Genomic DNA, 103,596 nt, shown 5'->3' with positions numbered 1-103,596 from the left:
ACAGCCACAGAATCTTCTAGTTTCTGATTTTCAGACTTTGACATATCGGAACATTTGTTTTTTACATGTGAAGAAGCAGCAGGAAAATATGGGCTTAATTTTTCACATTTCACCAGGGGGCTGGTGGGAAAAGGTCCAGAGCATCAGACTCTGACTTTCACGTTCTCACATTCAGCCCCTGATGTGGAAATGTTCAGGAAAATACATCGTGGTGATGAAGGTGCTGTGTGCACTACTGTATGCAAACACTTTAAAGATTTAATTATAATAATATCGAATATGTAATGAATGTAATTAATATCTACTGCACAGTCACTGGTCAAATTTAAACAGAAGATCTCAATAATGAACGTTCAAAACTGACGTGTTGAACAGAATCTGGACTAAAAAGATACAGTTTGCTCCCAACAAAATTATTTATATCCTTATGTAAATGTGTTTATGTATATTTGTATGTATATATGCACTCATAATAACGTGAAGGTCACATGACCACATCAATCTGCTTGTAAATAACAGGTGTGAGTGAGTCAGGTGTCAATCACTGTCACTCACAGTGAGATCCAAGATGTGTTACAACATCACAACCGACGCGTTCGTTTCTCTCTTCTTGTCTGTTTCATTCATCAGTGCACTTCAGGCTTTATTCTCTACTGGGTTTAATACTGTATCGCATGTTATCTGAGTGTTTCAGTCTAATGCAGAGGACGGTGAGTTGACATTAAGTGTGTGTGCAGCATGTTTTCTTATGGTTTAGATCTGTTTTACCAACGTAGTTTGATTCTCTTTCCCTTGGCAGACCGTTGTGTTGCCTGCTTTTCGGGCCTCTCTCATGTCAACCACGTGTTTGTGCCGATCTGTTGCAGTATCTGTCAAATAGATAAGAACTGGAGGAAGGTACAAAATATCTCCACGACCCAGCAGACGAGCCAAGGTTTAGATATTTTTATCCGATAGAGCCTCCACATCTAATCGACTGGTATCTGACCACCTGACTTTGTAGGGGTTTTTTTTAATACGTCTCCAGTAAATCCACATTTCTCCACCTCCTCACAGAGACGATGAAATTACCCAAAGGTTCGTTCTCCTTCCTGCTGACTCACATGAAGTCCCACTGAGCGAAAACCTGCTAAAAGCCTTAAAGTGTGAAAAGGTAATTGTCCAAACTGTGAAAGAAAACATTTGCCTCTCCGGTCTCAGTGGGCACATTACCCTGAATTCAGATTGAGACCTCAGGTAAAGTTACAATACGCTGTGAGACAAAGACATTGGTTTTGATTACACTGACAGGAAGTGGGATAGAGGAAGAGAGTGGGAGTGCAGAAGGAGCTCGGCCGTCACGCCTCCAGCCGTCAGGAGAAATGAAGCGTCACATGAGCTGTGAGATTATTTACAGGACGTTTAGATTTTCAACACTTTGGCAGGTTGAGAAGAATTTAAGTGTTTTTCAGTGAAGCAGGAGATTAAAATACACAGTGAATGAAACGCTGCTGAGAAAAGACTTAACCAAACTTCTCCAGACACATCTTCTTCTTTTATAAAGTTATCATTTATATTCAATGTTAACCTTACGTTATTTGTATTATTCAGTGGTCAGATTATTCTTATTTCAACAGTTTTTCTGTTCATTATATGTTTTCATGTCTTTTATGTGAATTAGGGTATTGTTATTTATTCATTCATTTATTTATTCATTTATTTATATATCTGACAGAACCACGTTAGAAACCATTAGACTTTGAATTTGTTGCCATCGCAATTTGTAAATAAGAAAATGAAGCAAACACAAATCAATATTCAAAACAATATGACTTTCCTTCTTTCTTTCTTTCCTCTTCTGTTCTTGTCCCACAATTCTACATCCAACATTGACTTGTCTGAATAAAACTGTTGATAATTGTTGCTCAAAAAGAAAGTTGTGCCATGGGTAAAATAAAAGTCGTAGTTGTGTAGTTTAGGAAAATAAAGCAAGAACTCCAGGAACTGGAGGATTTAACAGTGGAAATAAAATCATAAAACAAAACTGTCTGAGACTGAAGAGCCAATAAATCAAACTAAACATTTATAAATGAGCTTTGTTCTCGAATATTAAGTCAAATAACAATAATTGGAATAATAACAATTATGGTGGTGGCCAGTGAGGACTTTACTTTGAAGGTTATGTCCGGAAATCATCATCTTATTTAATTACCCTTCACCTACATCTGATATATTTCTGTCAGAGGAAGGAAATAAAAGCAGTGATGGATTGAACGTGTCACGTGAACAGTGTCAGACTCCGCACGTGTTTCCCTCCGGATAGAAACGACCAAACGAAACAGATCAAAGACGAACAAGTTCGGAAATCAGCCAATCAGCGCGCTCCGTCTGGGGTCGCGCATCGGTTTGGGGTTGGAGCGTCTCCTCCGGCCACGCGCTCCTCTCATCGATCTTACCCACGATCCACACGTGTGAGCGCGCATGTGTGTGTGCGTGTGTGTGTGCGTGTTGATTTTGACTCTGAGTCGTCGCAGCTGAGCAGTGAAATCATCTCTGAGCTCGATTCTCCTCCCGGATCCAAGCAGGAGCGAGAGGGGGGGGGGGGATTAAAAGAGAGGAATTGATGAGAGTTCAGTGAAAAGTGGAACTCGAGCTGCTCGAGGGACAAAACAACACACGAGTGACATCTCCATCTTTTTATTATTATTATTATTATTATTATGACCATGGGAATAAACAGCTGCTCTGAGTCCCGGATGAAAGGAATAACTCACCAGTAACACATCAAAGGAGCCGGATCGATCCACGAGGCTGGTTGAGGATTCGAACCCCCGGAGGCTGGAGACTGGATTCTACTGGGATCGATCATCGGATTTGATCGATCACCTGCTGCCTCAGAGGTGAGTTACAGGGAAAGAGACGACGTTTCCTTTTCTGTCAGACACCTGTTGTTTGGATCAGTGTCACTAACAGTAATAATAATAATAATAATAATAATAATAATAATAATAATAATGATGGTAATTCTAATATGAGCTGATGGTGAACTTTGCACTGTGTGTGAAGAAATAAGTCACATTCATATTTTACTTTTCCATCATGCGTAATGAGGTTTGTGATTAAAAAATATAATTCTGTGAACTCAATTTAAAACGACGCCAGTAAATCATAAGAAAACAGGATGTGAGCGCAGTGATGGTGATGGTGGTTGTTCCAGTTCCTTTCACACCGATGACACGCAGTTCACGGGCGTGTGCGTGCATGTGCGTGTTAGGGGGGGGATGAGATGTCGTGGAGCTGTGACATGCCCCCCCCCCACCACCACCATCCATCCATCCTACACGTTACGCTACAATACACAAAGTGCGTGCGTGCGTGTGTGTGGACTCCATTGTTGTCACCTCTTCACCACCTTTTCCAGTGTAAACACTGACCAGTGGACCTCATGGGGACCAGTGGACCTCATGGGGACCAGTGGACCTCATGGGGACCAGTGGACCTCATGGGGACCAGTAGACCTCATGGGGACCAGTGGACCTCATGGGGACCAGTGGACCTCATGGGGACCAGTGGACCTCATGGGGACCAGAATCCAGTCCTAATGAGGCTAAACGTAATTTCTAATTCTCCTGGTTGAGGTTAGTTAAGATGCTAGTTGTGGTTGTAGGTTGAGTCTATAGCATTAACTTGTCATCATGAAGTTAGGAGTGAGGTCTTTGTCCACAATGATGGAGGTCAAAGTCCTAATAAGGAAAACGTGTGCTTGGTCCTGGTTTGTTGTTGGGACCTAAATCTGTTTTACACATTCACATTATGGGGACTTGTCCTCTTTATGGGGACAATAAACAAATCCCCATTACACAAATGATAAAATTTGAAGGTGAAGACATGTGTTCAGGTTTAGGTTCAGGTTTGGATAAGGTGATAAGTTTACAGGTAATCAGTGTAAGTCAATGTAATGTCCTCTGAAGTCATGGAGACACAACTGTGTGTGTGTGTGTGTGTGTGTGTGTGTGTGTGTGTGTGTGTGTGTGACCTCCTCCTCTATAAACACTGATCTTGTCAGGACCAGTGCACCTGCTGTTAAACCCTATGAGACAGATACATATGATTGATTGATTATTGACCTTATGGGGACAAAGCTCAGTCCTAATGAGGCTTCACATCATTTCTGAGCTCCTGGTTATGATTAGAGACAAGGTGTGTGTGTGTGTGTGTGTGTGTGTGTGTGTGTGTGTGTGTGCGTGTGTGTCGGTGTGTGTGTGTGTGTGTGTTTGCTTCACACACTCACCAACACTCTCCTCTTGTTCTTTCACCTCATCTGTCAGTCTTTATTCCTCCTTTCTCCCATGTCCTTTGCTTTTGGCAGGACTGTCTGTCTACACCCCCCCCCTCCCCTCTCTCTCCTCCTGTCTCCTCTGCCTCTCTCCTCCCATCCCATCTTGTCCCCCCCCCCCTCTCTCCCTCTCTTCTCCTCCCTGTGCAGTTTGCGAGCGCGGCTGCAGGCTGAGTCTGTCACTGGGACTCACTAATGAGCCTTCCACTCTGTCTCCCCATGTGGAGGAATGTTTGCGCTGGAGAGCGAGTGAGCCGGCGAAGGAGGGGAGAGAGAGAGAGAGAGAGAGCGAGGGAGAGATAGGGAGTGAGCGAGGAGCCGAGGAGGGAGAGCGTGAGAGGAGCCGTCGTACCTGCTGCTCTCGCTGCTCAAATATTAAACAAGGGATTTCTGGGAACCGATGCTGCTGCTCTGGGACCAGCCCAAACCGTGGAGGCAGCCCGTCTCAGTGGTGCGAGGACAGGCAGTCTGCTGCTGGAGGCTGCATCTGCCAGGAGTCTGATGGAGGAGGAGGTCACTGAGCCCGATCCCCAGGCGCTGGAGCCCACCGGTCCTCCGCCGGGGACGCACTCGGAGGTGAACGGAGACTTGCCGGGGAACCCGTGCCTGAGGGACGGGACGGACGGCGTGATGGAGAGTCCGGTGAGGGAGCCTGTTGTGCTGCAGTATCCTGCCGAGTACAAGCCCGGCCAGCAGTGTGGGTAAGAATGAGCCGGAGAGGGGGTCTGTAGCTGCAGGGAGACGGGGACACTCCTGTGGGACAGATTGGTGGACGTTTGACTCCCGTTCAGCAGTGATGGTTTGATGAATTACCTTTGCACCCGGCTGATGTGTTTCCCAGCACTCGTGTGCCTCCGCTGCTGCACGTCCCATCGCCTGGGAGAGACGTTTAACCTTTAATTGCAGCGACAGGAGCTTCAGGCTTGTGTCTCGTTGATCCTCGGTGATAATCTCAGCTCGTTATTCACAGCAGAGCGACAGACGGGCGGCAGTTGGTCCTGAATGCATCTTGATGATGACCTGCTCTGTTTTAAGCATCTTCTTTGTGTGTTTTCGCTGCTGCAGCGTGCACGGCTATGAAATGTGCACGGACTCATCAGTGGTGTGAGATTGGTGATACAACCGAAGAGTGTGATCAGAATACGTCACCTCTGCTCTGATGTAAAGTTCACAGATTTCACAGATGTGTTTCTATCACCAGCTCCCTGTTGGTGAATCTTCCTCTGGACGTGCTGGAGAAAACCGGTGAAAAGTTGCTGCTGCATCTTTTTCGGTTTGAGTGGAAACTTTTTAATTAACTTTCTAATGTGAGCGCTCCTCCCTCTGCGACGTCACCCAGATGTTGTCTCCTGGTCTCTGTGATGAGGATGTGATCAGAGAGGCAACGTGCAGCCCCCCCACCCCCCTGTGTTCTGCTGATAACTTTATTTTTCCTGGTGTATATTTTATATTCTGTCGTCGCGGTACACAATGTTCTGTTTGTGCCCCCTCTGAATCGGCCTGTTGCTATTGGCCGTTGTGCTGCGGGGTCTGATGTGAGAAATTGCCATCTGGCCTCCTTGTCATGCAGAAAGCTTTGAATAAATCTGAGCTCTTTTCATCGCGCTCTCTTCAAAGAGGCAGGACTCCGAGCCGAGGGCTGGCGGTTTTGGTGTTTTGGTGTTTTGGTGTTTTGGTGCCGGTCGAGGAGATGTTTCTTCGTAGAAAGGGCGAGAGGTCTCTGTGCTGAAACTTTGTGATAAAACAACATGTCAGTCAGAGACGATCATGTGACTCAACGGACGTGAATAGAATTGGTGGAAATGTTGGATGTAGAATTCTTCTTCTTTCCTAACGAGTTAGTTGTGTAAACATTTGGAAAATTGGTCATTGATATTTTCTTTTTCTGAAGAATTTACAGACGCTCAGGACAAAAAACGTTTCCAGGATTTTTTAACCCAATTAAATTTTATATCGATCTCAATGCACTTGCATAATTTTATAAAGACGTTTTATAGTGAAACACAACAGTTGCTGCAACAAGATATTTGATTTTAAATGATCAATAACTTAATCAACAGAAATCAAACAAACCAACAATGACTTGGTGATTTATGAATTGGTCAAATGTTACTTTTGTCACTTGCAAACAGTTTTGTCCATCTTTCACAAGCACCACACAACACTTACTACACAATACAGATGTTTTTAGGATTGTCTCAAATTATTTAAATGCTTCTTTTTTACTTTTATAGGATCCTTTTTCTTTGCTCTGTTATTATGTAAACATTGTCTCAACACGTTTTGTTCACCACGTCCACACAACGACGTCACAACTCCGAGGACAACGTGAATCCAGAGTTATTCATTTGGATGAAATCAATCCGACATATGAAGATAACTGATATTTAGCTGTGTGCTCATTCTGGTTCAGGGTTGATTCCTGTTCCACTTCTCAGTTCCCTGATCACCTCCATGTGTTGCGTTCAGGTGCGTCACCGATGTCCAGTTGTTTGCAGCGTTTTAATGTCAACATGGCGTCTTCCTGCTCCGTCCTTCAGGGTCAAAGTGTTTTGATTAGTCATCTTTGTCTCATCCTTGAAGTGTCACCGTGTGTAGAGTGTTTCCCGTGCACACACGTTTAGTGGAGGTTTATTTATGCCTCTGCTGTAATTGGGTTCAGGTCTGCTGTGACCCGGTCTTAACAACACTGCGAAGACTTACAAGCTCTATAATGATGCAGTAATAGTTTGTGTAGCACCGGGCCGCCTTGATATGGTTTAATTGTGGATGAGTGGAAATACACTTTGAATTTATGCTGCCAGTGGTTTTTACTTTCTCAAGATTCCTCCGCCCTGTGACCGATCATCATCATTAAAGCCGGTGATGTGTGCAGCCGTCCCACGTGCAGCCTTTTACTGCTTTAATCACTGTGATCCATCAGATAGAAGAGAGATGAGCGGCTGCTCTGAGACTCAGGATCAGTCAAAGTGTTCAGAGGTCGTAACCAATCAGATCGTTTGGTTTCAGGTTAACGATGCTGTTGGTTGTTGGTGTGCAGAACTTTCTTCTTTGAACCGTCTCTTACACACAAGGTCTCGTCTCTCCGGCGGAGCAGGTTGTGTAAAGTGCTTTGCAGGGAAGTGCAGGATAATTAAAAGGTTTCAAAGTCTGAGAGCAAATGTTTTTCTTGTTTTCTGTGTGAGGTGTAGAGCTGCTCAAACTAGAACTGCACTCGGTTGAGTCGTCTTAAATTCAATCAAGCTGCACCAAATTGCACAGACTCGAATAAATATATCCCCTAAATATGTTTGATTGTTTTCATCAAGACCCAATTAACACATAAACATAACCTCCTTGGCAGAGTTAATTAATCTGTGGTTTTGCCAATACCTGGAAAAATGGGCATCAATAGTTTCTATACAATCCAAAATAAAATCTTCAAGTTGCTAATTTGTTCACATCTAAGAGCCATAAAACAGCAAGTCATTGTTCATTTGACAGTAAACACTAAATGTAAATATGTTGCACTTCCCCTACACGCTGGCAGTTATGTCACAAGTACTGTACATTTTCTAGATCTGCACCAAATGTAAGTTCCCTGAGTTCTGAACCTCCAGACAAACCAACAAACCAAAAACATACCGGTCAGATGTTCCAGATTTCTGACCTTTAACTGTGGCCACGTGTTCCTCAGACATCAAACTTAACCTTCACTTCCAGTCACCAAGAAACAAATACACTGGTTTATCGTGGCCTGGAAATGCATCTGGATTTACATCTGAAGCTCGGCAGACGTCAGAGTGACGACTTGTTTGTCCCCGTGACAAAAAGCTTCACGTGTCCAATCAGAGCGAGTGCAGCCGTCAACACCCGCGTGTCTCGTCTGCTCGACACGATCCTGAGCCAAACACCGAGTCCCAGTGAGTCCATTTGGGAAACAGCATCAGCTAATGGCCTCGAGTGTTGTGTAAAATCTGAGTTACTGTCCCATAAACAGATGACATGTTTCATCTGCTTGTTCACGTTCATGTGTGATCGTACACGTTGTTAAACTGTTGTTGTCTGAGTGCAGCAGCAGCTCGTCTCCCTGTTGTGAGGCCGCCACACCTTCCACACTACTGAAGGTGAAGAGGAGTAAAAAACAATATCTGATGGTCATTCATGGGCTGAAAAACAATTGTAGATTTCAAGAATAAGTAATTTTACGAAAATAAAGTCATAATTTTCGTCTACGTGTCATTTTAGAGCGGGAACATCAGAAGATCATTCTGTTATAAAATCAGGAATCTGTCTTTTTCTTTATTATCTTAAAATTAGAACTTTATTCTCATATTATGACGAATTTCTTCTCAATTAAAACTCTATTCTCGTAAAATTATTACTTTTTCAATCAATCAATCAAAGTTGATTTGTATAGCCCATATTCACAAATCACAATTTGTCTCATTGGGCTTTTTTTACAGTATTTATTCATGATCCTAATTCTGTGTCGTAGCCTGTAAGTGAGGATTGGTTACTTTCCTGGTTTCAAAGCAGGTTAGATTGGGTTTTGAAAACATGCACGTTAGAGACATCCTGACTGAGGAAGGTCGGTGGTTCGATCCCCGGCACCTCCACCTCTTTGGGAAATATAATGATCCCTGATTTCCCCTGACATCTGTGCCGATAGCGTACGAACGGTGCGTGATAGAAAAAGGGTTTTATGTGTATTTGGACTCTGAGTTATTATTTATTCACCATTTAATAATTTATAGACTAACAAATGAATCAGGGCATCAAATAATATATCATCATTGACGTGTAAGAAGAAAAAACCATGTCTGTACGTGTTGGTAAAGATTTGTAGATTCAGAATTTGTCTCAGCCGCCTTCAAAGTAAAACGCTGAGCTACTGATTCTATCTCCGTGGCTCATTTTAACCAGCCAGTCAATCTGAGCATTAAATCCCATAATCCTCTGCTCTTTTTCTCTTCAGCTGATACATGTCAGTCCGCAGGGGATGGGCTGTTGAGGGTGGGGGTTTTGGCGGCAGCGGTGATCACCTCCTGATTTAAGTGATTACTGTCCCGCTCCTCAGGGTCTCAGCTCAGAACCTGATCAATCTCATCACGTGTCCTCCTCTGTCCTCCTCCGTCCTCTGACGGGGTCGAGCACCAGGGCTGTGATCACGAGCAGCCTGTTTACTGGAAGACTTTATAAGAAGCGGCACATGTTGTGCAAAGTGACCTTTTCACTCCCTGATGCTTGTTTATTTGCTTATGTTTATGCTATTTTTAGTATTAAAGCGATCATGTTAATCCGTCATAAACTACTGAGCGAGCAAACAGCCGAGGAGCCGTGTTCTACTAGGAACTCAATTAGCAGACGGGTGTCAAATTCAACCCCAGAGTTACAGCTCAGGCCAAGAGGAAGACATGGGGAGAGAAGTAAGTGGGAGAATAATAAGATTAGATAATAGAAATTAGAAAAATCACACGAGTGGCTGGAAAAGGCTGCACAGGATCAATAGAGGCAGGGGTCCACCACACCAGCAGGACCCCAGATACAGGCTGTGCAAAGACACCCTGAGACAGTCCGGTGTGAGATCCAGGCATGGAGTCGGTAGAGTGTCCAGGAACATGGGCCGAGGGGGCCTGGACACCTCCAGGCGGGTGGGATCCTGTGGGGCTTCCAGATCCAGACGGACAAACTGCTGATTTCTGACCAACTGGATCAGCAGAAGGAGACAATTCTGATTGATGAGGATCCGGAGCGACGGGAACATCGAGAAGGAAGCTTGAAAAAATACCAAAGACTGAAAGAGGAGCTGGAGAAGCAAATCTTTTCTACAGTAACATAAACGTTTTCCTATCAGCAAACATTACCCCTGATACAGACTGTGAGAGGCTCATAACCACAGATTCTTATCGACCTCCTGATAAATCAGTGGAGCTCTACTTCAGTGCTGCATCACTTCATTACGACATTTCCTCCTCTGCTGGAGAAACTCTTAATCCTCTTAAAGGTCCTCGTCCACACTCACTTTCTTCTCCTCCTGAGGTTTTTCACGTTAGGAGGATTTGTTAACGACTAAGATCTTAACCGTGAGGAGAAGTATTTACTCATAACTTCCTCAGCAGGAGAAACTAGAAAGCTTTGTTAATATGAAGTCGCAGCACGTTATCTCACTCCCCATCTCCTGCAATGATAAACATGATGTCCTTGAGACGCTGTCGTACAATGTTGCCGTAAAAATCCCCTCATCTCACCCTGTCCAACCCTCTAACCTTCAGTTGTCATAAAAACTCAAATGGTTTAGTTTGTCCAGTTTGGGCTTCTGTAAAAAACATGTCAGCCTCCGTAGAGAGGATCCTCTACCGATGTAAATATAAAGTATTTAAATATAAAAGCTCATTCTAGGGTTAAAGAAACAATAATTTGTACAATTTAGATGAAACGAACTTGTGAAAACATCACTAGGATTATTTTATATTCAATTTAGATCCTCTCACCTAAACCTTGGACCTTTAATGTGTTGTACTTCCTGTGACTCGTTTCTTTTAGTTTTGTCTGAAAAGAACGTGTCAGTACTTTTAATTGTTGATGTTCAGGGATGCGGAGGGTGTTTTGTTTGCCAAAGGTTATAAAGGAAGATTCGATGTTCGGACAAACACATCGAGGGACTTTAAACATCGATGAGGATTCTAATTCTCTAATCTCCTCTTTAAAGATATATGAGAGTTACTTAAATCGATGGGTGTAAAGATTCTTGAGGAGGAGGAGGCTGGTAGAACTAAAGAAAAACAAGAAGGTGACAAAGGAAACATAAAAGTAATGAATAAAAACGAGTGTATATTATATAATGAAAACCATTCTGGAAAAACCTGTTTTGAGAGTTCGTCCAAAAGATAAACTTTGACTCTCGGGCTTCAGTTAATAGAAGAATAGATCGAACACTTTAAATTGTTGGGTTTTGATATTAATTCACTAATAGAGCAGAGCAGCTTTCTACTCAAACACTGATTTGCTCTCGACCAATCAATGTATTCATCAATGCTCCGACTGTAGCAGCTGTTTTTCCCTCTCTTACCCAACGTGTTTTATGGAAATGCTTTATCACTCCTCACCTCTGAGTCCAGACGCAAACATCAGTCAAATCAAACATGAGATTAAAAGAGATTAATGGGTTTTCTAAAAAAGTAATAAAACTCCTGACAGAAGCTGTAACTCATCCGTCACGCGTAGAAAATGTGAAACACACACACGGAGCGGACTTCGGCCATTTTAAAGCACAAACGTTTGTATGTAGATTCTGTCCCTGCATGATAAGGACACCTGCGTCAAACGTGTCCTCGTGACGATGACGGGAGAAGAGCCGACAGGAAGGACGTTTGTAATATTCGTAATGACAGCAGAGAGATGACTGAATAATTGATGAATCAGGAAGTGAATAATCCTGAAGCTTCGGGCGAAAGGCTCGGACATTTCGATGTGAAAGATTATTAAACTGACAAGAAAGAAAAGATGCAAGGGAGCTGGTTTTCAGTTTGTGAGTCAGCAGACGACTCGCAGGTTCCAAGCTTCCAGAGATATGTTTTTATCAATTACTCTAACATAATTCATTTTATTTAGAATTTAATTTGATGCCCTGGATCTATATTTAGGTGGCTGTTGTATTTGGTGCAGATCCAAATAAAAGCTGGATGTAGTGAATTTAAAGGTGGTTTCATCAGGGACCTGCAAACTTCTTTAAGACGATTTCTCACATGTCTCTTTCTTATGTGTTATCTTCAGCTGGGAACCGACTTCTCGGGCTCTGCACCAGTTTAGTTGTGGTCTAAAAATACTTGTATTAATGTTCGTGGAAAAGTAGCTGAGGACACAACTGCAGATGTGACTCAAGAACCCAAAGAACTGAACCTCGTCCGTCTTTCCAAAGAGACGTCTTTATGTTTAAATGCCTGTTCAATCTCACGAGTTGCCTCCTAATAGAAAAGCTTTTTTAAACTTCTGACTCTGCAGAAACGTGTGAAGTTCAGCCGATGAAGACACAAACTCACCGATCAGGCCGCTGCTTCACAGAACTTCTGTGTTTGTGAATTCTGTCTCCTCAACGTGCTCGTCGAGAAGAAATCCAATTAGAGAGGAGGAAGTAGTCCTCCGTGTGCTCTTATTTCCCTCCTGCGCCCTCGGGCTTCGATTTATTGAATAATTGATTGCTGCCGTCACATTTGCACAAACAGTCACGCGCACACACACACAAACACACACACACACACATTTCCTACATTTACTTCTACTCACACGAGTCTCCCTCACTGTGTGACTTCCCATTTAGAGAATGAGTTCTGCTTCATTAATAGATCTCGTTTACGCCGCTCGGTCTGTGATTTGTTTTCACTCCACCAAATATCACAAATGGAGAAACCAGCTCCGTGCAGCCGATCATGGTTTTTACACTTCATGTTGCTTTTCATTTGTCTTCGGAGGATTCGTGCTCCTCACAGGTCGTTTCTCATGACTTTTAATTTTTGATTAGTGGCTCGTTTGAATGTCTGATCACATTAATTAGACACATGAATAGTTTGTGGAGCTTTTCATTGGCTTGTCGTTTGTTTGTTAAAATCTACTGCGCTGATTTAATGGAATTTTGTGAACACAAAGAAGAAACCTTTACATTTTGGAGTATTTCCACATAAACAGGTGGATTTCTTCTCACTTTCTTTAACATGACAATGGGTTTGTCAGTTTGTCTGTTAGTTTGGAGGATTACACAAAATCATTAGATGTGCGTCGGTCGCAGAACCCGAAACATTACGGTGCAGATCCAGGAATCTTTTGAGAACAATTAATGGATTTTGATGAATAAATCAGACATATTTAGGGACCTGATATTTAGTGTGTATATGGTGTATTGCTTGTTGGCAGAATTATGCAAAAACCACCAAACTAATTTGCTTTAAAGTCTGTGTCAGAGTGGGATGTGACCCAATGAAGAAACCAATGACTTTTGAAACAGAAAAGATAAACTGTTGGATCCAGAAATCCATCTTTTACATTCTCCTTGTTCGTCCTCGTGTCCAGAATTAATCGCACCGAAACCCCCGGTGAGTGAGACCTCCCTCCCTGTCCGACCTCTAAATGTCTCCTCCTGTTGCGTCTCAGGGAGAAGATGCCGTTCCCCCACGTGACGGCCGGCCTGCTCTACAAGGGGAACTACCTGAGCCGCTCGCTGTCGGACAGCGACAGCGACGTGATGGCCAGCATCTCCGTGGAGGAGCTCGATGGTAAGACTAAGATGAGCAGGTGATATTTTGTTTTATGTTTTCACTGTAGTCGGGAATCATTTATTTATATCCAACATGTGCTCTTTGTTCTGATCAACAGCCGAAGCCCCTTTAATCTGTTTTGATCCGTTTTCAGGTGATTTATGTTTCCAGCTCACGTTAATGTTCGCTCCACAGTGGAAACAGACTCGGATACTTACTCCTGGAATATGGAGCCGCATACAAATGGTTCTCAGCTCATTGCAGACGGTGGCAGCTGCTGCATGAAGAACGACTTCGTTGGGCTGCTTGTTTTCAGAGCTGTGAACCCAAATGGAGCTTTGCTTTGAGGAAACATTAAAGCAGCACGGTGTTGCTTTGAATGAGCAACAGCGCCCTCTGCAGCCACACAGGGGGATTTATTCAGTTGAGCTCTGTGTCGTCCAACTCATACTGGACACTGGATATTACCCATGATCCTCTGCTTCCTGACCCAGACGAGCTGCGGCTGTAACAAATCCATAATCCATATTCATATTTCAAAGGTTTCCTGCTGAATATTGGCGATAAACTCTGGTTTTTAATAACTTCCGAGTCTTTTTAACTGATCCACAGTTCAGCTTCACTCTTCAACTCGCTGCAGCTGATAATTACAAACCAGTGAAGAGCTGAACGGGCTCTTCAACGTCGGTCAGTCCTGATTTGAGAGCTGGACTCGGAGCCACTTCAATCACATCTAACAGCACGAAGGCCCTGACCCCCCCACGTGACGCCAGGCTAAGATTTGCTCTGCCACAGGAAGCAGCTGTTTCATTCGCCCCCACTCGCTCGCACGGGTTGGAAGTGAACAGGAGGGAAATCTCAGACCAAGCTGGACATGTTAAACACATGAGGCTGTAAATGAAAGAAAAGGTTGCGCAGTGTTGCTTTGTCTGATATTCACGTGATGTGTCTGATATCCTGTAGCAGGTTTTGCTTTGAAGGGCGGATGCTGAAATCGCCTCAGTCAGACAAACGACCCTATTCTACGACACCAGCCGCCTCCTCCTGATCCGAGCCAGCAAACCCGCGGTGATGCATTACTCTCTACGTAGCTGATCTCACCTGGAGCCCGGGTCGCTCTGCAGGCTCCTCTGTCCGACTCCCGGCTGCGGTTATCAACCCTTTTGTTCTGGAGTCTGTCGGAGAGTAATCACCAGAGCCAGCGCAACACAAACCTGATCAATAACCCTCAGCAGCAGTCAGCAGCCTCACGAACAAACCAGCCTCCCGCACGCATCAACGCCAAAAATATGAATCCATTGATGGAACATTAAGCTGCCGCCTGGGAAATTGGCTGCACGGTGATGGCTGCATGTGCTCTGTCGGGGTGGAGTTTTAATATGCATGGAGATATTAGCAGAGGGTGCTTTTCTCATTCCTGTTTCACGAGAGCCTGTTGTTTGGCGAATAAGAAATAGTTTGGTGGTTCGAGGGTGAGGTCAAGTAAACACTGAGAAACAAACTGCAGAGGTTTCTTCTATAGGAGGAAAAGCTCAGGGGTTCGTGATGACCTCAACTGTGGCTTCGTTCAATTCACGACCATGGAGACAGGGAGACGGCACCAAGAGAGAACCTGAAGCAGCTAAATGGAATTCAGCCATTTCATTATTTGGCCTGTCAAATGATCTGCAGTGACAAAGCTTGTAGTTATTCGTCTATTAGTTTATTCCAGGAGCCTTTTCCATAAGATCCATGTTCTCGTGTCTTTATATCATTTCAGTATAGATGCAGGTTTGCTCTCAGTATTGTAAATTGGCCCAAATCTAAACAATGAAACTCCATTTTAACCATTCACTTCTGTTTAAGTGTCAAAATACCTAAATATACCTTTTTTAGAGCCAAATACTGAGGAGAAAAATCAAACCGATATATCAGCTGATGGCTGTTATTGCTCAGATGTCATTAAGGCTTGATATTTAAAATGAACCATGAACTTTATTATAAAGTAGAAGGATGTTCTGATGAGTTCATACGTCCACTAAAGCAAACGCCCGATCTCGCTAAGTGAAAAAACACTTCCTGGATCCGGCCCTGATCCAGATCTGAACCCAAATTTAATGAGTTTCATGGAAATCAGTTGAGTAGTTTTGCGAAATCCTGCTGAATAACTAACAAACAAGGTAATAACTATTAAAAAGGAAAACACAAATACATAGACCTTGAAATAAGACAATAAACACAGTTTGACATAAAATATAAACATGAAATATTCTGTAAAATACAAGTTTTCACAGATACCAACATAATTTTTATCAGCAAAAAAATAAATTGGAGCTTTGACAGCACTGGTGCTCGTACTTCACTGGTTCTTATGTCCTCGTCCATCCAGTCGGATTAGTACATAAATGACTCTTATTCTGACAATAACAACATATGATATGTTTACTTACAGCACAAGTAAAGAATACATCTATAAATACAGGAACTAAAAAGCAGCCTAGATACATGTTGTATATATTTGTGATTCTCCTGCAGGAAATAATAGATGTGAAACAGTCAATCTGGAGCTGTATGTTTTTCATCAGACGCCACGGGGAGACGGCGTTTACCTTTCTGCCGTCATCATTAGCTGCGCCTCCCGCCTCCCGCCTCCTCGCCGCTGCAGCGCCGCACGTTTCTGCACATTCAACACTTCACGATATCCAAACAGGCAATTCACTGTATTTGTCCAGGGCCATTAAAAAGCTCGCCGCGGCGGGCCGAGCTGTCACATGGTCGGCGGTGTGGCATCACTCAGCTGTTTTCTCTCTGTGTCTTTATCTCTGAGGAGAAGCTGCTGTTGTCTGCAGGGATTCATGACGTCTGGCTCTCACCTGTGTCTTAGTGTATGGATAATGCTTTGGGATGTGACAGCGTGAGTCAGTCACTCTGAGGGAAGCAGCTTGTATTTACCCGCCTGCGGCCGTCGCACAGAGAAAAGCCACTTTGTGATGCGAGTGTCCATCTGAAGACGGGAGCCATGATCTGTGTGCGTCTTCTGCAGAGGTGGAAACAGTCCACACCTCCTTTACTCGAGGAGAAGAACAGACAGTTTGTGTTTGTGTCGTTGTTTCCAGGGATTGGGAACGTTTCTGCGTTATCAGTGATGTTGATGTTGCTCCTCTTCCTCACGGACACGTTCCTCTTCTGCACGGCTGAGTCTCCCTCTCTTGTCTGTTTGGTCTTGATCCGTCTTTTACGCTGTGTTACGTCCGTTGTGCGTGATCTGCACCGATAGATACACAACAAGGAATCGTCTTCTCTGTGTCATCGTCCATTTAGATTGGAATCTGTCTCGAGGTGGCGAAGGCGGCGCTCAATGACGGATAAGAAAAATGGATAATTCCCCTCAAATGCGTAAAACGTGTAAGGATTAGAAAGTGCAGATATTTGTGTTACATGGGCTGCGGCTCAGGAGGTAGAGCGGGTAGTCCACTAACCAGTGGGTCGGCAGTTCAATGGGTAAATGGTAAAATTGTACTGGAAAACGCTTTGAGTGTCACTTAAGGACAGTAACTAAGTATTTGTACTTTACTACTTCCCTCCTCTGCTTTTTGTGAAGTTAAAGTCAAGGAAGATTCTTTGCATGAGTAAAAAAACTAGTTTTTCCTCCTCGGCAGCGATGAAAGTTAAACGTGTCGATCCAGGAGCTTTAAATATCCCATGGATGATGTCGGTTTGGGACGAAACTAATTCAAACAGAATCCACAAGATGTTCCATCGATCTCAGGGATGTGTGTGTGAACTCTTCTCCTGCCGAGCTGCTGCTTTCAAAGCCCGGTCTCTGATCCGGGGTCCAGTCGGAAGCCGGAACCAGGAGCTCGTCCTTTGAGCTTCTACACCCAAATGCAAATTGGAGTTAATCTAGTGTGTCTTCATTAACACTCCAGTCGCTCTGAGCAACGAACCACATTTCTAATGACCGGCCGCTGCTCGTGTCTTTGTCGTCACGCTGCCGTTTGTTCATCTAAACGTGTTTCATGCTTAATGCCACGCTCTGCACACAGATCCACGTCCTCTGTCCTCTCTGCCCTCTGGAAGCAATTTGTACTTCTCCTGCAGCTTCATTATTAATGTGCGAGCAAACAGGTTTTTTTGTCTTATTCATTAACGAGTCTATGCAAATTGAGTCACAGAGCGTTGCAGGACCAGGAAGAGGAAAGAGGAGAGAACAGGAGAGAAGCTCTGCTCCAGACACAATACAAGGACAGATACAGGTGTAAAGATTCACTGTTATACTCTGTTCTTCTGTCTGTGCAGGAAAAAACTCTCCATTACATCCAGAACCCCCCAAAAATACACTGAGCTGTTTGTGCCACATTGCAGATGGAGAAAGTGACGGCAGCTGAATCAGTCTCGTCTGACGATGAATTAGCCTCCGGGGGCAACGGCCAATCATTTAGGACCAGAGCAGATATCCAGTGTATTCAGGACCCCTCTAAAAACAAAGGAGTAGACGGAAATTCCCGAATACTTACGGACGAAGAGAATCCAGATGGTTACGCTGCGGGGAAAAAATGCTCATAAAATATTAATATGAAATCTTGCAAAATAACCATGAAAACATTTTAATCCAGTAGCAAATTAAAACGGAATTGAGTCGCTGTGACAAAAGCGTTTCAGGAAAATCGCTTATTCACGCCGTCACAACAAGCGAGTAACGAGTCTGAGAGTAACGAGTCACGTTCGTTCCTCCCGTGTCCCAAATATGAAGTTTCAGAAAACATTAAGTTTCTATGTACAGGACAAACGTTGCATAAAAGCATCAGCTAAATGATATGTAATGTAATGTAGTGTGTCACTATTATAATAATAATAACTTTGGTTGTGTCAGGCGTCTTCCGTTCGCCTTACACACGTTTCTTTTATTGCACGAGTCAAACGTTTATCCACACAAAACACCGACAGTTGTAGGAGTTTGATGTCCAGACGACATTTTGCCCAAACTCTATAAACACCTTTCTTCATATGAATGGTGTCAGTATGTTCCTCCTCGTGTTCTCTCCACTGTTCACCTGCAGCCGACCAACGCTGCTCACACCTGATCAAACTAGAGACAGAAACCAGAGGACTTTAACATCTCATCTCTCGTCCACAGCTTCTTCACATTCACATGCGCTGATCTGTTTGTAGAGATCAGAGTTGAAAGCGTTTGAAAAACCGTCGGCCTATAAATAACTCTGATGAAGATTTTAAGAGCTGCACGAGGTCGTGACCTTCGGTTCCATCCGTGCATTCAGGGAAACGAGTTTTCTCTCGGTTTTATGCAAATCAAATGTTAACCACACTTTCCTGTGACCCCGTTAAGCAGGATTTAAATTATTTCCACATTAGGAGCAGCAGGACATGGACGTATCTTTATGGGTTTTTTATGGCTCTAACATATTCTACGTCCACAGTTTCGCCCACTGTACAGACTTCATATATAGTAGACTGGTATAGTGGAGTTGTGGGGGTGCTCCTGTCCGTCTCTAACAGCCGACTGCAGCAGCCGTAATATTTGAAGCGGAGCAGCATCTCCACCACCTGCTGAGCTGAGTCTGAATCCACAGTGGCAGTCCAGGGTGAAGCTCGACTCCCGGAGACAGGCTGTGAAGCCGGGACTAAAAGCAGGCTGCTTTATTTAAAGGTTTAGTGAAAAGGGCAGAGGGAGAAATCTTTTCTAATCCACGCTCGGGCTCTTCCTCCACTGAGCGTGCTGAGCTCCAGCAGGCGGCAGGAGGCCGGCAGGGAGGGTTGTGACTGTTGACCAGCGACGAGCTGTCTTTGATGGAGAGTCGGGGGGGACAGGAGGACTGACGGGCACCGGCTTTAGGCACCTTGTGTCCAACCCCAGATCGACAGCAGGTCCAGCTCTGCAGTGTTTGTGTCTCCGAAGCTCCGTCTCCAGACTTAGAAAGAGACTTGGCCTCCTGCAGCGTTGGTGCTGGAGAGGATGAGGCTGCGTGTGGAGCTGGAAGCTGCTGAACTGAACGTTTACTGACAGGTTCAGATTCACGATGATACAAAATGATTTGCAGCCTTAATTTTGTAGAGGAACTTTTCAGAGACACGGTGAGATTAATTCTCGAAGGGGAATATTACAAAATATTTGATTACAGATATATAAGTTATCCTAAGTTATGTTTTATACATTCAGGTTCTGCTTCGAGTGCCTGAAAGAAGACAAACTTACATCTAAAGTTTATAAACAGATGATGGACAGAAGGGACAAAAACCAGTACACAAGTGATGTCGATAAAACCAGTTGATGCTCCAGCAAAGTTTTTAATTACCTGACGAGTCACGTTTCAGTTCAGGCCCCTTTTTTAATGAAGTTAAAGTTCAGCTGACGACACCAACACGAGCAGCAGCTGTGTCTCTGGTGAAGCCGAACAACACAGATGTAGGTAAGAGGTGGAGCAGCTGACATCATGTGAACCAACACACACTCGTTCACACACTCGACACACACACACGCCCTCATTAACACTTCCACACCGCACGACATCGCTTCCACACAACATGAACAAACTCTGCAGGAGTCTGAGTTTGTGTTTTGTTAGTTCTGCTCGTTGTGGTGAAACTATTCCTGCAACAAATGTCGGATTCTGGGGTCGGAGAGAAGCTGAAAACTCCTGAAGTGCCCGCGAGTCTTCGACGGAAGCATCTGTGCATGAAATGGACGCAGTCATTTGAATATATAAAGCTGGTCTGTGTTGTTGTTCTGCTCCGACATGCTCAGGAAACAGATTTTCAATAAAGGCCTGAATCACTGATGGATTTATTCATGGGCCACTCGATGCAGGGGGACGGCTCTGATGCGTGTTTGTCAGCAGTTCTTTGTGCACATCCTGGAAAACGTTATCTCTAAAACAAGCTTTTGTCCCAAATGATGATGGAGCGTTTATTTGCCGTGGAGCAGCTGTTTGAGGAAACAGTAACATGCTGTTGTGATGCAGGTCAGAGACTGCGACCTCTTATCGGCTGCTGCAGCTACTTAACACCGTCACAACACCGTTCTCACTTTTTAGGAGACGATTCCTGATTTTTTTTTTTACGCTTCGTTTACGCTTCCTGGTTCCAAATCATTTTCCACCTGAGCGGCTCCGAGTCGCAGCAGCGTCACAGGTAACTCGCTGATTGATGGGCTCGTTTCCTAATGACTGGTTTTTTTGGTTCAGTTTGGGGAATTTGGTTGTTTCAGGTCAGAAGATGCTGTCGCAGCTCGTTTAGCTCTAAAATGGTTTTAAACTTTTGTTAACATTTAGTATCTGTGTTGTTTTTAAAGTCCCTGTAAAGCAACTTGAATCGTGAAATCGTGAAATGTGCTTTATAAATACAACTTTGCTGCCTTGACTTAATTCTGCAGTGTCGTCCCGCTGCATCATTTTAATATACTCTTTAAGATAAGATAAGAGAAGATAAGATAATCCTCTATCAGTCCCACAGTGGGGTGTAAGGAAATATAGAAACATATGTATAAAATAAAAACTAATATATAAGTGTAACAACATGTGCAGTGTGAGAATATGTGTAGTGAATGGATTCATTGTGTTGCACAGATGTTCTCTGTTGTGTAGCTGCTGGGTCAGACGCGCTGCCTCTGTGCTTCCCGGGCAGGACGGAGTTAAACCATCTATTCCACTTCCCGGCCCCTCGGATTATTCGGTGCCCGTCGGTGTGCTCATGCATGTCAGTAGTGCAATCACTGTGTTCTTGAGAGAAGTGACATTCCACCTCTATTTAATAACACCAGATGCCTGTCAGTCTCTCCGTCCTGCGGCCGCACAGCCTCTCCTGTCCGCAGCCGCAGTTATGAAATATGCATTTAATAAGGCTGCTGACTCGTCCCTGTGCCGACGTGAGGGAAGCAGCTGCTGACTCGACGCTGCGCGAGTCTCCGACTGAGTCGAGAAAACGTGGTTTCAGCAGCTCAACGTGTCGACGCCTCAATTAAAACATAAAAACCCAAGACGTTGACGTGGATCACTGCTAATAGTCAAGGACTCATTGAAAATGGGAGGATCAGAATCACCTGATTTGACTTTTTATGTCTCCACAGTGGTGACAGCCTGAGATCAGAGGCGTTAAGGCTTCACCTCGTCTGTTCGTCCCTTTCTGGTGATATCTCAACGACCTTCTCAGGTGTGAAGCTCAAGGTCACTGTGATCGCACAAACACGTTTTCTTGAGAACTCATCGAGGGAATTCTTTCAAATTTGGCTCAAATGTTGACACCGACTTTCAGATCCACTGATTCGATTTGAAAGGTCAAAGGTCTCGGTGGCCTTCTGCCTTTAATAAATCTGATTTATACATTTTTTTGTTCTTGAATTTCAGACTCGTTCATCTTTAATTCTGATGAATCCGATTCTGGAAAGAGGAGCAGTGATGATGAAAAGTCAACTTTCTGCACTTTTGCTTTTCCAGACTTGTTTATTAAAAGCACAACACACAAAAACAGCCACTGAATTGATTTAACTTTGCTGCCGAGTCTCAACAAGAAATTGCAGTTTTTTAGTGGCTCTCTAGGATGTTTTATTATTTTCCTGTAGTTTATCTGTCACGAGCTCTGGTCACTATAAAGTGAAAATATGAAAAACCACCACAGAGGTTTCCTCTTCACTTGGGACCGTACATCTCTTTTTTTCCCCACTGCTGCCAACGACAAAAGTAATTTCATCAGTTAAAGGCAGAACTGCAGAGAATATTAGACCCTGAGGAATCCCAGCATAAATCTACACAAGATGTTGAACCAGAACAGATTTTAAAATGGTGTGTCTGATTCTTACCTCCATCAAGGAGGTTATGTCTCCCCCCCCCCCGTTTGTTGGTTTGTCAGACATAATGCGATTTCTCTATATCCGAGAACCGAGCAGTGATATTCTACATCCTGAAGGTCACAGACGAGATGCCCTTGAGCAAACCACAACCCAGCTCCTGGTGTAAATGCAGCTTTTGGGGGTTTGTGATCAAACTAAAAAGATTGAGGTGTCACATATGAAAGGAGGAAACAAAGAAGCACAGAGAACGGGTTTGGCTGGCGAGTGTAAGAGCATTGAAACGGGTGGAGGTGACAGCGGCTGTGACAGCAGGTGGAGAAAATGAATCGATGGGTGGAATTGATCTTGTTAACTCGAGTCAGTGGTGCGAGGCCAATTGCATAACGTGCAGCCCAAAGCTGGGTCAGACCGAGAGGGAGGGAGGAGGGAGGTGGAGGGAGGGAGGTGGAGAGGGAGGGAGGTGGAGAGAGAGGTGTGTGAACCATGATGAACGAGGGAGGAGGAAGAAACGCCAACTAACTTCATTAAAAAAATCACAAATGAATTCAAAGCTGCGAGAAATGAATCACTGCCAAAGAGAAGAAACCTTCACAGGGCAGATTGGAGAAATAATAATAATAACGAGGTTGTTTGGCAGCGTCATGCAAACGCCGCCGTAAACGAGCGGGCGTCGGTGTTTATGTCCGAGCGTCTCGGCGGCAGGAGGCCGGTGGTTTACAGACGCTCAGAGGATTTCCTGGTTTTTGTCTTGGCAGAGATCCGGGAGGCGTTTAAGGTGCTGGACCGCGACGGGAACGGGTTCATCTCCAAACAGGAGCTGGGCATGGCCATGCGCTCGCTGGGTTACATGCCCAGCGAGGTGGAGCTGGCCATCATCATGCAGAGACTAGACATGGATGGTGAGTCACGCGACACACACACACACACACACACACACACACACACACACACACACACAGGTGTAAAGATGTACCGAGTGACGCAGATTGGATTCCTCCCCTCATGTGTACACGTATATAAATACACCCTCAGCCACAGACACGGTTTCATCAACAGGAAACTTTTACCGACAGTTACAGTAAACGTCAGTGTGCACGTTTCCCCTGTGACAGTTATTCATGCATTCATGCTCCGTGCACTGATTTCAATCTCAACCACTCGTCACTTCCACTTCACACGTGGAAGTGAAACTCGTCCCGGGAGAGAGAGAGAGCGACACATATGACGTACGTGATATTTATAAAACATACAGACGCGTGACGTGTTGTGGTCGTTGTCGATCGCAGAAGGTTTTGATATCGGTTGTTTGGTGAAAACGAAAATCAGACGGTACGAAGTATTCACAGCAGCAGGTGAATCTGAAAACTGCTTTCATACATAAAGTACTTGTGTTTTCTGTGTGTGAGAGTGAGATATGCATCAGCTGAGTTTAAAAAACGTGTATTTTTACAAAGCTGGAAGCAGAATATTGTTTAATTAACTTTTAGAGCTGATTGGCCAAAGGTCAAAGTCAAGGTCGACAGAAATATGATGTTAAAGACACATTTCTGAAGATGATAGAGAGAAAATCTAAGTTTGTCATGATAAGTGACGTCATGCATAGTCTGGTATTTCTGCATCTTATTGGACTATAGACAGGACCTGAAGCAGGATTCATGGCTCCTGTCACATAATTCTGACTCTTCACCGACCACAGCGACCAGAGGCATTTTGTTTTTGAGTTTTCCATCGGTCTGCACCATTCTCATCTTAAAAACACCTTGAGGGATTCTTTTTAAATTTGTCACTTGGACTCAAAGATGAACTGATTAGAATTCAGTGGTCAAAGGAAAACGTTGCTGTGTCTTGTCAGCGTGAAATCTCGAGAACGCCTCGAGAGAATCCTTTCAAATTTGACCCAAATGTTCAGTTGGACTCTGACATTTCAACATGAAATCTAAAGTTCTGCCTTCCAGGGAATTCCTTCAAATTCTGACCAGTTGTGACTATGACTCACGAATGAACTGATTTGATTTCAGGGGTCAAAGGTCACAGTCCCCTCATATATAATATTTCTCTCTCATCACAACACAAACACGTCCGTCACACAGCGACGCCGTCTGTATTAAATGTGATCGACATTTTAAAAAGGGAAGTCGCTTACTATTTTTGTAAGGCAGGGATTAAGAAATAGCAATATGCAAATGTCTGATCACTGGGAAAATATTCATGTTCATCTTGCCGCTACCTCAGCCTCTGATAATTGCTTTTCCATCTCAGTGTGGAGGGAGAAATACAGTAAATTCAAGGCTGGATATTAAAGTTTCAGGAGTTAGTGTCTTTATTCCTCTTCTGACTCACGAGCTTCAGACTCTCAGGAGAGCGTCGCTGCGTCGGCGCCTCCGGGCCTCGGTGGTGTCGCCTCGTCGAGTCGCAGGCGAAGCAGCTTCCGGAGACTTTCTGATGAAGGTCACAGCCGCTTTCTGTCTCAGAGAAGTCGGAGAAGTGAAGAGATGTTTATTTATTAACCGGGTTCCTCTGAGTGTCTCTGTGAGGAAAACCTGTTTCCCATTAAAAGCACCAGAACTCGTTTGAATCGACTGATCATTAGCGTTGTTTATTTAATCCTCGTTGAATCTGAGGACCGACCGGTCGCTCAAGTCGTTTCTTGTGTTTGTTAATTTACTGACGACGTCTCACTCAGACGATCCGACAGGTTTACACAGACACATTCGCTTCTCTGTCATGTATATGGCAGAAATCACATTAAATCTGACAGTGAATATTTCTAACATTGGTCAGCGGAGGAGACTGACTGTGGAAGGGACGCTGCAGTCCGCCATTGTTGATGTTGCTGCAACAAGGCGGCCCGAGGGCTGCTGGGAAATCAGAGACGTATAGAGTGACATCATGATGTGGCTCTATGGCAGCTCTAGCTTGTGGAAAAAGCAAACTGATTCTTAGGGACAGAATTTTCCCCCAAAGATGGTTTCTGTCATTTTAAGTAGTTAATTAGCTTTAGTTATTTAGTTGTAGTCTGTAGCCCCACACAGTGATAACCACTGCGCAGACTCTGAAGATGGTGGCATTTTGTAGAACAGTAGAAAGTGGAGCTGTGTCGTCCATCTTTATTTTCAGTCTTTGTTGCAGCAGTTGATGGTTTTGTTTAGAGGAAAAAAAGGTTGAAGCAGTTTCTGTAACACGACTGATTAGTTTGATAACATGTTAAACTGAAGATGATTTAAATCCTCAGCTGCTCAGTCTTTTTTTTTTTTTACACTTACTTCATCATTCATTCTCCAAAATGCAATTTCCAACTATGTATAAATTCCATCTACAGAACCTGTTGCCTCCCTAACAAATAATATTTTTGTGGCATCTCAACGATATCCACACAGTCTGAGTCTGAGTCCGTCACAGTCCGAGCTCCCTGCTTTCATCCGCTCTCTTCCCGTGTTGTGTCACAACAAAGAATCCGCTGGAAACACGACAATAAATTATTGAAGCGAGACGGGAACTCGTGCTTCCTCCAGTTGAAGGCGACCGAGTCAGAGTAAAGACGGGAGGGAACGAAAAGTAAATGTTTGCTGAACGCAGATCTAAACTTTCATTTCAAGAGAGACACGGCTTCAAGGTCATTGACGCCACAGGAGAAAGTGGAGCGAGTGGGATCGATAGTGAAACAACAAAGTGGCTGCAGGACTCTCACACTTCTCCACCGAGGGCGAGCGGAGCTCAATAACAATCTGACCGGGATCTGACGGCTGAGACGAGCCGAGCAGATAACTCGTCGGTATCTTCTGCAGATCAGGTGGAGCTCGGGATCGATGGATCTGATCCTCACAGCTGCTCACAACGCAATCACCCTACAGTCTATTCTCATTCCTCTGCTGACGCCCCCCTCGTCTGCCTCGCTTGGCTCTTCATCACCATGACGACACGCACGCACGTGAGACGACGGTTTCACACGCGGCTCGGTGAATAACCAGATATCTAACAGGACGTGTTAACAGCCCATAATGTCATGAATAACATGAATGAATGAAAGTTTGTGGTGGAAATTGAAAATATGTAGATATCTTTTTAATTGTCCTTATGTCAGTGTTAATGTCGCCTGTTAAAAGGTACGATTCTGACATATAAACATATAGATCCAAACTACCACCTCTTCATGTGACCTAAAGCAGGATGTACAGTGTAGGAGGAATCCCACGGACTTGTATTTGAATCATTGAGTCCTGCGTTTATCTTCTTTACTCTCTTATTTCCACTGGAGCTGCCAGGAGGCTGCGCTCACTGCCAGCCTGTTGTTCACCGAGTGAAAGAGGATTAATATGATGTCATCAGGAGAATTATGAATCAAGACGAGTCATATTTTTATTTCGTTGTGACTTTAAAATGTTCGACTGGCTGAGGGTTAATGATGATCACACATTTTTCATAATAATAAAGTTACAATAAATAAATGACACAGGCGAGAAGACGCTGATACGTTATCACACGCAGCTCTGAAGGGCTTTTCCATTATCAGGTCCATCATCCCATAATGCATCTGGTCACAAAATCAGCCTTTCCACCTCCTGAAGTTCTGGTTTGGTCACGACAAACTCTCCTAAGACAGATGTTCAGTCTTCGTCCTCTGGTCCGGTTCCATTCAGCCACTGTGTCACGGTGGTGCAGCGGTTAGTGATGTCGCTTCACAGCAAGAAGGTTCGCGGCTTTCATGTTATTCCCCGTGTCTGTGTGGGTTTTTTCTCCAGATACTCCAGCTTCTTCTCACGGCTTCAAAGACATGCAGATTGGAGTCAGATTAATCTAAATCCCTGCTTCCCTCAAAGGATACAGGGAGTAGATGATGGAAGGACGTTGATGGATTAAACCTGAAGCTAGAACCAGGTCTAACACAGTAAATGGGCCCTAAAAGGTCTTTCATATGACATCCACTCATTAGTTTCAGTGGAAATACAACACATAGGCACAAACTCTATATCCTTCCTTACCCTTGCACCAGTTCACCCAGTCCAACGTTCTCCCTGCTGTCATCTCTCGTTCCCTGGATCGTAACACTGCTTCGTTTGCCCAGCGCTGAACACAGAGAGCAGTCAGTGGGCATCAGACGGGACACAGCCAGCTTCCTGCTGAGAGGACTGTAGGTGCAGTCGTCCTGCATCGCTAACTTTCCTCTGACAAGGTCCCGTCCTCGTCCGCAGACACAGGAAAGAGAAAATATAAACGCGTTTACAAAAGGAACGTGACGAACGGGAGGAATGTTGAAAAACAGCAAAGAATCCTGCGTTAACTTCCTCTTGCTTTAGCTTTTATTCATCACAGCTTTAAATTCTGCTGTATCTTGAAGTTTAGCTCGTCTTAACATTGAGTTTCGGAACCTCAAGTCAGTTCACTCTGAGAAATGCTGTTATTGTCAAACACAAAGAGACTTGGACATTGTAAACAGGCGTTATCTAAGAAGAAGATAAGAAATCACACTTTCTTCTTTACAATAGCTTCATATTACAGCGACTGCAGCCACAGTCCGGACTGACAGACCTAAATTTAGTCTGAAAAGAGGGGGTCTGGGTCTGGACATGTGGTCTGGGTCTGGACATGTGGTCTGGACATGTGGTCTGGGTCTGGACATGTGGTCTGGGTCTGTACTAGCAATTGCAGGAAGTTGAGTTGAAATCAAACCACAGAAGAAGAAAAAGAGGAGGAAGAACGATTGCCTGCGGTCGTCACCTCCAACGATATAATGTTTTAATGATGAGGACGTTAATTTTAATGGTTTTAGAACCATAATGATATCACAGTGGAAACGAAATTAACGAGGTGAAGCGGTTCGTTCATTTTCTCCGTTCAAACAGAAACACGACTTTTATTCTTCGCACCAATCAGTGTCACGTCGGTAGATGCAGCCCACGTAGGCGATGACGTCAGGACGTGTGTCAAACGGAAATCTTACAATGTCAAATGGAAACAAAGGAACAAAGACGTGAAACTCGACTCTCAGGAGTGAAAATGTGAATCTGCAGAGTTGATGGTGAATATTGTTCCACACGTGGACGTGAATCCTCGAGCGTGTGACTGAGCTCGGCTCCTCTCGTGCTTCGTGTTGGCAGCGGCTGCAGCAGCGATCAGCAGGCGCCCACATTAGTGTGACTGGAATCAATGAGCTCTGCAGGAGCTCCGTGTTGTGAGCGATACCGTGGCTGTAAAGTTTGATCTGTTTCATATCCACTGGTGTGGAATTAGTCTGTTTTTATCTCTGGTCTCTGCAGTAAATGTTGTATTGAACTGTGTGATTTGAAGCATGCTGCATGGCCTCAGATAATAACCACACACACACACACACACATATTTATTTTTAAGCTCAAACACTGGGAGAAATAATGACTGAGCTTCTGCAGAAATGTCTTGCAGCCCCAAAGGATTCAGTTCTGTTTCACACTAATTTAATCCAGGAAAGCTTCGTTCCTGTGTCCTTGTTTTCCCCCAACACCCGACTTCACTTGATGCTTTTACACGGATTCCGCCACAGGCTGCTGGCAGCTGAGTGCCCTGCTCAGAGGCACATCAGCAAGAGTTGTGCAGGACACGAGCAGCATTTGTCAGTTCCTCTGCTCTGCCTCTCATTCCAAACCAATGGAGGGATTAGGAGACGTGTTCTCGCTGTCTGAAGGATTTTTACTGTGTGAGATGGTAAAGTTGAGATTAACAGCGAGACGAGGAGCTGATCCACAGATTCAGACCCAGGAACACATAAAATATGTTCTGTTGTGGAGACTTGGAAGAACCGTCCATTAGATCATGAGATGAAGGGGGAAGATGGGATGAGTGTGATATGTTTTATGGATTTGGTCATAAACTACAGCTGCTTTTAGACATTTCCTCTGTATTGTCTCTGGAGGACGTGCATGTGTGAACGCAAACGTCCGAGATCCACCTGGCCTCCAAGTATAATGTCCGTAGAAACAGCAGGGGATCGACCCCCCCCCCGCTAGATTTGCCTGAATAACACAGAGGATTTATTTGATGCTGTTGTGCAGAAAACCTCCTGCTGAGTTGTGCATGTGTGAAAAAGTGAACTCTGGGTAAATTCCGTAGCCAATTCTCCTGATTTTACCCAGAAGTCATGTCTGAAAACGACTATAATCTCTAAATAAAGATGGACGACACATCACTACTTCTTCCTAATGTACAAAACATGTGGACGCTGCCATGTTCCACTGGTCATTTAGAGTATTAAGGTTTCACCCCCGTTTATATAGCATCAAATAAGTAAAGCATCAGTGTGATAAAAACTAAAATGACAGAAAACATATTTGGAAAAAAAAGATTGTTTGTTGTTGTTGACTTATTATTTATCGTGTCAGGTGACGGACAAGTGGACTTCAACGAGTTCATGACGATCCTCGGACCCAAACTCCTGTCGTCTGAAACGAGAGAAGGTTTCCTGGGCAGCACAATAGACACCATCTTCTGGCAGGTAAGACGTCAGCACGTCTTCTTCCTTTCGCTTGTTATGTGCTGTGTTTTAACGAAGCAGTAACTGATCCCCTCTACTTAAAGTCATGTGGTGGATAGTTAACTTCAAGCTGACTGAGTTGTTCCTCTGCATCCAGCTGTGAAAACCATCAGCGCCACACACACACACACACCAAGAGCAAGTGATGCATTAAACACCTCAATGGTAAATGGACTGTATTTAGGTCTATGTAGCGCTTTCACCCATTCATGCATGCATTCATATAACACTTCTCCACACACTGTTTTCTATCACACACAAGCGTAGTCACACCATCTGGTTTGTGGACGAGCATCTTTACGTCCAAATCGCACAAATTCACAGATATCGGTCCCTTAAATATGTCTGATGCTGAATTATCGTCTGGGAAATAAAACCTCATATCTCACGATGTTAAAGAAAGTGATAAACAAATCCTGGATCCTCCGCTTTGCTCGGATCCAAGAAAAGAATTGAAAAGGTTGTTTTATTGGAAATGTTCCATCCTTCCACCGGGTTTTGTGGAAATCCACTCAGCAGTCTCTGCATGATCCTGATGTCAAACAAACCATAATACACGTGGACCGGAGCAGAACCTGAAAGTGATGCTTTCACTGGAGAATCCATGTCCACTTAAAGTTCGACTAAAGAAGATATGATGATTTTAATTAGATTGTGAGATCGATGCCCTTCATTTTATTCTCTTCCTTCGTGAAGCTGCTCGTGTCACTGATGGAAGATGGTCTCCCACAATCAAACCAGTGATTAGAGGATTTTATGATGCTGAAAATGAATTGTGCTCAAAAAGTAGAAATTATCTCGGGGGTTCGGCCTCAAGTGTTCAGTCCTCCCTTCTCCTCTGCACTAATGCAATCTATAAATCACGCTAAAGGAAAACGCTTTACTCGACTCAAGTTTCCACACTGGCGTCGGTTTCCGTGCCCTCCTGAAGGTCGGCGCCCGAACAAAAGCTGAATATCCTGCACCCGACGTCCTCCGAGTGATATTGTGACGGATGACGGGTAAATGAGAGCCCGACAGATGTGACTCTGAACATCTGTGCAGGAAATAAACAAGAGAGGAAACGTCGGAGTGAGAGTGACTGACTTTGAGCGAGTGCGACAGGGAGTGATGAATGTGCAGACAACAGAGAGAGTGAGGGAGGATGAAGGGGTGGGGGGGGGGGATGACGACAAGCCGAGCAGGTGTGAAGGGAGAGAGCGGAGCGTTTTGGCTCGGATAGTCACACTTTGGCGGTAACGTCCTCGTGATGTAATCATGGTCTTGACCCCGGGCTTTTTCTTTGGGGGGGGGGCAGGAGATTGAGGTTTACACCCCGAGGACGAGACCGACGAGCTGCCGGCCTCATCGGACTCCTGCACTGACCTTGGCTCGTTTTCAGCGGTTTTGCCTGAAAAAGTTTGTATTTTACCCGTCCATGTCGGGCTGATGCTTGTGGCTTGGCACGGTTTTGTTTTTTTTTTGTCACTCCTCCACTTACAAACCCCACATTTCTCCTCTGATGAATTAATGCCTGGAAGCAGGAATTGGCTGCGAGCACCCTCGTCTGATGTGTGGAGCATATTCAGAGGAAAGAAATGTACTGCCGACGTTGATTCATCATGATTATTTCTCCTCACGCCTCACAGAAATGACTTGCTTGAGGTATTACAGTTGCGCGCCTAGTTTGGTTTGGTAATGGACTGTGGTGCATGACTCAGACTGTGTCTACGTGTTTATACTGTGTTCAGTCGTCCTGCAGGAAAATCTGTAGAGAAGAGAAAGTTTTTAAACGTATGGAGTATTTAGATCCTGAAGAATTCTCCTTTTCGTGCTTTAGAATCCGCAGAACAATATTTTTTATAAAAGTGATCTTGCATTTTAAGTTTACTTGACAAAATAAATCAAATTAATCGTATGCGTGAAGAAGAAAGAGACTTTCTGTACCAACAGCTCAGCAAACTGAATGACCCATCGACTGGGACGACTCGTGCTCACGATTCCCCTCTAATTAAAATCCAGGAGCTCGTTAAGTCGGGTCAATTTGATTTATGTAAAACCAAATTATCAGAAGTCATCTCATGTACTTTTCAGATGTAGACCGGACATTGGAGAGAGAAACAATTTCCTTTTAAGAGGCGGAAACCTCGAGGTGAAGCTCCACCGGACTGTCAATCAACAAATCTATCAGACTTTTACTATAACTTTTCCTTTATATACAATATAATATATATATAATGATGACGAACACATTAAGTTCTTCAGGTTTTAATGTTGAAGGCTTTTGGCACATGATGTTCATCATAACAAAAAAATGATTTTACAATACGTCATGTGTCTTCCAGCCTGTTTGAGGTTTTATTTTGCCCCCTAGTGGTCAAACCATTATCCATGCAACTTTAAGTTTTAAAATCTCAGAACACACTGATTCCAAAAGTAATTTCAAGAACACTTAATAATATATAATAATATATATAATATTTCACTTTGATCAAAGAGTGAAGTGAATATTTACACGAGGACGACTTAAGATCTTTCAAGCAACATGTTAAAGCTCTTTAAGTCGTTCACGTTTGTTTAGTGCAGAATCAGATATAACAGCATTATACTGAATATTCTCCACATGCAAGAAGAATAAATGTTTGTAGGATATGAATCACTGACACACACAGTTTGTAAAGATCTCTCTCTCTCTCTCTCTCTCTCTCTCTCTCTCTCTCTCTCTCTCTCTCTCTCTCTCACTCTGTCTAGGGTTTGATGATCAGTCTCTATATTTGTCAACAGCTTTGCTTTTATATATATATATTTTTTAATATCAGAACTCTTTAATAATAATGAAATGTTTTTTTCATGTCTATTTTTAACTCCCTCTTTAAATCTCCACCACTGTACATCCAGTCAACACATCTTCGTTTAATGATCTTTCTTTGAAGAATAAAAAAACATTAAATTTATTAAATTAAATTAGTTTATTAGTGAACTGACTTGGAAATTCAAAGGAAACAGTGATTTCTTATTTGTGAGATTAAGAACTGTAGTTTTAACCTTGTCAAAGAAAACCCAGCAGCCGCAGAGAAGTGAGAACAAAACTCTTGAAGGTGTTTTTATAAAACCATGAACTCCTGCCTGACTTCTTAATCTTTATTCAGGACAAAGTCACAGCAGCGTTGCGATTCTGAAAAGCACCTGGCTCCGGTGTTGGGATCGTCTGGGGGGTGTACGAGGAACAGTTTGTTGCAGAACATGAAGAAATTCACAAATACAAACTCAGAAAAACCAGAACATCCTCAACACTGTAGTTCTGCTCACTGCTTGTGTTCCTGCAGGGGGTATCTTCATGCGGTGGTCAGGTCAGGATCAGGGCGACCGAAGAGGTTACGTATTCCTGCTGCAAAATCTCAATTTGTCTCGAAGAACCATCCAGAGCATTTTGAAAAAGCCCTGAAGGACACTGCGATGTTCTGCAATGAAACAGTAATAACAAACGTCATCTAACTAGGTTCTGTTCTGGAGGAGTTGTCGTATTATTGCAACTATTCAAGGGATAACACAGCAGGAAACAAAAGCCTGCTGACATCTGAATATGCTGCCGAGTTGAGGAGTAATAGAAAGCAACTGGACATATTGAATATATATGTGAGCTACAACAATCTCCCTCCGCTTGAGCTCAAGTGCGTCCTCAGGATCTTTCCTTTCTGAGATGCATCTTTGTTTGGAACAACCTGGTGTGAGCTGCGAAGTTTTCCAAGTTTTTCAAACATCTAGTTCTGGTCAAGACTGACTGATCCAATGTGATGTGAAGCATCATCATCACTACCATCTGACATCAGACACCTCACACCACCAGTTCCAGCCATTAGATCAGAGCGGTTAAAGTGATGTGTTTAATATTTTATTCCTCGAAGGATGTTATTAAAATTACAATGGCTCTTAATATAAAAAAATAACTTTCCCCCCCCCCCCCCCGATTCAGCTGCAGGGGTTTTGTGATTCCTTATTAAAATCCACTGTAAAAATCACATTATAGTGTCTCGCAGATGAAACTGTCGCCTCCCTCTTGAATCTCGTAGGATTCTTCCATGAAGTATTAATGTTCCCTGAGGTTGTCGGAGCGGAGCAGGACTCGCTCCGTGACCCCGGCTCGCTCCCAGTCACCTCATGTGCTCTGCTCTGAGAGCTGATCCTCACATCTTCACCAGCTGGAGCGACGGGACGATGATTCACCTGCTGTCACATGCTCACTCAGTCCTATCGGCTTCTTGAACGACGTGTTAATCCGTCTAATTAACCCGTCTGGAGGATTCTGAGCTGCTAATCGAACGGCTGCAATTTAATTCTCCTCTGTTTCGCTAAATCATTATTGGCACAATCATCAGAACGAGGGCTTCACGAATAACAAACAGATTATTGTACTTTGATGAATCTCTGTATAAAACAGATTCTACATGTGAATGTGCAGAATCTGAAGCTTTCTGGTTTCAGTACAGTTTGACTCCAGCTTTGGTCGCCTACAGAGATTCAAAGAGACAGAAGCTAAATAATGCATTGACCAAAATGTATCAGCTGTTGATACAGATTTGCCAAAATGTCATCTGGACCTAAAACACCTGAAAAAGCAGCTGCTTGTGTTTTTGGTGGAGGAAGGTTCGACTCGTGTGATAAAAGAAACTATGAGCAGTGAACAGAAGAAGGTGTTTAAAGAGATAAACTCAATTATAAAACTGTTCTTTGATTCAATGGACAGTTTAGGATTTTAGTTTATTACCAAATTTATTGTAAAAAATTGACATATATGGGTTGAACACGGCTCATGACCTTGCAGAGCCGATGCTTTCATGGAGTCAAACGTTTTGGACGTCTCTCTACGTCATGACACCAGAGACCGCTCTCTACTGGGGAACTGGGAAGTGGCGCTTTCAAATCAACGCTGAAATGAAACCTTGAATAAAAAGCAGAGAAGAAGAAGAAGAACACAGTAGATGGCGGTAATGCACGTTGACGTTGGGTTGCCACCAGCCAATAAATCGATGAAGAAGAAGAAGAGAAGAAGAGAAGAAGAAGAAGAAGAAGAAGAAGAAGAAGAAGAAGAAGAAGAAGAAGAAGCCTTCACACCATCAACCATTCAGAGACTTTCCCCATAACGTCAAACATTTTGTTTACATTTCGTTTCCACACCTCTTCACTTTCTTCCGCTGGATTGACAGAATTTCCCACAGACTTTATTCCTGTGTGTGATAATTACCGAAGATGTGTGAGATCCATATTTTAGAGGATCTAAATCGCTCCTTTGTGTTTTTAATTGCAGGTCAGCGTCCGCTCCTCTGATCTAATTAATCCCTGTGTCTCATCAATGAGATGGTGATTTATGCCGAGTGACCCGAGCACAGTGACGTGCACAGCGGCTCCGAGTGTGGCTGCAGGAAGTGCAGATCGTAGAAGTCATAATTCATAACTGGAGAAAACTCCAATAAGCCATTACCTTCGACAGTCGTAAGTCACGACTTGTCAAACTTCGAGTTTTCCATCTGCTTCAGATTCATAACTTGATTTTATTTGTGGAGAACAGAGGGAGCTGGAACGAGCTGGTGCTGAGTGTCTGTCTCTGGAACAACGTGTTCTCTTCGGTATTTTCTTTCATTTCAACAGAATATGGCAGATTGTGTGTTTTTGTCGAGAACAGACTTTTAAAATCAACACTGGATTCTTCTTAAGTGACCTGAACTTTGAATGCATGTTGTTTTTCTTTACTTCCTCCATTTATTTTCACCAAACTAGAAAAATAAAACACATCTTCCAGTTAATCTGAAGCTGATCAGAAAATTATTCCCCATTATTCCTTCAAGTTCAAAAACACATGGCATCCGCCTCCTTTAAGATTATAGAATCAACTTAAAACTTATACAGATAGAAAATTATTCATGAAATCACTCTGGAGTCACTAAATCACATCATATGCTTTCGTGATGCATTCACTTTTGCAACCATAACATTTTTTGTCCCCGTCATCTGTTGGGTATTTGTATTTTTATGTTGTATTCAAGGTGATTTGTGTATTTTTATTTTTTATCGCCTCGCTGCAAGACAACTTCCCTCAGATGGGATAATAAATTTGACTTAACGTGACAATATGAACCAGATTTACAATCCTGTGTAAATGTTGTCATTTGAAATTTAGCATCACCAACCAGATGTTTCCCGTTCGCTTTACATGTTATTCTTTATTTATTCTCTGTTCTTTCTCTTTATTGATGTTGAACACTTTCTTCAACTCAACTTGCATTTCCTCCTAAATCCAGATGTTTCAGTCTCCTTGTTTCTCTTGAAGAACACGTCTGCTCACATTTGTCTCTTTCCTCTTACAGTCGGATCCTGTTCATGTAAAAACCCTCTGTGGACTTTCTTTAACTAAACAAACAGGACCTGAGCAGATTCAGTGTGAACCGAAGCTTTCAGCAGTTTAAAGAATAATCTCTGGGAAACAGGCTCATATTTCCCTTCCTCAATAAGCGTGAAAAATGCAAATCGAGGCTCATCATTTATACATGAAGTGTAAAGTTTATCAAATGTTGACAAATCCTGGAGAATTAAACTCAAAGGCATTTAAATGTGAGACTCTTAAACGCAACATAAAGCAAGTGCAGTGTTTAGTTGGTGTTATTTCACCACGTTTATTTTTAGTTTGAGCATTGCAGCTCTGGTGTAACGGTTTTGAAAAATGATCTTTCAAAAGGTGCATTGTTCTGCACTGACCTGTCGGTAAATTAGCATAAAGTGTGAGTCTCACCGCGGCCGTTACTTCCCTCTCAGCAGCATATTTCTGTAATTGTGTATGAGCAGCAGAGAACGAGGCTGATCATCTAAAAATCTAATATTTTATTTTTGTTTGTTCCACTCTCTCTCTTTTTGTTTATGCCTCTGATTCATTTTCATCACAAAGCCACAAAAAAATCATAATCACAGAATGAATGTGGCCTGAAAACAGAAATTACTTTTCATTTGCCCAACGCCTTGTTATAAAAACCATGATGCATCGCCTCCTGTCGCCTCCTGTCTCGTTCCCGGAGTCTCTCAGGCGCAGCTCGGCCTGTGGACTTTGTGTTTTCATGGTACTTTCATCTGCTAATGTTCACACAAAGAACAAATAAACGCATGGAAGTCATCCCTGTGTTCCCGGCAGCGAGAGGATGGACGACACGGAACAGGAGGGAGAGATATTTCTCAAGTCTCGTTTTCATGAGCCTTTTCATTGGGGAAGGATTTTCTCTTGCAGAGAAGTCATTGCTCTTCATTAGCGGCCCCATCCGACTTTTATTTCCTCACCTCCACCAGGGAGGGTGTGTTTCCACCGCTGTCTGTTTATTTTTTGGTTGGTAACTTTATTTGTCAGCAGGATTATGCAAAAACTGCTGAAGGTGTCACTATGGGTCAGGGAAGAATACATTAGATTTTTATTCACATTTTTTTCAACATTTTCGTTGATTTGTCAGAGAATAATAATAGTTATTCATGAATCTATGAAAAAAATGCTTCTTTATTGGACTGATATTTATCCGTGTGTGTAATCTGGTGCAGATCTGTAAACAGTTAAATGTGGTTTCATAAGGGGACGGTTGGAAAAGAGGTATGAGCTGATTCCTCTGCTTGGATAAACTCAGATAAACAGTGAATGACACAGAGACAGAGATTTGAGAAATGTCTAAACCTGGATCAGAGGCTCGGCTCCAGAGAGCAGGTCCAGGTTTCCAGAGTTGGTTTCCTTATCAGGCAAAGTGTTTCCAATCCAGAGTAGAGACAGAGACCGGCCGGACGTGGTCGGGCGGTCGGGCTGATGAACCACACGCTCACAGGTTTAAAAACAAAAGTTACTTTTAGTTTTTCTAAGTTGGCAGTATCTCTCAGCCTGAAGGTGACGGGACCATCTGGAGTCTGGTTGAACGAGCCCGGTAGAAGTAGGTCAGCAGGTTTGTGGAGTCGGCAGCAGGTCGAGTCTCGGGTGAGCAGGTGATCCGGCAGGAAGACGGACACAAAGACACTCAAGACAGAACCAGGGACACAACCGGGAGAACCATGCACTGAGATACGAGGCATTGTCTCACTTGTTTAATTTACTGAAGAGCGTTTGTAAATAGTTATTAAACATCCTGTCCTGACAAATTGATCAGTTGACCGATAAAAATCAGCTGATATGAGTCTTTAACAGACAAAATGACATCAGTGTTGATGTTTGCAGATATAAACAATGCAGAAGAAATGTGCATTATCTTTATTATTATCATTATTCAAATCTATATCTTGTGACGAGTGTGACTTTATTATTCGAGCCCACACTGCAGCCATTCAAACCCAGTTTCCATCTCTTCACTTATCGAGCCAGGTCACACTGAAGACTGAAGCATGTGGCAGAATTTAAAGTTTGATACCCACTTTCATTTCGGATTAAAATAACGTCCACGTTTATTATCCCTCTTCACCCTCACTTGACAAACCAGAGCAGACATAATTCAAAGTTTCCTGAACTGCCGGCGGGGAACTCGCATGAAGAAGTGCTGACTGTCAGTCGCTGTGCTGCAGGCGGGTGAACAGAGGAGAGCCGCCGCCGCCGCTCCTCTGACAAGCAGCTCCTGTCTGATGGACTCGGCCGAGCGGGACGCCAACACACAGAGAAATCATATTCCCTCTGCCGGGCGTGGACTTGAATAGCGATGAAGGCGGGACAGAGACGTGGCTGAGCGCTAATCAACACCAACGCACACGCGTGGACACCTGGTCCCTTCTCCTCCGTGCACCTGATCCCCCCCCTCCTTCCCACTGTCCCATCCTCAGACTCCAGCCCAGGTCGGGGGCGACAATAATCATGGAGGACGATCTAAGTGAAATTGTCATTACAGGAGAGAGCAGCATGGGGGCCACAGTCTGAGTCCCCCTCTGAGACACAACAGGGTGTTCATCATGACGTCCAGATGAGCTTCACAGGTTTAGATCCGAGTGTTTTGAATGATTTCATTTTGAATTACAGATCAAAGATTTAAAACTTTCTGTAGATTCGAGGTTCTAGTGATCGACTCTTGTTTGTTGATCGGTGACAGTCGATGACTGTGTGAACCTAAACCAGGTCTTATATCGTACAAACCACCGATTGTAAACAAAGTTCGAAGACATGAAAGTCATCTTGATCACCCCCTGGTGGCTGGCTGCAGTATAGGTCATAAACCCCGCCTCCTCCAAACTAAAAAGTCGATGTCAAATACTTTTTTTTTTCTCAAAGATAGTTTCTGTCGTAGTTGTTCAAGTGTTCATGTTTCTGATTAGTTAGTTTTGTTGTTATTGTTACTGTAGTTCTATTCGTAGGTAGTTTGATAACAGCAGGTTTACACAGATCCCAGTAGAAGCTGACTTCCTCCTGCACCTCCTGTTTCTGCAGGAGGTGCAGGAGGAAGTCTGTATTTCTGAAAGCAGAATATTTGCTGTGCCCGGTAAGAAGCTTACACGCAGATTAAAACCTGAACTATTTGAGCCGTTATCCAGAATAATATAATAATGTGCAGCAGCAGAGTTACTGTACCAATCAGTGGAGCTGGTATCTCTCCTTCTCGCAGCGCGGAGGAAACATTGGCTCATGTTGTTTGAAGTTCTGCTGCAGCTCAAACCCCGAGGCCTCCTGAGGAGTGGAAGCTCATCTGACTTTGTCTCTTCCTCCTCTCCGTCACATACAAAACCTCAGAGGAGCCTCTCTCCCTTCTCCTGGTCCCCGCACCTCCTCCTTATGTTCCCGTGTAGCTTTAATTACATGTGAGTCAGCTCGGCCACATCGGTGATTCACTCCATCGCGGCTCGGAGAAGTGTCGGCAACACATTACACACGTTGCATTACAGCGAGTGCTCGGAATTTTAATGATGTGTCCGTCAGTCTGAATAAATGCCTCCGACCACATTTTTGTATTTTACTGACACGCCGGATTTCCTCGAGGGCAGCGTCTTCATTTCTGTCCACTGAATAATCACAGGGCATCGTTTTTAGATGAGGGGGGGCCATTCGTTTGCTGGATCCAGCTGAAAAGGTCCTTTTCTCATTGTTCATGGTTCCACAGTGTGACCAACATCAGCAGTTCAACCCTTTTTCTCCCTGAGTCGTGCTTCAGAGTCTCGTCAAGGCTGCAGACAAAACGAATCATGTGATTATCATGGATGTGACTTTCCTCAGGATTCATCATTTAACGATTTATGCCACGGTTGGAGTCTTTTTCTACATTTCCTCAGCTGAACTCATTTTCCTGCATGTTTTCACATGTCGTGCCTCGGTGCTGGCGCCTCCCAGTGGCCGGAGGCTGTATGGTTTCAGGTTGTCCGTCCGTCCCATCCTGTCAACACGATATCTCGTGAACGTCTTTTGGGACTTTCTTCAAATTTGGTTCATACGTGTGCTTGAGATCAATAAGGGACAGATGAGAATTTGAAGAACCACCAGCAGAGAATTTAAACACATCTGGCACAAACATTCACTTGAACTCAATGATCACCTGATTGAGGTTTGGAGGCATTGTTTCCCTTGTGAACGTGGTTTCTCTAGAACGGTTCGAGAAGACCCTTTCAAATTTGTCCCAAATGTTCACTTTGACTCAAAGATGAACTGATTAGATTTGGGTAGTCGAAGGTCAAAGGTCAAGGTCCCTCTGACTTCACAAAACATGTTTTGGCCTCTTGAACAGGATTTTTCAAATCTGCCTTCCTTCAAATTTGACCAAGGAATTGATTTGACTCAGTGGTCATGGTGACCTCACATATGAGTCAAAAACAGTATATAGACTGAAAAGCTGCTGGTTGGTGGAGGAATACAGCCGCTGGGTGGTAATTCTAGTTTTTGTCCAGTTGTCATCAAACAGCCGATGTGACAGTCCTGTGGAAATGATTTTAATCTCATATTAAAGCGTCTCTGTTGCTCCCCTGCATGTTGGATGATGCTTTTTTATGCCTTTGCTTAAGAAGAGAAGAATAAATTGGCAAAAAGAGGCAAAGTCCGACTCTTCAGCTTCTTCTCCAGTGTTTGAAAAGAGCTTAAAAGAGCTTATTTCATTCCTGAATCTTCTTCTGCGAACCTGCAAGATCCGGTGCTCCTGGGTCGGACCTAATTAGGAATTCGGTGAAAGTGAAAACAAAAGTTTTGACCACTTTCACATGAGGTTCATCATCAGTTCCCGGGTTTAGAATGGTTCTTGTAGCTGCTTTCCTTTGGGGCTTAATTAAACCTTGTGCTGAATATGCTCAGGTTCGCATTGAGCCCAAATAAACCTCGGAGTAAAGCTTTTGAATTAATTTCTACTCCCACGTCTCTCCTCCACCTCTTCAGCTCTGCGTCTCTCTCTTGCTGTCCCCAACTCGTTCTTCTTCTCTCCGTCTCTCTTGTCTTCTGTCTCTTGCCCCTGAATCCCACTAATGAGGAGTGTGAACCTCAGGCTCTGCATCTCCTGTGCTCCTCTCCAGGGGTTAATGGGTGTAACATCTCCTTGATTAATAATACAAACAGTAATTGGTAAATGATAGCTTGCTCAGTGGCTCTCGGCAGTCAGGTTGCCTCTGAGTTAAGGCATCTGAAGTCTGTCGTCCTTTTGATTTCCTGCGGCGGAGACGTCCCGATGAATGAAAAGTAAACGTAAAGGGAAGCGAACCTCTTGAAGGGAGAGTATTGAGTTCTGCACCGAGCTCCGCACAGATTTCCCCGAAGGATTCACACAACGTTAGCTTCCTGATTCTAGCGTTTATCTTCGCCTCTTTGATCCGAGCTTTCTGTTTTCTGCTCTCGTCTGAAGAGGCAACAGAAACACTGAAGTTAAATTAGATTTATCTTTCAGCCCATTTGTTGATTGAGGGGTTTTTAAGTGTTACAGAAATCCGGTTTGTTTCATCAGGGGTTAAATGTGTTGACAGAATTGACGTATACGTTAATTTCACTAATTCCCCATGTGGCCGATGTTTAAATCACCGGCAACATTGCTCGAGATGTGAGCTCCTATTTATTTTCCCCGCTGTTGTGACTCTCCTGGTGAACGTTATGTTTTCTCTTTCGCTCTATCACTCTCCTGGACTTTGACGGCTGGATGACGCGGAGGTAATGGAGACATAAATTTCCTCCTGAAGGCTCGGGGGCCTTTCGGGGGAGAAGGTGGAGGTGCTGTGAGGAAGCAGAGCTCGATAAAGGTGCTGAGCATCGGCTTCAACAGGGAGAAGAATGGGTGCATGTTGGACCTGAGCATCAGAGGTGGACAGAGGAGGAGGTGATGGATGTGTTAAGTTTAGTCGGGTCTTAGTACCTGTGGCTTGAAGAACCTGTAGATTAAAATCCTTGTGAATAATTATAGACGTTACAGATTCGATCTTTAGAGTATTTAGCTAAATACAGGAATTAGTCCGAATCCAAATAATTAAATATTTAGGGCTGAAACAAACTCACGGTCATTAAATCAGCTGATTATGGTTTTGATTAATTGATTGATTCTTGTTGCAGCTTCACGAATCTCAGGATGACACCTTCAACTTACTTTTCTGATGCTGTTGCACATTTAGACGTCACAGATGTGTAAACAGATGTTGCCTCCAGATGTGTACAAGCAAAAAAGCTAAGATAAGAATGTAGTGATGAGAAAAAGAGCACATTCAGATTCAGGGAGTGTTCAGTGAATAATGCAGGAGTGTGTGTACTCTGCTTTGTAAATAATACATGTCCCGGCAGCTCGTGTCTCCAGCCACTGGCAGAGGTTTGACTTATGTCCTGGAGAGAGATTGTTTCAGAGATGGAATCAAGTGATGATGAGTCGTCGTTCTTTGCAACTTCCACCGCATGCGTCAGCCGATGGGATCAGAGCCGACTGGCTCGGCTGTCAGAAGCCCAACGTGTTCACTGTCACTGCTGTTGACGGGTGGAGCCACGTCCTGTCCTGGGAGGTTTGATTCCTCACCCCCCGACTCCACGGTGATGATGCAAAATCTGCTCAAGGTCTAAAGGAAATGTTGCAACGGTTGGATTGACGGCTGCAACTTCCCGAAGTGACAGAAGAAGCACTTTAGTTCAGAGGGAAGTGAACTGTCGTCTTCTCCTCGCTGTCAAATCCACTTTCTGGAATATGACCAGTGAGTTTTAATAAAGACGGAGAACTCTTCCTCCCTCTGCTCAAAAATGAAGCCAAAATATCTGGGATGTGGGCGCCGCCATCTTGTGCTGGTCACGTGGAGCAAGTAGTGACCTCTGAGTGGAGTCAGCTGATACCTGACCTGTCGAGTCGGTCTCAGCCCCTGGTGGCTGGCTGCAGTATGAACCCCGCCTCCTCCATGTTAGTGGATGGGAAATGGCGAGAGTAAAAAAGGCAAAATACACTTCAAATGAATTTTGAAAACATGGTTTTTGAGGTCGTTCTTATCACACTGATGTTAGTTCAAATGTTCCTGTATCGGATTACTTTGGTTTTAATTGTACTTAATGCTACAGAAACAGAGTAAAACGTTGTGATTGACAGCTGAGACTGACTCATGATTGGTCAAACTCCTGATCACGACTCCACTGACTCTCCAGGCTTCAAGTGATGCCATTGGTGCAAGATGGCAGCTTTCTGATTTCTCACGTCTGGATAGTGGGAGGAAATCTTTATTAACATAGATATTAATTTACAGATTACACCATGATTCTATTACTGGTTAGTGTTAGTGTTAGGATGCCATCACATCCCTGCAAAACATCACTGGAACGGACACTAAAAAAGACGTAAAGAGATATTTAACGGTGTTGGACTCGTATAAAAGGGCAGAGGTCGTTAAAATCTCTGTGCCTGTGGCTACATCCCATAATTATGCCTTTAAATCGATTGACCCTGTATGATGAGCTTGTTCCCAGCTGCGCCGCGTCTCAGATGCAGTAACACTTCCGCCATTAAAAACGAATTACTTGCCAGCCCATGGCATTAAAATTTAGATTAGCAAATGCATATAATTGGATTCCGTGTGCGCTGAGCATCATCTGTAACTGCAGAACTTGGCCGCGCTGCAAAGGGCTGAACTCAGCAGATGGATCGATGCTGGTTCTTGGCACCTTGTCGCCCCGCCTGCGTGTGTGAGCAGCTGAGTGCACAGAGGAGCACGGCTTTTTCTCTTCAGAGCAACTCCTCTTCCTCATCTTCAAACACTAAATCCACTTTGCGGCGTGAAGAACACGCACGCTATCGATTGAACAAAATCGAAGAAAAGTTTCATGGCTTAATTCAAGGGTGTTGCGTCTGCGCGGCTGAGAAAATCAACCTTGATACGTCTCGTTGCTTTGAGCTGGATCGCTCACCATGAATGTTTATGATGATAATGATTCTTGACACCTCGGTGAAGAGATTGTGACTTTTTAAGATAATTCTATATCTATGTATCTGTTCTCAGGGAATCAGAGTCTTTACAGATAAATAATACTGATGTTTATCATCTTTATTTTTAAACCTTTGTATAGAATAGATATATTTTGTCAAATAAAAACAGCAACAGTTATTATTCCTACATTGATTTGTAGATTTATGGTTTTGAGCATTCAGGTGCTTCCACATCCATGTTTACACTTTACATATTGTTCCTGTTACTCAGAAGAAATGATCTTGTTGTTAATATGATTTATCACATTCTTGTGTTGTTATAAAGTTATAAACTGTACATATGAAATCCTGCGCTCGTCCCATGCGACGATACTGAATTAGAATATATTTATTCTTAATGTTGCTCTGTGGGTTTTAAACTCTGCAGAATTCAGTGCTGGTTTTAAAAACCTCATCTCCTCTGTTGATGTTGTGGAAGCTGCTTTTTTTAAGTAAATTGATGCGTAATTCATGTCGGAGATTTTAAGTGTCCGTGCGAACCCCCGTCCTCGCTCCGTCAGGGCTTCAGTTCACGACGAGGCTCCTTCCTCAGCTCTAACTTAACAGGACGTGACATTTCCAACTCTCAGATTCTCCATTAAAAGCCTCTGTGGTTCTTTGTGCTTCAGAGTGAGCGTCTGTGAAGACTGTGCCACAAAGAGAACTACACACTGTGCTGGCTTCTGTATTAAACTGTAGGTCACACAGCAGTGGGTGTGCTACTAAAGATCTGTCTTTCTGTGGGAGTCACTTCACGTCCCGGGGCGTCATTCTTCTCTCCTCCCCCCATATTGTCCCGTAAAGGTCACTCCCTGCTTGAATGTGAATATTGTCGCTGGGACGTGGAAAGAGAAAAATAAAATGGCTTTTTCTTATCTGCCACTGGAGAGCTCGGTGAATGAATCTGTCCTCCGGCTCGTCCATCTCTTCCCCGGCAGGTGACGCTCCGCCGGTCTCTTGATGTCTGTCAGCGATGGCGTCGTGAGGCGGCGGTAAGGTTGCACGAAGGTCGTGGAAACGCAGTCGGGCTGCTGACCTGTGTCCCCGCGGGAGAAGGGACACGGGAGCCATCTTTTAACTTTTAACTAACGGGGGCAGATCGCTGCAGGTTCACATCTCGTTCTTCGCCCAGAGGGAAAATCTCGTCTGCTCCTGAAACACAACGCTGAACATCTGTTTCATGTCGTTGTACATGACAGGTGATATGAATTATACACACAAAGACGTTGTGTGCGTTGGTGATTGTGTTACTGATCTAAACCGTGTGCTGCGGCTCATCAGCGTCAGAGAAGCTTTGAGTGTTTGTGGTGTAAAACATCTTCCTCTGACGGGGACATTCTCTGTGAGGTGTCTTTTTGTCCTTTTTCCCTTCACAGATGATGTCTCTCATGAATAATAATAAGATAATTTAAACATTTGGATCATTCAAGTGACAGCAGACTGAAATGCATTAGCAGTGGTTTATTTGTTGATTTGTTTGTGGTTGTTTCTGTCGCTGCTGTTTTATCAAATTGAAGAATTATTCATGCGTTGTTTGAATTTTCCCTTTTTTTAACCGAGCAGCTTTTTCATTTCCTGCCAAACATAAACCATAACTTCTATGTGCTTCACTTCTCACCGTGTTTAATCACATAAGCACACTTTAGTTAAACAGCTGACATGTGGTGCAAACATTTCTTCTGCTCTTAATTTACCTTGTTATACTTCACGTTTTTGTTTTTTTAAATGTATTCTGCCTCCTCTGATTAACGACGCATCAAACTAAATTCAAAACTCTGACCTGCAGCTTTTAACCGGCTGTGTTGATGAATCCTCGTGGAGGCTGGTGTGTGTTCATTAGCTCACTCTGAGGTGAAGAGATAATAAATGGTATTGATTGTAAGTATGATTTATGTAATCATCTTCCCAGCACCCTGTGATTTTTGAATTTGAATCTGCCTCCGTCAATCAAGACCTGAATCCAAGAAACACACGACAACAAACCACATCTTTCAAACAGATCTTTTATTATCTAAATTATAAACAAAGTGCAAACTGTGGACGCACATAATTAATAATTGAGTAGTAAAATTTAAGGCCAAACCTCCGCCATCATTTATACGTTTTAAGGCACGTGGCCTCATGAGGGTGTTTCCTGCAGTCTCCTCCATATCTGATCATCGCCCCTGTCAACAATACAAACACCAACCTGCGTCTCAAAGCCAGAAAATCTGTTCAATCTACGCAGACGCTGTGACTCTGCTTCATCAGAACTTTATAAGAAGCGTAGGATGAGTTCTTCCACCCAGGTGCAGGCTGCTGCAGGTCTGCTGGCTCGTCACTTCTCATCTCTTTCATTGATGCAGCGTTGGAAGATTCAACTCGATGTCACAGATTAGATTCACTGAGTCTGGTTCAGAGTTAAAGATACTTTATCCCGTGGTTCAGTTCAGACCGAAAGAACCAACAAGGTCATGGAGAGAGAAATAAAAACCTTTCTGTGTCACAGATTGCTCGGTTATGGCGTCACGCTGCAGACTGTCACTCAAAACTGGAATCAGGCCGTTAGAGGGATTTGAGTTTCAGGGTCAGTTGCTTCCATGTTTGTATCCTGAGTGTCTGAGCTGAGATCCTGTGAACAGTAAGATGTGTGACTATGTTAAAACAAAGGGTTTTCCTATGACGACACTGGGGACGTTTCAATCATCAAAAATGTTTGCTTATTAGATTTTTCAGGTGATAATAAAGATGATCAGCTCATCATCAGGTTTTACAGCAAACAGCAGTTTGTCAACAGCCTGATAAACTGAGTTGTGTTTGTAGATATAAGAGATTCTGGGTGATTTCATTAATAGAAATAAAATGTTGCTCTCCAATGTTGTGTGAAGAAAAGTTTACAGGATGTGATCAACGACCAGAAATGTCTTCCTGAAAGTTTCCCAGAACTTTTCAAACAAACCCCCCTGTGTGTTTGCCCTCAATCAGACCTTCAAATCCCCTTGGTCTACAAGTTGTGGTGTGTGTGTGTGCGTGTGCGTGTGTACACAGAATTGTGTAACGGTTCAAACTGAACAACAAATCAAACACAGGTCATAAGTTCAGGGCATTAAATTAAATCAATGCATCAGCTGTAGGGATTTGCACGGTGAAGAACTTCTGGATTATATGTGGTGATAAATGAATGCGAGTTATATCCAGCAGATTAAACATCAGACTGAGCACACGTTGCTGTATCCTGCAGCAGTGCACACACACACACACACACACACACACACACACACACACACACACACACACACACACACACACCCAGTCTCACCTCAGCCCTCTCCCTCTCCCTGCAGTTCGACATGCAGCAGATCACCCTGGAGGAGCTGAAACACATCCTGTTCTACGCCTTCCGCGACCACCTGACCATGAAGGACATCGAGAACATCATCATTAACGAGGAGGAGAGTCTGAAGCAAAACTCCGGGAACTGTCAGACAGAGTATGAGGGAGGTGAGCCAAACTACCTGAGTGTGTGTGTGTGTGTGTGTGTGTGTGTGTGTGTGTGTGGTGGAGAGAGTAGTAGCTCACGCTGTCAGGAACAATTCGAGCAGCCTCATCACGACCTATAACCAGCAGAGTCACCACACACCTGCTGATTTATTGAAACTGGGTGTTTGTAGGAAGGGTCACCGGCTCTGAAGTGGAGCTGATGAAATATACACGACCTCTCGCTGCAGAACTGGAGATCCATGGATATCAGAGCAGCAGAGAGATCTAGTGCTGTAGTACAATCCAGTCCACCACCTGTGTTCCCAGTCTGCACGGCTCACAGATGGGGGGGGGGGCCTTCACGGTCCACGTGGCCCCTGAAGGCCGCCTGCTTCATGGGCCGTGCAGAACCAGACAGTCTGGTATTCAGAGGATTTCCGTATTTACGTCACCAGTTTGTCCCACTCCTACCATTGCATTATCAGCTGCTTTGAGCGGATAGCTTGGAAGCTTCTTCACCGGCACAAGATGAACCCCGGGACAGGTTGTTCTGAGAAGGATCCACTCGTTGGAGCCTTTGAATTGCGGCTGTCTTGTCGCAATGCAGCCTCTGAAGAACGCAGACACTCACTGTTTACTCACTGGCGGAGTGTATGACCCCTAATCCGGACTTCCCACAGAGAAGTTTTGTCCCAAACCAAAAAAGCTGCAGCTGTGCACTCACACAAAACATCTGGAGGCTGCTCTGTGTCATGTGACATGGAAATTACAGCAGAATCTACATCACTGTTTGTACAAATGTAAAAATGCCTATGTGGTCCCTCCTCTTCTGCTACGTAGCTAAAGTCGTCCTCGTGTTGCAGCACTTGTCAGTGTGAAAGCTCTTAGGCATTGCAAATAGCAAGTGTGACTCAGGAAATATGCAAATAGAGACACAGCAAATGGCTTTTTCACTTTGTCAGCAGTAAAACAGGAAATGTAAACGTGTCAAACAAGTTCTATTTCTATTTCAAAGTATTTTTTTAACCTCGATACCGCAGCTCCACAACACGATCACTGACAACAAAATCAAGAGATACTTCATTTGTGTACAACGGGAGGAAGTAGAGATGTATCAGCCAACTTTATTTGTAGTAATGATAATAGTAAAACTTTATTTCTACAGCACTTAACAAGGTTACACAGTGCTGTACAAAATGCATGGGAATAAAGCACAGGAAAAGACAAAACAAAATTAAGAAAGATAACATAAAAGTGCTTGTAAATCTATGGATTATATGACTATGATTCAGAAACATAAACACAGAATAAATGTTAAATTGTTCTATGTGAAATCAGCAAAAAAAGGGTTATGCAGCTTCCTCTGTGTCGTCCACTTTGTCCCGACACGTTCAGATGAATTTGGTGCGTAGGCAAACGTTGAGTCATAATGTCGCAGCTCCTACGTGTCCTGACGGCAGCGCGGCCGAGCAGGGTCCCAGCCCACTCTGCTATTCAGCGAGAGGGTCTTCACCACAAGTGTCTGCAGCGTGGATGATATTGAACTTGTGCAATTCAATCGCATTAAGATTCCAAACATCACCGACCTGTGAATGTGTCGCAGAGGGAGTTCACTGGTGTCACTGTGCACATCGACACGTTGCACCGACACTTTATCAGCGTCTTTAACAAGTTACATCTTTAAAAAAAACCCTGTTCCTGCTGAGTTTATGATGAAGAGTGACCATCGCAGCATCACACACGATCACATCTGTTTCCCCCTGAGGTCCACGAGCACCAGCTGCCACCGAGGGGACACCAAACTGCGCTCAGTCACGGACAAATCAATACGCAGTGTCACAGTGCGATTCATGCCGAGCTCGATTCATCATGCTTCTCTGCTGCTCGTGGCTGCGGCTCTCTGATATACGAGGGAGCACAAGAGTAACTTGATTTCCCCTCTGGCTCCACCTTCGCTCGGGAATCGATACGTGTGAAGCTGGAAAAAAAACAACACGGTAAACAATGTAAGCACTGAATCATCGCCGAGCAAATCGTAGGAGAGCGTAAAGTGCAGGGAGGCGTCTGTCCAGTGTTAGATTTATGATAATATGAGGCGGTGTGAGCCTTTTACAGACACGAGCCTGTCGGCGCTTATTGATGTTGATATGTACGATATAAAAACTTTTGTTTCACAGAATAAGCATTAAAGAAAATATGTTTTACTTGATTCAAGTTCTATATATTTGGTTGTATGTAATTTTTGTTTCTATTCATAGTTATTCATAAAAATAAGTCGTTTTTTTTCTTGGTCATAAGGGTTTAATAACTGGCTGATAAATTAGTACCAATAACTAATATCAATTTTAGCAATAAGTTATATTTAGGAACTTTTTCATGGATGACAATATAATATTAGTAATTGATGATTATGTATTTAATTTTTTGTTATATTTGGCTGTAGTTTGAATACAAGCCACTATAAACAAATTTATATAAACTATTTTTAATGTTTAATTTAAAATACTATTTGTTTAGTGTGAAATAAACTAAACTAAACTAAAACATAGAACGAGATGTGATGCATTTTTAGTTTAATGAAGATCTCAGTGACCCGGCATTGGATGGTTGCATTGAAAATAAAATCTGGTAGTAAATTAATTAAATTATCCTTTACATCACATTGTGTCTGTGGCTCAAGAGATTAGAGAAGGAGAAGCAATGTCCTGTTAGTCGCTGGATGAATGCTCCTTAAAAAGAAAACGTAAACTTGTGTGTAACTGTTTACTCTTTGATTGACATGATTGACAGATGTCACACAAGTGGGCACCTGATCCCGGAGACGTCACCAGAAAGTGTAAATGCTCGTTACAGAGGAAACCATTAGGTAAAGTGTGATTGTTAGCGCAGGCGTCCCAGCTGAACGTCCACAAAGATCGATTCATTCGAAGCACATGTGAAAGTCGACAGTCGTTAGTCAGAGCCTGGAACCCGACGCACACTTCATCAGCTTCATGAGCTCAGCGCTCCACTGAGAATCCTTCAGAGGTTCGGCAGCGGAGCGGCGACTTCAGGCGGCTGAGGAGGTGTTTTATGAGGCGGCTCCGGGCGACTGGACCCAGAACTAATGTCTCCACCGCAAGTCTCCTCCCGTCGCTGCAGTTCAGCAAACAGCTGAACACATGGTGTTTCCATCGGAGCGTTATTCACTCAGCATCACTTACACAACCAGAGGAGCTTCATCAGGAGAGCTGCGAAATATGAAGTCCTTTTGCCTGGATCAAGGTCTGAGTCTTTAAAGAGAATAAGGTGCTTTCAGCATAATCTGAAGTTATCTTACCCTGGGTCCGTCCATCCATCCATCCATCCATCCATCCATCCATCCATCCATCCATCCATCTATCCAACCATCCATCCATTGTCTTCCGCTCATCCATCCAGGTTGAGGAGGTAGCTGGCTAAGTAGGACGCTCTAGACTTCCCTCTCCCCTGTCACTTTCCAGCTCGTCCTGGACGATCCCAAGGTGTCCCCAGGCCTGATGGGAAGTTCAGTCCCTCCAGTGAGTTCTGGGTCAACCCCCTGGGTCTCCTCCCAGTTGGGGTTGCTTGTTAAACCTGGAAGTCGCCCAGAACTAAAGGCATCATGATTAGATCCCTGAATTATCCAACTGTCCCCGTTCGATGTGAAGGAGAAGGGATTCTACTCCGAGCTCTCCTCCAGATGTCCGAACTCATCAACCTTTCACCATGGGGGGCTTGCCTAAATGTTGGGAAATGGGAGTAGAGCAGCAATGGCCTAAAATGGACAAACAGTGTCCCGGTTCAGTTTGGACACTGCCCTGCTTACAGATGTCTTATAGCTGTGGTTCTACGAGACAGCTTCAAGGTGTCGATGTGAGAGCGAGCTGTGTTTTTCTGGAGCAGAGATGTTATTGCTCGTAAACCTCTCCTGGTTAAAATCAGGTTAAAAAGCTTCAGTGCAACATTCATCAAACGTTGAGTTACATCACCTTGGAAACTGGCTGAACGTCCGATCTTAGATAATCTGTTGATGTCATGTTTTATATGAGTCTGGGAATAGTATTCTTCAACAGCAGCCAACTAATAACCCCTCCGCCAAAAAACACGGGGCGACTGCTGTCCTACTTTGCATTTTCTTTGGAGCAGCATTTTTCGATGACTTCAGTGCTTCTCAAATTAAGAGCTAAAAATAGAGCGAGTGAGTGGAGCCGTGTGGCTGCGGGTTCATCGGCCCGGCTCCCCTAATTACCGCGGCCCGGTGGAATCGCCTGCTGCTGAGTTACCGGTCGGCGCCGGACGATGATTGAACCAGAAAATGATCACAGAGACGGAGCGCGGCCGGCTGTAATGTGATTGTGAGTGTCAGCTTGGGTTTGTTGCGTAATGACCTCCAGCTCAACGTGTCATTATTCATTTGTACTCTCATATCTTAAGTCTTTAAAGTTGTCCAGTGGCCGACGGTCCATAGACTGTAAATAAAGATGGACGACATGTCTCCACTTCCTCTCATTGTATAAAGAGGAAATTGAAATATTCTGGGTCCTGCCATCTTGTGCTTTTGAGGTAATTTGGAGCCACGGTATCAAGGTCTCTATGACACTTGGAGAGTGTGTTCTGTAATCATGGTAAATTAGCAGTAACAGCGAGCTCCACCAATCAGAGATGTCCCTATTCTTACCCCTGAGGATTGTGGGTAGTGTAGTGCTTCCCCTTGACATTGCACGTAAACACATTTTTCTAAAAGTTGGTATAAAACAGACTTGTGGCTTCCAGGAGAGAATAACATTGTTTCACAGTCTTGTAGCTTGTGGTAAGTCTACCTGGGATGGTTAAAATAATAATCAAAATCTCTATTAATGAATGAGAACGTTTTTTCTGCACCTTAACAGCATCGTCCATTAGATCGTATCTGCCCACGTCTGTCAAACCTCACACATGCAGTTTGAGTGCATCATCAGGTTTATGTCTTATGATGCAACTGGTGTCACATGCTGAATATTGCTCCTCATTAATAACTGAACTAATGCAAAATGAGTGGAATTCCCCTTTAAAGGATTGTTTAACAGTAAATTACAAGATCTCAATGTAAACCATCTATTCTGATGTGTCCATCTGTGCATCCACATGCATCAGTTGACTGTAGCACTGTCACACTGAGTGTTTCATTCTGATTCTCTGGTTTCCCGCTGTTCGTTCAGCTGGGATCCAGAGAGGCTGTTAGTTCTGCCTGGCAACACCGACGTGAGATCACACGTCCAGTTCTGGTCCTGAGCTCTGAAACGCAGCGGAGAGTTTCACCCGACAGTCGACACGGATTTATGAATAGATATCAACCTTGAGAGAAGATTTGGATCAAACATTGAGATTGAAATTTGCATTTTTTAAGCATTTTAGTGAAGTTTATGAAAATGTCCCTTCAGCATCTTGTTCATCTTTCTCTTGTTCCTCTTTCAGTTCACCCCGCGAAGAAGAACCGCCAGACGTGCGTGCGGAAGAGCCTCATCTGCGCCTTCGCCATGGCGTTCATCATCAGCGTCATGCTCATCGCAGCCAATCAGATGCTGAGGAACGGCATGGAGTAGCCGTGCCCACTGTGAGCGGGGGGTGACGAGCCAGCCTGCATGTGCATGCCAGTGGGTGAGGTCACATCCCCGCGGACAGGAACAGAACCACATGGAGTGACACTCGAAAATCCATTTTCAAAATTTACTTCTTGTTTTTTTTTCGACGTCCAATGAAACTGTGAAGCCAGCATGAGGAGTCATGCAGGACTCCTCCCACTTTACTCTGACAGGGACACTCAAGGGCTGACATCACACATAACGTCCTCTCTGTTTCCCCGATGCAATAAAACAAATGTACACAAAAGACGTCGAGTGCAGAAGTTCAGAGCTGCTTCTCTTTTCCAGCCAGATGTGACGCGTGCAGATGTGTCACCCGCCAGGAGTCTGACGAGCGACCGGCGCCGAGAGAGAGGGACAGTTGCCCTCTCATTCTAGAAGATGGCGGAGCTCGGCGCCACTCAAGCAGAAGGATGCGTACAGCATCAGGCCGCTGCTCCTGCGGTGCTACGATACTTCAGCGCTGCAACTTTCTACTTTCAACTCCTGCCTCTTGGGGCTGGAGGAGGTGCTGGCCTCAGTTCATCCGCCCGACAAACCAAAGCAGGCAACGAGTGAGATGTTTAAAAAGGCGAATCCAGGCTGGTGTTCCGGCCTCGTGGCGCCGGTGAATGGATGCAGCGGCTCTGAACGTGTGGTTGTGGATCTTCTCTCTCCTGGAAACTTGTTTAGTTTAAAGACTTCAAAGTGTAAAAGAAGAGGTTTCTGTGTCTTTATTAGTAACGGGAAAGAAAATCCACCCTGCGATGTTTTCACTGACGTTTACATGGACACTAATGTTCACACTATCGACCTTATTCTGAATAAATAAATAAAAATATGGCAATGTGGCAGAATGCTGTGAAAACTCCACAATAGGACGTTATATCAAGACATAAACATAATCAGAATATTATTATATGTCTAAAGTTGATATTTGCTTATTTCCAAAATGACCTTGTTCTGGTTCAGATAATCAGAACTTTACATCTTTGTCTTATTCAGACTATTGTCTTTTATCAGATTGTTGGTGTCCATGGAAACGCAGTCACTGATGTAATCTGTCTGTGTTGCTCAGTGCACACAAAGATTTTATTCAAGTTTTTTTGGTCCATCCTCTTTGTCTCAGTCTGTCTCGTCTTCTTTTCCCTCACGTGGAGATTTTCCTCCATTTCCCCCAAATGTCTCTGGACATAAACAGACAAACATATCAGCTAAAGAGCAAAGAGCTTTCTCCACTCGACACAACCTGAAATGCAGCGTTTACTCTAAACGCTGTGAATAAGAAACGCGTGCGACTGTGATTTCTTCTGAATTCATGACAGATTTCTACCTACCGTCTATAAAAAAACAGGATAAATGTTGTTTCTCCATCAGCACCAGAGGATTTTTACACAGTGAAGATGTGTTTCAGGGTGGATTTTCTGTTTCTGCATGAAATATATCTTAGTCTTGTGATAAATTTTGATCCCCTTCAGATTCCTCCAACTCAAAACTAGAGCTCATCCTCAGCCGAGGCCCATAAGACCCTTAGATTCAATCACTTTCATCCAGCTGCAGCATATTCCACACACATAGATACCAGGCCTCTAAATGCCTGATTTCTTCCCTTCCACCAAGTTTAGTATAAATCTGTCCGGTTGTTTTTGTGTAATCTTGGTAACAAACACACAAACTGTTTGGGGGGGGGGGGGTGAACACACAACCTCCTTGGCGGTGGTAATAAGCTTAATATTTGATTTCTGATCTGTGCATCATTTGTTTCCCTTTATGTTAGATTGTCATTTTAAAGTCATTGTGCAAAATGAAGCCACCTTATCACAAAATCCTTTATCAGCTTTATTTATTATTTATCAATTTATCTGTACTTTTAATAATTTAATCACTTTTTAAGCAAAAAATTGCATATTTTTCTGTCAGTTGTGAATATTTGCAAGTTTTCATCACAGACGATAAGAAGAAGTCTACATTATACATCATAAGAGCTTTGATGAAAAGTTGTATTAATATAGATGAAACACTGCAGCCTGAAGAAGATCTGAGGATGTAAAAGATGAACCAAATGTAACTTTAACGCTCACGATATTTATTTTATTTGATCTTTGGAAGCTCCCTCCCTGTCCCGTGATGTCACATCACAGATAAAGACGTCAAATACTCACATATTCCAAATACTTTTGCAGCAGATTCTTGTTTCGGAGGTTTCTCACGGCACTGACTCGTCGGCTCTGAACTCCTGCACTGACCCTCATCTCAACATGTCAACCCGGCCGGGGTCGCAGAACACCCATATTATCGAGTGCATGCAAAACAAGTCGTTGTCTTCTGTAAATACCGTCGCCCGTCGTCTGAAGTGTCTCACGTGTCTGTTCGGGGTGATGTCCAGTGTCTCTGTGTGCGCATGACTGTTGGTGCTCTCTGCCCACTGGGGTCCAGAGGCGCAGGGAGGGAGGTCGGTGGGCGAGGAGGCGGCCGCTCCACCACCAAGGCCCCTTTTCTGCTTCCTCTCAACCCTCTTGCCAAAGCCATAGAACTCCCCGGAGGTGAGAAAGCAGACAATACAACACAGAGGCTTTTCCCTGTTGCCGCACGGGAACACAAGATCAAACGGGGCATTGTTTCCTGGCAGATTTCTCTGTCATGTAGGATTTGGTTTGTTCCTGTTGTTGTGTTTTTTTTTTGTTTTTTTTTGCACTGTACCTGTCATCCGTTCCCATGACATCACACAGTTGTAGGTCTGTGCAAGAGTGCCATCTAGAGGTGAAGGGGAGATCACATCGTTCATGTCCCATCACTGTGTGTGTGTGTGTCTGTGTGTGTGTGTGTCTCACTCTCTAAGCACTATGGGGATGTGACGTCAGGCTCTCAGATATTAAATGTGGATGATTTTTATGTGCACTGGGTAGAGCAGCACTCGAAACCGAAACACACATGTAAAAACACTCGTCTGTTTATAGGAACGGATTTTCATTCTCAGAAGATTTATCAATTGTACAATTTGAAATCCCGTAGGTCACACTGGTGTTATTCTTTTTTTTTTACCTGAAAGTATAATAAGTTTTAAAGTGTTGGTGGAAATCTCCACATTCACACATGCACTCGTCACTGCTGTCGTGTTAAAACTGGAAAGTGTTTCATGTTATTTGTTCTCTGAGAAGAACTTTGTCTTTTCCATCTTTTCCCCAAATCAGTGGCTGCACGTCCCCATCGTTGAAGCAGACTTTTATTTTGAAGGGGAAGTCGAGTCCCATGTTGTTTTTTTGTCATGTAACTTTGTACAAAGCTAATAATCTACTAGACAAGCACATACTACACATACTTTGCATGTGCAATATTTAAACATGTAGACTAGAGAGAGACTTTCAGTTGAACTATTTATTAGAGGCCTAATAATTATGAACCTGTAAATATGAAACTCTGTACAAAAGTCAAAGGAATAAGCATTGATGCAATAAAAGTGTTTTTTGTATGTGTTTCAGTTTTATTTTACACGTGGACCAAACTTTTAAACACTTTGGTTGCAGGATCGTCTTTGAAATGTAAAGTTAGCAATAATAAAAATATACAAGTTATTAATTCCACGTTAATGTTGAATTTTATAAGAACAGTTAAATTGTGAGATTTGTTCCTTAGTGACTTTCTGTATTTTATATCTCGTGTTCAGTGTAAATGGGGTAATTAAAAATCTGAATGACTCTCACAGAGCATTAAGGCCCAACAGCAACCTAATGAAACTACATTTAAACTTCCACACAATCATAAATATCAGTCCTCTAAACATGTCAGGTTTTATGAATATGTTGAAAAGTGCCAGATCTCAATTTTAAAGAAAGTAAAACCACTGCACCCTGATCTGCATCTGCACCAAAATGTAATAAAACATTTGCTTCCTTTCTTGTGCTGAAGCGAAAAGCAGCTTTGGTGAACTTGTGAACTGTTTAAAGTAAAACAGAGTAAAAAATATGTTCACTTAACACAGAATTATAATACATATTATACATATATTATATATATATATATATAAGTAAAGACTCATTCTGTGTTTCTCTGCTTGATGTACACAGACAACTTGTTTTATTATTTCATTCCTCTGTTGTAACTCGAGGGTAAAGCTCCAACTTCTTGTTGGTTCAGAGGTGAATATGTTTTATTGACAGCTCTCGAACTTCATGTAAGTTAAGAAAAACTCAAACAACAGGTACGAGCTCGTGGCAGCAGCACAGCCCCTCCCCTGACTCACAGCTCTTTATATAGTGTGCACGTTAACACCTCCAGTCTGATCTGTAATGAGCAGGTCATCACACGCAGTCTTCTCACTGCTCAGGAAATCCTCAAACCTTTTCTTACACTTATAGAAGCTCATTAACTTTTATAAATGGCTCCTTTAAAGGAAATAAACGACAATAATAACTATTATTGTCTGAAAAAATCACAAAAACAAACTTTCCGGTAGAAAAAGAAAACCCCTTCACTTGGTTTTACCCCAGTGATGTCATGATGACGTCACAAAGGGGGGGGGGGACAAACCAGGAAGTGGCAGCTTCTCAAACACCTTGTCCAACATGGTGCCTCCGATAAGAGGACCACGTGGTGAGTATGAACAAATGAGCAGTTCAACAATGTTTTATCCAACAACGCAATAAAAAAATAACTAAGTTAACTCTTGGTCGCGTGTTTTCTTTAATATAATCATGTAGTTTGTATGTGAACTGTGACGTGTTGACTACACAAGTGAAGCAATGACACAAAAGCAAAGATATATTCCAGTAAAATGTGGAGAAAATAATGATATTTCTATGAAAATGTTTGGAGGCCGGAGAATAGAGGCCATGTAATACTGTAAAAGTGAAATAAAGTCGTACAGGCTTGACCGTTCAACTGTGGAGCAGATGTTTGCTGATAAATTCTCTGGAGTCTAATTGATTTTTACACAACTTATAAACATGCATTTGTATATGAAATTATGAAATTTACGTGTTTTTTTTCCAGGATAATCTCAACTTCCTTTTTACTGAGGCTCAAATTTGACCAACAGCCTCAATGAAAGCTTCCACACTCAGTTTAGGTTTAAAAGTGTTTTACTCCTGAAGGTTTAACTTTTATAACATTTCTAGAACGATATCCATGCATCTTCGATAAATAAGTTTCCTGTTGTGGAAAATTGTTTTTTTAACAAAAGCATTGAGGAAACAGAAAGAGGGGGAGATTATGAAAAAGCTCGTTAATCAATCAGGCCAAAGACAAAGTGAACAAACTGACACTCGGAGGTTTCAGGTCCAAAGTGACTCGACGTCATCAAAACAAACACCGAGTTCCTGTGAACGAGAGCTTTGTGATTTCTGTCATCTGTGAAGAATCATGAGTAAATAAACGTTATGACCACCAGGGGGCAGCATCAGGCTCTGATAATGAAACTCTACTTTAAAATAAGACGTGTGTGAACAAACTGTTTAGAATGACTTTGAATGGACTCAGGGGAAAAGGTAAGAAAACAAGGGGAAGGACAAATATATGATGAACTAAAAACATAAAATATAAAACAATCAGGTGCTGAATACAAAACTGAAATGCTATTATTTTTATATTATAAATTCTGTGTAAGAGGAGCAGGCGTCAAGAAGCTGCTGCCTCAGCACCTTTTTACTCTATATACATATATATAATGTTTCCTGTTCCTTAATGCTTTTCTGTTTTGCACAGATTTCTTGTAGAAATTGATCATGTGGACAGAAATAAACTGCATATTTTCTGTCAGATATATTAATGATGTAACTGTTTCGACACAGGTAATAGCAGCTCTTCATCAGGAGGCTGAGAGAAGATGAAGAGTGACTCAGATCTGCAGTCAGGTAAACAAACAGAGATATAAGACACAGCTCGGTGGGATCACACTAACTTTAATTTACTATTATAACTTTTTATTATTTTAAAGGATTTCACTCACAAATAAACAAACCACAGATCTCACCTCCAAAATGAGATTAAGAAGTTATAACCGAGACTAAGAAGGATTTATTTTAATCTGTGTTTAGAAGCAGAATTACACCAGAACTACAGATTTCCATGAAAGTTGATGGAAGGATGTGTTGGGGCTCAGGGAGGAACCTGTTCAATTATGTTGTGAGATAGGGTTTATAAATATAATATTACATATTCATTGTTTTTCAGAGAATAACTAATTTTTGATGAAATATTTAAATCTTTTGGGGACTGAGTGTGTGTGGTGCAGCTTGATGTAGTGGGACTGTTGTTCCTTGCTTTATTTTGAAGGATTTCACTCACAAATATTGAACCAAACTAAAGTACATAAAGAAGCAATTCCAATTATTGCCAATTGTTGTATTTTAGTTTTTGAATTGGTTGGAATTTCATCTTTTTGTAAATGTAACCTTCATTTTCCCCACGTCAAGTTGTCACATGTACACAAGTCATGTGTTTAAACTCTATTTGTTGTTATTTACAAAGAGCGTTGACTGACCTACATCAGGATTTTAACCCACACACTGTATATTATCATATGTATCATATATATATATATATATATATATATATATATCACGATGAATCCAGTCGGCGTCGGGCAGTGGCGAGCAGACCTGTGATGCAGCAGCGGGGTGTTAACATGCAGACTCTGTCCTCCAGAGCCGCTGCAGCCTCTCCAGCAGCTCTCTGCTGAAAACAGGCCCTTGTGCTCGGCAGGCTCCTCCTGTTTCATTTCCATCTCCAGCATTTAGCTGAGGCCTCCTCCCGAGCAGCTCAGCCACAGGAACCAGCAGGAGGTCAAGGACGCTCGGCTGCTGTACAGCTCCATCCAGAACTTATATTTAAACCATCGTGGTTTTAACGTCAGGCTGCCACAGGCGAGGCTGGGCGATGTGTTTGGTTTATATTAAAGGATATGTTCAATAAGCCGGGTCACAGAATGAGAGAGAACATGCTGGCAACTGAGTCTGAAGCTCTAAAGTTCAGTAAACACATCGTTTAGTAAAATTATTTAATATTTATTATCGATAAAATCTAAAATAACAGTTGCACATGAGGCCAAGGAACTGAGAATTCAAATGTAATGAAACTCAAAACATAAAAGGTTTTTCTTTCCTCACTGTAGTCGAGGGTTGAGAGGCGAGGATTTCACACCTTGTTAAGATCAATGAGGAGAATTGTGATTTGTGGAAATGGGATTTAAATAATATATATATATACAAACTCTATCTCGACATTTTAAAGAGAAGCCAGTTTACCAGCTCCAAAACTTAATGCATATTTCTACGGGTGGAAACAATAAATGTCGCAATAGAATTTCCGTCAGTTGTTGTATAGCAAAGATTTAATATATTGATATAGTGCTTATGCATGATGTAAGAACAGTGGGGGTGTAATGCATATTGATCGCCCTCCGATTTCAAATTGTTTTGCTGTTTATCAAGTGTTTCTCATTTGAAACTAAAGCAAGACTCTGATTTGATATTAATCGTCGTAACTATCGATATCGACTGAAATGAAAATTTGCATCTTTAATCTTTGGCTATAGCTTCTTTCTTATAGGTCATGACCCCCGCCCACACACACACACACAGAATCTCATGAAAACTGGATCAGTAGTTTTTGCGTAATCCTGTAAACAAACAAACAAACAAACAAACAAACAAACACCAGGAAACCAGTTGTTTATTGGAAGACGATTTCAGGAGCAAAAATCCAACTGATAACATTGAATTAATTGAAGACATGACATCATATACGTCTGAACACATTTGACAACAGTGACCTCAGATCCCCCACCACCACCACCACCGGTCATCCTGATTCGACCTCCGCCTCGTCGTCTGCAGCTCGTCGTCCCCCCCAAAAAAAGTGCTTCTTTAGTTTTTGGCCGTCTGCAGCAGTTATGGCACTCAGCTAGAAACGGAACAGATCAACTTCAACCTCGTCCCCGTGTGCATACAGTACTTACAATCATGCTACAGGATGTACTGCATTTGGTGCTACAGAACGCTCGAAGTAAGAATGATGGGAAAAGACACAAACATCCACCACATAGAAAACCATGATTTAGCCCAGTAGCCCTCGACAAGGTGATTTACACTAACTTGAGAAAAACCCAGGGCCCAATACTTTATTTAGCATCTTTTTTTTTTGGTCAGATTAAATATTTACAAGGTCTAGACTTTTGTAAGAAGAAAATATAAATCAGTTTTTGGGGCATTAATGCATAATTCACGTGGATTTATGCCCGATAAGAAGGTCGCTCTTTGTCTTCGGATAAAATGTGGAGCCACGGATGAAACCTAACAAACTACCAGTGTTTTATGGTCAGTGCAAGTTTAAATCCAGGTGTCTTATTCCTTATAGACGATTTCATAACACAGAATGAACGAAGGTGGCGTTGGACACTTCAGACTGTGGCACGGACAGGATTTATGGCAACGTCACATTGAAAGTTTGTCAAATTCAGATGATCAAAGAAACAGTTCTCATGCAAAACTTGCATCATGTTGAATATCCAGTTTGTAAAATAGAAAAAAAAAGAAACCATTTCCCACAAAACCCGTGTCCCTGTCCGAGACGTTCAGCAGCTCGTCTCATTCACCGCGTCTCCGTCTCTTCCTGAAGACGAGGAGCGTCCGCCTCGTCGGCCGCGGCTCGGCCGAGCTGAGGTCAGACCGCCGCCCCTGAGCCTCGTCTCGTTGGTCCCGGTGACGTTTCGCCGCTTTGACTACTGCATCATGGTGTTCTTAATGGTCCACCGCTGACCGGAGCAGGGCTGCAGCACCAGCAGGTTGCCGAAGTAAACGTTGGCCGGCACCACCTCCACACAGCGTCCTGACGCTCGATTTATGATGGACTCGTTCTGGAGGGCAGGAGGAGAGAGAGAGAGAGAGAGGTTGGAACTGGTTTTACTGGCAGGCCAGGTGTGGACAGATGTTGGACATTAACACTGGTGTGATTTCCAGGTAAGAAACATCATTAAACTGAAGATTGTCTCTCAGGTCTTCACGTCCTCACAGATTATTGCAGTTCTCTCTGTTATAAACTGCTACAGACATTGTCTCACCTGTTCTTGTGTCCCTGCGTCGGCTCCTGGTCAAGTTCACGTTTGAGTATCAGGTTTATTTAACGCTGTGTTTATCCTCCAACTAAAAGCTTTGACTCTTGAGTTTTCTGGGTTTCTCAAGTGGAACTGATGGAAAAATGTGTCGACGGTAAACAAACTGAAAATAAAAAGCCACGACTTGAAAACCGGCTCATTTAAGGTTAATGAGTCAATTAGTTGAAGAATTAGTGTTTAAACGAGCCACACAAAGGTCTGAGGAACACGGGACTTTCTGAATCTACTAACACTCTCACAAGGCAGAGGTCTGATCTTCTTCAAGGCCACGAACAACATTCTCACGTCTGCTTTTTTTAAGGTTTAAATGATTTATCTGCACGGAGCGCAGTGACCTTCTTGTTCCTTCTCACCTGAGAGAAGTGCCACGTCTTCTGCTTCACGTTCGGGACCTTGTCGCAGTTGAGGAGCTGAGGGAAGCTGCTGACCTGATCGTCCACCACACAGCGGGTGTCCTCGCCGGTGCTGCCCAGAGCACCGAGGAACAGCTGCCCCTCTTTGCTGAAGCGTCCCAACTGAGGACACAGACGGAGACACAGTGAGACGAGTCGCAGACGTGAAAAGTGAAGTTTTTACTTGGAGATGCGTTTTGCTGTAAATTGCATCTCTTAGTAACTTTGAGCTGATTTGTCCTCAGAGTCATTCAGCTTGTGAATAACGCAGGAACTTTCCCCTGCAGCTGGTGTTTCGCTCACTGGGATCGATGGGAACATGTTTCAAATGGAGATGGGTGTCTCACGTGTGTGTACAGTGAGGACCATGTGTTGTTCTGTAGCTGCACTAACGCTCAAAGTAAATCCTCAGAAAAGCATTTTTTGTGCTGAGTGATATCTCGAAGCTCTCACCATTTATATTTAGCTCCGTTTGCTTTTAGCATTTTACTAGCGGAGACAAGAGCTGCCTCCCCGAAGCACCTGTTTACCACTGCAAGCTAAAAAGAGAGCTGTCCCGGGGGCCGAGCGGCCGAGCGACCGATGCCGGCTGACTCAGGACTTCAGCTCAAAAAGTGCAACTTGTTTAAATTTTCATCCTGACAGCACAAGCTCCTCCTAAGAGGGTTTTCAGCCTCTGAGCCTGTGGGAGAAGCTCGGCAGTAAATGGTGTCGCTGCTGAAACACAATGAGCTCAGGCTGTGGCGAGAGAAGCGGCGTGTGGCGTGTGGCGTGCGGCGTTCGTACCTGAGGACCCCAGCCGTGACACGGGTGCAGGGTGGCCGTGTGGTTCTCCTTCATGCCCTGGTCCATGCACAGATGGCTCGCCCGAGAGTTACGGATCTGAAATCGGGAAAGAGAATCGATTGCTGAAAAATTATTCCACTTCAATATTCACGAGTAATCTGACCAACCTCAGAGTCTTTAGGTATTTTCACAAAAACCTTGTCCCTGTGTATTTATGTGCGGGACTGGAACTGCCCTCGAGAGATGCTACAGCCACGATTCAATATCTCAAATGTGCTGCAGTGTTTAAATGTTTAAGTATCAAATGTTTTAACTTTTAATAACAGACTTGCAGGCCTGAAAAACACTGAAAACGTCGCTGTAAAGTGAGATTGAAATGAGGGTAATATATATATTTTGAGGACGTGTGTGTTGGGTAGCAATGAATATCAATGCAGTGTTGTTTTCTTACCTCAGAGGAGCTTGTGTTTTCTCAGTTTTTTTTTTATATTTAACAGGATTACGCACAAATTACTTAACAGATTACCGTGACACTCGGTATGACTCAGGACGGAAGTCATTACATTTCGGTGCAGATCTGGACCAGAGGGCGAACTTCACAAGATTTCAATTCAATTTGATTTATAAGGCAATAAAATCCTAACGCACATTATCCCAAGGCACTTTACATATTGAGGTCGAGACCTTGAACAATTACGGGAGAAACCAACAGTTCCCACAACGAGCAGCACTTTGGGCGACTGTGGAGAGAAAAGAAACTCCCTCGTTAACCAGAAGAAACCTCGAGGACTCGTTTTCCTTCGTGTCTCTGAGGATCACTCTCGGATCTTTGTGAGAAGAATCAGGCACAAGCAGGGAAACTCAAATCTATGAGCGTCTAACGGGGACTGTTGGGCCTCGGCAGAGATTTACGCTCTCCACAGTTCTAGTTTTATTTAGTTTAAGACAGTATATGTTGCTGTCTGTGTATTTCCCATGCTAAAGAACTGGGCTGAAACTTAGACGCCATTGCTGCGACCTTGACCTTTGACATATGTGGAAAACGATCAATGTCCTGACTCCCAACTCAACCAGTTTGATCCAAACTGGATTAAAAACAGCACAAATTATCGCAACGACAGACAAACACTACAGATTAATAAAGATCTGTGTTTACATGTAGTTTAGACATTTTACAGCTCAGACACTGTGGAGTGTTTTCCTGCTGCCGTCTCTCTCTCTCTCTCTCTCTCTCTCTCTCTCTCTCTCTATTTGTTTTAAGTGGTTTTGTGCAAATGCCCCAAGCCTCCCCTCTGCGGCTCGGCTCCTCCTCCACGCTCGGTGCTGACTCACCTCGCCGTAGAACAGCGTGTTGTTGTAGCGCCTCATCTCCGGGTAAACGTTGTCAAGGTACCACTCAAAGCTCTTGCACTGCAGACTCTTCCTCAGGGCGACCCGCTGAGAGATGTCTCCGTAATCAATACCGTGGTTCTGTGTCGGTGAAGCAAGGCATTATGGGAAGTGTTTGCTTTACGGAGACCTTTTATCTTCACATGAATTTTTAAAATAACAAGAAAAATTCACACAAATGCTCATTTTACCACTGAGATATGAATGACTCGGCCAGTTTTCAACTTATAAAAAGTATTATTACTTCACAGCTGGATATAATGTACTCTATATTTCCATAAAAGCCAAGTTGCCCCCCCCCCCTCACCTCCATTGGTATGTTCCAGGCCAGGTACACGTTGGATTTGTACTCGTCCATCCAGACCTCAGCCACACGTAGAGCGTTCCGCCGAGTGTGGAAGGCGATGTTGCTGTGGTACGGTTTCTTCATCCGTGCAATGTGAGCCACCCTTGAGCAAGGCAGCACCTCCATACTGCCTCCACACATCCACACCTACAGGGAGATATTATGATTATTATATTCATTATTATTATCATGATCTGTGTTTATGTTTGTCGCTATTAACTTCTTTTATAGAGTAAACAATGTAGAAAAGTCTGTATTAAAAGGATATATATATAAAATATAAAATATCTGTATTTTCTTCACGTTCTATTGGTTGTTCTTGTGTTTTCTTTTCATTTATGGTTATTTATAATAACATTTATGTTTAAACTGTAAAATGAAAAGCCTGAATTACATTTCTTTGTCATTAGGCTTTGATAACAACATCTTCAGGATCATTTTATTTTAATATCTATCGTCTATAATCTATTTATCATCTTTCCATCTCCCGATATATTGGTTTCAGAAAATTTCAATCTCCATTATTGGTTTATGCATCAATCAGCTCTAAAAGTCAAACGCATGGAACAAATACTTTGTCAGAGTCTTTTCAAAATAAAACCTAAAATAACCCTGTACAACGATTACAAACTCCATCTCAGTGGCTTCCCACTCCATGTGACCTATTTATCTCCATTGCCCGGCTGAGAGCTGCAGACAAAGGGCCGCTCCTGCAGAACTCTTAATGGGACCTCGTTTATCAGCGGTGTCACGCGACGGTGGCCACTGCTCCACTTAAACCTACAGGGGGGTGAGGAGGAGGGGAGCGGGGGCGAGAGGAGGAGGTGACACACTAACCCTGATGCCCAGCTCGATGTTCTCTCCTCCGTACACGTCCATGCCCGAGTCCAGCAGGCCCAGCTTGCCGAAGTAATCGCGGTTAGCCACGAAGGAGCAGCCGATCATGGCGGGGGTCCTGCAGTTAGGAAAACACAACGGTGTGAACTGTGAGGCTGAGTGTAAGAAAGTGTGTGTGTGTGTGTGTGTGTGTGTGTGTGTGTGTGTGTGCGTGTGTGTGTGCGTGTGTTTTAATAGATGAGGTTGACTCGCCTGATGGGGGCGGACGTGTCCCCGTCGTCCCACCACTGTTTGGGCGGGTTGATGTACATGCACCACAGCTCCCAGTTGTAGCCGTGACCCGAGTTCTCGTAGCGCTCGACCTCGAACGTGTCGTGCTTGATGTTGTCGATGGACGGCAAGATGATCCTCTTGGGGTCCTCTTTTATTCTGGCCAGGACCGGCTCGGCCCTAACACGCACACACACACACACACACACACACACACACATGCACTTTAGAGACACACACCACAGCGTGCGGCTTCTCTTACGATCTCTTCTCTCGCCTGCTTCACACAGTCAGAAAGTCCCTCAAGTTTATTACTGATTCTATTTGATTCAGCTGAGTGCAGCTCTGGAGGGCATGTTTCTATTTATGCTGAGTGAACTGGGTTGTGTACACACACACACACACACACTAGAGCACACACTGGGCTGCAAAAACCAATGTGAGACCCACAAAGAGGTGTCAGCGGGATGTGGCAGAATTGAAGCATTCAAGTGTTTCAAGTACGCCTTTTTGAAATTATTCCTCAAATGTGCGTTTGTGAAGACACTTCCTACAAATGTCTGACTTTTATTGCTGTGTTTCTGTTTTCTTTGTTATTTAATGGAGGTTTATGTTCGAGAGTATCTTTAAATCCTGCTTCTACAGACTCTGCCCTTCTCCTTCCTCCATATCCTTTAACTTCTCAGGTGTGAAATTGGTTCGTGTTGGTTTTATGCTGCCTCGTCTCTCCCTTGTTCCCTCGTTCAGCGTTTCTGTAAAACACTGTGAAACTCTCCTTTAAACACAAAGCGCAAAGTCTATTATTGCTTCTGCAGCTATCGCGATTTGTAATTCAGATTCCTTCGTTTTGAATTACTGACTTCAAATATTCATAGATCCAGCTCACTGGTATAAAGTCCGGAAAAGTCCCGGCTCAATCCTGCGGACATCCTCCGGAGACGCTCTTACAAAACGTCTTTTGTAAGAGCGGCTGTCTGTCACGTCTTCCAGACATAACTCACCAGGACGGCGTGAACTCCACGTGGGCGTCAAAGAATCCCGTCACCTCGCCGGTGGCCGCCTTCCAGCCCTCGATCCTGGCCCGGATGAGTCCCTCTCTCTTCTGGTTCCTGACGATCTTCACCAGGCCGGGGTAACGTTTGTTCACGTACTCCTCCAGAGGTCCCTTCAGCTGCTCTGCAGGTTGAACGACAGGTTAAAGAGACGCTCTTTAAATCTGAGATCACGGCTTCGTCCTTCATGCTGACGAGTCATTGAACAACATAATGAAACCCTGGGTATCGACCCTGACCTTCGAATGAAGAAGAGGGTACAAACATAGATTATTTCTTTACAGCTCTCAGTAAAGAATCACATTTTATGTTCCTGCCTGTCAACATCCCACAGATTAAGGATCAGAAGTAGCCAATAAATTCCATATGACAGTTTTGACATTTATAAAATTCACAAGAGACATTTACATCTTTGTATGACACTCATAAATACCTCGATTGAGTGAGATAACTGTTGTACGAGCAGAAACCGCATTTAAGCTCCACACTAAATGTTTAAATACCGTAAATGTGATTCAGAAGCACTGAAAGTGGTTTTTATGGTGTTTATAAAAAACAATTCACACTGAAATTTATCATTGAATACTAAATGATGGATTATATTATTTATTTATTTAGCCAATTAAGATTTAGGAGATTTCCCTGTTGTCGTCGTGCCATCGTCCAGCACCAGCACACATAAACTGAAAAGGCTCCTTCAATTGAATCAAACTCCACACACTCATAAATGTGTGTCCTCTAAATGTGATGATTTTTGTGTTCGTCAAGATCCACAAAATATTCTCTGGGGAAAAAGGTTTAAAATATTGAAAAACCTTCTATTATTAATGTTAAAGAAAGTGGAAAACGTTTCTGGATTTGTCCCCTGACGCTAAAAAGGACTCGGTTCTTTTTTTGACCCACCACATCTTTCCAACAAGTTTCCTGGTTAATGCATCCAGTTGTTTTTTGTGTAATCCTGCTGACAAGCCAACACAAAAAGCTCATCCACATGTACACAACAACGAGTTGTTATAAAGAGACACACAGAGGAACAGAGAGGTGACACAGTTGTGCTTTTGGAACAACACAGAGGGGAGTCTGCGGCTTCCTGGGCTGCGTCAACGCCGACTCCCGACTTTCATCTCCCCATCAACTCATCAGCCGTTTCCCCCGGAACCCAAACACTCACAACCCTCCTTCCTCTGCAACACAAACACACACTCACTTTAAATTCCCTGACACACAAAACACATTTCTCATTCCGTCTTTGTTCCCCGTCTCTTTCTGTCTGCATCTTTATTTCTGTCACACACACACACACACACACTCTTGATCACAAACTCATTCCCCATGCTGTCTCTTCTCCCTCACACACACACACACACACACACACACACACACACACACACACACACACACACACACACACACACTCAGCTGTGTACACTACAAGGCCATGGAGCCGAGCGACTCACACAGGCAGTGACTGCTTTTTGTTTGCATGCCATCTCTTCCTCCGTGTGATTGAACGCTGCGTCTCAGCCAATCAGCAGCGTCAAGAGATGGGAGGGTGAGGAGGGGGTGGGAGGAGGTAGGGGTGAGGAGGAGGTGTAGGGGAGGAGGAGGTGTAGGGGTGAGGAGGAGGTGTAGGGGTGAGGAGGAGGTGTAGGGGTGAGGAGTGGTGGCAACACGTTCTCTCTCTCTCTCTCTCTCTCTCTCTCTCTCTCTCTCATGTTGAAGGATCAAGTCTTTATGTTTTTCTCTATGTCGACATATGAGAAATAATTGACTGTACAAATCATAGACTGTATATCGGATGGAAGACATGACAGTTTCCCAAAAGTGAAGCCGAACCATGTCCATCACCCCCTGGTGGCTACTTGCATATAGGTTCTAAATCGCACCTCCTCCATGTTAGCAGATGGGACATGGAGCAAACAAAGAAATGACAGGGGGAGTTCACCTCAAAGTAATCTTTCTCAAATATAGATATTTTCTATCACACTGATGTTTGTTTCTGAGAAGACTGAGATATCAGTTCCCTAAATGTACCTGATTATTTTTCATCTTTAGTTCCACGAATGATTCGCTGAACACCCAATCTGACAATTTAAAGAGATGTGAGAAAAAATTCCTGGATCCACAACAAATGATTCCTGACCCACATCCTTCCACCAAGTTTCATAGTAATCCATCCGGTACTTTTCCTGTAATCTTGGTAAGTAACAGACAAACAAACGCAGATGAAAACACTTGGCAGAGACACAAACTACAAAAATAAGACCCAACATGAATCCTGAAACATTCCAACTGGTCCCCAACACAATACATGATTTATTATTTCCTACTTGAATATCATTTTCTAAAAAAACACCACAACACTCAGATCTTGTAGTTTTCAGAAAAATGAAACCATGTATTTGTGTTTTTAGAGATTAGTGTCGTCCGTTAGAAGCTGAGTGACAGATGAAGTGTTGAGTGACAGATGAAGTGTTGAGTGACAGACGAACACATCGCAGGTTTTTGCTGTTTCTACTGGATTTGTCAACAAAAAGAGAAATAGACCATTAGTGGCTTTATCCTTTGAAGCCTTGACCACTTCATCGCTCTCTCTTGTTATTTCCATTTTGTTAGATTCCTCTCTGTCTCTCCAGTCCCTTGTTCTCTCTCTCTCTCTCTCTCTCTCTCTCTCTCTCTCTCTCTCTCTCTCTCTCTCTCTCTCTCTCACTCTCTCCTCCTCTCTGTCCGACCTCATTTATCTTAGAGCCTCTCTGTCTCTCATCCTCACTCTGCCACTTCCTCTAATGGCCTGGTTTGCTCTCTCAGACTCTCCTTTCATTCTCACAAGCCTCTTCCTCTCCGTTTCTCTCTTTCCTCCTCCGCCCTCCTTTTTCGTTCTGCCTATTTTCAAAGCATTTGACCTCTTTCTTTCCTTGACCGCTCTCTCCTTCACTCTCATCCCTTCTTTCCTGATTTCTCCCCAACGCAAACATCTCTCGCTCTTTTATTTTCTCCTTTAGCTCCTCTTTCGTTTTTCGCTCGGCCTGATTTCACCTCCTCCTCCCCTCGTCTCTCTCTGTCCCTCCATCTCCCGGACGGCTCTGCCCAATAAATAAGACGGGGACATCTCGGCCGTGACATCCAATTGTGGCGCTCCGCCTCAATCTGTCTGCCCTGCAAAAATGCTGCCCCATCAGTCACCTCCGCTGAAGCAGCGACCGCAGCTTTTGTGAAGGAGACGCTCGTCACCTTGTCAGAGTCTGACGCCCTCGTCCCATTAGCAACTCTTTAATGTCACAGTGAAACGGGGATAATCACAGGCTCTGTGTTGTGTTGGAGTCTGTAACGTGTTTTATATCTTTAAGGTTAGAAATCAGAGGCTGTTGACACAAACAATCCTTCAACATGGAAAAGAGTTGAGGATTATTTTCCGTGTGGTGATGATAACATCTGGATCCCAGGTTTATATCATCTTCTCTGGCACAGACGATAACTTTCATTAGTTTATTAGACTGACACCACACCCACACCTTTCTGTTAAATACCCGCTGACATCGGTTACTTCATCAAGTCTGCGCTGGTTGCTTGGCAACTGGTCGGAGCCAAGACATATAGTCCAACATGAGAAGTCCAGTAAAATGGCGAAATGAGGCTTTTCAGCACAAGAGATAAAACAAGTTAATCTGTTGGATTCTCAGACGTGTTGTCAGGTGCATGTTGTTAACGTTAGACTCCAGTCTTTGTGCTAAGCTAAGCTAAGATAACCACCCGCAGGCCAATGAACAATATCGTCATCTCACTCTTGACAGGATAAAAACTATCATTATCTCCCGTAACGTACAAATTATCATTTTAAAGACACTACTTGGCAAAAAACACAACCAATCTCTCCCTGAATGTTCAGCTCCTCATAACTTCAATATACTTCTTTTTATTTAGATATTAATATATGTAATAAACACAGATTTTGCTTCACCCGTTACAGTCAGTAGAGTTTAGGCCTTGTATCAGACCCAGGTACCTGCTGCTCCACCTGCTGCTCTCATCTCTTATCGTTCGTCTCCACACAGGAAGACACAGTATCTCACTTCAGATAAAAACGAGTGAGGAGGATTTGTGGAAGGAAATCTCTCAACTGACCGTCGTCGCTGTTGTCGTCCACCAGGATGATGTCTTTGAGCAGGTGAGCCGGCGTGTGATTGACAGCCGAGTGGACGGAGCGCAGGATCACGGACAGAGCCTCATCGACGAAGATGAAGATGAGGGAGATCTGCGGGAGGTCCCTGGGGTAGTTGACCTTTCTGCATCTGCGAAGAGACAAACACACACACACACGCCATCTGTAAAATAAAACCTTTCCATGCCTACCTACTGAGCGTGTGCGTTCTGCACTTTCACACGCTTCACTTGTCCACCATCGTTCCTGTAGAAGAACAAAGCGTCTCCGTGGAGCGGCTGACATCTTGTTCGATGAGGCTGAAGGGCTGCAACCATGTGCCGCTTCCTCATCACGTGGATTTTTTTATTTTAACCCAAATTGGCGTGTTCACGGTGTGTCAGCTGCAGATAGGAGGTCTATTTTTACTGCAGGTTTGTTTAAAGCGCTCTAATGAAGAGGAAAGAGGTCGGTTGAGGCTCTAAGTTGAGGAAGAGTGGGAGAGGAAACGCCTTCCTGCACTTGTTTAATCTCCTTTAATCAATAATCTTATTGCCACGTGAAATCAAATGTTAATTATGAGAACATCTATAATGAATGCCGCATTTTCATGAAAATTCATGAGGTCGGATTACTGTTGTTTGTTTGTTTGTAGGGTTTTTTGCCAGGAAACAGATTCAAAAATAGCTGTTAGTGGATTAAACATGAGGAACAGAGATGTCTGCCAACAAAAGAAGTTAAGTTGAATAAAACTAAAATGGGTCATTCCGTGTCAAATCATCACAGCAGGACCAGAAACATATGGAACCAAGGGTTTATGCATCTTGGATAACAAGACAAATGTGGGCTCTCCGCCCATGTTGTATTTCTTTGACCTTTAACCCTGAACCCACGTGTTCAACAACAGTAAATAAGGATTTAATGATCTCAGCGACGAATCTAAAACCAAACACCAAAGGAATTTCTAAACGTGGCCTTTTCTTTTGCAATTTAACTGATAAAATTACTCATAATTTAACGGTGCAATAAGCATTTTCTGTTAATGCAATTTTAATACTATATATGAGCTATATACTGTTTTACTGTATTTTATTTATATTGTACATACTTCTATCTTTTATAGCTCCTTGTGTTTTACTAATCCCTTTTTGGTGCTGTGACATGGTAAATGTCATTTATCTTAAATTTATCTTATAACGCTCTTATTTTTTACATTGGGCACAACGTACTTTTTAGATAAATATGGGAAATGTCAGTAAAACGAGAAGTGAACCATTTGTTTGTGGGAGACACGATCAGTCAAAGTCAGAGATACCGCCCAAAAAGATCAAACTCTTATCTCACGTAAATCTGAGATGGATGAAATTCAGAGTCCATGTGTTTCAACATCTGTGAGTGTGTGGTCTGAGAGTGGGATGATTTGACCCAGAATGACCCAGACTGGAGACCTAACTTTCCACAAGAAGGACGTTTTACTTGTACATCTAACAAACGAATTATGGTTCAATCAGACACTTCATTCACAGAATTTAGGAGCAAAGGTACAAACAGTTCACAGATTAATAGAACGCAGAGGAAAACAACCAGTGCAACAGTCTGAAGGAAGCGTTTTGAAATGCAGCTGATTCATATCCCACTGACGTACGTGTTCATAATGTACAAGGCCAGAGGAGCCACAGTGATCCTGGTAATTAGAACAGGCGGAGGCAGGAGTGTGTGGCAGATAGAACAGAGCAGCGTGACCGGGGAGAGAGTGTGAGAGTGTGAACCCGTCACGTTACAGGAACATCCTCATTGGCTGATCGGAGTGTGACTGTCGGAGTCGGCTCATCACTTGATGACTCGTGTTTTTACATTTCTGCACTGCAGCTTCTTATCGGCCCGAAAGAATCAGTTCATGATACGAACCATGCAAACTGTCAATCACTTTGAATTAGACAAATTTAAAGAAGATCCCCAAAAAACTAGGAGGTAGAGCGAGTTGTCCACCAACCAGAGGGTCGGTGGTTCAATCCCCAGCTTCTAAGTGTCATTAGGCAAGACACTGAACCCAACATTGCCCCTGACAGCTGCGTATAGATGGCGTGATAGAAAGAGCTGCATATAGAAGCGCTGTTTGAATTAATGAACGAACACAGCAGCCTCCACAGGCTCCTCACATTTCCATGCTGCTGCTGCTGCTGAGCCTGAAGGTGTCACACCCCTACTCGCTTCACACGCCACTTTGATCCCACAGAAAAGACCCTGCGAGTGACAAACGAAGCCACTGGATTCTGATCCGTCCACCGCACCATCATCCGCAAAACACACACACACACACACACACACACACACACACACACACACAGGGCCGGTGGCAGCCATGGGCCGAAGGGTTTCTCATCACTGACACGTTTAACCAGCAATGTGGGCCAGAGACGGACTCTGCAACATGCATGGAGATACACAACACACTGCACAGAGCTAATCTGGAGGACATGTTGAAGACCAAAGACCAGTGGATTGGGGACAAGATCTGTGTTGCCCAATCGAGAAAAAGCTGATTTGGGGTCAGTGGTCCAGGTTAGGGTTGTAGTTATGTCAACGTGTCACGGGGACACATTTTGAAACCAAAGAGCAGTTGGTTGTGGACAAGAGCGAGAGTGCCCCCTGTTGGGAAAAGGCTATTTGTTGGTTTATGGTTAAGGTTAAGAAATGAGAAAATCAGTTTCATGTCATTGTCGTGAATCAAGCGTGAAAGTGAAATTCAAAGTGTCTCACTTGCTGGGCCGGTGGTCTGGTATGGTCCGATCCAGGGAGATTCTGTCGCTGAGGTAGGCGTTGTAGCCGTATTTCTCCCTCAGGACTTTGGCGTCGCTCTCCTCGGGCGGAGCCAGCGTGGCGGGGAGGCCGCCTTTACCCCGGCCCCCGAAGCCCTCAATCAAGCCCAGAGATTTGGACAGACCTGCGCGAGGCAAACAGGGGAAGATTAGATGTCAGGATCTTTTAGTCCGGCTGAGCCACTCCCCCCCCATCACAGCTCCAACCTCACATGGACATACAGTACGGAGTCAGCGGCTGTCGAAACAGGTGAACTTCTGAGCTGAGGAAGGCTGGCACAGATTCACAGAGAATACCTTCTGCACTGTACAAATCCTGGGGTGGTTTCTCGCTGATTTAACCTACACTCACAGAAACCCTCTGCTTGATGTTTAAAGTCCGAAAACTTTCAAATCCTTTCATTGCAGATCCGCTAACGAAGCTTCAAGGCTTTCTACCATTTCAAATTAGGGAGAGAATGAGATTCTTCTCCGTGACACTTATTGTATTTGTGGGTGGCAGAGGGATTAAATGTAAACTATGTGCCAACAGGAGACACCCTGCTGATGTCTGTTGGTGGCAAATATCAGCAGGATGTCACCTGCTTCTGTGCTGGCAAACATCCTGCTGAAGAATCTTGAAGGCAGCGAATCCTGGAAAGACTCGACTCTGACCTCTGACCTCTGCAGGGAGGAACATTGCACCTCGCTGCATGGGGATAAAGTCGTCCAATACTTAAACAGGGTTTATAATCCAACAAGTGAGATTTAAGACTTTCTAAGACGATAATGAATGAAATTTAAGAAATATATGCCAAGTACGACAGATAAGAGGGAATATCAGAGTCCCTCACATTGAAGGTAAGGTGAAGTTTAGAGAGTATATCCCACGAAACACCTTGTTAACTGTCAAACTCCAGGCAGAGATCCTCTTTACCACAGCAAGTGGAGTTATCAGTTCCAGATGTGTCTTGTCTGTAGTTTTATCACAGCGTGTTAACATCTGTATATCATTGAAAAAGAACATTACAAACTATACATGCGGCCGAAACATTTCTCTGAAAAAGAAAATAGTATTTTAAGTATTTTTATATATTTAAGACTTTTTAAGACCCCAAATTCAGATTCAGACTTTTCAGGACCCTGCAGAAACCATTTTAAAGATTAAAAAAAAGAAAACAAACATATGCATTGTGAATTTTGCACTTGATTTAGAAAGGTTAAAAGAAAGTTTTTCATTGTTTATTGGAAATACATTAAATAGATAACGCTTATTTAAAATGTTGGTCATTTCTTGCAGTGGATAGGATAACTTAATCCAATTAAATGCAACTTTGACACTTAGATTAGAAGAATCAGAATCAGATGTATTGCTAAGTAGGTTTTCAACATATAAGGAATAAGCATCGGTGCTTTTAGTGCATGAGAAATAATTAAAAATAGATAAAGCAAAAAGTGCTGTAGGTCAAGCAGAAAGATAAAGACGGGAACCTAAAGCACAAGAGCAATAAGTGAAAAAGCTATTCAACAAAATAAAATGTGTAAAATATATATCAATATGAAAATATGAGCTGAGTCATCTTTTTTAAATCTAATGTTATTGCTGATCTTTGTCACCGAGCAGCAGAGTTTGGCATATTCTTAACAGTTGGTGACATTTATTTTGAAAAAGGTCAGTGAAGTGGATTCAGATCTTTGGTGAATTATCTTAGAATGACTGAAATAAAGTGCCAGGTTATTAATGGACTTTCTTCCTCTGTCTCACATGTCATGGCCACCGGAGGAAAGACCTTTCCTGCTGTGGCACATTTGGGGTTGACCTGGTATGTCAGTGTGAATGTTGCCCCTGCACTTTACCGTTTAGTTGCCGGTACACCACGTCCTCCAGCGAGCTGAGCCTCTTCAGCAGCACCTCATGGCTGATGCTGGGCCCCTGCGCCGTCCCGTTGCCCCGGGGCCTCTTCCAGTCCGCCGGAGCCTCCGGACCGGCGGGCTGGACAATGCGTCCTGTGCTGCACCTGGCCCAGAAAGTCACGAAGCCGGCAACGGCGAGCAGGTTGAGCACGAGTAAAACCCTCCATCTCCTGAACACAAAAGCCATTAAAGAGTCACCGGTGTCCGGGCTTCTAGTGATGGAGGTGCAGGAGGGTGCAGGGGTGGGTGGGGGGGTAGAGACGGTGTCTCCGGAGACGCAGGATGTGTCACGGATTCCTCGGTGTGCGTCGTGCAGAGAGCCGCAGGGATAATTCAGCAGCCGACCGGGTCAAACCCACAGATGCACCGCAGAGATGTTACAGCATCACCCCCGCGCCGCGCCGCACTGATTCACGCTCATGAGTCCGCTCTCTTACCGTTTGGCACCGGGGTTATTTTAGGTTGCGTCCCCCCTTCTGCTGAAATCTGGGGCGCCGGACCACCGGTGTCCGTCCGCGGTGTCACTGCCGCCTGGTCCTCCCCCCCCCCCCCACGGTTCTCAGCTGGTGCACGGGAGTAAACAAAGGCAGCGGCGGCATATGTTGAGCTTGAACAGATACGTGGTTGAATAATTGAACAGGGAGAGGATGCTGATCCGGTGCGTGTCTCTGCACCGCTGCGGGCACCGGGATCCTCGCAGATGCTCGTGGGGGTGGGGGTGGAGGGGGACGCTCCAGTCAGGCTCCGTGTTCAGCGCATCGTCCTGCAGCCGTCACCCGCTGTAACGATCAGCACCGGGGGCTCAGAGGCGAGGATAATGTTCGGAGCTGGAGAGGCAGCAGCATCCTCCGCTGAGTGAGGAGAGAGTGAGAGAGAGAGAGAGAGAGAGAGAGAGAGAGAGAGAGAGAGAGAGAGAGAGATCCCTCCCTGCCCTTCACATCTTCCTCGTCAGCGCACAGCGACGTTTTCCTGTTATTCACGCACGCCCTTCTTGTTTGTTGTGCCCTGTTATTTCCTCCGATTCTCCCGTGAAACGTGCACGGCGCTGCGTAACGGCGCGGGGAAAAACGTGGCGTGGAACCGGCGACGTTTCACTTCACAGCAGGTCAGAGGTAATGGGTGGGATGTCTCATCACTGGAACCCAATTAGGCCAAGGGAGCATTCAAGTATTTTGCACTATATAATTATTATTTTATTATTAATGTGATTGGTTTTTTTTGTTTGTTTATGTGATACTGCCCATTAATAAAATACTGTAAATGAACCAGAGTTTGCTATTTCAGCTGTCAGCCCTATATAACCTTATATATTATATATCTTATATATTAACAACCAGTCACGACTCATGGGCCTTACACGCTCAAATAAGGAAATTGTTGGGACAACTTAAGAAATTGCTTCAATTTGGCAACACACAAATGAATAAAATTTGTTCAACTTAAATTTAATAAGCTATATCTTCACGATTGGTCACTTTAATTTGGAGAAAAACTTCATTTGTGTGTTACCAATTTTTTTAAGTTGGTAAACAATTGAACGATCCAAACTAACAAACCTATGATTAAAACAGTACGGGCGATAAAAAAGCAAACGATAAATGTAACGAGGGTAAAATGTATTTTATAGTTAATTAAACAGTTAGTTCAGCACAGGGAAAATCACGTTTAGCAGACCGATATTCAGAAATGCAATTAACCTCAGAATGCCACAGTACAGACTCAACCCAGTTCTGCACTAAATCTGAAGCCTCCTCAGATGCGTATTAACAGATCTCCACAGACTCGCCTGCAGGGAAAAGTTGTGAGAGCATCTGATCTGTGACTCCCAGTAGTTTCTCTCCGTCGCCTCAGGCCGTCTCAGTTTTACCGGCGGTGGAAGATCTTACATTTTTTAAAGTGGAAATTTTACAAAATAAAAATAGCTACTCCATTCCAGGTCGGGGTATTTAAGGATGTTATGGAAGTTTTAACAGCAAATCCTATGTGTACTGAATGCATTAGGGCTCACACTGCAGGTGATAGTTGATATACTGGGTCATTTCAACTAAAGCAATGTATAGTGATTCATGAGATTATTATAGGTTTTGCGTGCACAAATATACAAACATGACTATTTGCAAATGTCGGACGAATAAAAACAGGATGGTCCCTACTCCTCAAAACTCTACTTTCTGGATTTTTCCACTTGCAGCTGCATGTTATTCTGTTTTTTATTTATTCTGTGACCCAGTTAGAATAAAACTGAAACTCACTGTTATCTAAAGACTTTCAAAGAACGCATCAGTTATCACAAGCAAAATGCCCATAGATGCTTGTTTCATTTTTAAAAGCCCCTGCATGTAAATGTAAACTCAATCCTCCTATGATCCATTTTATTAGGAGATGCTTAATTACCCTTGTTCTTGTCGCTGCAGTGGTGTGTGTGTGTGTGTGTGTGTTTGTGTGTGTGTGTGTGTGTGTGTGTGTGTGTGTGTGTGTGTGTGTGTGTGTGTGTGTGTGTGTGTGTGTGTGTGTGTGTGTGTGTGTGTGTGTGTGTGTGTGTGTGTTTGCTTGCTCTTGTACAGCTATCTTTGTGAGCACCAGTTTGAGTCTACAGTACAACCTACGGAGTGAGGACATCTTGGGAAAGTGAGGACCCCCCCCCCCCCTTTATTGAACTGTTTGGGGGTTAAGACTTGGTTTTAGGGTTACAATTAGGTTTAGTTTAGGTTAAGGGTTAGGGTCAGGCATTTAGGTTGGATGGTTAGGGTAAGGGGCTAGGGAATGCATTATGCTAATGAGTGTTTTCACTAAGATAGTTGTACAAACATGTGTGTGTGTGTGTGTGTGTGTGTGTGTGTGTGTGTGTGTGTGTGTGTGTGTGTGTGTGTGTCTCTATTGGGAACAAAACTGGTAAATGTTCTGTTTTAGTGGAGGTCAGTTAGCTCACTCGCTATATGATATCGCTATAGATATGGATTTTGTTTGGATTTATTCATATTGAATCCATCCTCATTGTAAGACAACTGGACCAAATATAGGTCCCTGGTGATATAGGTGTATTGTTGAACTAATGGGGTAAAACACTTTTCAGTACTTCATTTCACAGCATTAAAATGTGTGAGTTTGTACAGAAATAGGTCACTCAGAAAGCTGGGATGAATCAAGGAGCTCAGAAACTCTGCAACTCACTGAGAGACACGCCGACAATGATCTGCAGGCAGCCCAGGAGGAGAGGCAGTCTGAGAGCATGTCTGAGAGAGAAACTGAGAAAAATAGAGGTAGAGGGAGATCAAACACCAGCGCTAGATGGTGCGCAACGAATCGAGAGACAAACAGAAAGAAACATCAAGAACGAAGAAGAGAGAGCACATCAGTGAGATGCACACAAGGAGGCAGAGATACAGAGGAAAGGGGGGGAAAGAGAGCTTTTGAAAAGGCGGGAGTGGAGTGCAGACACTGGGGAGGAATCAAAATTCAAAGGAAGTAAAAAATCCTAAAGCAGAAGAGAGAGGGGCATGCTGGGATGCCGGAGAGAACAAAAGAGAGAAATGTAAGAAGTAGAGATTGTGTGACGGCGGCGCAGAAGACAACCGGCTAAAAAAGACGTGTAAGAGTGAATCCGACTTGATATTTGTTGATGGGATAAACATGATTGTCTCACGTCCTCCTGTCAAACCCTCAAGTTACTGTAGAGGAGGAAGTCGAGTGGTGGACAGTTCACGTCTCAAGCAAACTGAACGAAATGACGGAAACACTGCGGTTTTGCCTAACTTCGCTGTTTTGCCTAACTTCGCTGTTTTGCCTACCTTCGTTGTGTTGCCTAACTTCGTTGTTTGGCTATCTTCGTTATTTTGCCTACCTTCGCTGTTTTGCCGAACTTCGCTGTTTTGCCTACCTACATTGTTTTGCCTAACTTCGTTGTTTTGCCTACTGTCGTATATTTTAAGCAGCAGTGATGTTGAAGATGATGATGAAGGAATCTCCGCGGACACCGTTCTTTCTTGTATAATAAGGTTTATTACACAGAAGTTACAGGTCAGGACGGGTACCTAGGTATACCCGGAGACGTTCTCGGCCAATGCAGAAGTCTGAGTCACCAAAAGCCGGATAAGCATTCATATAGGGAACTGAGCTACCAAAACTTGAGATAGCCATACCATGCTAGGCATCTAGTTCAAACATGCTTCCACTTGGAAGATGAACCTCTCCATCTAACAGTCAAAGAGCATTCTCACAGGAAGAGATAACTAACAAGTAACATATTGTAATAACACTTAGAGTCTGAGAGTCCAGAAACCAGGCGTCGCTAGCTGTAAACACGCTATTATGTTTTACACACGTACAAATGATCCATGTTAACTAAATACACCCCACATATTCCCCTTCGAGACTTCACAAAGTCTCGAAAGAACAAAAGAATAAAACATACAAGTGTATAATCATGACAAAAATAACAATCCGTCCCAACACAATTGTAATAATAAAGCAACCGTATGGAGCATAAAAGCGAGAGTGAAAACCATCAGGCAGCTATCTTTCCTGAAATATCCATCAAACAAACTAGACGGGAAATTTCACGCCCCCCTCTGCCTAGGCGAATTACACATAGTACTCCATACCAATGAAATTAGAATTTTAGCAAATTGTAAGGAAATGATTTAAGCAAATACATATGGAACCTCAGCAATCAAAACAAAACAAATGTCCAAAGTCAGGCTGGTCGACCCATCGCACCTTCCAACGGACCTTTTTCCTGCCTGCCTCTATCCCTAAACACCAAGAAAAGAAACATCTGAGGTCCCAGTATATTTACTCAATAACAGAAAACATCATTTTCCTAGCAATTAACACACAGAGAATATAGGTCAATTTTTTAATATTACTCATAATATATAAGAGAAAACATAAGAATGTATAATACTGTAGTTTCTCAGCAGTATTGATTCTCAGTTGTAGTATCGATGACGTGTTGAATCTGATATCGTATCATACGCCCTTGTTCAGAGTCTCAGTCCATTCGTATTGCTCTCTGTTTTGATATCTAACCATTCAAACACATCGAGTCCCTGAACAACCAACCACCCCCCTCACAGTGGTCTTCCTTCAATATGTTCTAGAATGAAAGAAAAGAAAACCAGTATCTTTTGCATACAAAAACAGACAAACCAAACATCAAATAGATTAACACTCTTTAAGTAAATGTGAAATTATAAGTCATATTGTCCATTTCCCCTGTACACACACCTAATATAAGAAGAAACTACAAAATAACTAAGCAATAACAGAGGTAAATGTTAGATTATAATAACATCAGATATTCAAAATGGATATACATCCACCCTTATCACTTCGTCTCATCAACGCCCGTGTCAGCACTAAATAATAATGGCATCTGAGCTTGATCACCGGGCATCACAACTCCAACTCATCTCAATATCATAACCTTCGCAAAGGTCAACAACAACAGCTGCATAAAACAAAACATCACACTCAACGTTAGAACAAGTGCTGCCAAAACCTGAACTAACACTGCTCCTACTGGCCCTAATTTGTCTTGCAACCAAGCATTTGCAGACCATCCAGCGTTTCCGACGTACAACGCATCCCTTATAAGCCTAATGCATCTATAACACTAGTCATATTATCAGAACTATCAGGAATCAAAGTATAGCAAGTATTCCCAGTTAAGTGTTCAAAGCCACACATAGGCTAATTTTGTCGGCCAAAATATAATCAAGATGTCATGTTTTTAGCAACGTCAGTCTGTGGCTTTTTCTCAGTATTTGACAAATATTCAAAACCTTTTATGGTTATGTTTGCAAACCCTGTAGGGTATAGGTATATTATCAATGTGATCTGCCAAGAATGTCACTCCCATACCATGGAAATAATCCTATAGCCCACTTCTCTGCTAAACTGATTCTCCAATGGTACGATTCCAAATTGTTAAACTGTGCCATCTCCCGCTTCTCTTCCTACTTCCGGAAACGCACATTAGATTGACCTCATCTGGCCCTTCTCCCTTCTGCATAGTAAAAACCTCATATGGGAGTTTCAACGCTTGCCATATAACAGCATCTCTATCCACCATACGGTAGAAATATATATGCCTTATCACCACAACTGCCAAATATCCTTTAAATTCCCTATAAGTCACATTCCCAGGCAAACTTGGATCTGCACCTAAAGCGCTATATTCTGTCTCTGATGTGGTACATCAAAAGTTACTTCATACGACTCATTACTCATCTATGTCCACGCTACTCAAGTCCATCATATATTCGCTACAATCTGATATCCCCATAAACATTCCCCGTCCATCATGAGTATTATTTGAACAAAAACAGCTGGTAGCTCTACTGATGTCACTTCCATTATATCAGGGACCGCTTTGATATTTTCATGCTGATCAAGTAAATTTACATATGGTAATTCCCCCAACCAAGAACAAGTAGATCTAGGCCTAAACAGATGTACTGGGACTAAGCCATCACTATATCTCTGGGTTGACTGCTGTTGATACAACAGCCACGATAGTGCATAACGCTGGCATATAGCGGTTAGTGGGTCTGGTACAGTCTCTAAAATTGAAGGCCATGAGTTCATGATGGAATCTTACCCACACATGGACCATTCCAATTGTGAATCGATCTTACGGAATGCTGCTAATTGCTGGAACCATGTCTTACTTGCCCATGGGTCTGCAATTTGTAATACTGAAGGATCAAACCCAAACGCCTTCCATTTAGTTTCTCTTTGTAATGTATGGTATTGATCAGTCATATGTTCTGTGTCCGATCAGAGTCAAAAGTAATTATCTACGCCTGAAATAGTCCTCTGAGCTGTCACAGATGAATCTGCATCATTCTCTTCCATCATCTGTTCTCTAACTTCAACAATCTCATTACTACTGTTCACTCCTAGGCTCTATCTTTAACATTAGCTTCTGGGTTACATTATCCATCCTTAAATGTCAAAGGTGTCATGTCAGATGTCTGCGTCACATTTACAAATGTCGAGACGCCAAAGATGTCGCTACTGTTGTAAAGACCATCTCAAAGTCATAGCTAGAGTAGTAGCCTGAGTTGATGTATGAACACTCTTAGTTGTTTCTGGAGCTAAAGTAACAAGCTTCATCTGTGTACTATTCAGCATTGAGTGATTACTGTGGTAAATTGTTCTGAACCCCTAGTAACCGTGAAAACCTAATAGGACTCAAATCTTTTATCATGAGTGTCACTACGAAGTTATATGATCTTTATCCAATAATTTGATATGGAACAAATTTAACTCCGGGTTCTAAATAAGTACACATGTATTCCCTTGGTCTTCCCATGTACCCACGCAGGACAAAGGAACAATCATCTTTAATTTTCAACCACCTCATGTCATTATACAAAACATACTTCCTTTGATCACGAGGCACAATGTCAACTTCAGGTCTTGTCAACAAATACATCTTCACCACGACTATTTTTCCACTTGGGAGGAATGTTACTACCAACATCTCCACCTTCCACATCGACAAGGAAGGTAAGCTGTTCCTCCTAACTTAACTCTGATCACAGTATTCAAAGGAGGTGGCGTATAGAAATCATCTGAGGCGCTACTGTAGTTAAATGCGATACATTTATACCTTCAATAACTTTTAACACTAAAAGGGTAGAGATTTCCTTCCATTTTCCCAGCTTGCCTGGGGAGTTGATGTCATCGTCACAATTCTCTTGTTTCCCCAACATCTTGGGAGGTCATATTCTTATTCTCACCATTATCACCAGAGACACTATACGAACTTCAAATCTGCAACTCTGACCGGGCCTACTCCCAAAACGTAGATCATAAAAAGAACACCTAAAATCACCTTTGTCTTCCTAAGCGAGGCCATGGTACATAAAGACTACAATCTCCTCAACCTTTCAGTCTCCTTTTTTTGTCATTAATTAACGTGATACTTCTTAATGAAATGGTGATGTCCCTAACAGAACTAGAACCTTACCATGGCTATCTTTCCACTAAACTCTAAGTTTCCCTTCACTCACTATTTTCCTGTACACTGACATGGAAGGAACTGACTTCCCCAAGATTACTTCAACCCTGGTTCTAGTAACGGTTTGGTTAACCCTTCCTAACTGGTCTCGGCTCCTTGTCTAACTGGATCCCTGAGTTGTCCTGCATGGAGTCACTCGCCTTTTGATATCTCTGGCGCTTCTATAAGTAAATCTGGAAATAGGTCCTGCTGTGTCTGGGACATGTTGAAAGACAATGTCACTTCACCTTCTTTCCTGTTCCATTAACTGTGTCACTTAGCATCACAGAAATGTGCACAGAATCATCAATATTGTCCACAACATGACAATCTCTCCTTCTGAGTTCTGACTCTGTGATTCATGCATCTCCTGTCTGGTGTATGTTCTTTCTCACATTGTCTTTGGCACTCTTGTTTCAACATCTTGGTTCTGTAAGTGTGGCGTCTCTTCTCACTTGGCGCTTTGACACAATGTGATAAATGATACCACAGTTGACCTTTAACCTGATACGTTCCAGTACTCGCGAACCACTTCAAATGGTCCTTCACGGGCGTCGCTATACCATTTCCTTCTAGCACCACTAACACCTTGCTCCAGGTTGCACTGTGTTCTCGTTCATCGAAGCCTGCACCAGCTCCTTTTCTTTGCTCGTCAGAAACATATGTGGATATTTTATGCAGATTAACCATATATGTAACATACGCCGCATTTCATCTTCCAAAAGGGCCAGGCTTGAACTTTTCCACTTGTAAGCAAAGAAGGCGTTGGCATCAGCCTTCCTGTAACCAACTCATGAGGTAAACATATGCAAATCGCGCAGCTCACTAGACATATACCATTAGCGCCAGTGGAAGTGCTGCTATCCAATTTAAACCCGTGTGCTGACATATTTTGGATAATACGATTTTTCAAAACACCATTCATTCTTTCGACATCCCTTGACTTCTTAAGTGGATGATAGACTGCACACTTGTTAATTTAAGTTTTTGCAAAATCAATTTTACCGTCTTATCCAGACAAACTCTTTCCCATTGTCTGAGGATATTCATCTGGAAGTCCCCACCTGCTTATGACCTCTACATAAAAACTTAGCCACTGACTGAGCATCCTTTCGCTGGTTGACATGCCTGGCCATCGTGAAAATCTGTTCACAACGATCAGCATATATCTCTTTTTACCTTCAATCGGGTTTTATCATGTCAATGATAGTCCACAACTAGTTCACGATATATTCCCCTTGGAGTTGAATGTGACCAGGAGGAACCACTACCCTTCTCGAACATTGTTTTTCAGACAGATAGCAACTGCTTCAAGAGCATAATCAATCTGTCTGGGCAAACATGGTGCCCAAAACCATAATTTTCTTTGTAATTTTTCTCCTAACTTCCCCTTGCAACGTGAGCTAACCCATGCGCTCCTGAATCATTAGACCCAACAAGTCTGGAGGTGCTAATATCAGCCTCATGAAGTCCTTTCAGTAGAATCTGGGTAGGCACCTCGGTTCAGCCACAACTGTTTATCCATTTCAGGAGCAGCTTCCGAATTAAAATCGCATCCTGCTTTAATTGTCTTCCAAGTTCACTTCATGAGTGACCAAAGAACTTTGCCCAATTTATCTGCCCAGTGACTGCTTTTGCAGCTTCATCAGCCGCTTCTATTCCCTTGTGAAACCTTTGACGCATCAATCTTATGTGCCGCACATTTAGCTATTGCTATTTCTAGGCTTCATCATAGCATGTAACAATTTCATGATTTGGGCGCATGCTGTATTGAGAACCATCCGTTTTCTTAAACCTCGGTTCTTCCACACCGATCCAAACAAGTGACACACATTATGTGCATATGCAGAGTCGGGTATATATTGTCACCGCTACCTTCTGCCAACAAACACGCTTCAGTTAGGCCCCACAAGCTCAGCAAGCTGTGCAGATGCAGGCTGTGGTATCACTTCAGCCTTCTCAACAACAAATCCAGTTCCTGGGCTTTTACTACTGCACAGCCAGCACTCAATTTGTCTCCATAACGCATAACAGGACCCATCAGTCCAATACTCCAGGTCCACCTCACGCAATGGGAGGGCTTGTAAATTTGATCTAAGCCTAGAGTATTTCCTCTGCTTCTTGAACACAATCGTGTGGCTCACCGTCTTCTGGAGTTGGTACCAGCTGGATTCACCGGGCACACCTGCTAGGGTGACATCTTCCTGCTCTAAGAGCCTATGATAGTCTCTGAGCCTAGACATGGTCACGTGTATTTACCATAATTCAAAAGATTTCTGAGACTATGATGTGTAAGAATTGTCACTAGATAACCCATTGTGACAGATGATGCTTTATTGTACATTAGAGAAACTCCACCATTGCTCTGTAGCACAGTGGTAGCTCCTAACTCTACTTCTGAATAAGCAGGAATAGTAAGAAATAGGTTGAGGACTGCCCTGCATCTGCTGGTTGACAAAGAACTGCACATGCATATTTACCTCAGAAGTAGATACATATAACAAGCAGCCTAGAGTAATTCTGAAGTGCTAGCGCCGGAGCCTCTTGCAACTTCTCTTCTTTTGGTCGCTTCAAATGCCAAAAGGCCATCCTGTGTCCAAGAAAGATTACAATGGAGTTGGAGCATTCCCAGTATCTTTAATCATAGCTCTTAAAGGCCCAGTCAAACCAGTGCATAACTCTCTACCCATGCTGAGGAATACCCTGCAATACCAAGAAATGTCATCATCTCTCGACTGTTCTGGGTTTCGGAGCCTTGCGAATAGCCTCCAAAATGACTATCAGAAATGCTTCTGTGTCCCTGCGTTATTATCTGACCCAAATAAGCTACTCTTCTCCTGACACTGTGCTTTTTCTGAGAGAGGCCTTGTGCCCCTTTTCTGCCAGTATTTGTAAAGTAATCATAATTGAGTCCTATACATGTCTCCCTCATCTGGTGAACAAATGATACCGTCATCCACATATTGAACAACAGTTTTTTAATACCTGGATCTATCCCTACCAAATCATCCTTCAATACTTTATTGAAAATGTGAGGACTATGTTTGAACCCTTGTGGCAATCTCTCATACTCATAAGACTGTCCATTGTACGTGAACCCAAATAAGCCTTGACTTTCTATACTAAGTGGAACACTGAAAAACGCACCACATAAATCTAACACTGTGAAATGTGTCGCATCTGGAGGAATTTGGGCTAACAAAGTATGTGGATCAGGCACTTCTGCTGGAAAATCAGCAATCACTTCATTCACCGCTCAAATCATGTACCAGGCGATATGAATCATCTGGGCTTACAGCAACAAAGGCGTGTTACTCTGGGGATTCTGTGTTATCTTCAAACACCTGCTTTCAAAAGTCCTTTCAATCTGTGGTTCAATTTCGATTGCCTCTTTCCTTCAGTGGATACTTCGGTTCTTCCATGAGGGTTGACTCCTGGTCGGAGTTCAGCTCTCACTGGTTGGGCTGACTTCACAAGTCCAATATCAGTACTATGCCGAGACCACAAACATTCTGGAACTTGTCGCAACATCTCTTCTCTCATTAAGTCTGAGTCCATTCAGTACCTGCAAATTGACTCATGTGTCATCCGGCCAAGCAGTTTGTGGCTCTTGTCCTTGAGCAGAGATCATGATCTTAATGAATCTCTGATCCTCACTCCTCCAGATGGCAAGATTATCTTTACCGTATAAAACAGCTTCTGCTTGCCATCATTTCTCCTATATGCTTCTGCTTATATTCTTCACACACCAACAAGGTCACATGTGGCACACTCTTCTCGATATCAAACTTTATCCAAATAGTCATCTCTGTGTATCTTCATAGCTGCTCCTTGTGGTCCCAAAATTATACAACCCGAACTGAGTTGAACTTGCTTTGGTTGACGACTCAACCATTCCTCTGTGTTTGGTTGGGCATCATTATTGAAATACTTGAGCGCAGCAGGAAATGGATACTCTTGAAGCTTCAAGATCAGGCAGGCCAGCAATGATAAACTTCTCCCACAATTTAGCTGGCTCCAAAAAATCTGCATTAAGACTTCCGGACCAAAATACTGAAGAAGCCTAGTCTCCGTTGTCATCAATGATTGGTGAAAATATCATTTGGCACTTCCACCAGACAGCCGTCTGGTGTAAACTATTGTACACTTCAATCTACACAAAGCATCTCTTCCTAAAGTGGTAATAGGTGTATGTTCTGATACCAATATGGGTATTGTAATCTTCCGATTTTTATAACTGAGCTCAATTGGTTCTGTGAGAGGAATCAGCTGTTTCACTCCTCAAACCCGATTGTCCGAATCAATTGACCGGACATGGGGAGAGATGTATAGCATCTTCAGGCTGAATACAGGTAAAAGCAGCTCCGCTATCCACCATTACTTCCAATGGTCGATTATTTATTTTCACTCTATTGTTGATCTCTCTCCGGCCCTGACACTATCAGCTGACACCCCCTTCGAGTCTTCAGGGCATCTCAGGAATCCTGGTTCCGGCCTCTGCAAGGGTTCACTGGCCCTCTGTGGCCCTGATTGGCTCCTGAATCCTCCTCTGAAGTTTCCTCTGGAGTTCCCCTTCTGAAATTCCCTCCTGTCTTGTTGCACTCAATGGGCAAAGTGTCCTAATTGTCCAGCAATTATAACATTCTGAACGCTGTTGAAAATTTGGATTAAACCTTCCTCCTCTTCCTCTTCCGAAATTTCCTTGACTTTCCCCTCCAATTCTGCGCTTTGACCAAAGGTTGGCTGTGGGTAGAGACAACTGGAACCACCGATGATGGCTGGAACGATTGGAGCTGAACCTGGTTCGTAGTTGTGGTAATGGTTGATTTAGTGGAGCCCGATTCTGCATAACCAGAGCCTGCTTTTCTCCATCTTCTTATTATCCACCAGTTGTATTTGATTGAGTTTTCTGAGGGTCTCTGGTCCTGATCTTTCTGGTCATGTTCCTTTTTCCTATACAGCACCACCTGATGGGCTATATGATCCGTATAGACACCCTTTGCCATGCTTCCAAGACCAACCACCTCTGCCAGTTTGCTCCTCACTGATAGGCAACCTTCGTATTCTGCTCGCAAAATTGACTGCTCCATTTGATTCAAATCCGGTCATTTCCTGTGATATTTCTCCACACTTCTGATGAGCTCGACACATAGGCCCTCGGGTTTTCTTCCTGTCCCAGTGGTTCAATAAAAATGTTGTCAGATGTATATTTGTTCTACTTTTTCAGCGCTCTCCACGCCGACCTCTATTTGCAGAAAACAGCTCTTGAATCATTCACAGCAGTTCCTACATATCGATTAAGTCCAGCTTCGTAGAATTTCTCCCATAGCATGAACTCCAAGGAGATTAGCCAAGAGTCTCTTAATATCTCCAATGGCAGGTTGTTCTCCCACCATAATCTCTTCCAACTTCGAAATCCAAGCAAGAATGCTCCATCTTGGGAGTAGGTAACTTCTCAAGTATGTTTCTGAGCATATCTGTACTCTGCCAAGGCTTATACTCCAAACTCTTCCGCCCCCTCGGATGACCACTGGAAACATCTTCTTGAGTGTCAACTGTTTTCTTGAGCGCAATGCATTTTTCATGCCCAATAGTTGGGAGCCTTCTTTCTGCAGCTCTTCCTTCCGTATCTGCAACTCCTCTAACTGGTTCACCAGTGTTCTTTGTCTTTCTGGACTACTAGTTTTTCCCAAGTCATAGGAGCATCGGTCCATACTTCTTTCGACCTCTCTTAAAGTCCTCCGTACATCCTCTTCTATTTCAGTACTGAATGTAGGTGGACAAAACCTTCTTGAAGATGAAGGAGTCCTAGCCTCCAAATCTTCATCGCTGTCTCCATTCTCACTGTCATTAGTGGTAACATCTCCTCTTTTTTCCGCTCTAGCCAGTATCCGCCTGACTGAAGGGTCATATCCTCCCATGCTCCCTTCCAGATCACTTTGATCATTATCATCTTCATATTCCACCCTTTTGATCCTAGTTCCGAAACGTGTCGTTTTCTTCTTACTTTTGGAATTTGGATACATCGTTATAGTTGTTTCTGCTTGTCCCGTTTCTATTATTTTGTCCTCCTTGTCTCTGATATGATAGTTACCCTCCTGACTGATCACTGGGAGCTGAGGATAGATTTGTTTAGACTTCGTCCCTTCCTCATAAGGTGGCGGTCTCTTTACTGGATTCATATGTGAGAAAAATGGATTGGTGTTTGTCACCAGTTTTTCTGTTTGTTTTGTATTTTGTCCTATTTCTTCTACGTCTCTATCTCTCTTATCGTTTGCAGCTTTGATCAGTTTCTGTCCCTCATTTTCAAATAACTGGAGAATGCCAAGCTCTACTTGCCTCTTCTCTTTGCGTTTTTCCCCCTTCTTGCCCTTCTTTGTCTGCCTTGTATGTGGACACAAGTACCTGCATTATTATAATTACATCGCTACAGAGCCCTCTACTGGCCATGGCTGGTCAATTTCCAGGCCAGCGTTTATGCCATTTTTCCGATATCTTTTGCAATGTTTGCGATGCCTTTAACTAAAGGATTATTCTTCTGTACTACATCAACAGGAGTAATTACTTTTGGACTTTTAGTGCCCTTTTTCCCCATTGTAACAGCTTCCTTTATGTTCCCTTATTAAATTAAAAAGTAATTGCTAAGATTAAAATACTTAAAGCTATTTAGTCTCCTTTTTTTTTTTTTTTTCAATCAATCAACCAATTAACCAATCAATCAATCAACCAATTAACCAATCAATCAACCAATTAAACAATTAACAAATCTGTCAACTAACCAATTAATCAATCAATCAATCAACCAACTAACCAATCAAACAATTAACAAATCAACCAATTAAGCAATCAATCAATCAATCAATCAATCAATCAACCAACTAACCAATCAAACAATTAACAAATCAATCAATCAACCAATTAATCAATCAACAAATCAATCAAACACTCAATCAATCAATCAACCAACTAACAAATTAATCAATCCATGTATCAAAACCATTAAGACACCACAGCCAATAATAAAAATGAAATTGATTTGCCAACTCCAAAGGAATCAAAAGCTCATTTATGTAATAGCACAACCCAAAGTCCGCTTATAATATTTGACAAAAAGATCACGCGCTCCCACAAGTGACTGACTGTCACCAAATGTGCTCTTAGTCGCAGCAAGACAATCACCTAATTATCAACCAATATTCACCTCAAATCGTCAAACAGTCACAATAGTGAATCTCCAACACAGCACAGATCAGAATAAGCCACGCACAAACAATAAAACTTACATCTGCAACTGACAGCAGAGTTTAGAATTAAATAATCATTCTATTAATTAATTAAATGCATTAACTGGTCAGTCCGTTGTCAAGCCTTTTATTTATTTATTTATTTATTTAACTGACTACAGCATGTAGTATTTCATGTGTATGTAAGACATGAATGCTCTATTAATATTCTGATAATAGTTTATAAATGAAAGCAGGTTAAAATGTGTATCAACAATAACTATAAATGAGAACACATACAAATATGTAAAATGCAGGGTTTTTACAAAGAGTTTGTGAATAAACTGTACCGCCTTGATCAGACTGAGACAGGAGCTGTGGCCACGAGGCGTCAGCAAGCCTCAATCTGTGTGATGCACCGGCCAGCTGCCTTCTCGTCTTCCCGCCTCAATTCCCACTCACCGTAAATGGATAAGGGAAAGAAACAGGCAATAATTTAGTATCCTATGAACCCATTAGGTCTTTTGAACAGCATCATAAGCGATTCAGTATGATTTGCACACATTTGCACACGTTATCTGCCAGCATTTAGGTCAATAGATGTTTTTCTCCTTTAAATACCAGTAATAATCCCATACCATGCATCATCAATATATAATTTAGTTTATTTCACTCTAATAATATCTAAAGTTCTCTACTAGTTTATTATTTATTCACGGGTTATTAATAACTCAACAGTCCTTTCATAAACCAACAGGAACTTAGATATCTCTCTGCCTGCACACAGCACATGTGTCAGTCCCAGTGAGGAAAACAGATATGTTATTCTTATTTATACCAGCCTGTAGTGTAGATGTTCACACTCTTGATACCAGCATATGTGCATTCTCTAGTCAATGCAACTAATTTCTCAAGTATCACCTTAAAACAAAAATTTAACTATCTCTCCTTCTATCAAAATATCATTATCCAGTATTTAAAGTCCAAAATGTCAAATTAAACTAAATTTGTTCCCAAATTAAACCCCCTAACTAAGCATTGTAGAATTTAATGAAAACCAAAATGAAACAAAAAAGTTTTAGCGGTTAAAGAATTTTAGAACTACAAACATATCCAATCTAGCTGAATCAAACAAACAATATTATTTCCTAATACTGTCTGCACAATCTCGCTTTCCACAAACAAAACAAACAAACTTTTTAGCTTAAACTAAACCTCATTAAAGAATTGTTTTCTTGTTGTTTTTTTTTTTTAAACTTGTGACTCTGCCCCCTGCGTCTCACAGGAGGGTGTTAATCACAGAGGTGAGAGCATGAAAGTCTCTCTCATGTCGTTGTACTCATGTTTTAGAAAATTTACTAACCCCCCTTTCTCCCCTCTTTCTGAATTCTTTCACACAGGCAGTCTCTCTCAGGGGAGCTGAGGAGAGATCCGAAGAAAAACATGGGGAAGGTGGGGGCGAGGAGTGGGAGGGAAAGCTAGGACCCACACTCATTGGCTGTCCTCTGGAAGAGGCTCATTGTTTTATTTAATACAGAAAGCAAAATATCTTTCCTTATAAGTTATCAAATTTCCCGTTATCAACCACAACCTATATGTTTATTCAATCATAAAATCTTATTTATTAAATCCAAACCACATAGACCAACCCTGCTGCAATTTGTCACACACAGCTGGAACACAGTAGTGACCACGTGTCACACACACACCAGGGTACGGCTGGGAGATGTCTCCCTGTTCATGAACGCACACACATTGCCACACAATGAAAACACTGCAAATTCAATCCCAAAAAACACAAACAGCACTCATCTTAAATTCCCAAAACAACTCATTCATACCATACATTCATATAGCATGCTTTTGTCACAATACTTTCTTTCATTCTTTAAATTTATGCTACTCATGAGATGTGAAATAATCACGAGAGGCTGCACCAAACACTGTTCGTCAACAAATGTTCAGAGGAGAACATACAACTGAATTTTTAATTCTACAACTCCGTCGATAAACTGACCTGTGGTGAGGTTTTGCGGCCCATTCTAACAGCTTCTTCCTGAGGGCTTCTTATCCAGATTCTGCGCGTCTTTTCCCTGATCATCTCTTTGATCCTTATTTCTCCTCTAGTACTACTCTGTCCCCTTTTATCACTGTTTACATTTATTTATTCCAAATTTCTGGATCCAGGATTATCCCACTTTCTTTTTAACTAATCTACCATGTCAAAGCCACCGTCACGCAGTGACTAAATTCACAGTTCACCGTTAAGCAGCTGAGGTCTAATCTTCATTAATCTCAGATAACGTTATTTAGCTCACCTTATCGCTACAATGAAGCTTATTCTACACATGCAATACATCTCTTGTATTTATGTTATTTCCTTTCTTCACTTTTTTATCTTCTCTCTTAATATCTCTCTTTATTTAAGTGTCAGATACTACGCAAATAAAATCAAATTTAGCACGGAACTTCACTTCAAACATCAACACAACATGACATGTCCACAAAAGAAAAGGTTCTTATGTGTGACCAGACAGCAGGCACACAACAGCTTCAATGAATGAACCAGCATCCAGTCAAGTGAGAAATGCTCATCAGGTGTGAAGGTCTTGGAGATGCCGCAGGCCACAGCACGTCCAGAGTTCAGGACGCCAAATTTGTCGTATATTTTAAGCAGCAGTGATGTTAGATGATGATGAAGGAATTCATGATTACTGCTTCTTTCTTGTGGTAATAAGGTTTATTATACAGAAGTTACAGGTCAGGACGGGTACCTAGGTATACCGACGCTTCTCGCCAATGCAGAAGTCTTGACGCCTAAAAGCCGGACAGCATTCATAGGGAACCAGAGCTTACGCCCCAAAACTTGAGATAAAATGACATCATACATAGGGCATCTAGTTCGAAACATGCTTCCTACTTGAAGATGGGAACCTCTCCATCTAACAGGTCAAAGAGCATTCTCAGGAAGAGATAACTAACAAGTAACATATTGTGTAATAACACTTAGGGAGTCCTGATATTCAGAAACCAGTATTTCTGCCGTAGGCTGTAAACACGCCATTGCTTAATACACATGTCAAAAATGATCCATGTTAACTAAATACACCACACTACCTTTGTTGTTTTGCCTACTGTGATGGAAATCTGAAAATACAAGAGGCTGGAACACCAAATTTGTCTTTGTGTATTTTAATAGGGGCTTTCTGCAGAAAGGATCAACACAGAGAGTCACAGGGATCTCAGAGTGAAGATGGAGAACAGTCAAATGCAAGGATCTTATATAGGAGAACTAAGGCTGATGGTCTGAGCCAGTTCAGACTGGTTCTGTAGGCGCAGCTTGAGAGAGGAATCAAAACACAGAAATCTGATTTACATATGTTTCCTTTGGAGATAGAGCAGACATACATTCAGTTCTTTGGAGAGTAAATAAGTGATAAAAAGGTCATAAAAGTATTTAGACATGTTATACAGGTTTCAGGTCACAAACAGTTCAGGTCATAAAAGTCACAATCAATGGTATAGTGTGTTTATTTGTACATTGGTTAATTTCTTTTGCCTGTTACCCTACTGACTGTGTTCCCTTATCCCTTTCAGTCGCTGAGAGCCGAAGGTGGTGGTGCTGGTGTCCTGGGTGGTGGTCTCCCCCTTGTTTGATTTTCTTCACAACGTATGTGTGCGAGTGGTCTTCACGTGTCACTTGGGTGAAGTTGTATTTTGGTTTTTGGGATCCCTCCTCCCTCGTCGACCCATCCCCCCCATTGGTAAGCCTCAGCTCCTGATTAGACACACATAGCATGCCTTTTAAGACATGCTATTTTTTGAAATAAAAATAATTCTATTTTGTTAAAAAGAACCACGTCTCTTGCCTCAGTATAATGAAACTGAAGGCCTTGGTGCAGGTATTACAAAAATCTAAATAATTCTTCAGGTGAGGTGGCGCTGTCTGGCTGTTGATTACTTGATAAGGTATTATTTCAAACTAGCATTAAGCTTCCAAATGTACCTAATCCCGCTCTGATGGCCACACTGTGAAACAATTTGAGCATTTTATTGGCAAAAATAAATAACTTTTAGTGGACATTTCATGTACTGACACAGTTGCCCCATAAGATTCCCTTGTAGCCACTGTCAGCAGAGGCGTTCTACTCTACCTTTTAAAAAAGCACCATTCATTTACACACCAACATTTATAAACATAGAGCCCAAGTTGAAATATACTGTAATTCCCCTTTAAGGTGGGGCAACATACACCTATATTGCAGTTATTGGTTGTAGTGAGTTAAAGGTTCAGTGTTTTAGTGACACCTAGAGGTGAAGTTGCATGTTGCAGCTGAACACCCCTCATCTCACCCTCCCCTTCCAAACAGAACCTGTGGTAACCTTCAGTTGTCATAAAAAAACTCAAAAGGTTTAGTTTGTCCCGTCTGGGCTACTGTAAAAAACATGGCGGCCTCCGTAGAGAGGTACATATAAAGTAATTAAATACTGTACAACTTGAAGATGAGATGAAACACACTAGTGAAAACATCACTAGGATTATTTTATATTCAATTTCTGCCTATAGATCCATTTCACCTAAATCTTACACACTGGACCTTTAAGTTATTCTGTCTGATGAGGAGAGAGCTCTAATCAACAAGAATTACTAAAAATACCCGAGTGGGTGTTCAGGAAGTTCCATTAAGTTCCATGATGGGGAGGAACAGGCAGAATGGAGAGCAAAGTCAGCTGGGTAATTATAAGTGGGAGGGTGAGGGGGTCGGCGGGGAGTGACGGGGGGGATTTCATGAGATTATCCTATAAATAGTGTGGCGAGTTTCTCTCGTCATCAACGCCAGGATGCAACTCTGGCACTCGAGTGATAGAACTGTTCTAAAAATTTGCCCTGGGCTAATACCTCTGCACAAGTTAATACCATTCTCCATGAGACTTTACGAGTTGCCGAGCAGGATTTGAGTGTGATGAAGTTAATCACTGCACTGTGGGGAGGACGGGGGGGGGTGATCAAAACCCCGGCGCCGTCTTTCACTAAAAGCTTGTTTCATTCATGCAATGCTACATTTCTCAGTCTCATGGGAGTCTATTGTGATCTGAGCCGGCTTCGGCAAAGACAAATTGACCTTCACGTTAGATTGAGTGCAGGGATCAGGGTGTGCAGCTCGTGGCAGTGGGGGGGCACGTCTCCGCTAAGCCCCGTCCAAGACCAGAGGGGGTTAGACTAGGTCAGTGTCCACCGAGTTTTCAGCCCACCTAGCGTGTTGAAGAGGTGACATTCTAATCAAACATCATAACCTCGACGACTCACGGTACAGTTCTCTACAAACAATGACCTTTAATGCTCTTTTAGAGGAAAAAAAGAGCGGCGTCAGTTAAAGGACTAAAGCTTTTCACTCTTTAACTATATATCATGTATTTTTTAGCATTTTACAATACTTTGTGTTAGTTTTCATACTTACCTCCGCTCTTCTTTGTCTATATGTAGCAGGATTACACAAAAAATCTACTCAACAGATTTCCGTAAAGGATTTGTGGAGGCGTGGGGCATGACCCAAAGAAGAACCCATGAAGTTCAGGAACTAACATTGTGCGATAGAAGAATTTTCAAGAATTCATGGTGGATTTTGAATCTTGATGAATTCTAGGGAATTTTAATAAGGGGACTGTTGGGCCTTGGTGGTTGTATGTGCTGTACTGAGTGTACAGAAATGTGCTAAAACTACCGAACCGATATCCAATCAATTTTGAGGAATGGTTGGGAATGACATTAGGAAGAACTCATAAAATTCTTGCAGATCCAGGATTTGTTATTTCACTTTCTTTAGATTCATTTCACTTTAATTTAGGTTATGAGACCCCTCTTCTTCTTCTTTTCAATATAAGAACGAGACAATCATGTGCAGGGTTGTTCGGCCTTGACGGAACCGGAGTGCTGTTCTGTTTTTGTGCTTTCGACAACGTCACCTAACTGATCTAGAACTGATCCTCAAATGATTTGAGAATTTGACTTCCATCGGTGAATCAATTCAAAAGGTTCAGTCTAGTAATCCATTGGTAGAGTAATGCTTTAGTTGCGGTACACAGCAGGGATTCCGTGACATTGTCAAGGACACACACACACACACACACACACACACACACACACAACTCAAAGATCTGCTGTCAATAAGGCTTGAACCTGAATCTTCAGTTTGAAGGACGACTATCGAGCGTTTTTTTGGTCGACTGAGCTCAGCCTCCGTGTGTAAACCAGGAGACGACTGCTTCTCACGCTCGGTGACAGTGACACAGTGGGTGGAACTCTTCTCAGAACTAATTAGATTGTTATATTTACAGGAGATGATGTCATGTGAGATGACAAACCTGGATCCAGCTTCACTGGCTCACACGGGAAAAGACATAAAACTACCAACATTAAGCAACACCGACGCACTGACAGTGACGGCAGCATCTGCTTTGCGGTGTGTGTCATCCCTGTCCCCATCCCGTCATCCCCACTGTCAATCTTCAGCCTCCACCATTCATCTTCTGTGAGGACGCCGCGCTGCACTCAGCTCCCACTCTCTCTCTCTCTCCTTGGCCTCATGCAAAAATCACACATTCGCACATAAAGCGTCAACTTTCACATCCACCTACTGCGAGTCTGGAAATCATACACACAACCTTTCCTCCTCTTCTCTCTACACTACCTCAGGGACGGGGACGCACAGTTTCATCGTATCTCCTGCGGTTTGGTTTGAGACCCAGGAGGAGCGATGTGTGGCTCGTTGGGTTTCTCTGCTCTAATTTAAGTTGTCCTACTTCCCATCATGCCTCAGGGCTTCAGTGGAATCAGAGCCAACGATGTTCTTTCTAAGACGACGCCTGTGTACAGGCAGCTGAACCACATCCCTGTTTACACTTGAACCACATCCCTGTTTACACCTCTGAAATGTCCACGGAAACAGCCTGGTGACAATAGGAGTCATCTAGTTTACTTTGCACGGAATTTTTTGACCAAAGAGACCAGATCCGGCTTCTGGTTTTGCTCGCACTCTACAATGCTTTTCAATTAAACAACCACCACTGTGTCCTGCAATGACCTCCTTGTTTCATTCCTTTCAGGGCCATATCTGGAGACATTACTTTTTTATATCGAGTCAAATGTGTCCCAGACCATCTCAGCTAGGGGTTGAAATCATAAGTAGACAGCACTAAATGCTAGAAGGGCACTCAGAGCTCAGATACCTCCACCCGGGCCCAACAGCCCTCTTATAAAACCACATTTAAATTAACTAGATTCACGGTAGATTGGAAACCAAATTTTAATGGGTTCTTTCCTGACCAACACCACATCCTTCCACCAAGTTTTGTTTCAACCCTTCCAGTAGTTTTTGTGAAACCCTGCAAACAAACCATGAAACCTGACCTCCTCTGTGGAGGTAACGACCACTCAGATGCATTGTGGTCTGATCACTTGAGATGCACGTTACTGATGACGGGTGTAACCAGGGTTTGTCACGATCGTGTGGAGACTTTTCAGAGGCGACGTGGTTCCTGACTTGTTGATAAAAAGCAGATGAGGTATAATGTAATGCTTTTCCTGCTGATGACATGTTTGCTGGTTGTTCACGTCATCGTTAGCACATGATGAGCTTCAGGCCTATTTGCAGGTGGACTCCTGCATGGATTCAGAATCAGGTACACGAGCAGTCATTTTTATGCTTAAACTTTTATTACAGATTCACCAAAACACGAGCCGACCACGTGAAACCACATATGCAGGCTCTGATCCAAAGACTGTAAATAAAGATGGAGGACATGTCCGCTCTGTGGCGCCAAAGTGTCTTGATCGCCCCCTGGTGTCTGGCTGGAGTAGGCCATGAACTCAGCCTCCTCCATGTCTTCCAAGATCAAATTTACTAGATGTGACAAGTTTGACTACAAGTTTGTGAATCCTCAGTCTTATGTGGTCTAAATGGATAAGAAGTAGTAATACTGCTCTTAACTGTTTTCACAGACATAATTTTCTCCTTTTAAAAAATTATGTATTAAACAGCTTCAGGACATTTAAAATAATGTCTTGTACGTTACACAAGTTTAGGTGCAGCAGTGGAAAGTAGGTGGAGAAATACTCGTGAACTTTTCTCTTAAATCGCACATTGAAAGCTGCGAGCCAGAACTTCAGCGTTGTGGAGAACACCCAGACAAAACCTGCTCATTAGCAGGTTATAGTAAATATAAACTCAGCAGTTTTAATACAGAGGACCACACAGTGAAAAGTGCACTGCAAAGTGTCTGCCTGTGTGGTTACACCTTCACATTCGTGGTGCTCTTGCTCAGCCTGTAGAAGCAGAGAATTGGACCGAGCTTCAGGAGGGAGTTCCTCTTCTGTGTCGTCACCGAAACGTTCTTCTTCTCGTCTGCTGCCTGAAACTTCATCGGTCAAACCTCCTCAGTCTCCTCCGTCGGATTTCCTCCGCCTCCTCCTCCGCGGCGTTGAATCCATACGGAGGAGGAGCTCCTCTCTGGCGGCTTTCTCCTACGAGGCAAAGAAACATATATTAGATGTTACACAGCACAGCCGGATGATCTGTGGGCGACAATGGGAGCAAAGGGCTAAAATCAAAGCTCTACTCCGTGCCCTACTAGTGACAGGAAAGAAGCAGCTATATTTTTAAACACTTTTAAATGCAAGTTTAGTTTTATCTTTTGAATATCAAGCTGTTAGATTGGAAAGTCAGTGTTTTTTTAATGTGTATTTATCGTCTTCAGAACTGGTGATTTTAAAATGTATTATTATTATTATTAACTTTAAGCATTTAGCTCATGTGTTTGACTTTTAACTGGTCAAGGTTTTAGAATTCACTGTCACTTCAATCAGCTTTGATTTATCAGCGTTCTCCGTCTCCTCTTGTACCTCCTTCATTCAGACTGTTCCTGATCGCCGCCTGCAACTGCTCCTCCTCCGTCAGGCCACCTGTATAAGGTGCTTGATGAGTGGATGTGTCATCTGGTGCCTGCTGACGATATCCTGAGGATCCATCACTGCCACTGTGGCCTGCACGCACACGCACGCACGCACACACACACACACACGGTATAAGTTGATAAATATATATATAAATGTTCAAATTTAATTCTGGCATAGTTTTAATTCTGCTTATAATAAAAAAATTTAATGAACAGGTCTCTAAGTCTGTGGCACTCGGCCAGAAAAAGCAAATGTTGAGTTTAATTTGTCTTAATAAGCTTCTCTAATTCATTGACTCAGATGGACAGAGTAGTACCAGAGACGTAGAATGAAGTGAGGCCAATGCTGAAGTGTTTGCAGTCTGTATTCTCTCAATTGACCATCAGGTGGCGACTCTACTGGTTTTAAAAGAAGTCAGTTCTTTAAAAACTCAACTTCTCACTTAATTTATAACGTCAGTAAACATTTTCATGAGGAGTTTATGGTCTCAGTCTCGAGTTTAGAGTCTTCTTCAATACAGCATTATGTTAATTATGTAAATGATGGTCCCGTTTGGAGTCAGAACCATAAAGCACTGTATGCGTTGGGGCGTGGATACTGTGTGACTGACTGCAAGTAGCGTCCAGTGGGTGCAGGTCACAGTTGCAGGTGGATGACGTCACAGTGAGTTGCGACTCAAACCCGGATAAAGTGTGTATATGTTGGCAGTTATTATATTATAAGCTCCTGTGAATGTTTAAAGCAGCAGGATGGTGTGTGCGTGTGAGTAATATGTAAATCAAACTACGTTGTGTGTGTTCATGGTGATGAACGGACATGTCACTCAGTGCAGTGTGAGTGATGCGTTTCTGGACAGCAGTGGAGCTCTATGGCACAGAGACATGAGCTGTGTTACCTGAGGAGCCTGAAGAGTTGTAGTATCCTCTGGACCTGGAGTTGTGTCCATTCATTGACACAAACTCTGGTGAAAATGTAAACAGACTATTTCAGTGCAAAAACAGGCCTGTGTGTATGGATTCATACTGAGGCACACAGATCTGCATGGACTCAAAGCCGTCTCAGTTTCTTGTCAATTAGCAAACTGTATTTATAAAGTCACTAAACATAAGTATATGATTAAGTCATATTTGAATCACAATGACAATATAGAAAATACTTTTAAATTACCATTAAGCATCGAGGACACGTCTAGACAACCTCCTTCAAATAAGACGTGAATTCAAACCTGCACATTTCCTCATGATGGTCTTCAGTGGTCCAGAGGTGTAGAGCAGACCCACCAGGATCCCTGACAGGTGACCAACGAACGAGGTCCTGAAGAAGCAGAGCACAGATTAACTCCTAACTAATGAAACACTGCCCTCTCATGGACACTTTGATTCAGTGCACTGGACGTTAGTAACCTGAGCTCTGTTAGTCATCAACGTGTCTGACTGTGTGTTCAGTGCAAGAAGCATCGTGGGAGTGGGAAATTCCCAAAGTTCAGGCCTCTGGTGTGAAGATTCCCCTGTTTTGTTTGTATGTGGTTTTTTTTAATGCAGGATCAGAGACATAAAAGGGAGATTGTAAACTGACATAAGGGGGTTAGGCTAACCCTTTCCTAGAGAAAGTAAGTGCACTGACAACTGCAGCAGTTCACACCACAGGCTTGTTTTACCTTTGTCAAGTTAAACACGTGTGAACTGGTCCCTAAAGCCGGGGCCATCCCTCTGAAGCATTAGCATTAGCATGGCTAGCATCACACTGGCATCTCCAAGGTACACACGGGAGGTGAATTCAAAATCCTGGTTTGAACACTCACCCAGGTGATGTCATGTGGATTATCACTAGCTCTGCCCAGCTAGCATAGCGGTTTGCCACGGGGATACCCATCACATGGGTCACACCTCCAGGGTGGTAATGGTTACAGAGCACCTTCAGAGCAAACAGGACACCTAGAAGCACGATACAGAGTTTAATACACAGGAGGACATGTTGCCATGGTGACACCATCGACTGTATATAAAGACAATCATAGTCTGTATACAAAGATGGAACACGTGTCTCTGATTCCTCCTACTATCCAGAAATGAAGCCAAAATATGCCAGAAACGACTGCTGCCATCTTGCCCATTTGGATCCAGAGTCTCTGTGGTCTCTTTAATGCTAAAGGTAATGTTGTCGTTTGACTCTATACCTGAGAAGCCGACCGCGCAGGTCAAGCTGTACGACTGGTCCTGGGTGAGCTCTGTTAACGCTGCCTCCAACGCCAAGTAGACGAATCCAGTGAGCAGAGAGAAGACCGACAGCAGGTAGAGGAACCAGGCTCCGCCCAGCCGCTGCTCCAGCATTTTTCCTTTCCAGAGGAACGACGCCATGTTGAAGTAGAGATGCCAATCGTCCACGTGGTGCAGCGGCGACAGCAGGAGACGACGCCAGTCCTTCAACCAGTACGCCTGCTGCACACTCACACAGGTCTAAGGATGGAATAGAGAGTAGTATTCATATTAGTACTCATAATAACACTGATAATATACCAAGGTTACAGTGCATTTCATTCCTGAAGGCTGGTTTTATTGACCTGTTACAGTTGCATCTACAATTTACTATCAAAGAAAGAAATAAAGAAAAATGTCCACATTAGATAAGAAGGTGAGATGCTCATATATTTATGTTTAAGTTTTAAAATTTGACTAAATAATCCAAGCTCTGTATCGTCAGTGCCGTGTTGGTGAATTACCTGCATCAGTGGAGCTGCAGGGAACAGGAACAGGTACACGTTGAGAGCCAGGACACCCAGGGTGACGGGTGGGATGTTGTCCAGACCCACCTGAAACACCTGGGAGGCCAGGAGCAACAACCCCATGTGGGACCCCCTGTGTCGGCCCCGCATCCTGAGAAAACCTCTGTACCAAACCTACAATGGAAGCGGTGAGAGAAAGAGTTCTTTAGAACAGAAATGGCAGAATGTGAAGGTCAAATTTAGAAATATAACATTCACGGTTTTGCTGCAGATCCACGAGAGGAGAGCTACTGTCAGCTCAGATGTTAGAGGTGCATCTCCTCCCACCTAGATCAGTCTTAGAAACTTTAGAATAATATTCTATAGAGCTACAGACCTTTAATCAGAGTCGCTCCAGTCACCCCAGCACTGTGGTAAC

The 103,596-nt window shown here is 43.2% G+C and overlaps 3 protein-coding genes across 4 annotated transcripts in view; 1 reads left to right on the top strand and 2 right to left on the bottom strand.

Moving 5' to 3' along the window:
• Positions 1-2,253: 2,253 nt before the first annotated feature.
• caln1 (calneuron 1) lies at positions 2,254-56,710 on the top strand. Of its 2 annotated transcripts, none has more exons than XM_035153435.2 (6): positions 2,254-2,879; positions 13,442-13,563; positions 23,083-23,226; positions 29,677-29,789; positions 47,506-47,662; positions 53,096-56,710. In XM_035153435.2, the coding sequence occupies exons 2-6, from the start codon at positions 13,449-13,451 to the stop codon at positions 53,221-53,223; spliced, it is 657 nt and encodes a 218-aa protein (XP_035009326.1). In that variant the 5' UTR covers positions 2,254-2,879; positions 13,442-13,448; the 3' UTR covers positions 53,224-56,710. The 2 variants fall into 2 exon arrangements, with proteins under 2 accessions (XP_035009326.1, XP_035009325.1); XM_035153434.2 differs by lacking the exon at positions 2,254-2,879 and adding an exon at positions 4,473-5,016.
• A 4,319-nt stretch (positions 56,711-61,029) lies between these two features.
• Positions 61,030-76,808, bottom strand: galnt17 (polypeptide N-acetylgalactosaminyltransferase 17). The gene is made up of 11 exons (XM_035155386.2): positions 76,216-76,808; positions 74,321-74,504; positions 71,545-71,711; positions 67,372-67,546; positions 66,353-66,550; positions 66,101-66,218; positions 65,225-65,410; positions 64,861-64,998; positions 63,529-63,624; positions 62,704-62,865; positions 61,030-62,092 (listed from the first exon to the last, which is right to left on the bottom strand). The coding sequence occupies exons 1-11, from the start codon at positions 76,457-76,459 to the stop codon at positions 61,958-61,960; spliced, it is 1,803 nt and encodes a 600-aa protein (XP_035011277.1). The 5' UTR covers positions 76,460-76,808; the 3' UTR covers positions 61,030-61,957.
• A 22,390-nt stretch (positions 76,809-99,198) lies between these two features.
• Positions 99,199-103,596, bottom strand: part of rhbdd1 (rhomboid domain containing 1) — a 5,170-nt gene continuing 772 nt past the window's right edge. The window contains exons 2-8 of the mRNA XM_035155320.2: positions 103,176-103,352; positions 102,633-102,912; positions 102,258-102,390; positions 101,682-101,770; positions 101,352-101,417; positions 100,403-100,543; positions 99,199-100,024 (exon numbers count right to left, since the gene is read on the bottom strand). Coding sequence (XP_035011211.1) covers positions 99,921-100,024; positions 100,403-100,543; positions 101,352-101,417; positions 101,682-101,770; positions 102,258-102,390; positions 102,633-102,912; positions 103,176-103,328 — 966 coding nt within the window. The 5' untranslated portion in view covers positions 103,329-103,352 and the 3' untranslated portion in view covers positions 99,199-99,920. The remainder of the gene's footprint in view (positions 100,025-100,402; positions 100,544-101,351; positions 101,418-101,681; positions 101,771-102,257; positions 102,391-102,632; positions 102,913-103,175; positions 103,353-103,596) is intronic.

The sequence above is a fragment of the Hippoglossus stenolepis genome, chromosome 4 (genome assembly GCF_022539355.2).
Source record: "Hippoglossus stenolepis isolate QCI-W04-F060 chromosome 4, HSTE1.2, whole genome shotgun sequence".
NCBI classification, from domain to species: Eukaryota; Metazoa; Chordata; class Actinopteri; order Pleuronectiformes; family Pleuronectidae; genus Hippoglossus; species Hippoglossus stenolepis.
This window is presented reverse-complemented; position numbering and strand designations above follow the sequence as displayed.

What these genes read in the sequence shown, in the direction of transcription:
- galnt17 (XM_035155386.2), bottom strand. Translation starts at nt 76,459, where the DNA reads ATGGCTTTTGTGTTCAGGAGATGGAGGGTTTTACTCGTGCTCAACCTG. An exon ending in GTGGAGTTCACGCCGTCCTG is followed by an intron (nt 66,551 to 67,371) that starts GTGAGTTATGTC and finishes TGTGCGTGTTAG; the next exon opens with GGCCGAGCCGGTCCTGGCCA. An exon ending in GACACGTCCGCCCCCATCAG is followed by an intron (nt 66,219 to 66,352) that starts GCGAGTCAACCT and finishes TCCTAACTGCAG; the next exon opens with GACCCCCGCCATGATCGGCT.
- caln1 (XM_035153434.2), top strand. Translation starts at nt 4,817, where the DNA reads ATGGAGGAGGAGGTCACTGAGCCCGATCCCCAGGCGCTGGAGCCCACC. An exon ending in GCAGAGACTAGACATGGATG is followed by an intron (nt 23,227 to 29,676) that starts GTGAGTCACGCG and finishes TTATCGTGTCAG; the next exon opens with GTGACGGACAAGTGGACTTC. An exon ending in TCAGACAGAGTATGAGGGAG is followed by an intron (nt 47,663 to 53,095) that starts GTGAGCCAAACT and finishes TTCCTCTTTCAG; the next exon opens with TTCACCCCGCGAAGAAGAAC.